The sequence below is a fragment of the Panthera leo genome, chromosome F3, assembly GCF_018350215.1.
Source record: "Panthera leo isolate Ple1 chromosome F3, P.leo_Ple1_pat1.1, whole genome shotgun sequence".
Taxonomy (NCBI): domain Eukaryota; kingdom Metazoa; phylum Chordata; class Mammalia; order Carnivora; family Felidae; genus Panthera; species Panthera leo.
This window is the reverse complement of record NC_056696.1, coordinates 43,924,069-44,048,911: the sequence shown is the minus strand read 5'-3', so window position 1 is coordinate 44,048,911 and position 124,843 is coordinate 43,924,069. Positions and strand designations below refer to the sequence as shown.

The 124,843-nt window shown below is 51.5% G+C and overlaps 3 protein-coding genes and 1 long non-coding RNA gene across 8 annotated transcripts; 3 read left to right on the top strand and 1 right to left on the bottom strand.

Annotated features, from left to right (window-relative positions):
- Positions 1–19,243: 19,243 nt before the first annotated feature.
- SLC45A3 (solute carrier family 45 member 3) lies at positions 19,244–39,258 on the top strand. The gene is made up of 5 exons (XM_042925977.1): positions 19,244–19,321; positions 32,165–32,562; positions 33,430–34,215; positions 34,916–35,181; positions 37,313–39,258. Exons 2-5 carry the CDS (start codon positions 32,391–32,393, stop codon positions 37,748–37,750), a joined length of 1,662 nt encoding a protein of 553 aa, XP_042781911.1. The 5' UTR covers positions 19,244–19,321; positions 32,165–32,390; the 3' UTR covers positions 37,751–39,258.
- Positions 39,259–56,826: 17,568 nt separating this feature from the next.
- On the top strand, positions 56,827–68,798 carry ELK4 (ETS transcription factor ELK4). 3 transcript variants are annotated; one of them, XM_042925194.1, is made up of 5 exons: positions 56,830–56,978; positions 63,606–63,821; positions 64,919–65,791; positions 66,537–66,653; positions 68,548–68,798. In XM_042925194.1, exons 2-5 carry the CDS (start codon positions 63,615–63,617, stop codon positions 68,644–68,646), a joined length of 1,296 nt encoding a protein of 431 aa, XP_042781128.1. In that variant the 5' UTR covers positions 56,830–56,978; positions 63,606–63,614; the 3' UTR covers positions 68,647–68,798. The 3 variants fall into 3 exon arrangements, with proteins under 3 accessions (XP_042781130.1, XP_042781129.1, XP_042781128.1); XM_042925196.1 differs by lacking the exons at positions 66,537–66,653; positions 68,548–68,798 and adding an exon at positions 66,319–66,490 and having other exon boundaries at positions 56,827–56,978; XM_042925195.1 differs by lacking the exons at positions 66,537–66,653; positions 68,548–68,798 and adding an exon at positions 65,881–66,310 and having other exon boundaries at positions 56,827–56,978.
- Positions 68,799–83,077: 14,279 nt separating this feature from the next.
- On the bottom strand, positions 83,078–111,637 carry MFSD4A (major facilitator superfamily domain containing 4A). 3 transcript variants are annotated; one of them, XM_042925556.1, is made up of 10 exons: positions 111,360–111,637; positions 100,465–100,663; positions 99,528–99,788; positions 96,318–96,486; positions 95,763–95,878; positions 94,529–94,702; positions 89,301–89,448; positions 85,696–85,766; positions 84,377–84,497; positions 83,078–83,218 (listed from the first exon to the last, which is right to left on the bottom strand). In XM_042925556.1, the coding sequence occupies exons 1-10, from the start codon at positions 111,587–111,589 to the stop codon at positions 83,163–83,165; spliced, it is 1,545 nt and encodes a 514-aa protein (XP_042781490.1). In that variant the 5' UTR covers positions 111,590–111,637; the 3' UTR covers positions 83,078–83,162. The 3 variants fall into 3 exon arrangements, with proteins under 3 accessions (XP_042781490.1, XP_042781491.1, XP_042781488.1); XM_042925554.1 differs by lacking the exon at positions 83,078–83,218 and having other exon boundaries at positions 83,607–84,497; XM_042925557.1 differs by lacking the exons at positions 84,377–84,497; positions 85,696–85,766.
- A 1,336-nt stretch (positions 111,638–112,973) lies between these two features.
- Positions 112,974–121,935, top strand: LOC122212354. The gene is made up of 3 exons (XR_006199113.1): positions 112,974–113,009; positions 114,287–114,459; positions 121,901–121,935. It is a non-coding gene; the product is annotated as an uncharacterized LOC122212354 (long non-coding RNA).
- The last annotated feature ends 2,908 nt before the right edge of the window (positions 121,936–124,843 follow it).

Below are 124,843 nucleotides of genomic sequence, written 5' to 3'. Positions count from 1 at the left end.
GCTAAATGGGGAAGGGGCACTAAGGAATCTACTCCCGAAATCATTGTTGCACCATATGCTAACTAATTTGGATGTAAATTTAAGAAAATAAAGAATAAAAGAAAATAAAAAAAAGAAACACTTGCATTGCATATTTTGAGGATATGAAATCACCATAGTTTTGTGTCTTTGGTCCTCCAAGATTAATACCAGAGGAAGTCACCAAATATCCCTTGGAACCATGACCAGGGACAGAACCCAGGGGTCTCAACTGAACTGTTTTACTGATGCAATGTGGCATCCTGAGTTCTCACGATCCTGGGGCCTCACTTCTTTGCTTTTTCGGACAGCCCCTATCAGGAGAGCCTTTTCTAGATGAAGAGCATCTTGGCGACCGAACCCCGGGGAAAAGCTATGAGACGGATGCCTCCCTCCTCCCCCGCAAATTCTCTGCAGCCTTGGGGAAGAAAGACCCAGTTACAACAGATAGTGAGGAGGCCTTTTACCAAAGTTTGGTTTATGTAAGTTCAGTAACAGTCAGACTATAAATCCTGACATTCTGGCCAGGACCCTGTCATCTTGTAATAATCTCTTCCATCAGATTTTAAAGAACACCCCATGTGCTTCTTGCATAGATAAGATAAGCCCCAGAAGTCGAAAGTTCCTCCTGTCATGTTATCTTGCTCCGGGAGCTAGAACTGGTCATTTTGGCTTTAGTAAAAATTTTCACTTTTCTCAACCCAGTTACCATCACTGAGCTCTGTTAAAGTACATGACACATGCTTCCTCCTCATTAGGGATTTTGGACAAGTGTCAGCATTTAAGGTCGTGAGAACTGAATTTTTGTTCCCTCTTACGAGTGTGGTGTTAAGATCACTTAGCTGTGAACTGGGATCGCTTTCGCAGCCTTCTCGCGGAGCCAGAACGCGAGCTTGGTCACAAAGAGACGCACAAGGCGGGTTCTCAACAGGAAGACCGGGGTGAGGAATAAGAAGCCTGCTTCTCCAGGCCCTTTGCTCTACTCACTTGACAGCGAGCATGTCGATCGGGCTTTCAACAGAGATTTCTTCACCTGAGGTTGTTTTCTTTTGTGTTTTTTTCTGTTTTCAACATAAAATTCTGAATTGATAATACACAGCTTAATTTTCTAGTCAGCGCGATAGAGTAAGAAGGCCAATAACTAGACGCAACTGTTCCACGTATTGGAAAACAAAGTGTGAAGGGTTCTGGAACCTGAAAGACACTGGCTGCCCATAGAAGAGTGCTTTCCACCAGGGGTCTCAAAATGTGATCTTGGGACCAAGAACCTCGGCATCGGCATCGGCTAAGAACTTGGTCAACATGCAAAATCTCTGGTGCCATCACAGACCTGCTGACTCAGAAACCCTGGGGTGCGGCCCATCAGTAAGGGTTTCACAAGCCTTCCAGTTGATTCGGGAGCACACTGAGGTTTGAGAACCACCACTCGTTTGAATCATGCGGAGGGATCGGTTGGACCGAACCTTTGCCCTTTTCTCCTGATTGGAAAAGGCAGCTTGGCCTAGGTGATGCTATTGGGACAGACAAGTTACTACATCCTTCTGGGGGCTGACCCAGCAGCACCGACTAAATCCTAGAGCTGCATCCTTATTTGCCTTTCCTGGAAATAATTTTCTTCATTTCTGGATGCTTCATCTCTCTGGAAGAGTCACCAGAAATAAAACCGGCCCTTTCCCTTCGATGAGTCCCACTGTCGCATACCTCCTCTGGCACCTCTGCTTTATTTATTTATTTATTTATTTATTAACATTTTATTTATTTTTGAGAGAGAGAGAGAAAGAGACAGAGCATGAGTGGGGGAGGGGCAGAGAGAGAGAGAGACGGAGAAGAATCCGAAGCGGGGTCCAGGCTCGGAGCTGCCAGCACAGAGCCCGAACCCACGAACCGTGAGATCGTGACCTGAGCTGAAGTTGTCCGCTCAACCAACTGAGCCACTCGGGCGCCCCATGGCACTTCTGCTTTTTAGCCCATGACCTCAGGATGCTGCCTGCGATTGGACTTCAGGCCTTGGTTGTGAGGGTTTTTTCCATTCTCTTTCTGGAAAGACATCTGGACCCTGAAAATGTCTCTGACCAACCACAGGTGTTCATGTTCAGGAGAACATACGTAGTAACAGTTTTCAATAGTTTGTATCTCACCCTGGAAAACTCATTTTGACTGTTAACTTATAGTTCTTCTGATATTGTCTTAATAACCGTAGCTCCTGCTTCTCGGTGCTCGCACGAACATCTGCTATGCCTCCTATCATTGAACCTCACGACCGTCCCCTCAGGTACAGGTAATACCACTATCCCCAACCTACAGAGGAAGAAACTGAGGTCTCGAGATGGTCGAACAATGTGCCCCAGATCGCCTAGCCCAACAGCCACAACATCCCGCAACCTTTTTTACTAAGGTCACTGCCGATCAATTGCAATACGGTGCCCTTCATTGGCTTCCCAGAGCACCCAGCTTCTAGGAGAAGCGTCAGGGAGCAGCGAATTGACCCAAAATAGGTGAAAAGGGAGATACAATGAGAAAACAAACAAAAACTCTACACAGAAATTCAGGGACCTGGGCTCGAGTTCTGGTTCACCCCTAACCAACCAGCCGGGCCCTCGTTTGGCAAGACACTGCTCCTGCCTGGTCTGTTTCCCAGGCTGTTCACTGTGTCAGTCACACCTACTTCGCAGCGTTGCAGTGAGGATCGTAAGTGAAACTGCCCAGCAGCCCCCTGCCCCCCCCCACTCCCACCCCCACCCCCGCCCCCATAGCATTTCCACTCCAGGGGGGATGACAAGTTGGTAATGCGTCAGGAGCATCGGCAAGGAGCAGCCTCAGCCTCTGAACTATAGGGCCTTCACTCTTGCTGCAGAGAGAAGTTACATTTCTCTGTTTTCTTCTGAGGGTGGCATCCAGGTCAATAAGGGCACGGGAGGAGGGGTTGGGAACCACCCAGCCTACTGGCCTCAGCGCTTCTGGCTGCCTAGCCTCTGTGCCTCCCCAAGTGCCTTGCTTCAGGCCCTCTCTGTTTATTTATATTTGTCCTACAAAGTAGCTGGCAAGCAACAGGCTCCTTAAGACGGGGTCTCTCTTGGAATGCTCTGGAAGTGCACGGGCCAGGCGTGGCTCGGAACAGGATTCTCCTGGCCGGTCAGACCTCCCTGGTTAGGTGGTGGTGAGAGGTGTATGGTCGAAACCATAGGTCACCGATGCCCCTCACGAAACTGTTCACATGGGGGCTCTGCCTAGGACATAGGACCGCACGAATGCTGCGGGCTGAGTAGGGGCTAGGTTGGGAGAGAGCAGGGAGGCGAGGCCCACACACGACCACCTTCCTCTCAGGGCCGGGTGCTCCTGCCTCCGCCTGCCTCCCTCCACGCCAGGCTCCTGATTCACAAGATGGGCAGCCAGTGTTCCTTTTTCGAGTGCAGCCCGGGTGCATGTACGCGACAGAAACAGGCAGAGGAGCCAGTGTTCGTGTGTTCTGGTGGCTGGGAGGCTGGAGGGGGGGCTTCTCATCTGTCTGCAGCCCCTCTCTTGTCGGGAGTAGCCAAGGGACGCTTGCTCCCCAGGTTCCCTCCCCCCTCCCCCTGGCTAATTACATGCCTCTTGGTGAAAGGAAATAGTTTCTCAGCGGAGCTGGGAAACCCCAGGCCCTGGTGCCCCCTCCTCATCTTCCTGGTCGTGGTGGGTGATGGAGTGTGGAGCAAGCTGAGGGCAAAGGACAGGCTAACCGCACCCCCCACCCCCCACCCAGGTGGAATATGTGTGCTATTCCCCCAGCCACTCCTGGCTACCCAAGAACAAAGGAGAGGGGTTTAAGTGCTTGCCACGGTGATGTGAGAAACAAAGGCAAATGAAAAATTAAATTCCCTTACTGCCTACAGCCCACTGACGAGAGTCCTTGACACAGGCAGAGTGACCTCCCTCTGGGAGCTCAGCTGATGAGGACGCTTTGCTAGGGGCAAAAGAGAATCTTGGCTCAACATTATCCTGACTCCTGCACCCCGGGGTCCTGTAAGTCTACTTTAACATATAAAAATTCCTTTGGAAACTTCCTTTACTTCAACTCCCCCAAGATATGTGCTGGCAATCATCCTCCAAGCTTACGGCCCCCTGATAGACACCTGAAGGGTCTCATGACTGAGGTCTTCTAACCGGTAATACATGGCGTTTTTCTAACAGCAGCTGGCCCCTCAAGGTCCCGGAAACCTTGCTTCCAAAATTCCTTAGACATTTACACTGTGTCCGACCCCCTCCCCACCGGAGGGTATACAATCAGCTCTTCCTGCCCATGGGTCCTGCCCCCCTGCTTTAAGAAAATCACTTTTTTTGCACCAAATGCGTCTTCAAGAATTCTTTCTTGGCCCTCAGCTCTGAACCACCCCCACCATCTCCCCAAAACTTCATCAGTGGGTCACAGGAGGAATGAGAAGGAAGCAGCTGTTCCTCCCCGCCCCCTCCCCGCGCCTTCCCTGCCCTCCCCAGCGGTCCCAGCCGGATGCACACGGGAGCCTCTGTCCCAACCCTGCTGCTGGGCACGGCTGTGACTCCGATGCTCTCAGGAAACCCAAGCAGAGGATGAGATTAGGGGCTGGCTATGGGTCGGAGAGTCCCCGAGGGAAGAGGGGTTGTTTAGCCACAGCCCTTAACTGCTGCTGCTGGGGAGTGACACGGAGTGTGGCTGGCCCACCCCTGCTGTGTACAGCTGCTGGGCTGGCTGCTTCCAGCTGGGCTGCGGGGCAGGGGCAGGGGCAGGGGTGGAGTGGGGGGGGAGGGGGTTCCTGGCTGAGGTCCCGGATCTTCCTCCCCCCGCGGCCTCCCTGGATTGGCACGGTCCCTGGGGTTGTGGAGCTCAGTGCCACGTAGGACCATAGGTGAGGGGGACGTGGAGGGAGCGGCTCGGGGAGCAGGAAACAGCTGGGCTGTTGATTCCCTAGAAAGGTTACTCATGAAGCCTGTTCCAGGATGTGAGGGTTACGGGCAGCTTTCCTCCTCTTCCCACCCCCGGAGAGAGGGAGGAGAGAGGGGGCGTCCTGCCGAGGCTCAGACTAGGCGGTCTGTCCCTTCAATACCTACTGTGAGGTAGGAGCTGGTCCCCTGCAAGGGAGCCTGGGGGCAGGAAACTAGAGAGACTCTCTGGGCCTCTTCTCTGTTGCCTTCCTCTTACCCGTGATCTCATGGTTCCAGGTGCCTCCCCGTCCCGAGGTGCCCTTAACAAAATGCAAAGTCGAGGGGTTTGGGTTGGGGGAACTCGGGAAGAGGAGTGGAGATTGACCGGAATTGATGGCCCTTCACTAACCACCCAGCAATTTCGTCCCCGAGAAAAATCAGACCACTTACTGAGTCTCAACAGCCCGGCGCTGCTGCGCGGAGGTGGAGAAAAGGGACGGGGGATGCGGCAGAGACTGTAGGGCCCTTGAGGGCAGAATGTCACTCAGATCTTTTTTTTTTTTTTTTTAATTGAGATCATTGTAAATTCACATGCAGGTAAAAGAAATAATACAAAGAGATTACTTACACACTTTGCTAAGTGGTAGCTTTTAGCAAAGCTTAGTATAATATTACAACCGGGATACTGACGCTGATACAGACCCCCCGCCCCACCCCCCGTCCTACTCAGCTAGCCCATCCTACCAACCCGTGGGCACGCATGCGTGTTGAGTTTTATAGAGTTTGTTGCCTATGTACACTTGAGCCTTCGCAACGCAGATTCTGAGCAACCACCCTGCTCCCTGGAACAGGATCTCTCACGTGGCCCTTTTGCAACCTCACCCCCCTTGCCCATCCCTAATCCTTGGCAACCACTATTCTGTGCTCCATTTCTTTTCTTCTTTCTTTTTTAATGTTTATTAAAAAAATTTTTTAACGTTTATTTGTGAGAGAGAGAGAGAGAGGGGGAGTGAAGGTGAGCGGGGGAGGGGGAGGGGCAGAGAGAGAGAGAGACACAGAATCGGAAACAGGCTCCAAGCCATCAGCCCAGAGCCTGACGTGGGGCTCGAACTCACGGACCGCGAGATCGTGACCTGGCTGAAGTCGGACGCTTAACCGACTGCGCCACCCAGGCGCCCCGGCCTGAAATCACGGCAGGATCTGGCAAATGCAGTTCCGTCCCACGGGGTCGCCAGTCCCGCTGCCACTTGGCTGGATATGCCGCGCTGTTTTTTCTACTTACACGGTGTGCTTCTCCTTGCTGTGTTAGGGGCCCGAGGTGGACAGTGGTTGTCCCTCACTGGAGCAGCTGTAGGTGGTGTGGGTAAGGTCCCTTCCCCGCCAAGTGCATGCAGACCATCCACCAATCCTCTCCTCCCTTCAAATTCCAAACCCCCAGCAGCCCAAGTCCCTGATGCCTCCAAAGCCTCCCAGAGACTGCCTGCCCCAGCACAGCCCTCCTCCCAGCCGACCCTTTGATCTGACAAAGATGCTTAACCTTTTGATCCCATCACGGGACTGTCCTCAGCCCTTGGCCACTGGAAAGGGAGAAACGGAACCCTCCTTACTTGTTCCCATTCCTGTTTCTTTTGAACAAGGATGAGCTCCCTTTGGGATTCTCCTCTGGAAGAGGAGATCGCAGACTCTCGACACTCACACTCGGTTTCTTGTTCTCATCTACTCATCCTGCCTCTGGTGCCTCCTAGGTGCAGGCTGGAGCCAGTGATGTGGCTGGGAAGAGACCCCGGCCTTTGAAGCCAGCCTCTGGGGTGGCAGAGGACAATAGGACACTGTTTTCCCAAATGCCTCATTCTCTCTGCCAGTTCTCTCTCCCATCTCCCTTTGGGTCTCGGAGGCCCGGCCTCCTCAAGTGTGGGTAGGACAGGGAAGGCGGAGACAGAGTTCTCCTTGGGGGTATCCCCACCCCGTTCAGGGCCCTCCATGCCTCTCCAGTGGTCACAGCAGACATCCCGTTTCATTTCAAACTTCTTTTTTCCCCCTGGATTGGTGATTCTTCTCCTTGGCAAACACACACCTCCAGAGTGATCTCAGAAACATAAATTAGATCATGTCCCCCCTCTGCTTGACTCCTTCTGGTGTCTTCCTGTTGCACAAGAACGAATTTCATGCCATCTGGTTTCTGCTCACTTATCCCACCCCATGTCCGCCTCCTTGTCTTGCTCTGGCTTTCTTCCTATTCCTGGCACTTCCCTGCCTTACAGGCAGGTCCCGCCTCAGGGCCTTTGCACTTGCTGTTGCCTTTTCCTACCGCTTTCCTGTCAGATCTTCCTGGGGTGGGCTCCTCCTTAATTTTCAGGATCTAACCAAATGGCACCGCCTCGGAGGGTCCTTTCTCTCTTGACCCCTCCTCCCCAGCCCCTCCCCACAGGCCCTGTAACTCATCATTCTGTTTTCCTTCTTTCATAGCCACGTGTAATTATTGAGCTATGAGTCTGTACGGTTTCCCTGCTAGAATGTATATTCTAAGACACAGGGACCTCGGCTGTCCTCTTCACCTGTGTGTCCCCAGCAGCTAGAAGGGGTTTCACCGATATTCTGTTGGATGACTTAATAAATCCCCCCTGGGGCTGCAGTGGGGCTGGGAACGGCCCATAATCTGGGCAGAACACTGGCCTCAGAGACCAGGCAACCAAGCATTGGTTTACCCGTCTGCTCTGGCATACGTTAACTGCACAACCCCACAGAAGTCACTCTGCCTCTTTGCGTTTAATTTTCCTCGGATGTAAAACAGAAGTGCTACCAGTTAGCTTCCCAGGACCGCCGTGAGGCTGGGAGAATTGTGTGACCGCGCAAAATAGATGTGGATTGAGTACTGGCTTAAAAGTAAACCCACACGGTTCATCGGAAGGCAGCAAAACAGCACCTAGGTGCTGGCACACACTGATCTCGTCTCTACAACCTTCGTCAACTTTATCAGGCTTTTTATTTAAGGAGGGTGACGCTTGAGGTAACGCCAGTGGAGGAATAAACAGAAAACCACCACCGGGGAGCCAAATCCAGGCCACCGCAGGTTTTTGTACGGCCCCCGAGTGATGAAAGGTTTTTACATTTTTACGTGGTTGAGGAAAAAAAAGAATAAAGAGACCATTCCGTGACACATGAAAATTGTATGAAATTCAAATTTCAGTGTCCATAAATAAAATTATATTAGACGCCCACTCATTCGTGTGCCGTCTGAGGCTGCTTTTGTGGTTCCAGGGCAGAGTTGAGCAGCGTGGCCCCTAAAATATTTTCTCTTGGGCCCTTTCCAGAAAAAGCGCGTGGACCTTCGGCTGATTGTAGAAAGTGGAAGGGCTTGTCCAAGAGGCTGCTTGGCAGTGGGGAGGACGGCATGGCCTCTGGGGAACTTTCCTCTTTCAGGGCTCTGTGCCGCATGCTCTGGAAGGCCCCGCTTCACCCCCGGCCAGACAAACGGAGGGGGGCCATGCACCTGCAAAGCCTTTGGGGTAAGGAGCCCCAGAGCAGTGCCCCACGGGAGCCCCTTGCCCTGTTGCGGCTCAGCTAATCTCCCCTTGCCCTTAGTGTTTTCCTAGAAGGTGGAAGGTGGGGTGGGTGAAGTGGCTTAACCTCAGGCACATCAACTCTCAAAGCCAGAGGCGGGCCACCCAAGGGAGGAGCCCTGGGTACCCTTTTCCTCCACGTCTGCACCGCGGCACCGGTCTAGGAGGCAGCCTGTGAGAGCCCTGGTAGGTTCTTCTTAGAAAAAAAAAAAAAAACAACCAGGAGAGCTAGCTGCTTCTAGGAAGTGGCCAGTGTGCTCCTAATGACAGGCCTCTCTCTCTGGGGAGCTTATAATCACCTTGGGAGGCTCCCCCTCCGTGTGGCAGAGAACCCTGTGGCCGCGGGGGTGGGGATGTGTGTGCAGGGAAGAGACAGGAATGAAAATGCAAAGGCCTCTGTCCTGAACAAGCCAGGGTGCTGGGGGCGGTCGGGAAGCCGAGGCCCAGGGCACAGTGCAGAGGCAGAAGCGTGTTATTCCAGGGCCTCGTCCTTCTGCTGGCCCCGGCGTCTGCCAGCTCTGGGAAGTCCGGAGGGCTGGGCCGAGCCCCGGCCACTGGCCTGCACACTCTAAGGAAGGAAAGGCCCATCCTACCAAAGACCTCGGGGAACAGAGACGGAACGTGGTCTTGCCCCGCCTTGCTCAGGTCCCAGCAGCCAGCGGCCTCCACCCGCTTACGTCTCCTTCTGTAGAAGGAGACACGGTCAGAAGGCTAGCGGTCAGGGCCAGGCTCCAACACTTAGCAGGTGTGTAGACCCAGCAAGTCACTTGCTACCTCTCCAAGTTTACGATACCCTTTTTTACTAACACCTGTCTCCCAAGGTCATTGTGAGGACCAAGTGCCACGTTGTGCATGAAAACCATAAAGCCCAGGAGGGAATGTTCATGGCAATGAGCTATGATCTTTGGGCCCACCCCTTGCAATGGGCAGAGCGAGCCTCCAAGCCCAAAGTGGCTGAGTGACCTTGAAATAACCAAGGCATAGCATGTCCCAAGCAGAGGCGGAGGCCCGGAGCCTGAGACGTTCTATACAATCTAGGAGATGTGATGGGAGGGAGGCCTGTCCCAGAGCTGCGAGGCCTAGGGAGGCTATCACCGCTCACATCCAGGCAGCCCCCTGCCTGTGTGGTCTGATCTCAGCATCTCTGATGGGGCCCAGCCTTCCGGCTGCTAGCCCAAGATAGCAGTCTGCTTCCTGCCCAGACTAGAACAACAGCCCCTACCCGCCCCTCTGGTCTCTGGCTTTCCTCCTCTGCTCACCTGCTCTGGGCCAAGAAGGTGGAAGAGAGAGGTTTTAAATACATGGATTTCACGTGGCAGTTGCCACTCCCCTCTTTGATTCTCGGAAGGTGTTGCTGAAGTTCTAGAACCCCCCATGGGACCCCCCCCCCCCCGGGGAGCTCAGCACAAAGGGAGTGGGCCTTGGGTTCTGGTCCAGCTCTCTGCCACTCTATAGCCACGTAAGCCTTGATAAGTCACCTCTCCAGTGCTGTGTCCTCATCCTATAAACACAGAACTGATACCTTTCCTGTCTGCTGCTCTGAGTGGTCAGGAGCAAATGGGAGGCGTCTGTGCAAGGGTTTTGAAACCACTGACATTTACATGCAAGGGACTGCTGTTTTCATGGAATGGGGAATGGGGACAAAGACACAGACTGGCAGGGCAAGGAGGACAGAACCTGGCAGAGATGGGGGTGGAAGGCAGGAGATGGAGGGGACAGGGGACCAGGGCAGTGATTGTTTACTGCTCTGTGTCAGGCATTAAATTAAGGGCTCCATGATTGTCACACAACCCTGTGGGATGGGTCCTACAATCCCACTTTGTACGGGACAGCCTTGGCTCAGCAATTTCAGTCATTTGCCCCAAGTTTACCACCAGTAAGCGCATGGCTGGCCAGCAAGCCCAAGTGTGTCTAACGCCAGAGTCTATGATCTTTGCACCCACCAAGTCTCTGGAGAGCCTGTTCTGGGTGTGGGTGTAAGACTAAAAACGGGGGTAGGAGGACAGGAGCGAACTGAAGCGGAGGAGGGGAGAGACAGGAAGTATTCCTCAGAGCAGGGCACAGAGCCTGGTCCACTGAAGATGCCAGTGCTAATGCCAGCCCATACAGTGTTTTTACGCAATGCAGAGAAAGGCCGATGCAGCCACGAGCCTTGCCTAGTTATGCTTGGGGAGTGAATAAATAACATGTACAACTGTATATGGCAGCCCTGGGAGGGGCTCTGAAATTAATTAATCAAAGAAAAAAAAAACCACTAGGGGTGTCTGACTGGCTCAGTCGGTAGAGTATGTGACTCTTGATCTTGGGGTCATGAGTTCAAACCCTATGTTGGGCATGGAGCCTACTTGAAAAAAAGAAAGGAAAAGAAGAGAAGAGAAGAGAAAAGAAAAAACCAAACAAAATCTACAAAACAGATTTTGTGTCTCGTTCCTCCTCCCTTTCCTGGCCTTGGAGCCCAGCAGAAAGGCTCCTCCCACCAATTCCTTCTGTGTCTCTGGGGCCCCAGAGTCTGGAGGCTGGTGGCCCTGCCCAGACCAAGACTCAGGCCTGTGCCTCTCTTTCCTGCAGGCCTGGGGATGGATTGTGCAAAAGTGGTACCATACCCCGAGGCAAAAGGTTAGTTCACAATCTACTTATTAATTACTCACTTGCTTATTATCTTGAGCATTGCATCAGGACCGTGAGAATGGCTTTATAGCCACTTAAATTAGTATCAGCTCCCCTCACCCCGCAGACACACACCAGGCCCAGGTACAGTAGTAACTCCTGCCAAAAGTCACTCCAACCCAGATTTCCTACAGCTCCTGGCACATTCAGGTCATCCCTTCCGGAATGGGAAAAGCTGCCCAGCCCAGAGGATTCCCCACGTCGGATTCCCAAGATGGCGTCTGCCACAGGCCATCTCGCCCATCCCTTATTCCTTGGCTGTACTGCTCTGGACTCAGCTTCATGGGATACTTAGAGAAGGGAGGTTAGTAATATTACACCTTACCTTGGATCGCCTGGGAAGTCCCTCCTCTAGTCTCACTCCCACCCCTCTTGCTGCAGTTCTAGTGTTTTCCCCCTCGTTCGGCCCTCCTTGCCTCTGTGTCAGAGCACTTAATGGTGGGTATGGCAGACTCCTCCTCCTCCTTTTATTTCTGCCTTGCAGTCCAGAGAGTCAGCGCCACAGGAAGAATGGAAGGAGACCTTCCTTGGGGCCTCTTCCCTCGCACCCTCCTGCCCCTTTCTTGACCCCTCTAATTTCCCCACTCTGGAGACTGGGGAGTCACAGCCAGCAACCAAATCCCCTTTGAGCTCTGTGGCCTCCTGGTCTGGGCTCTGTCTGGGCCTGCTGCGGCTTCTGCACTCACACACCACTGAGGTGCAGCACTGATCTAGCGAGAGCTGAGCCCTGGCAGAAGCCGCCAGGCAGGGAACTCAGGGCTCTGACCACACCCAAAAGAGGGACCTCAGGCTCTCTCACTTGCCTCCACTGAGGCCACCTTGGGCAAGTAACTTGGCCTCAGTTTCCCCATCTGTAAAAGGAGGTAGGCACCCGCCTATCTCTGGGGTCATGGCGGGGGTGGTCCAGAGCCGATGGCCGAGAAAGAATTCTTGAAGACGCATTTGGTGCAAAAAGGTGATTTTATTAAAACATGGGGACAGGACCCGTGGGCAGGAAGAACTGCCGTGGGGTCACGAGGAGTGGCCAGTTATATACCCTCAGGTTGGGAGGGGGTTAGGAATAGAGTTAGGTCTCTAAGGTATTTTGGAAGCAAGGTTTCTGGGACCTTGAGGGGCCAGCTGCTGTTAGAAAAATGCCATGTATTACCGGTTAGAAGACCTCAGTCATGAGACCATTCAGATGTCTATCAGAGGGCCATAAGCTTGGAGGATGATTGCCAGCATATATCTTGGGGCAGTTGAGATAAAGGAAGGTTTCAAAGGATTTTTTATATGTTAAAGTAGACTTACAGGACCCTGGTTGGCTGGGGGGAGGGCCAGAATAATGTTGAGCCAAGATTCTCTTTTGCCCCTAGCAAAGCGTCCTCATCAGCTGAGCTCCCAGAGGGAGGTCACTCTGCCTGTGTCAAGGACTCTCGTCAGTGGGCTGTAGGCAGTAAGGGAATTTAATTTTTCATTTGCCTTTGTTTCTCACATCACCGTGGCAAGCACTTAAACCCCTCTCCTTTGTTCTTGGGTAGCCAGGAGTGGCTGGGGGAATAGCACACATATTCCACCTGGGTGGGGGGTACTCTTAGCCTGTCCTTTGCCCTCAGCTTGCCTGATGCTTCCTCATCACTAGTGAAAATCAAACCTGATGTCTGTGAAAGTGTTTTGTAAGCCGGTAAGTATAGCACAGAAACAAGTAATTATCGTTCGCTGTCACCAGCTTACTGGCCTCAAAGCCCCAGCTCAGGACTTCCCGGCTCTGCCTGGCTTCCCTGGACGTCTCCCACTGAACTCTGTGATCATTCTGACCTCTGGAGTTGGTGTGTAGCCTTGAGGTTTCTGTGCTTGCTGATCTGTTGCTGAATCATATCTTTGCAGCACTTTCTATTTCCCTGAGAAGACTGTAACTTCCACGAGGGCAGAGAGCGTACCTTGCATGTTCTTTTCCGTCTCTGCACAGCGTCCTTAGGGTCTGCGTATAAGACAGGGTGGACAAACACACATTGAGATTGTCCTCTAAGGGCGATATTTAGGCAGCAGCCTGCATCCTGAGCAACAAGCTTTCTGCATAAAAATGGAGCCTCCCAGGTTAAGTGGCTTCCTGGCAGGCATCAGGTTACTACATCGTAGCACAGAGCCTGATTTGTAATTGTTATTTAATAAACGTTTGTTGAATGAAAAATGAATGACTGGATGCCTGGTAAGTGGCCTCGGAGAGCCCACGCTTTTTTCCACTGGAGCTCACAGCCTCTCCGAGACCGAGGCCGGCTGGTGAGAGCTCAGGGCAGGCGTGGAGCTGGGGAGCTGGGGAGGTGCGTCGCCTCGGGCTGTCCCTCCCCATTCTCCAACCCCACCCTGGTGAGTTAGCCCCTCAGGCGGTCTGAGCTCCCGGAGTAGAGTCCCCGGCATTCATAGTGACATAATCACCTCCTTGCTCCAGGCATTTCAGAACCCAGCCCAGTTAACAAGTGTCTTTCCCAGTTAGGCACTTACAGGGAAGTTGTCTGCTTCACTCCTGCAACTCTTCAGGGGAAGGAGATGGCATTACTTTTCTCCGCTCCCATTCTAAGCTCCTTGAGGGAACATTCTGCTGATGCCCCTAAAATATGGGAGGCTAAAGGACTCAGATCTGGCCTTTAGAGAAGAGCGGGATGGGTTTCACTGGCTCTCAGCGCTGGGAAGGACTCTTGTACTCACCCAGGCTCACCCTTTACCTGGTACCTGAAAGCCCCCTGTCATACTTAAGAGGCTTACAGCTGATTGGGACCTGCTCCCTTCGCTTCACTCATCTATGATCTGCCTCCTGTGACTCTCTCCTCTGCTCCAGGTTGGCCCTCTGAAGCCATTCCTTTTTGACGTGGATTTTGCTGCCGTCTATAGAAAAGCCAACACCTCTGCAAGGAACATTGGGCCACATTTCCCCACCTCTGCTCTCTGCTCAGCTGGATCTTTCTGCTTTGGAGGTAGTTTCCGTCTCTCCCAGTGATTCCCCAAGGGGCCCAGGTGGGCTGGAGGGAGAACTCAGAAGGAAGTTTAAATCCAGAGGAAAGTTCTCTTTGTAAAAGGATTTCTGGTCTGAGGGAAGTTTCCTGAAAGAAGTATCTTTGAAGGTGTTTGTTGTTATTTTAAAACCTGCTCTGCATTGGGGGGTGGGGGCACTTAAATTGGACTGTCCCCTGCTGTGTAATGAGGACCTGCACTCGCCAGCAGTTTTTTTTTTTTAAGTTTATTTATTTTGAGAGAGTGAGAGAGAGAGAGAGAGAGGGAAGGAGCAGAGAGAGAGGGAGACACAATCTTGAGCAGGCATTGCACCGTCAGTAAGAGCCCCATGCGGGGCTTGATCTCAAGAACCGTGGGATCATGACCTGAGCCTAAACCAAGAGTTGGACACTTACCTGACTGAGCCGCCCAGGTGCCGCTCGTGAGCAGTTTCAAGGCTCTACCTTCTAGCAATGACAGAGGAAGGGGAGCATTGGTGACCTCAGGAACTAGAAGCCACTGCCATCCCCAAGCTTGAGGTGTGAGGTGGGGGCGGGGGGCAAGCTGTTCTTCTTTCACTGGGTTCAATTTCTTCCTTTTCTGTGCCCACCAAGTTTTTGGTCCTGGTGGAAATATGGCCCAGGTGTGTGGGTATAATCCCTCCAGCTCTTTCTTGATTTTCCTCAGACTCTGCTCCGTCTCATTTCTTCACCCCAACCTCTTAGTTAAGGAGGCCCTGGGGCTGGTTTTCCTGCTCAGGTCCCTGGTGACTTCTCATCCCTCTTTCTTCCTCCTTCCTTCATCTTATTTTATCCTTTCCCTTTTTATTTTTTATTTTTAATTTTTTTTAACGTTTATTTATTTTTGAGACAGAGAGAGACAGAGCATGAACAGGGGAGGGGCAGAGAGAGAGGGAGTCACAGAATCTGAAACAGGCTCCAGGCTCTGAGCTGTCAGCACAGAGCCCGACGCGGGGCTCGAACTCACGGACCTTGAGATCATGACCTGAGCCGAAGTCGGATGCTTAACCGACCAAGCCACCCAGGCGCCCCAGTCCTTTCCCTTTTTAAAAAATGATGTTTATCGATCCTTTCTATTTACAAAACCAATCTATGATCCATACAAGAAACCTGGAGATACAGACGTTTCCCTAGTGCACCCCCCACCCCGGCCCCCTGAGATCAAAATCATCCTTCCCACTTATAGAAAGCCAGTATTCACCTTTCGGTTATTTATTTGTTTTTTGTTTTGTTTTGTTTTTTAATTTTTTTTTTCAACATTTTTTTATTTATTTTTGGGACAGAGAGAGACAGAGCATGAACGGGGGAGGGACAGAGAGAGAGGGAGACACAGAATTGGAAACAGGCTCTAGGCTCCGAGCCATCAGCCCAGAGCCTGACGCGGGGCTCGAACTCACGGACCGCGAGATCGTGACCTGGCTGAAGTCAGACGCTTAACCGACTGAGCCACCCAGGCGCCCCTGTTTGTTTGTTTTTTAAAGGAAGCTCCACAATCATCCTGGGGCTTGAACTCATGACCTGGAGACCAAGAGTCGCATGCTCTACACTCTGAGCCAGCCAGGCATCCCTGTGTTTTGTTTTGCTTTTTAAATCATTTCTTCTGTATAGACTTACACTTAAGTGTTTTTGTTTTTTTGTTTTTTTTAAGTAGGCTCCACACCTAATGTGGGGCTTGGATTCAACTATCCTGAGATCAAGAGTCTCTAATCTACCAACTGACTAAGCAAGCCAGGCGCCCCAATATATACCTAATGTTTTAAACTTTTACTTTGGAACAATTTTGTGTTTACAGAAAAACTGCAGAGATAATACAGAGTTCCCATATACCCTTCAGCTAGTTTCCCGTGCTGTCGCCGCAACCACAGTATAATGATCAAAACTGAGAAATTAACACAGGCGAAGTACTATTTACTAAACTGCAGACTTTATTCGGATTCTGCTAAGTCCACTAATGCCCCTTTCTCTCCCAAGATCCAATCCAAGATACCACATTGCATTAGTATAAACCTAATTAAAAAAAAAAATGTATATCCCACTGTGCATACTCTTTCGTAGTCAGCTATTCTCATTGGTAACATATCATCTGTGTTTCCTCTATCAGTTAAAATTATTCTAGGTATGCCTGCGTGGCTCAGTCGGTTAAGTGTCCAACTCTTGGTTTTGGCTCAGGTCATGATCTCATAGTTTGTGGGATCGAGCCCCACATCGGGCTCTGCGTTGACAGCAAGGAGCCTGCATGGGATTCTCTCTCTCTCTCCCTCTGTCTGCCCCTTCCTGGTGCTTGCTCTCTGTCTCTCCCTCTCCAATAAACATTTAAAAATAAATAAATAAATAAATAAATAAATAAATAAATAAATAAATAAAATGCTTTTATGTTATCACCATTTTTAATGGTGACATAACGTTCTGCTATACGGATTTCGCCAAATTTGCTTAGCCAATGGTTTATTATGCTACATTTAAACTGTTTTTAGTTTTTCACCGTATGAAGAATGCTGAGATGAACACCCTTGCACATACTCCTGATACACCTCTCTTTGATTATTTTGCCGCAAAAGAAATTCCGGAAGTGGAACTGCCGTGTCCAGGGGACCCATGCCTCCCCCTTCCTAGAGTACAGCCAGGATTTGGCCCTGCTGGTGGCCTTTACATTCAAACAGACCGCTCACCCCTCAACCGGAGGCAGGCAGGGGAAGAAGCAAAGAGGCCGCAAAGGGACCACGGCCATTGGATGGTGGACGCGGCAGGAGGAGATGGGAACAAGTCCTTCAAGGCTTCTCAGCCTTCTTCCAGGCTAACCAGCCCCAGTTGGGTATCTTATCTCTATAGAAAGAGGATGATGCTTGTTCTGAGCCTAAGGATAATGGGAAGGGGCTGTGGGTGGGGGCTGGAGCAGAAGCTGCTAATGCACTTTTGCCAGCATCTTTGGTTTCTCCAATATCCAGTCAGACTATTAGCAGTTCCCCAAGGATGGCCCTGCTCCTCGCGTCATCCCCCATTTCCTATAAATGGGAAGCGGCTAGGGAGTAGCTGTGTGTGTGTATGTGTGTGTGTGCGCACGCGCGCGCGCGCGTGTGTGTGTGTGTGTGTGTGTGTGTGTGTGAGCGCACACGTATGGGGGTAGGGAGGAGGAAGGAAAAGGGACATGGTGGTTTTCCTACAGATTTAACGGGGAACTGAGGCCCAGGGAAGCCGCTGTGCAGAGGGACCCGGCATTGTGAGTCATAGCATGGGTGTTAGGACTTTCTCTAAGATTCTGAAGTCACTGTGAGCCTCTGCCTTATTTCTGGAGCCCAGAGACTATGGGTATGTGTGGGTGGGTAGTAGTAATTGGACTGAGGGATTGCCTCAGTTTCTTTTTTCCGAAAACAGTAGCCATGTGTTGAGTTGCCATGAGGAAGGAATGAGCTAAGACATGGAAAGCATTTAGAGCAATGCCTGGCACAATCAGTAATAGTTAATGATTATTATCACACCACGAGGCTACACCAGCAGAAAAAGGAGGAGGGAGCATCTTCACAGCAGAGAGCCCTACAGCACCCTGTGCTGGGTGGGAGGGCCTTCACCTGGCTGGGGGAAGAAGGGTCAATCCAGCCAGATTGCTGGATGGGGTCCAGGACCTCACACCACGCTGTCTGCTCACTGCCCTGGGCCCTCCTTGCACTTCCCCAGGCCACAAGGCAGAAGGCATGTAGGCCCCTGGCAACGAGTCAAGGGGGCAGAGAGGGGGTGCTACTCCTCTGAGGCAGGACAAGTCCCTCCTGCTCCCAGTGTTCTTTCCCCAGGCCTCGAAAATACCGTCATCCACTCTCTCCTGTTCTGTAATTTTCCAGCTTACCTGGAATTCCCTCTGACCCCTGCCCTCTTTTCTGGGGCAGAGGAGACACCAGCTCAGGGACCCAGGACTCTACCCTAGTCTCTCTGCCCGCCACACACAGGTTTTCCAAAGGCTTGGGAAAGCCACTGGGGCTCTGGAGGGTCACCTGTTGGAGGAGTGAGTGCTGAGACAGTTTCCGAGTTAAAGTTGGTTAGTGACTCGGAAAGTTCTTGACTTTGCTCTGCTCTCTCCTGCACCCTCTTCCCCACGGCCGCCAGGGCTCCATAGCTTCTCTCCCCCTTCTCCATTTCCTTTTCTTCTTGTTCTTGGCCTGTTAGCTCGGGTGCCCTGAGAGATGATCTGGCCAACTCCTTACAGAGACCCAGGATATGGAAGGGACTTGCTTCACATCACACCTGGTTGGTGACAGGGCCAGCACTGGGTTCCAGTGCCCCAGTGCCCAGCCCAGGGCTACAGCCAACTGGCTCCTCCCCTTCAAAGGTATCTTTCTGTGGTTTTTGTGGCATTCAAGTCAAGTAGCCACATAAACTGGATTTCTCTCCACCCTAGTTAAACTCCCTGAAGGGAAAAAGACACATGTGGGCCTCCCCCACCTCAAGGCCAGCCTGGGCCTCCAGTTCTCTGTCTCCCACCTGCATTGTTCCGCTCTCGTCCACGGCATCCTGGAAACACACAGCTGTTGGGACCTTGCTCAACAGCTACCTGACAAAGGGAACGTTTTACTGGCAGCGTATCGCTCCCTCTTCCCCATACACATCCTTAAGGAGACAAAAAAATTGAAATTTGGCTTTTAACTTCAGAGAGAGGGGCTGCGTTAGCTCTAAGGGAGCTCTTTCTGTTTCAGAGGAGAGCAAACAGGAGGAAGAGTGACTGGGGGAGGCTGTGACATCGCCTTTCAAGGGCTGGTCCTGGGTGGGTGGGGTGCAGCTCAGCCCTGGGACAGGCTGACGGCCAGAAAAGCACGTGCGGATAATGGTCACAGACTGGCCCCGGGGAGGGGAGGTGCCCCGCGGAGCCGGGCAGCTTTTACCTAAATGTTTTGGTGGCGAGCGGCGAGGGGGCGGTGCACTGCCCTAGGTAATGACAGGGCAGTCGGGGAGCCACGCGGGGGCTGCCCGTCTCGGTGGTGGCTACAAAGACGGCGTCGAGACCTCCCGCTTTCTTCCCCAGGGGACCAGCCCCACCCCTCCACACCCCTCCCGCACCCCCCCGGCCCGCCTCGCCCCGCCCCCTCCCGCAGCCCCAGCGCGCATGCTCTCTCCCCCCGCCGAGCAACCTGGAGATTTAAAAGCCGCCGGCTGGCGCGCGTTGGGAGGAGGCGGGGGGGACGAGCTCGCACGCGCCGGCCCCGGGTGACAGCCGCACGCCTCGGCCAGGTAGGCGCGCGCCCCCCGCTCTCCCGGGGGAGGGGGTCCCGGCGCGGCGGAGGGAGCGGCGCCGCGCGGCCGAGCTCCGCGGGGTGGCGTGTTGTGCGCCGCCCGCGACTCCCAGGGGAGGTGGCGGGCCCCGGGCGCGCCCCCCGTCCTGCCGCTCGGTCCCGGGGGAGCCGGGCTTTCTTCCGCCGAGGGCGGGCTGGGCTGGAGCGCCGGGTCCCCCGCTGTCCCGGGCCGGGCGGCGGGTGGGCGGGGAGCGGGCCCTCCCGGGGGGCCCCGGGCCGGGCAGACCGCGGGGTGGACCGGCCACTCGCTCCTGTTGCAGCTCCAGCGTCAGAGTTTTCTTTGGAAAGTTGCATTTATTTTCTTCCCTTGTCTCGGCTTCACCGGAAAGGGACGGGATGAGTCACCAAGGCGCGCACAGTCCGGGACCGGGGAGCCGGGAGAGGGGCCGGCGGCCGGGATGCCGCGGGGGTCCTCGGGCTCGGGGGCCGGCGTGCCGGGACGAGAGTGAGGGGGTCACGAAGGGAGGGGTAGGTGGCCCAGCGCTCCCGGACGTTAGTCTTGGGGCCGGGCTGCAGGCAGAGTTGAAGCGGGAGTGTGTGCGTGTGTGAGCTCCTCTGCCCCCTTCTCCGCCTCGGTTATCCTTCAGGGGAGGAGGAAGAGGAGAGGCCCTTTTCTCCTCGCCTCCCGGGACTCTCGGGTAGGGCCGGTGGGAGGGACGGTGAGAGGGCCGAGATCAGCAAACAGGTGTGATGAGATGGTACCTGGGCATCTGCTGTAGCTTCTCAGGGCTCTGGGCTTAGGCAAGAGCATGGCCTGCTGGAGAAGCTCCCGGGGAGGGACCTGCGGCGTTTCTCCTGAGTGAGAGCCAGTGCTTGCGGAGTCTCCCGTTCCCCTCAAGCGCTGGAACCCCCCACCCCCGCCCCCGCCCCGACTTGCCTTTGCCCTTGACCTCTGGATCAGCTTCCATCTTCCTCACACACTCTTGACTTGCTCAGCTTTTACCCCTCCCCCTGGGCTCCTCCTGCCACCCTGCTTCCTCTTTTCCCCAGGGGCCAGAGTTGGGGCTAGGGAGGGGTTTGGCATGGTGGGTACCTGGTGAGGACTTGCCCTTCAGCTGTTACACAGACCTGATCCCAGTGGAGCGGACACTAAGAATAGCCCAGCTGCTGTTTTGCTGCCCATAGCCAGTGCACCCAGGCCCAGAGTGACCCTTACTGGGCTCCTGGAAGCATTGCTCAGGGGTGGGGCGAGGCCCTGGGGGCTTCTGGCTGCCTTTCCTGATGCACTTGGCAGCTCTCCTTTCAGAAGGAGACAGCCTTGGTGTGGGCTCACCTGCCCAAGGCCTGGGGGGCAGGCTGGCACAGGGGGCTAGGGAGGGGAAGGCCCAGGAGGGGCAGGCTGGAAGGGAAGCCTGAGGAAACCCATGGAGCAACTCCTCCTAGGGAGTGAGTGCTACGGTATTTGAGGTCACAGGCCCTTCTGTTGGATGGGTCCCATCCCCTCATTCCTTCCTTATCTCCTCCCCCCAGGCCTGTCATGGAGCCAGGACTCTGTTTTTCTAAAAGGGCTCAGAAAAATGGAGCTTGAGTCAGCAGGATGAGTCTGAAGAGGAAAATACAGCTGTGGATGAATGTACAGCTGTGGACATCCAGGCCCCAATTAGAGTATGTGTGTGGGGTGTGCGAGGGGCAGTTTTCCTGTGTCCTCATGGAGGGTGTGGTGAACTCTCCTGCCCCGCCTGGCTCTCTGGGTTATCCTGAAGGAGGAGGAGGGACTGGACAGTGATTCTTGGTGGCCCCCTGAGGTCCTTCCAGGCCACCGGGTGGTGGCGCCCCCCACCCCCGCCTCCCCAGCCTGGGCAGGGCCCTGGAGGGAAAAGGCAGAAAGGTGGGGATGGTCCGAGGACTCCGAAGGAGAAATTACGTACCATCATCTGGACCATCAGAGCCTGACAACACAATATTGTGGATAAAAACCTAGACTGTCAGACAAGGTTTATATCTTGGCTACTCCACTAGCCATGGAAGGTTGGGCAAGTTACTTCTTCAAAGTCTCAGTATCCCTGGATGCAAAATGGAGATGATGATAATAATAATGCTTTACAGATTGTTTTTTTGTTTTTTTGTTTTTTTTTTTGAGAGGGAGAGAGAGAGGGAGAGAGTGGGAGAGGGGCAGAGAGAAGGGAGACAGAGAATCCCAAGCAGGCTCTGCACTGTCAGTGCAGACTCCAATGCGGGGCTTGAACTCCCAAACTGTGAGATCATGACCTGAGCTGAGATCAAGACTTGGATGGATGCTTAACGAACTGAGCCACCCAGGTGCCCTTACAGCTTTTTTTTTTTTTTTTTTTTTAAGTTTGTTTGTTTATGTAATGTCTATACCCAACATGGGGCTTGAACTCAGGACCTGAGGACCCTGAGATCAAGAGCTGCATGCTTGGGGCACCTGAGTGGCTCAGTCGGTTAAGCATCCGACTGCGGCTCAGGTCATGATCTCACAGTTTGTGAGTTCAGCCCCACGTCCGGCTTTGTGCTGACAGCTCGGAGCCTGGAGCCTGGAGCCTGCTTCGGATTCTGTGTCTCCCTCTCTCTCTGCCCCTCCCCAACTAGTGTTCTGTCTCTCAAAATTAAATGTAAAAAAAAAAGAAAAAGAAAAGAGTTGCATGCTCTTCAGACCGAGTCATCCAGGCACCCCATAGCTTTTTTTTTTGTTTGTTTATTAAATTAAATATAAATATCTGATTGTATGTAATATGTAAAATATGAAAAATGTATATTATTAAATCATGAGTACGGAGCACTGGACTTTGTGCCTTAGGTAGTAAGTGCTCAATAAATGTTAGCTAGCATTTACTGTATCTCTCACCTGTGACCGAACGCACAGCAGCACCTAGCCCGGAAATCTATTCTTGGGTTCTGCTCTTGTTTCTTTGGGAGCAAGGTCTTCTGGACCTTGGGGAGTCCGTATGACTGGTTAAGAGACTGGCCTCCAGCACCCAGTTGCCTGGATTTCAATCCCATCTCCTCTTGTGCAAGTTATTTCACCCCTCTGTGCTCCAACTTCCTCCTCTGTGCAATGAGAATAATAGTACCCACCTCACAATATCATGAGGATTAAACAGGCTGATATAGGTAAAGCTCCAAGCATAGCAGCTTGTGTAAAAAGAGCCTGGCACATGTCAGCTGCTGTTATTTGGTAACAATGGGAGTAATTATTGCTGTTTACACTTAGAAACCAGAGTTTCGGAGCAAGGGAATTAGACCACATATAACCATATGCAAGCTGTGAATGACCTATTTGCAGTTGAACTTGTGGTCTGGTGCAGAGAACACAGCAGGACTGGACATCCTGGTTTCTCCTGCGTCAATACCATGAGCGACTTGTTTTTTTAATCTGTCCAGAAACCCTGCCCTCCCTGTCTCCGCAAGTTGGAAGAGAGTGCCATGAAATAACGGAGGTGAATATATATGTAGCTTGAAAGGTCAAGAGCTTTCTATGCAGACAGATTACCTGCTGTGATTTTTAGGGAAACTGTATGAGGAGGAGGGGGGCACACTGAAGGTGGGGTTCTGTTCTGTCCTACCCCCTTCAGCCCTTAGGATGCCTTGCTTTCTGATGTCCAGAAGAAAAATGCAGCCTGGCTTTCTTTGAATAGTCAGTGGCCCCGTTTGCTGGATAGCAAGGACAGAGGCTGGACCAGTTGGTGCCAGGCCCGGGGTCTCGAACGCTGATGCCACTTGACTCCCGGCAATAGAGCTGGAGCGTGGAGCTTTGTCTAGTGTATTAAGTGTCCCTGCTTGGGGGCGGGAGCTGACCGAGCCGTCACGGGATGGTCCTGATATCTGGCCAGAACTTCCTGTTTAATCCCTTTTCCTACTATGAAGTCTGTGTTTCCTCCCTTGTGGGAAGAAGTCCACAGTTTTGCCACTGACCTTGAATGACTTGTAGGGCTTCTTGCTTCTGATACTAGAGACGGGCCTGCCTCACCTGTTGGCCTTGGCGTCTGTGTCTGTAAAACCGTGCAAGGTTACAGTGAGGATTAAATGAGATGAGCATGTTTAGCAAAGTGCCTACACAGACCAGGTGCTTAGTACCTGTTTGTTCCCTTCCCCTTCTTTTGTTAATTCTGGAGATCACTCTCTCTGGGAAACTGGGATGAGACCAGCCCCTGGTCCCGTGGCCCATAGTCCCTCAGTCACCAGTTTCAGGCCAGACCTAATGCCCAGCCAGATAGATGCCCTCAGGCGCAGCTAGCCAGAGACAAGTCCCTTCTTCCTCAAGGCTCTTTGTTATGCCCCACCCCAGCCTCTAATCTCAGATGTCCTTTGAGGTGACAAATAGGGTCCAAGCTGGGAGTGCATGGCCCATCCCTAGGGATTGTGGCAGTCTAGCTTCCCACTCCTGGCTCCTGTCGCTAGAAAGAGCTGTGCACCCAAATACCTCGACTGTGGCCCTGCCTGAATCCCTGGCAGGTTGGTCAGATTCATCAGACAGGAATCCTGATTCAGCCTCACTTGGAAGGCCTTCTCTTGAGCACTCCACACCTCCATCCAGGTCGTGGACAGGGACTGTGGTCCTTGCTTTCTAGGAGCTGAAGAGCTAGTGGGGCAGGAGACCAGAGGACCACTAGCAGTATCCAATCCTGAGGGCTGCCTGTTGAGCACAGCAAGGTTCGGAGGAAAGAGGGGATCCTTGATAACTTGGGTTCCCAGGAGCCCTGAAGGAGGTATGGGACTTGAGCTGGACAAGGTTCAGGTGAACGAGAGGGCATCCCGGGGAAGTAACTGGAGCATGGTGACCACTTTGGAAGCAAAATCAGGCCCGGTGCTGATAAATTCCTCTCTCTTGGGTCCAGGTCTGAGATCGAAACCCATTGCCACAATTTGGGGTCTGGTATTCTTGCCATCGTACCTCACTGGGTCGGGGCCAAAAGGAGAGGTAGGTGTGTGTGGAGGTCCCAGGCTCCAGTGACTATGTTTTGCAAATATCTGCCCTTTTCTGCATAGTTCCTACCTGCCCATCTTGCAAGGCTCAGCAACATGGCTTCTTCCTCCAGGAAGCCCTGGGAGGACTGGTCACGCCCTATGTCTTGGGCCCCGACTCCAGGGACCTGTGTCTCAGCACTGCTAAAGGGGGCTGCAGGCAGTCATTTCTGTACCCAGGGCCCCTTCACAGTGGGCTGGCACAGAATTGGATTTCAGTGAGTGTTGGATGGATGGATAGGTGGGTGGGTGAGTGAGTTTTAGTGCTCTTTGACATTCCTTTGGGGGAGGTTAGGTTGCATGCACTGAGGCATACTTCCTCCAGGGGTGGGCAAACTGGGACCCTTTAATAAAAGAGTCCTTTTTGGAGCCCCCTCGCACACTGCTCATCACTGAGCATTTGTTTTTGAGAATACCTTTCCATGGGGCTGGATCTGACCCCGAGCCCTCTGATGATAAATAGGACTAGTTACAGACCGTAGGATATCAGGGCTGAAAGAGCCCGAGAGACCACTGAATTTGAGATCCTAGAGGTGGGACACAACAGAGCTAGGACCAGCGCCCTGGCCCCCCCTCCCAGCCTGGGATGGGTAGGTCTGCCCAGCCTCCACCCCCTGGCCTCCTTCCTGTGGGCTGCACCTCCTGAGGGAGGCCAGTCTGCAGGAAGGGGGCAAGGGTTGGCTCTGCAGGATGGAGAGAACCGCTGGGTCTGGCTGACTGGCCGAGTTCAAATTCGCTAGGAGAGAGGCTGTTTAGGTTTCACCTCACAGGGCTGTAGGAACTGAGAAGGCAGCAGGGAGAGAGAACTTTCCAGTGGCCTGCACGCTCTGCCAAGCTCCTCATTCTCCACCCCCCACCCCCAACCCTGGACCAAGGGATTTCTTGGTACCGTTACCCCACTTTGTAGGGAAGCTTTTATTGTGGCCCAGGTAGAGAAAGAATTTACCGACTGCTGCCAGGAACAGTGTCCAGCTCCGGGAGGGAGTAGGGAGGAGGCCAGTTCTGCCCCCAGATGTCTCAGTCACTTGGCTCAGTTTCAGGTGTCCGCTAATCTTTGGCACCCTGTTGTACTTGAGCAGTGTACTTGAGCAGGTAAAGGATGGCTTAAGTGCGGCTGGGGAGCCCCTCTCCGCCTGGTTCCCCGTGTCTCTCTTTGGTGGAAGGCTATGCAACCCTCCTCCCCAGTGCCATGTGGCCTTGTCAGTGCGCACTCAGTAGGCACCTGTCGAGGGAGAGCACCATACCTGAGGCCAAGGGCAGGGGGTGGGTGGGTGTGAGATCATTTAGCTGTACGGTTGTAAAGAACTTTAGACAGCATCTAGACTAGCTCTCATTTTGCACGTGTGAGTCCCGGGGTGGAGGGACGCGTAAAATGGCTATACAGCTACAAAAGTCATTGAAACCAGAGTATATGGTCCTGGTTCCCAGTTCAGAGCACTCTGCAGGATTTTCAAATGGTTTGAATTAGAGAGAAAGGTATGTCAGGTATCCAGCCCATGCCAGACACCTTCTGGACAGTGAGTAGCTGTCAGCCACCGTGATTATTTTCCCTGGGGATGGGATCCACCCTTGTCTCATGACTGTGGGTGTTTAGTCCACCCTCCAGCTCCTTCGCGGCCTCAGCCACCAGGCAGGTCCGCTGCAGTGACCTCTCCTCACCTGTTGGGGCCAGCACCTGGGGAGGCATTCACATTCTTGGCATTCCTCCTGCCTCTGGGGGCTGAAAGAGGCGTTGGAGGCCGTGCGGGGCACGTGGGTGAGGGGGGAATGCGGGCCGGGCGAGAAGGGCGGCTAGCCGGTCCGTTCTGATCTCTGCTGCTCCTGATCCGGAATGGGAAAGCCGGCTCCCGGGTTTCTCTGCTGGGGAAGCCCAGACAACTGAAGGAAGGGCTGCCTCGAACTTCCCACAGGCTGTCTCTTCAACAGACCCCACGGCTGTGAAGTTGGTGATGTTCATCTGAGGCTCCTCGCCTGTCACATGGGCATATTCACCATTGTACCCACCTCATCGGGTGGTTGGAAGATTAGAATGCTTGGAGGAAGACCTGGCATGTAGTAAGCCTCAGGGTTAGCTGTTATTGTTAATTGCAGACGAGGAAACTGAGGCTCGGGGAGGGCAACTAACCAGGTCACAGAGTTGTAAGTGGTGGAGTTGGCGTGCAAACCCAGGTCAGGCTGACTGCCACACCCAGGTCACCCTGCAGAATCTGCCGGGGTTCACAGGCCTGCGGCCCCTCGGGCAGAAGGGAGCTGCAGGTTGATTGTCTAGGTTTGGAGGGCACTTGGTCAAGGTGACCCAGTGTGACCTTGGGTCACAGCTGTTCTCAGAAGGGAAGTCTTTGCCTGGAGTCAGATGTGTGTCTGTGTAGACGGTCACCATGGGATTGCCTGACAACCCCCTGGGAAGATGCTTCACCTTGGCTTAGGCTGGCCAGGACTGACTGGCCAAGGTGAGGGTCAGGCCAGCCCCAGAACTCCTGTCACTGGACTGCAGAGGGGAGGGGAGATAAGAGTGGGGCTCCAGGGACTGCCCGCCCATCCTCTCCCCTCCCCTTCCCCCAACCTCCTCGGCATTTGTTTCCTTTCAGAAGCTGGGCTGGGGCTCTCAGACAGGGCAACAAAAGCAACTTTCCTCCAAGCCACTGCCACCTGTTGGGTTTTCACACATTGGGGGTGAGTGGGGGGAGGGAGCCGTTGCCCTTTTCCCAGTGTCTGTGGTGTGCCCCCTCTGCCCCCCCAGGGCCTGGGATTCTCTTTGCTGCCCGAAGTGACAGGGCTCAGGAGCCGGAGGGGGTGGGGGGGGGGCTGCAGCAGCTGGAAGGGGAATTGAGTGGGAAGGGGCCGGTGCTGGCAGCCGGGAGAGAGTTTGATGGATTACTCTGCAGGCCGAGAGGTTTCTCCCTAATCCCCCTTTGTGTCCCAGCCTGCAGCCCCCTCACTCTCTCTGACAAGCTGCTAAGCAGAAGGCTTCCAGTCCGAGTGAAGAAAAGGCAGCGCAGCAGGGCGAACTCCAAATCCCTGGCCTCTGGGCCCCGGGGGAGGCAAAGCTAGGGAGCAAGTCTGGGGCGGGGGTGGGCTCTTCCCCGCTCTGTCCAGCCCTTATTCTTTCTGACAGTTCCCTTGAGGTGTGGAGGCTGCTTTCCGAGCAGAGTTTGCAGGTGTCTGGGGAAGCCCTGCAAAGTGCAGGCCTCGGGTATTTGCTCAGATCATGGCCTTTTTGATAGGGTGGGATTGGGGAAGGCAGACCCTCACTTCTTTGGAAATTGGAGCCTGGAGAGTCAAAGACTGAATGTGGGTTGGAAGACACTGAAACCGCGCACAGTCTAATCCTGTGCGCCCCTCCCCCCCTCCCCGCCCCCCACAGCTGCCCAGGTAGCAGTTCCCACAGCCCAGCATCCCTGAACCGGGGTCTGTAATGAGAGCCACTGCCTCACAAAGGATGCTCATTTTCAGGACTCCTGGCTGGCCAGCACGGCCTCTTTCCGGGGCGCCCCAAGGCCCCATGGGGGCAGAACTCATTTCGGGAGTGCTGTGTGCTAGGTTTTACCAGGTAAAGCCGAGGACGTTGGGCCCCTGGGACTGAGGCACAGGGTTGGGTCACAGGGATGCTGGGCTGGTGAACCCCCAGCCCTCTTCCCTGCCACCCAACTTAGAGGGCCTGGGAGAGCTCAACTTGGAATGACATTCTGGGGTCCCCATTCCCGCAGTCTTGCAGCCTCCACCCGGGGGTTGCTCGTCACCCGCCCTCCGCCCTGGTCCCGGGGCAGGAGAGCCTCGGGTGCTGGGCTGGTGTCAGGCAGATTGGCCAGGAGTGACCCCACCCCCTTTCTGCCGCTGAGTCATTATTCCTCGAGGGAGCCCACCCCACCCCATTTCCTTGTCTGCGGGAGGGGCTGCCTGGGGGCTGAGAGGGGTAGAGGAGCGTGTGAGAAAGCCGGGCCGTCTTTGTGAGCGGGGAAGGAGGACGCGGGGTCTCCGAGCTGCTGGGGTCAGGGTGGGGGCCGCAGCGTTTGATGTGCCTGGGCGGGGTGCGGGGACGCGGGCGCATAAAGAGCCCATAGAATTGCTGCCTGACACCGGCCCGCGGCGGGGCTGCCCCCAGCCTGGGCTGCCCTGGCCTCTGTCTGTCAGCAGAGGGGATCCGCTCCCCCCAGCTCCACCTCAGTCGTGAGGGTGGCAGGAGCCCCTTTGAAAGCCCTCAAAGGCCTCTTTATGCGTCCCTCTGACCCTCCCTTCCCATAGGGAGCTACCGGAGTGGGCTCTCGCCTTTCCTCCCACCTCCTTCGCTCTGTCTTTTGAATTTTGGAGAAAGTTCAGGCCAAGTTTGTTCTTGCTGCTCAGTTTCATTTCCCCGTGCTCGCTGAGGCCTAACCTGACGAGGGGGGCGCTCCAGCCAAGGGTCCGTCCAGTCCACTCACCACCTGTGAACCTTGAGGAATTGCCCCCTCTGGGGGTCTGGCTGGGATTTCCTTGGTGTGCGAGGGGATGGGGGGGCCCTCAGGTCTTTCCCATCTCTTACCCCACCCACCCCCACTCTGCTTTCAGCTGTGTCTTCTTCGGGTAAATGTTTCCCAGGCCCCTCATGCTAGGGTGGGCGCCAGAGGGTTGAGCGAAGGTCTCCGGTGGTCTGGGCTCACTGACTGTCCCCAGGGTGCTAGAGTTCTGCTCCCCCAGGGGTGAGGAAAGATGGCCTGGGGCAGAGCTCCGTGGAGGTTTCTGGAGGTCTTGGGTTTCTCAAAGCCTTCTTGTTGTCCTGTCATTGGGGGGCCAGAGAGGAGGAGATACTTGGAACTTGAGAGGGACTTGTCCTCCCTGAAGGCTGCTGTTCTTTTTTGTGTGTGTGTGTGTGGGGGGGGCGGTCAGGCCACACTCCCCCTTTCTGTACCTCCACTTGCCTCCTCTTCCCGCCCCCTCCCTACCAGGTGAGCCCTTGGAGGCTGGCTCTTCTGGTTGATCTCCTGGTTGCTAGACAGGCAGAGTGCTCCAGGAGCAGCGGGACAGGAAGATTGGAGTCAGAAGCACCTCTGACACGGGAGGGCATTGGGGAGAATTGGATTCCGTCTCCCTGCCTGTATTCCTGAGGAAGTCAGGGGAGCACCCCAAAATGGGCGCCCAGCAGTCAGTTGTCACTTACAAGCTTTGGTGGGAAGCGTGCCCTGGGGCTGCAGCAGGCTGCAGACAGGAGTTGATGCGGAAGACTTCTTGTCCCCCACCTGTCTGAGCCTGGGCACTGGGCAGGGCCTGGGCTTCTCTGTTCGTGCACTGGAGGGATGGCAGGTGGCTGGTTAGTGCTGTGGGGGTCCTCTGTAGTTCCCTCCTCCCTGAGGACTCTGGAGTGAGTGGGCCGGCCTGGGACCCTGGGGGAAGGTGTCAAGAGCCGACCCGGAACAGGGAGCTTTGGAAGGGAGAATATTCTTACGGGCTTGGAATTCCTTAGGCGGTTCTGGGCCTGGAAGAATAAACTCTAGGGGTGGCAAGAGTGCTCTGGACCCCAGGGCACAGTACAAGTCAAAAGAGGGAGGACGGGCTTAGCAACCTAAGAACAGAGGGGTGCAGAGCTGGGCTTGGAGCCTGCCCACTTCCTACCCCGCTCCTTTCAGTGAATTCCTCACCTGGCCCAGCCCCCAGTTACCTGGTAAAGAAGAGGGGGGAGGGGGCAGGAGAAAGGAGGGAGAGGGAGGCAGCTAATGAGCTATCTGGGCTGAAGGAGGATGGAGGGAAATTCCTGTCTTCACCCCCCTTTGGTCTTTCAGTCTCTCTCTTGTGGGCTACAGACGTCCTGCGTGTTCCCCGGAGCAAGGAGCTGGATTAGGGGAGGGAAGGAGGCAGGTGGGGTGATTAGTGTTTTGGCCCAAGAGCTGCTACTTATTTTAAACAGCAGGGAGAAAACGAGGGCTTGGGAATGGGGGCAGGTTGTGGGTGAGGCTGGGTCTGACAAAGTCTCTGTTTGCTAAGGGAGGACCTGCTCCCTTAACCCAGAGTAGGTGAGTGTCCAGGGCCTTCCCAGACTGAGGGTGGGGAGTAGAATGGGCTGGAAGCCTTTTGGCCCAGAACCGTTCCCTCCAGGCTGGAGTCTTGGTCTATGTGCAGTCTCTTGCCTGCCTTGTGGGGGATTCTAGGGCAGGGGAGGGGCTTGGTTCAAAACTGCCCAGCTAGGACCTACGTGTGGCCCCCTCCCAGCACCCTTAGGGACCCTTCGATCAGTATTTTACCCTCTCCCCCTGCCATCCCCTTGGGAGCCACGCCCCTTCCCAAAGTGGATGGTCTGTGTCTGAGCAGAACTTTGGGGAGGGGGCTGCTGGTTGCCTAGCCATATCTAAAGTCCCTTCCTTCCTGGTCTGCCGGCGGCAGAGTCCTGGAATGCAGACATGAACACATCTTACCCAGGATTGATGGCCATCTGATTTCTTTGTGGTGTATTTCAGAGAACACCCATGACATGCTTTATAACATATAAGGCCCTGTGAGGTTGAGTGTTCTTTGAAAAGAGAAAAGACGGTATAGTGGAGGATTATGAGATGCTGAGATTGGACGGGAATAAAGAGGACTGAGGGTGCCCCAGGCGCTGGGTGGGGGTGGGGCCGGGAGTGGAGCCCTCAGAGCTGTGGACCTTGCACAGGAGCAGTGCTGTTCAGCAGCATTTATGGTAGGGAATCAGTGAGGCAAGGGAAGGCACTCCAGACTCCAGCCACGAGCGGCATGAAGTTCTGTCCCACCTCTTTGAGAGAGATGACAAAGTTAGGGGACGCTTGCTTGCCTTTTCTCACGGAGGCCCCACCTTCTACACCTCCTCTTTGTGGCTGACTTGATTTAGCCTTTTTAGTGGTCACCCCTAAACAGCAGACTGCATTGGGTACCATCGTATTCAGGAAGTAAGACCTGGCTGCCAGTTGCCTGGGGGGGGTGGGGGCACAGGATGGGTGGTCCCCCCCCCCCCCCCCCCCCCCCCCGCCGTGGGATCTCTATGCACAGGAGGCAGGCCTAGCAGGAAGGGCTGTGGGGACCTCTCTGCTGAGAATAGAGCCATTTGGGGAGCAGAGAAGGGCTGCCCTGGAAAGCGGTGGGGTATCCTGCCAGCCCCCGGTTACTGGTGTCATTATAGTGGCCACCAGGTGTTACAGTTTCACGCCTCGGTGAGGCTGGCACCTGGGAACAGTCCCCATTGTCCCATGACAGTTGGGCAGTACCTGTGGGAATGTTTCTTCCCCAGGAACGTTGAGCACAGGGAGAAAACTCCAGGGAGAGGTTTTCAGGCCTAGGTTCCTCGACGGGAGCCTTCTTTAAGTGGTTTCAATGACAGGTTAACCCCCAACCCAACAGACCACAGCCTCTCCTCCCTTCCCCCTTGTCCTGTCCTTGGGGGCTCAGGTTATAGCGCAGCACGGTGTGTGGCCAGGCTGCGCAGATTGGGAAGTACTACTCTTAACAAAGGGCGGTTGAACAGCCCAGCTTTGGGAAGTGGAGAGAGAAAAGCAAACAATCCGGGCCTGGCAGAGGGTCTCCAGGGGCACCTTGATAACAGAGCCTGGGGAACTGGGAATTCAATTGGTGTGATTTTTTTTTTTTTCTTTTTTCCATACTAACAGGCAAGGGCAATTGCAAAGATATTCCAAAACAGAGAGAAACTTGACATCTGTTTGGTTCTGAAGTGTGCTGAGGTTTAAAAATCATATTTACCTTATTAGTTATGTCAGCCTTAGGCTAACATTAACAAGCGCTTCCTTATTGGCTGCAGGGGGTAGCACGGCCACACTGCCAGCCTGGGAGTGAACTCAGGATTCAGAGAACTCAGAGCAAATCCCGGAGACCTGGTTCCCAGGACTTAACACTCTGGGTTTGATTGTCCCTGCCCTTTTAGGACCTGAGTGATGAGCCATGTCTGCACCGAGGCACCCCACGGCAGCGGGCGTCTAGCATGGGCTGAGAAGCCGCACCTGCACGGAAGGCTGGCAGAAATGGGCTCCCGGCTGAGTCCTAGGCAGCTGGTGGCAGCAAGGAGGAGAGGCCCGGGCATCTGGAGCAGGGCTGAGACGGAGCAGTTCTGGAGTGTGTGAACGGGCGGAGCCCAACCTGCCTGGTCCACCATGGCCCAGAGGCTGTGGGTGAGCCGTCTGCTGCGGCATCGGAAAGCCCAGCTCCTGCTGGTCAACCTGCTGACCTTCGGCCTGGAGGTGTGCCTGGCCGCAGGTATCACCTACGTGCCGCCCTTGCTGCTGGAAGTGGGGGTAGAGGAGAAGTTCATGACCATGGTGCTGGGTGAGTCACCACATCCTCCTTCCCTCCTGCTCCAGATACATGATACCCAGGAAGTAGGTGCCTTTGCCCAAAGAGGAGGAGGTGGCTGCCTGCTGTTCCTCAGGCTGTGGTGCTGGTGGGGGGACATTGCTGGACACAGGGGTGACCTTGGGCTGGAGGGGGCCCAGTAGGAAAAGAACACAGGGACATTCCCCGGTCACCTCACCTGGCACCTACACGTTGCCTGGCTGGCGCACAGGAGACACTGGAGAAATTGCTCTGCACCTTCGTCTACCCTTTCTACCTTATCTGTTATCTCATTTGGTTCTTGCAACAGCCCTTTGAGGCCATCCATTTCACAGAGAAGGTAATGGAGGCTGATAAGAAGTTGGGTGATTGAGCTGGGCCCCAAGGCTAGCTGCTGATTAGCAGGATCAGAGTCTCCCAGCCTGGGCTTTCTTACCCCTAGGGCATGGGCTGGGCTCCTGACTGCAGATGCTTTCTGCAAAAGCCACCGGAGGCAAGAAAGAGGTCACCGTGGGGTGGCTCCGGGAAGAGGGGGCTGTCCAGATCATAGGCTCTGGAGTCAGACTGCCCGATGGAACTCGGCCTCTTGCCCCCCTTGCCGGGTGCCAGTGCACAAGTCTCACCGGTAGCCCCGTGCATCAGTTTGCCCATCCTGAGACTGGGCATTAGGGATCCTAGTTGCGAGGACTAAATTAGAGCCTGTGTGCCATACTCAGCACTGTGTCCAGCACGGAGGTGGGGGTGGCCCTCCATGCGAGAGGACCGTGGTCCTTTCCATCCTTCTCCCAGGAGGTTAGGCCCCCTTCCCCACCACCCCTTAGGGTCCCAGCCTCTGGCTCATACCACTTGTCCTTCCTGCAGGCATCGGGCCAGTGCTGGGCCTCATCTCGGTCCCACTCCTAGGCTCAGCCAGTGACCACTGGCGCGGGCGCTATGGTCGCCGGAGGCCCTTCATCTGGGCCCTGTCCCTAGGCGTCCTCCTGAGCCTCTTCCTCATCCCGAGGGCCGGCTGGCTGGCGGGGCTGCTGTGCCCGGATACCAGGCCCCTGGAGCTGGCACTGCTGATCCTGGGTGTGGGGCTGCTGGACTTCTGCGGCCAGGTGTGCTTCACTCCACTGGAGGCCCTGCTGTCCGACCTCTTCCGGGACCCAGACCACTGTCGCCAGGCCTTCTCCGTCTACGCCTTTATGATCAGCCTTGGGGGCTGCCTGGGCTACCTCCTGCCTGCAATCGACTGGGACGCCAGTGCCCTGGCCCCCTACCTGGGCACCCAGGAGGAGTGCCTCTTTGGCTTGCTCGCTCTCATCTTCCTCACTTGTGTGGCGGCCACGCTGTTTGTGGCCGAGGAGGCGGCGCTGGGTCCGGCTGAGCCAGCGGAAGGGCTGTTGGTCCCCTCCGTGCCGCCGCGCTGCTGCCCATGCCACACCCGCCTGGCTTTCCGGAACCTGGGCGCCCTGTTTCCCCGGCTGCACCAGCTCTGCTGCCGTGTGCCTCGCACCCTGCGCAGACTCTTTGTGGCCGAACTGTGCAGCTGGATGGCATTCATGACCTTCACGCTGTTTTACACGGACTTCGTGGGCGAGGGGCTGTACCAGGGTGTGCCCCGGGCTGAGCCAGGCACTGAGGCACGGAGACACTACGATGAAGGTAAGGCCTCCGCAGCGGGCGTTCGGCGAGGGGGCTGCTGTGGGAGTTCCCTCTGGGGGACGGTCCAGCATAGGAAGATGCCCCGAGTCTGCGCCGGGCTGGGAGCTGTGTACCTGGGCTCCGATTTCCCGATCAGATAAATGGGCCCAGCCTGTGCATGCGGCCCCCAGCGTGCAGGTCAGCTTTGCTGGCAGTCTCAGGGGAGCCTCCGGCTGCGGAGACTTTGCTCAGAGTCGTCGTCCCAAGTTGACAGCAGAAAAGGCCAAGCTTATTTAAGGTCCAAAGAGAGTGGAGGAGTCAAGGCCGGGTCGCAGGTCTGCCTAGCCCCAAGTTCAGTGTGCCCTCTGCTCCCCCTGCTGACTTTCCACATTGCCTGGCCAGACCTTCGGCTCAGGCCTCCTGGAACTTTGTCCCGGAGCCAATGGCAGAACTGTCTTTGTGTTCCCTGTCAGCCTCCTAGATAGCTGAGCACTAGCTGAGCCTCGCAATCAACATCTTCCTCTGCCCCTAGCCCGCGGCTTCACCTTTTCTAAGGGCAGTGGAAGAACCTAGACTCCCGTTGTTGCATCTGGGTGGGGATGATGCAGGGAGCGGGTCTGGTCCACAGCAAGGCTGGGATGGCGGGTGCCCGCAATTCTGAGCCTTCCCCAGATTGTACGGGTGGGTCTGGGTCTGACTTCCTCTTCTTCCCCACCTGCAGGAGTCCGGATGGGCAGCCTGGGGCTGTTCCTGCAGTGTGCCATTTCCCTGCTCTTCTCTCTGGTCATGGACCGGCTGGTGCAGCGATTCGGCACCCGGGCAGTCTATTTGGCCAGCGTGGTGGCCTTCCCTGTTGCTGCCGGCACCATGTGCCTGTCCCGCAGTGTGGCCGTGGTGACCGCCTCGGCTGCCCTCACCGGGTTCACCTTCTCCGCCCTGCAGATCCTGCCCTACACACTAGCCTCCCTCTACCACCGCGAGAAGCAGGTACTCACACTGGCCGCTGGGTGGAGCCGGGGTGGAGGGGAGACGCAGTAGCCCAAGTCTGGCCAGAGACACCGGAGAAGTCATTCTTTGATTGGAGAGGAAGCCCGTGTAGCCCAGGGCCAGAGACGTGGGCTGCGGAAGGAGGGTGTAGATTAGATTCTGGGAATGACTTCCTGGTGTCAGAACTATAAAGCACTTGAGCGGATGATTGCAGGAAATGCTAAGTCCTTCTTTGGGAATCCTGAGGAATCGGCCTAGGCCTAACGGAGGCCCTCAGTCTGGGCTGAGTTCTCTGCAGAGGCAGGGGGCAGGAGCAGGTGACCTCTGGGGCACGTAGCCTCAGCAGATGGGGAGGGGGGACGGTCTGGTGTTGGCGACAGCTCTCTTTATTCAGGGAGGGGCAGTGTGACTGACCAATACCCTGCTCTACTCTCCAATGTGGGGAAGGCTCCTTACTGCCCCTTCTCTTTCTGGTTTATCTTCTTTTTCTGCCTAATTCTCTCTTTTCTTTTCCTGCCTCACACCTTTGCCTCCGTCCCCTTCCCCCGCCCCCACGGCGGATCTCTGAGCCCGACGCATCTGACACCGCTCGCCTGGGCACTGTAAGTTGGGGGCCTCCTTCCTGCTTGGCCCCACGCGAACCAGCCCCTCCAGGGGCCCCCTTCTGAGGGGAAGCCTCCTGACCGAAGCCGTGTGGTCACCTTTGTCCCCTTCACTGGCTTCAGTGAGCTGCAGCCCTGGGTGCAGAGCTCCGCACAGAGGGCAAGAAGTTGGGGTGTCCTGAGGGAGGAGATGTAGGCCTGCCCTCATAGAGCTTCCAGACCAGAGGGAAGATGGATGTCCGCCCCCTGTAGGACATGAGTGAAGTAGCAGAGAAATACCTAGCTAGGAGGCTTGATTGAATAGGTAGCTGCAGGGGTGGGGTGTGTGGAGGAAGGGGCCGGTGTTTTGGTTGGGGTAGCCTGGTGCCTGAGACTCCTGTCAGTGCACTGATAACCTTCATCAGCCTCCATTCTTTCACTGCCCTGGCTGGGGGCTTGAGGGCAGGTGTCCAGAGGCCAGGGTGGGCATATGCACTCGTGCCAGGGAACCTGCTAGAGCCAGTCCTCCCCTCACACTGAAGAGCGGGTCTACCCCTAGGGCCCTCTTCAGGCTCCGGCCTCACTGGTCTTTTTGGGGTGGCAGGCAGGGAGGAGAGGTCCCGGGAGGCCGGTTCCAAGCAGCGATTGATGGCACACTTGGCCCTGTATACCGTCTGTACTTGCCTGGCCTACTTCCGGCCACGCCAAGAGCCGTGGGCTTCCCTGGCTTCATCTCTGCCATGAGTCCCGGCTCTAGCACAGCCAGCTCGAGAGCCCTCTCGTGTCCAGTGCTAGCAGGCGCGGGGACAGTGTCGGATACATTCCGGCCCTATCCTAAAACAGGGGGCTCTGGGCAGGGCCAGGCTACCTTGATCTAAGGCAGACAGTGAATAGGAAGCAAGAAGGGCTTCAGTATCAGCACAGCTAGGCCATAGGAGCCTGGAAGATTCCTCTGGTTCCTCTCTTCCTCCAGCCTGAGTCTGCTGGACCTTCCCTGCCCCAGGCTGGGGCCATGGACCTCACAGGCCTGGGACCCCAGTGGGAGCAGAGTTTCTCTCTTCCAGGTTGAGAAAGATTTCCCAAGGCGAAGTGGTGGGGGGCAGGAAGTAGGAGGGTTAAGAGAGCCTGTGTGGGGGCTGGGGCCATCAGGGGCCCCAGCTTTGGATTTTGTTCCTCTGTTCTTACACATCTCTCTTCTCACCTGTCTTCATTCTTTTCCCTTTACCTTGGGGTTCTGCTCTCTTCCTTGCCTGCACTGTGAGTTCGTCTGCCACTTGCTGGCTCCAGGAGAGGCTAGTGGAGACCTAGACTTGTGGTTTCAGATGTGTCCCTCCCCGGGGGATCCCCTGCCCCTAAGGAGACTCCTAACTAGACCCAAACCAAGGAGGGTCTGTCTGGCTTTCTCACCTGCTGCATAACTGTCATGAAGGCCAGTTGCCTGGTGTCTTCCGGCCCCTGGTCTGAATGCTGGGGTCTGTTCTCCTAGCCGGGATCCTATGCTTGGGTACCTAAATGTCCACGTCCCCTTTTTCCTCCCCTCCGCCCCCCAGGTTTTCCTGCCCAAGTACCGAGGAGACGCTGGAAGCAGTGCCAGTGAGGACAGCCTGAAGACCAGCTTCCCACCGGGCCCCAAGGCCGGATCTCCCTTCCCCAACGGACACATGGGTGCCGGAGGCGGCGGCCTCCTCCCGTCTCCACCTGTGCTCTGTGGGGCCTCTGCCTGCGATGTCTCCGTGCGGGTGGTGGTCGGCGAGCAGCCTGAGGCCAGGGTCCTTCCGGGCCGGGGCATCTGCCTGGACCTTGCCATCCTGGACAGTGCCTTCCTGCTGTCCCAGGTGGCCCCGTCCCTGTTCATGGGCTCCATTGTTCAGCTCAGCCAGTCTGTCACTGCCTACATGGTGTCGGCTGCAGGCCTTGGTTTGGTGGCCATTTATTTTGCTACACAGGTAGTGTTTGATAAGAGCGACTTGGCCAAATACTCGGTGTAGAGTACTTCTGATCCACTGAGGGGGGCCTGCCTCACTGGGTCCCAGCCCTGCCCCCCCCCCCCCCCCCCAGGCTCTACATCCTGTTAGCCTCCTGGGGCCAGGGTGGGGCGGGCCCTCTGGTTTCTGTTGCCGCCAAAGGGGTGTGGCTCTCTGCTGCCGCCCTGTGGCAGTGAGGTGCGTAGCCGCACAGGTAGGGGACCTGGGGCTTCTCTCTCTCCCTCCCTCCCCGGTCTTCAGGCCTGGCTGACTATTGGTCCAAACAGGCTTCAGTCTGGACTTCTACAGGGAGGCCAGAAGAGCAGGGCATTTCATTAGCTCCATGCACTGGACTGCAGGACTCTGCGGGGCGATTCCCAAGGTAGGGTTAACAGGCAGTGTCCTGGGCAAGACATGCCCAGAGAAGGGATCTGGGGAGCTGAGTAAACTCAACCACCTGGTCTCTCACCTCCAAGCCCCCTTATCCCATAGATTCCCTCGATGTTACTCTTGCATGGGAGTTTCTAGTGTGAAACTCTCCTCCACAGGATTTGAAAATATGGAAGTTATTTGTGGGGAAGAATCGGACAGGGAGGAAGCTGCCTGGCCCCAAAGCACTGCCTTTCTACTATTCCCCCCCAACTACATTTTATCGGGACATGGCTTGTTGGCCCCTGTGTTGACATCATAGGGACACAGGCCTTTAAATATTTAACTTATTTATTTAACTAAGTAGAGGGGAATCAGTTCCCAGCTCTGCCATCTTGGTGTCTAAGGGGTGAGATCTCCAATGGGCCTATGAGATGGTTGGTTTATTGGGCTGAGCATTGCCAGGATGTTCTCCTGGGTGATTGGTCTGGCCCCATACTGCCTAACCCAGGAGCTTGGAAGCTCTGCTCACCCAGCTGATATCCCAAATCACGTTACCCAAGGCTGGGGGAGCTGGGGGTACGTGGAGGGCGGGGCTCCGGGTCTCAGCAGCCTCCTTAGCCTCTCTCTTGGCCCAGCCTGCGCCCCACTCCTAACTCCTCTCTGCTCTCTCTAGGGCTGGGCTGATGAAGGAGCTGCCCACCCCTACCCTTCCCCACTGGCTCCACAGTCCTCTCCTTGGGGCTGTTGCAGGACCAGAAGCACAGAGTGTGGCTCCTCGAGCCTGTATCCGTCTCAGCCCCCAGGGCATATCTGTGCTTGGGGAATCAAGCACAGAAACTCAGGAGTACCCCCTGCCTGGGCTAAGGAGGTCTTATCTCTGGGGGGGTTTAAGTGCCGTTTGCAATAATGTTATGTCTTATTTATTTAGTGGAGTAAATATTTTATACTGTATGTGAGCAATCAGAGTATAATGTTTATGGTGATGAAATTAAAGGCTTCTTATATGTTTAATTGGCCTGTGTTTATCTTTTCTGAGGGGGAAGGACCAGCTCTCTTTCAAATCCTCAGCGTCCGCTGTTTTGACACGTTCAGTTCCCAGCATCGCCAGCAGATGGAGCCACAGACCAGTATTCTTCCAATGCTTGGCCAATGGGCTAGGAGGAGCTACCTCTTGGACTGGAGAGTTGGGGAATTTGGGGAGAGGGCGGGGGCGGGAAAAGCACGGAGTGCAAGGGAGTGGGGCATTTTCCTTCGCAAGGGGCTCATAATGTGGCCAAAGAGATGGAACAAACACCTTCTATCTAAACCACAGCAACAGGAAGTAGGAACGAACCTGGTATGTGCAGGCTAGGATTTCAACATCACTGAGCCTTGCTTCCTTCACCCTTCCTGCCAGGCTTAGGTCAAATTCAGAGTCTTCCCTGCAATGCCACCTCCCTCATCCTTCCAAACTTGACTGGCCTTCTTGTTCCTAATTCTAGTGGTCAGAATGGTTAACACCATACGCAAGGACCAGCTTTATTTGAGGTGCCCGGCTGGCTCAGTCATTAAAGCATGCGACTCTTGATCTTGGGGTTGAGAGTTTGAGCCCCACATTGGGTGCAGAGATTACTTAAATAAAAATTTTAAAAAAGGATTGACTTTATTTTTAAATGTTCTATATTTTATTTAACCTTTTATTATGGAAAATTTCAAACATACATGAAAAATGAGCCTGGTATAACAAACCCAATTTTAACAATTATTAACAGTTTGCCATTTTAATTTTATCTACTCTCCCTCCCCTACCCATTGAGGGAGAGGTGTTTTTTTTTTTTTTTTTAATAATTTTTAAGTTTATTTATTTATTATTGAGAGAGAGAGAGAGAGAGAGAGAGAGAGAGCACAAGCTGGGGAGAGGCAGAGAGAGGGAGATACAGAATCTGGAGATACAGGCTCCAGGCTCTGAGCTGTAAGCACAGAGCCCAATGCGGGGCTTGAACCCACAGACCATGAGATCATGACCTGAGCTGAAGTCAGACACTTAACTGACTGAGCTGCCCAGGTGCCCCTCTCCTACAGCAAATTTCAGATATTATACTTCATTCCTGAGTGTCTCAGAATGTTTTTCTACAAGGTAAGGACTTTAAGATGAAAAACACATAGCCACATCATTATCATCAGACCTAAATCTAATTCAGTAGTGCAATTAACTAACCAGTGTTCACATTTCCCTGTCTCCTACGGTTTTTGCTCAAATTGGAACCTAATTAAGTTCCAGATGTTGCAATGGATTGATACGTCTCTCAGATCTCTTGTAATCCACAGGTACCTTCTCAGTTTTAATGTTTTTCCTTGTAATTTATTTGTTAAACTGCGTTACTTTCCTACAGATCTGGATTTTGCTGGTATCATTCCCATGGTGACATTTCATATGTTATTGCCCCTGTATTTTCTGTAAATTGGTAATTAAAATCTGAGACCAGATCAGATTTTATACATAGAGATATATATATATCTATAGATACAGATAGATAAATTTTTGTAAGAATACCTAGTAGATTTGTGTACTTCCATAGAAGGGAGCAGGTATTGTCTTTCTTTTTTGATGTTAGTAGTCACTGCTTTCTGTACTTACAACCCACTGTTGCATAGACCTTAGAAAATGATATTTCTTCAAAAATGCTTGACTCCTTCCTTGTATTTACCAGTTTTCAAAATATTGAATTGATTTCCTAACATCCCTAATGATGCCAGAGAGGTTTTTATCCCTTAGTGTTGTTATGAGTTCGTGGATTTAAACATACTTGATGGGTTTCAGTCCTTCGCAGCTGTTATTCATGTTCATATTGCTCCTGTGACTGGCCAGTGGAAGCCTCTTCAAGTTGATTTATTTTTTATTTATTTTTTATCTTAGAGAGTGAGTGCATGCAAGTGGGGGAGGGACCTAGGAGGCGGGGAGAGAGAGAGGCGGGGGGCGGGGAGAGAGAGGGAGAATCTCACACAGTTTGATCCCATTGACCCTGGGATCATGACCTGAGCCAAAAATCAAGAGTCAGACGCTCAACCAGCTGAGCACCCAAGCGTCCCTCAAGTTGATTTCTGAGTCCTTTTGATGCCATTTTTTTTTTTTGTCCTTTAAAGCTTCTCTGCTTTCTGGCATGACTAGATGTCCAGGCTCATCTTGTATATTTCCTGCCACAGATTTGGAATGAGCTACTTCTTGGAAGGGTCTCTGATTGCTTTTTGTGGGATAGGGTTTTTAGAGACCATAAAATCTGCACCAGGAGTGCCCGTTACAGGGTACATCATTGTTTTTAGGCCTTTCCAGTGGACAAAGCTAGGACATTTTTAAAATGTAAACACATTGTGAGTTTATATTAATACTTCCAATTCAAGTTCAAGACTACACACACACACACACACACACACACACACACACACTTTCCTTCCCTAATTTCTCCCATATGGAAACAGACCTGGCCCAGGGCTTTTTAGTGTGCGTGTGTGTGAGATGTGGGAAGAAGAAAAAGAACCACCAGTCAGTCATCGATGTCAGCCTGTCTGTCACTGGAACATTGAACCTGGGCCACTGGACTGGTAGCCCTCCCTCTCACGTGTACAAACTGTCTCAGAGTACACAAAAGGAGGCTCAGAATACACAGGAACAGGAAGCTGGGGCTCACAGGGGATTTTCTAGCACAAGCTTTCAATATCTGGGACCAGCTAAACTAACTCGCAAGCATTGGGACTTTGTGTTGGTAGTTCCTTAGTCCTCCTTGCTAAGGACAGAGGAGAGGAGAGAAGCAGGAGGAAAGGGGACTCTGGAAAGGAGGAGGGGACTGCAAATAGCCTCAAAGATCTCACAACTAACATGAGTGAGGCTCTCAGACAAGGGCAGTCTGGCTCATGCCCATAAGGACCATTTGCTGAATTTAGGTGGAGAGGAACAAGCACCTTTGAATTTTTTTTTAATGTTTATTTTTTAACAGAGAGAGACAGAGCATGAGCGGGGGAAGGGCAGAGAAAGAGGGAGACACAGAATCCGAAGCAGGCTCCAGGCTCTGAGCTGTCAGCACAGAGCCCGACGAGGGGCTCGAACTCACAGACCGTGAGGTCATGAACTGAACCGAAGTCGGACGCTCAACCGACTGAGCCACCCAGGCGCCCTTGAACAAGCACCTTTGAATCAAACGTGCCCACACGTATGAGGCAGGATGTGAGTGGAAATGGCATAAGCCAGAGAGTTTAGAGGAGGGAAAAATAAGATTTTTTTGTGGTGGAGAGAGAGGGTCGGACTATTCCACAGCTCGCTCTGTCCCCATCATGCTGGGCCCTGCCCATCCCCCAGAGAGGGCTGGAGCCCTGGGCCCCAGCTCGGGGTGTGAGCCTAGGAACTGGAGAAACAGGGCGGGGGTGGGGTTGGGTGGGTGGTGCCCCGTCCTTTGTACCCTCACGGGTCTTCTTTCTGGCCTGGGGTGCCCGTCCTTGCAGAGCCAGTTCTAGAGGGATGGCGGCGCAAGAAGGTTAGAGTGGGGAACATCTGGCGGACAGCCTGGATCTCAGGTTACTTCTTTGCCGTTGGGGAAAAGCCCTTGGTTTCCAGGGTCCGATTTGATTACAGCAGCCTGGCGGTCTTGTCACCACTGGCTGGAGGCCTGTTCAAGGTAGGGGCTTTCTGACACCCAACACTGTCACTGGGCCTCGGCACACATTGGGAGGCAGCTTAGCGTGCCCTGGTGACTTGACATCAGTCTGCCCCTTACTGACATTTGACCTCCTCTCCATCATTCTGTGCCCTGTGCCTCCCACTCCCCCATGAACTGTTGAGTACTTATAATCCCCAGGTAACGTTCTCTCCACCTTTTCGTCAAATAATATTTGTCTACCTCCCCATATGCTGGACCCTATGTTCGCCCTGGGGTCCGTGCTGATGAAAGACATTATCACTGCAGCTCAGATGGGGCTGTCGGGGGTGGGGGTGGGCACCGGGTGCTGCCCCCACTCCCTGGCTGCTAGGAGACCTAGGTCCCGGAGAGGAAGCGGGCTCCGGGAGCAGCAGGCCAGACCCAGAGACCACCTCACAGGCTGGCCTCATCCCAGTGACTTTATTACAGTGACGTGGGGACAGCATGGGGGGTGAGGGCCGACGGATCCCCCTCTTTCACCAGTGACAAAACTGAGGCCGACTGAGACGATGTGACTTGTCCCAGGGTGCACTGATTCAGGGCTATTTTTGTTCCACTTATCAACAATTGCAAAAGGTGGAGGTGAGGAGACTACAAGAAGCCTCTGCATTATCTCTGAAGCTTTTCTGAAAAGCGAGTATTATTCTTTTATTTATTTATTTTTATAAAAATTTTAAAAATGTTTATTTTTGAGAGAGAGAGAGAGAGAGTGTGTGTGTGAACGGGGCAGGGGCAGAGAGAGAGGGGGCACAGAATGCAAAGCAAGGCTCCAGGCCCTGAGCTGTCAGCACAGAGCCCAACACGGGGCTCGAACCCACGAACCGCGAGATCATGACCTGAGCTGACGTTGGACGCTTAACCGACTGAGCTACCCAGGCACCTCTATTCCTTTTTTAAAATGTTTATTTATTTTTGAGAGAGAGAGAACGAGAGGGAGAGGGAGAGGGACAGAGAGGAAGGGAGAGAGAGAATCCCAAGTGGGCTCCACGCTCAGCACAGAGCCCAACGCAGGGCTCGATCCCACAAACTGTGAGATCACGACCCAAGCCGAAAGCAAGAGTCAGACGCTTACCTGTCTGAGCCACCAGGCGCCCTGGACTCCTGTATTCACTGTGCCTCTATCTCCCTTTCTCCACCCTCTCGACTGCCGTTGAGGGCCCTGCTCGCCCGCAGCCTGCGTTGTCCCCGTGCGCTGAACACCTGCCCCACACGTGAGGGACAGCAGCCTGAGGGGACTCGCCCGCCCGCGGCAAGCAGGCTCCTTCACCGGTGGCTCTGTCCACCTCTGTATCCCCTCCGTGGCCACCCCAGCCCTGTCCCCCCAGCCTCTCAAGCCTGCTCAAGCCGCAACGCGCTTCCTCCTGCTGGTCGGCCAAGCCTGGCTCCTTCCGGCCTCCGTGCCTCTGCACTTGTGGCCCTCTCTTCACACAAAGCCCTCTGCCTCTTCTCTGCTGCTGAGATGGTACTGATTCTCCAAGCCTCAGCACAGACATCTCCCTTCCTGGGGCCTCGAAGTTAATCACTTCCTCCTCAGGCTTCCCATCGCCCGCTGCTCCCAAATGGCCCTCGGGTACACTGGACCAAAGTTTGTTGGCCTTATTCCTCCGCTCGCGCCTTCCACAAACATCTATGAAGCAACTAGCACGTGCCAGGGCTGTGGCCGGGTGAGACGCAGGAGCGGTCCCTACCCTCGGAGGCCCCCGACCAGTGAGGGGTTCGGGGACACGCAGAGGCAATCACGGAGCGTGTGCCAGTGCTGTGTTGAGGGGCGCAGGACGAGAGGAGTCACGGTGGGGTCCCAGCCCAGTCTGGGCGGTGGCCCGGTGCCGGGGACCGGAGAGGCTTCCCAGGAGACGCGGTGCTAAGTGAGAGCGGAAGCCCCAGCAGGGCCCTGCCACGTGTTCCCCAACCAGGTTCTCCCGGGGCGAAGGCCACATCTCATCCCTTGTCCTGTTGCCCCAAGTCTAGATCTGTAGCTACGCGTGGTAGGAGCTCATTAAATTCGCTTGCTTGATGAAATGAAGTATCGAACAAACAAAATGAACGGCCAGGTGGAAGCCACCTTACCGTTAAGCAAGTAGACCACCTCGTCTAAAGGTTGCTCCCGTTATCAAGAGGCTGGGCTGAAGACAGAGGCTGTGTGCTCTCTGTGGATCACGTGGTTTGTTGTAGTACCTTTTCACCTTTAGATTAGTTTAGTAACGCTGCGTGAATGATGAGCGGTTTCACATTAATTTGAATGAGTTTGTGGGTTTTGTTTCAGTATGCTACGGAAAGAGGTATTTCATTTCACTTCGTGTCTATGAATTTTATGAATCATATTTTCTTAAACTGCGTTAAAAAATGTCTTAGTGTGGGGCGCCCGGGTGGCTTAGTCAAACATCCGGCTCTTGATTTCGGCTCAGGTCATGATCTCACAGTTGGGTTCATGAGATTGAGCCCCTTGTCGGGTTCTGCAAGGACAGTGCAGAGCCTGCTTGGGATGGTCTCTCTCTCTCTCTCTCTCTCTCTGCTCTATCCCTCCTAGAGTGTGTGCTCTCTCTCTCTCTCAAAATGAATAAACTTTAAAAGAAGAGGGAGGGGCACCTGGCTGGCTCAGTCAGTAGAGCGTGTGACTCTTGATCTTGGGTCATGAGTTCAAACCCCATGCTTGAGTTTCTAGATTTTACTTAAAAATCAAATAAAATAGGGGCGCCTGGGAGGCTCAGGCTGACTCTTGATTTCAGCTCAGGTTATGATCTCATGGTTCTTGAGATCAAGCCCCGTGTCTGGCTTTGTGCTGACAGTGGGGAGTCTGCCTAGGATTCTTTCTTTCTCCCTCTCTCTGCCCCTCCTCTGCTCACTCTCTTTCTCAAACTAAATAACTATATATTTATATTTACATATATATAAATGTATATAAAGAACATATATAAATATATATAAAGAATATATAAATATAAATATAAATATAAATATAAATATAAATATAGGGGCGCCTGGGTGGCTCAGTCGGTTGAGCATCCAACTTCGGCTCAGGTCACGATCTCGCGGTCCGTGAGTTCGAGCCCCGCGTCAGGCTCTGGGCCGATGGCCCAGAGCCTGGAGCCTGCTTCCGATTCTGTGTCTCTCTCTCTCTCTGCCCCTCCCCCGTTCATGCTCTGTCTCTCTCTGTCTCAAAAATAAATAAATGTTAAAAAAAATTAAAAAAAATATATATATATAAAGAAAAATCCCTTTGTGTTAAAAAAATATAAAGTGTGAAGTGGGAGTGGAAAGAAGTTGTGGGATTGGTGGATGGGGGCCAGGGAAAAGGTGGAGTGAAATACCAAGGATGGCCTTGCCTGCATGTCCAAGAGGTCAAAGAACTTTCCCATCTGATGTCTCTTGTTCACCACCAGGGCTAGGTCTTTTGGCTTGCCCAAATCATCTATATCCATGATTAATTTTGTGTCAATTTGATAGGGGGCTGGGGTGTCCAGATGTTTGGTCAAACATTCTGCGGGTGTTTGTAAGGGTGTTTTTGGATAAGATTAGCATTTACATTTGAAGACCGAGCGAAGCCAATGTGGGTGGGCCCTGTCCAATCAGTTGAAGGCCTGAACAGAACGAAAAAGCTGACTTGCCTCTGAGCAAAACCGTCCTCCTTCCTGCCTGCCTTCGAATTGGGACATCAACATTTCCCTGCCTTTGGACTCAAACTAAAACTTTGGCTTTTTCCGGGCTTTGAGCCTGCTGGTCTTAAGACCGGACCTACACCACGGTTGTCCTGGTGGCCTTCAGACTTGGACTGGAACCACCCACTGGCTCTCTCGGGCCTGCAGCTCACCAACTCCACCTGCACAGTTTGGGACATGTCAGTCTCCACGGCCGTGGGAGCCAGTTCTTTGTAACAAATCGTTCTCTCTACGGGCATCCTATAGGTTGTGTTTCACGGGAGAAGCATGACTAATACAAGGAGGTTTTACTAACACCAGACAAGTCAGCGGCTCATCGATGTCGGAGCTAGAAATCAAACACTTGCCTCAGTTTACAGATGTTACGTGCGAGCCCAAGAAGGAAGGTTCTTCCCGCTGCACATTCCAGCAACCACGCTCACTTAGCTGATGCTTGGAGTCTCCTTAACTGGAGACCATAATTAGAAATAAGACTTGGGGCGCCTGGGTGGCTCAGCTGGCTAAGCATCCGACTCTTAGTTGTGGCTCAGGTCATGATCTCACAGTTCATGAGTCCGAGCCCCACATCTGGCTCCGTGCTGACAGTGCAGAGCCTGCTTGGGATTCTCTCTCTCTCTCTCTCCTTCTCTCTCTGCCCCTCCCCTGCTCATGCTCTCTCTCAAAATAAATAAAAATTAAAAAAAAAAGAGAGAGAAAGAAGACAAATATCCCTGGGAAGATAAGGTACTGACACGCGTCCATAAGAGAATACAAGTGACTCGGAATGTTTTCGGAGGAGAAATTTTCGAAGGGGGATAGCAGAGGTAGAGGGTGGAAAGACAGACATAGTTCCTACCCTCTCGGAGGTCCTTGGCCAGTCAGAATTTCAGAGAAGTGTAGAAGTGACCTGTGGAGTCGGCATGCTTTGGAGGCAAGGGGGCACTCAGGACAATGGGAGACAGGGGACGGGGAGGACGGTGGGGGCCACAGGCCTCACCTCCTCATTACTCTGTCGAGAGCTGGCTCAGAGCAGTGCCGGCTTTGCTAGGCTGGGAAGCTGAGACTGTCCCTGCGGGGGGACGAATGGTGGAGGTGGCCCACGCCTTCATTTCAGTGAGCTCACAGAAAACTTCTGAAAATACAGATCTCCAGCGGTAGTGCTTACATCTTTTAAAAAAGAACATTTTTAGTGCATGCCTTCTGCCTTCCTAGTTACGCTGGGGGGTGCCGGGGGTGCAGTGGGTGGCGGGGTATCTGGAGCGGTGAGGCAGCCAGCAGCCCATTTTCAAACCTTAGGTGTAATGGGGCTTTTTTTGTTGTTTGTTTTTTGTTTTTGTTTTTGCTTTTTGGCTTGTATGAAGCTTATGATGGATTTTTCTCTTTGGGTCAAAGAGAAAGCCCATCTGGCCACGACAGTAACTGCCCATCCTATTTAGAGCAAAGGCAATGGGCAAGACGGTGAAGATACTTGAAACCCCATCGTGTGAGGAAGGTGAAGGAAAGGAGGATGTGTTCAGCGCGGGAGAGACCCCCTCAGGGGGCTGGGGAGCAGTCTTCAGCAGCTGTCGGAAGGGCTGCCCTGGAGAGGAAGGAATGGGGTTGTACCGTGTTCTCCGGAGCGCAGGGCTGGGGAAGGCTCCGGGAACACAGACTGCGAGAGTCAAGGGGTAACTGGGCTGCTGCGGGGGCTCGGGCGTTCTCTGCACTGGAAGTCCCGGAACACGGGCCGGACAAGTGCTTGGTGCGTGTCAGGGAGGAGATTCATGCACAAGGAATGGTTGGTCTACACTCTTCTTAAGTACCTCTAACCCTGGGATTCTTTGATACGGGGCAGTGGAGAATGACCGATTGCCACAAATAGTGGGGTCCGGAGAGGAGGAAACGTGACCATTCACCCCGCCCAACAGGTTGGTCCGTGCCGTATGAAGCTGTGTGTCATACACATGGGCGCCCCAAGATGACGGTGTTGGGAAGTAGAGCTTTTGGAAGGTGCTTAGGTCATGAGTGTGGCACCTTCCCGAATGAGATTCGTGCCCTTGTATAAGAGACCCCACAGGGGTTCCTCAGCCCTTCCACCACGTGAGGGCACAGAGAGGGCTGACAGCTGTGAACCAAGAAGCAGGCTGTCACCAGAATTCCACCACATTGATGCCTTCCTCTTGGGCTTCCCAGCCTTCAAAACTGTGAGAAATACATTTCTGTGGTTTGGAAGCTACGCAGGTTGTGGTACCTTGTTAGAATAGCCTGAATGGACCAAGGTGTCACAGAACGATTGATTCATCCAACCCCTTCCCGCTGCCCAGACACCATGCTCCCCAACGAGCATGGCCATGGTTTGGCTTTTCGTATTAGTTTCTCTACGGCAAAGGTGCGTGACAGAGGACTCATCACGGTACCTACCTCAGTGTTATAATCATTTACTTGACAGTCTATTAACCTAGACTGAACTTTCTCGTATCCCCCCCCCCCCATTAGCACAGTGCCTGAAACGTAGCAGGAACTCACGAAATCTGTTAAATGAACGAAGCCCGGAAACAACAATCACATCTCGCTGGGGCTGGGAGAAGCAGTGAAGAAGTGACACTAAGAACTGGGAGTTCTGGGGCGCCTAGGCGGCTCAGCTGGTTAATCTCTTGATCTTGACTCAGGTTATGATCTCCCGGTTCGTGAGTTCGAGCCCTGTGTCGGGCTCTGTGCTGACAGTGAGGAGCCTGCTTGGGATCATCTCACTCTCTCGTTTCCAAAATAAGTAAATATTAAAAAAAAATTTTTTTTTTTAAAAACCTGGGAGCTCTTTATTCAAAAGTTACTAAGTCCCTATTATGTGCCAGGCACAAGGCTGGGACACACGGGTTGTGCGAAGATGACGGCCACACTGTTCGCTTTCAGGGAACTGTGTGGAGTGGAGGGGACGGTCCAGGCTGAGAGAGCAGTATTGACAAAAGACTGGAGTCCTGGTGGTGTTGGACGTGTTCGAGGGCCTGTAGCTCGTGAGGCTGGATTAGGCTGAAAAGGGATCGGAATGGAAAGGGTCACTGATCAAAACAGTGATTAGTGATGATCACCGGGTGACGTGGCCTTTAAACCTTGCCCATCACAGGTCTGTCAGGTTCGAGTTTGGACTTTACCTTGGAAGCAGCAGGGAAATCAATTGTTGGACACTCTGAAACAGATGAGTGTTGCAGTCAAGTGTGTGTTCCAGAAGGTTCCCTTGTGGCAGTGTGGACGTGGGCTGACATGCCTGGAAGCCGGGAAGAGAAAGCAGAAGGCTTGCCATAGTCCTGGCAAGAGACACTGAGAGCCCTGGGGAGGGGATGGATGTGAGATATTCTAGAGAGGAGGTACAACAGACCATGGAATGCGTATGCAGGGTGAGGAAGAAGGAACGGTTAGGGTACATGAGCGGTCTGGGTGGTGCTTTCAGTTGGAAAAGGAAGGAGGATTTGGTTCAGGTGGCAGGTATAGGCAATGAGTTCAAGGTATATATATATATATATACTTATGCACATATATATACATGTACATATATACATGTATATATATACATGTATATGTGTATACTTTAATGTTTAGTTGTATTTGAAAGAGAGAGAGAGAGAGGGAGAGAGAGCAGGGGAGGGGCAGAGAGAGAGGGAGACACAGAATCCGAAGCAGGCTCCAGGCTCCGAGCTGTCAGCACAGAGCCCGATGTGGGGCTCCAACCCACGAACCACGAGATCATGACCTGAGCCGAAGTTGGACGATTAACTGACTGAGCCACTCAGGCGCCCCTCAAGTCATATATTCTGAGATGGAAAGGTTATGAGGATATTCAGAAGGAGAAACCCTGTAGGAAATGGGAGACAGGGATCCAGAGGTCAGGGGAGAATTTGGGGTCAGAAATAAAGGTTGGGGGTCCTCAGCATTTTGGGTGGTGAAGAAAGCCTTGGAGAGAATGAGGTCCCACGTGGGGCGTGAGTCAGGGGACCACAGTCCAAAGACAGAGGAGACAAAAACTGGTTAGAGAGCTAGAGGGAGAATCATGGAGGCCAAGAGAGCCCAGCGTCTCCTGGAAGGCACCAAGATGGGACACCTAAGCCTGCTTTGAAGGTCAGAGAGTGTTTACCTAAAGAGGGGATGTCTTAAGCTGGGCCTGAGGAGGACTGGGAGATGGTGGGTGGGGTGGTGCCTCAAAGAGTCAGTGGTGGGGACAGTAGACATATCCGGGAGATTGGAGAGTGAGTGGAAGCTGAGAAAGTGTGGGCTGCAAATAGAAACCATTATTTTTTGAAGTTTGATACTGAAAGGGAGGAAAAGATAGGCTGATGGTTGAAGGGGAAGTTTTCTTAGGACAGGCGAGAACCACCGTGCTGACCGGCAGGATGGAGAGGTGAGAACTCAGCACCCGGGAGAGGCCAGAGCGGCCGCACCGAGCAGAGGAGGCGAGGGGGGCGGGCTCAAGCTTTGGGTCTAGCGCACCTGCACCTCCCTTCAGCAACGCTGGGCTGCGCCCGGGCCCCCCTTGGCCCCGCTGATCTAGTCTCCCCGTTAGTACTTACTGAGCAGCACCTGGCAGAGGGCCTGCGCCACCGCGTCCCGGACTGGAAAGGTGACTGAGATCTAGGCTCTCCTCTGGAGGACTCGGTCTGAAGGGTGGAACAGAGGAGAAACTTAAGGTGAGCGTGGTGAAGGCCACAAGCAGGGTCAGCGCTGGCCGCCACAGAAGACAGTGGAGGTCACACACCCTAGAGCAGGTGACATCGGAGCTGAGCTGAGACCTAACGTAGGAGCCGGCCCCATGAGCCCAGCTGGGCAGGGGAACAGGCAGAGCATCCCAAACAGAACGTTGCCCTCCAAACCCTTTCCCGCTTCCTCCAAGTACCCCCCTCCCAGGACGCCAGGAGCCTCTGACCTTCCTCCCTTCCCCCAGCACAGTCTTCACCCCTATTTAACTAACACCCCCTCCTGTGTCACAATGGGTTGTAGCCCCTCCTCTTTTAGAAACTTCTAAAGAAAGAGACTGGTCTCGGTCATCTTTGCATCTCCTGTGTCCAGTGCAGTGCTCGGCACACAGTTAATGCTTAAAAATTACATATACATTTTATAAAGCATTGCTTAATTCTTCCTTCCTTCCTTCCTTCCTTCCTTCCTTCCTTCCTTCCTCCCTCCCTTCCTTCCTTCCTCCCTCTCTTTTCTTCCTTTCTTTTTCTTTCTTTCTCTTTCTTTCTTTCTTTCTTTCTTTCTCCCTTCCTCCCTCCTTCCCTCCCTCCCTTCCTCTCTTTCTTTCTTTGCTATGTAAACTCTGCCCTCAACGTGAAGCTTGAACTCACAACCCTGAGATCAAGAGTCACATGCCCTACCAACTGAGCCAGCCCTGTGCTCCCAAAGATATATTTATTGATATGAAATCTTCTCAGGCCTAAGGACCACTTTTCATGGCTAATAAATCCTCAAGGCTGCCAGTGGCAGGGTTAAGGCAGAGAGGTCAAAAGGGAAAGGGGTGCCTGGCTGGCTACGTTGGAAGAGCATGTGACTCTTGACCTTGGGTTCCTTACTTTGACCCCACATTGGGTGTAGAGATTACCAAAATAAGTGAATAAATAAGCTTTAAAAATATTAAGGGAAAGGAAAAGTAGACAGGGAAAGAAAAATAAGGCCGAGGGAGAGGGCTGGGGTTGGGGGTGGGGAGGAAGCAAAAAAACACAGATAAGGTATACACACACAGGGCAGGGATAGAATTCCAAACAAAACCTAACCAGAATTCTCTTTGCTCCATGAGACCTTGTCATCGGATTCTTTTCCATCATAGGAGAGCCCCTGTTCTCCCTCCACTTCCGGGCTCTGTCATTGGAGTCTGATTTCTAGACATAATCGGTTACATGCATCACAGCTGCATTTTCTAAGAAGCAGGGAGAATCTGAGAGAAAGAAGGAGGGGGGATTAAGCCCTGTAGACCAACAATTTCCCAATTTTATGGGGTGAGCCTAGACAGAATTCAAATTTTCTTCCTTGAGAGTCTGAAGGAGGGAAGCCGGTGGCTGTGTCCCACTTCTGAAGTGGGTATCCAACTCACCAGCCATGCGTTCTTTAGCATGGCAAAACTAATTTTGTTTCGCAGCTGGATAAATAAAGTAAGGCAGAAAAAAGCTGGCATTACACATTTTTGAATTAGCACCAAGTCTTTCAAACTCCACCTCTTTCCGGAAATGTTCCTGAATGCGGTGGGAGGTGGTAATTTCCCTCCCTCTCCCTCCTCACCACAAAGCACACCGCTGTAAGAGCTGCACTTACCCCAGCCTGACTTTTCCTTCCCCGGCATCTCTGGATCCTTAGCTGAATTCTTTGTCTATGTCAATAGGATCAAAAGAGATAATGCAGGGGGTGGGGGGACTCCAAAATCCATGGAAGTCGTGGATAGTAATAATGGTCTCTGAGGGTGCCAGTGTCGCTGGTCCATGAGCGACAATTCCTAAAAAATGAACAAAACCTTTCGGTGGTCGTATCTGAATTAATTTTAAGTGAAAAAAAAATTTTCAAGTCAGTTGCCATAAAACACACAAGAGAGGAAGCAAAACTTCTGGCTTAGAATTCAGAGAAGTACATATCCTACAATGAGTTAGTCAAACCACACAGAATCTTATACGGTTACCCACAAGGTGGATTTCATGAACTTTTGCCCATCAAGCTGCATCTTTTGCAAAGGGCAATTAGGAAAGAGGTGATCGGCTCTGTTCTTTTTCTCTAGTACATATTCTGTATCAATTTTCACAGCTAAGAGAAAGTACCTGTTTCAAAGACCAATAAAATTGTTTTAAGTTAAAAAAAACCTTAGTGGAGGAGAGAAGAAGTAGGCTGGGCGTAGATTCCAATGAAGAAAAGAATACGCGGTTATTTTTGAGGTGTGTTTGGGATAGGTCATGAAATGTGTGAGGCAGGTACTACGCCCCAGGCACGTAACTGCAATAAGTCATGTCTTGTCATGTCCTCTGTGGGAAAACAGGGAGTTGGGTGAAGATTACAGCTAGGGCTGAAAGATTTTTCCATGAGCTTCCCTCATAGTTCAGAGGCTACAAATACCTTATTCAAGGACGTTTTTCTCTGGACCTTGAATAGCCTCTGATTATAAGTCTTGTTGGGGATGGAACTTCTTTGCCCAGAAAAATAGTCTTAGTGTAAAGATACTTCTAACCAGCATGTTACTGGTTGTCTTTGGTGAATTTTAGGGCCTTGGCAGGTAGTGGGGTTGGCAAATGCTGCCATATTCAGTATCCAGTTAGCCTGCATTCTATTTTCAGTGATAACCTTACCATTTCAAGTCCTACAAATGTCATAACTATAGGGTCATTCAACAAGTACTCAAAGCATAGTTTGATCGACTGTCTTCTTCTTTTCCTCCATCCACCACAGACTACAAGCTGAAAGGTATGAATATCTTCTATTTTTAAAATTTTTTTTTAATGTTTATTTATTTTTGAGACAGAGAGAGACAGAGCATGAACAGGGGAGGGTCAGACAGAGAGGGAGACACAGAATCTGAAACACGCTCCGGGCTCCGAGCTGTCAGCACAGAGCCCGATGCGGGGCTCGAACCCACGGACCGCGAGATCATGACCTGGGCCGAAGTCGGACGCTCAACCGACTGAGCCACCCAGGCGCCCCTATCTTTTATTTTTTAAAGATGTTGAAAGTGAGGCCCAGAAGGGATAGGTCATAAGGATTTTCTCAAGAAGCTCAAGTCTGGAGTTTAGAGAGATTGAAAAGCTAGAACCCAGAAATCCCAGATTTTTATTCTTTCGTGTCAGCCATACTTCACATCTGACCCTATCTGGGGGTGTTGACGCTTCCTGTGACTTAAAGTTCTCTCTTGTTTATTTCATGTGCTACAAGACATGGCTGGGGAAGACAGAACAGGCAATCGGATGGTTCCATGCTTGCTCAGAGTCCATGAAATATTTCTCTAGGAAAAAGGGACACTAATTTGGGGTAATGATGAAGCAGTGAAAAAGAAGACAGGGAAAGGGAAGTTGCTTTAAGAAATAATCGTAAGAACTAGGTGTTCTTGGGATAGGAAATGTAATTAAATTAGGGGAGCAGAGCTGGCAGGGCTGGGATAACTCGATTGCTTAAAAAACACAATTTTAGGGCAGTTCAAGCAGAAAAACACATATTAAATACTTAAAGAAAATCTGCAAATTTAATTGGCATAGCCCTGAGTAGCCAAGGCTACCATTGGAAATCTACCTATTGAGTGAGAAAGTGACCAAAGTAACAAAAAAGCAACATAACCACCATGGAGTTTGCAAAAACAACCATCTGTTGTGTGAGGAACCATGGAGAGAGATTCTGTATTTATAGAATCTTGAGTGGGAAAAGCAGGCACAATAATATCCACCCTCCCCCCCCCCCAAGTTCACTAATCTGAAATCTGACTTATCTTCTAGTTTCTCTGCGGTCAACATGTACTATTTAAAAAAAAAAAAAAAAAAAAAGTCAATTTAAAAGCAGATTTGCTGGGACTAATTTGAGAACTCCCAAAGTAGGATCTTTTCCAAAAATACACTGCAATTGACAATACTATCAGCTCAGTGTTAAAGGGGTTGTGATACAATAGACCCTGGGGCTGAATCAGATGTTTACTGTAGCTTGGGGAGAACAGGCTAGTCTGTAGAAGAGTTCCCCTAGCCTTAACTGTTCTTGATACAAGGTTTAGAATGAGATCTTTCTATAAACAAATGTTTCCAAGAGTGTATCTTAAATAGCCTACCTTAATAATTCTTATTTTTTCCTCTCGGTTTCTAAAATGGAAACTGCTGTAAGGAAAATTTTTTATATCAGAGGCCAAGAGTGCTGGTGTTTTTCAGTTATTGCAGGTTTCCTCTTAATGAAAATATGTTTACATCCTCCGGTGAAATTATTTTTAGAAAGCTAACATCTTTTGGTAGCGCTGGTCTTACAGGAATACCTCCGTGTTACAATTACTCTGTACTAGGGCAGGAGGTTGGAAATAAAATGAAGTGCCAATTCTCTTCCAAAAGCCTACACAGGGATTATAGGATCATATTTTACTCTGTGAGTTCAATTAATTTTACCTTGAATTCAATTGGGGGGGGGGGGTGAGGTGGAGGCAAAAGTAAATGATATCATCGTTTACTGGGTGTCTACTATGTGCCAGGAAATGCACGAAGCACATTATAGTCTTTATCTCATTTGATCTTTTCAGCAACGCTGCACCTTATCATCTTCATTTAACATGGGGAACTGAGGTTCAGAGAGGTTAAGTAACTCACTGCAGGTCTCACAGCTAGTATATGACCAAGTAACTCAGACATCGGCCTAGCTGGCTTCTTGTTAAAAAGAATATGCAAGCGATTTCTTCGAGGGTTCAGGAGTCCAGCTTACAGACTGCACATCTCTTCTGCTGCTGCTAAATTACTCAACTAGTCGCTAATACCAAGTGTGGCTTGATTCCTTAGGAAGTCTGTTTACGAGAACCTATGTGGTAGAAACTCTGCTAGGTGACTTATGCACCTTATCTGCTTTAATCATCACAACTCTGAGACTGGGTTCTCTCCATTTTACAGATGATGAAGCTTTGGGGAGGTTAAAGTTACTAAGATCTGGGAGTTGGTGAAGGACAAGGCCACGACTGGATTCCAGGTCTGACTCCATTTGTCAGTCCCCGAGCTAGCGAGCCACAGTGCTGACATAATATTCACCGGGGGTGTTCTTAGCATCCTGGGAGCAGGTACTCGGATGAACAAGCTGCAGCGGCACCAACTCCCCCGTCCATCTAGCCAGGGTCAAGGCAGGACAAGTGGCCGGGGAGAGAGAAGCCCTCACGCTTCAGCTTAGCAACAACAAAGGTGGTCCCGGCGAGCGCCACCTCCACTATCGGGCGCGGGAGATGCGGTGAGGCCCCAAGCCGTCCGAGGTGTCCCCCCCCCCCCCCTCCCCCGCACAGATGGCAGCTTTGGTGCTGCGGACTCTGTCGGGCGCTTCAGGAGGCTGTTAGTAGCCACTCAGTCCGGCGGAGAGCGGCGAGTGCGGAGCTCCAGGGGGCATCCTCACCGCGCCCACGCGCACACCCGCTTCCCGGGACCCCCAGACTCCCGGACCCGGGCTTCTGGACGGCCGCAGTTCTCAGTCTTACTCCCACAGCCGCCCCACCCTTCCCGCCCCCGGAAGTGACGCGCGGCGGCTACGGCGCCTGGGAGGGGCCCGGACGCAGCCGGGGGGTTTGAGAGTGGCGGCGGCCGCGGAGAGACTGGCAGGCCGGGCCCCGGCGAGGAACGCCCCGAGCGCGCGCCCGGCGGGTAGCGGCCCCACGACCCGCGCCGCTGCCGCCGCCGCCACCGCCGCGTGCGGGGGCGGGGAGGGCGGGGCGCGAGGAGCCCCGGCGGGCGCGGCGGCGGCGGGCGATGCGGGCGGCTGCGGGCACCCGGCGGGCTCGGCTGGGCCGCCGCCGCCTTCTCCGGCTCCGCCGCGGGGGTCGCCGCGGCCGCCGCGCCGTCCTCGAACTCCCTGCGTGAGGAGGCGGCGGGCGGAGAGAAGCATCGCGCTCGAGGCGGAAACCCGGAGGGAGCCCCGCGCGCGGCCTCGGTGAGCGGCCGGCCCCGCGCGCCCCCGTCCATCCCGCGCCCCGTCGGGTGCTCGCGGCCGCCGCCCCCCAGCCGCGGGGAGCGGGGGCGGAGGCCGGGGCCCGGGGGGCAGGCGGCACAACAGGAAGTGAGCGTGGCGGCGGGGGCGGGCGGGCACGCGCTCCCCTGGGGCCTGCCCCGCCCGCTGCCCCGCGGCGCGCAGGTGGACTTCGGCGCGTCCCGTCCCCTGCTTCGCCCCTTATTTAGTGCCGCGAGGTCCCTGGGGCGCCGGGTGGCGGTGGCTTTTTGCCTCGGGGAGGGGGGGCGAATTCTGACTCTTTGTGGTGACAGGAAGTTGGAAAATGAAAGTACAGTAATTCAGTGCTTACCCAGGCCGCGTGAGTTTGCGGCTCTTCCCCGGACTTTGATCTGCTCCGGGGCACACGGTCACCCTAGTCTCTGCCTCTCCCCAAGTTCGCTATTCATCCGGTGTCAAGTTTCATTTCTTTTTCTACTTGTCTCCCGCGAGCCCCCTGCCCCCTTTACTTTCCGCTTAATGTACAGCTGCGTCGAGGCTGGTCGTTTCTAGGTTCCTGGGAGGGTCAATCGGAAACGCCTTTGGGGGGGGGGGGCGGGCTATTAAGTGGCCTCGGCAGGAAATAAGGGGTATTGTTGACTGAACTAGTCAAAGGATACACAGTTGACTTTTCCCCCGGATGTTGCTGTTTGAAGTTTAGGGCATTCACCTGAAGACTCTGGAGTCTTACTCCTTATCTCGACAATTTCATCTCTTTGCAGTCTGCGAGCCACCACCCCGCTACGTGGAAGACTCGGTGCTTTAATATTTAGGACTGTCAGCGGTGTTTTCGTTAACATGTAGCTGTGATTCAGTTTCCCACCCCTTCCCCACCCCTTCCCCGTCAGGAATTCCTTTCTCCCTGCATGAGTGAAATTCATTATGTTCTTAGGGAAATACTGCCCTTCGAGTTTTACCACAATGTAGCTACACTTTTACTATTGTTTTAATATAGGGTACAGTTAAGAGACTCCTGATTATTTTTCAACGATGATGATTTTGATTCAAAACAAGTCTTGTTACATTTCATAATTTGGTTTTGTTTTATTTAAGCAGCACGCTGAATTTGGAGGCCTTTATTATTTGGGTTTTGGCTGCTGTTTCTGAAAAATAGTCGGGCTGTGGGTCACCGCAGCAACTGGACTATGTGTATTATAAACATGTTTAGGGTGGAAAAAGTTTCATTTACTGGAGACTTCCTTTCCCTAATAGGTTATGTCAACATACCTTCTTTCAGCTTAGCATAGGGATAGAGCTACCCTTCAAGTATCAAGGTAGAATCAATTATGTTTTCAGCATTAACTCCTCAAAAATCAGTTCTTTGATTTGCAACACGTATTTCTTTCCCTCATCAGACTTCTGAAGAACTCTTTTAAAATTGTCATTTTAGAAAACGTGGGTTTTCCTGTGAAGGAAAGTAAAGGTTTTTATTGATAAGTAGCTAGAATAAAAGTATTTGTATTTTTTGTTTTTTTCGTTTCACGTTTTTAATTGTCTTCTGGATTTTTTTTTTTCCTTTTCGTTCTTTTTTATGGCTGAGGAAATCATTGAATTTCATATCTGTAGCACACGTTTAGGAACTAAAATGAAGAGGCTCAACCTGACTGTATACCCAGAGGTTCACCAACTTTTCAGTCAAAGAGTATAACCTGTTTTTAAAATTGAATGAAGAAAATACTCCTTTAAGGTACCCACTGGAGATGTCCATTTTATATCTTTGTTAGTTTTTGGGAAAAGACAATTCTTTTCCAGTACTTCATTCCAAAACCACAAGGCCCTTTTTCTTTGATTCTCAACAACCTCCTCTCCCGGAGGCGCTGCTGAGCCCTAAAGAAGCCTCATCGTTTCCCAGGGCAGCTAAGTTCGGCCTGAAGTAGCTCCCACCAGCACTTGACTCTGTCCGTGTCCTGGCCCCTTAGTAACCAGCTTGGGAAGATGGAAGTTGGAAAGTGTACCCCGAACCCCTTTGGGAGCCTCCGTACTTTCGGGAGCCTCCCCTCCGCTCAGGACGGCACCTGTGTGCTCTTGGTGGAGATGTGGATGGTTATATGTGTCTTTGTGTGTATATCTTAGTCGCTGTTAACCGGTAGGGTCCATGCATTGTCTATGTGATAGGTATTAATATTCTAGGATTACGTTTGGGAATTTTTCCAAAAACAAATTAGAGGTACCAAATTTGTGATTGTTTTGAGATTCAGTTCTCTTTTTTCCCTTCCCTGTCTCCCCTCCTCCCCTTTCCCTTTCCCCTCCCACTGGTGTTCTCTCTTCTTCTCTCTCTCTCTCTCTCTCTCTCTCTCTCTCTCTCTCTCTCACACACACACACACACACACACACACGCCCACATCCCAACCCCATAAGCATTATTGATATGAAGATGATGTCTGGAAATATGGAGACAGTTCTTTGGTTAAGCTAAAAATTTATTAGAAAGTACTTTGAACAGGTTTAGACTGAAAAAAAATCATTTAGGTGTTAAACATATGTAATTAAAAGCCATAAACAGGCATCATTATCTCTGGTAAATTGAGAGAAACGATACCCCCCCCCCCCCCGATACTTGATGGATCATAATGTAAAACCACTTTTTAAAAATTTTATTATTATTATTTATTTTTAATGTTTAATTTTGAGAGAGAGAGAGCGCATCAGTGAAGGAGGGACAGAGAGAGGGAGACACAGAATCCAAAGCAGGCTCCAGGCTCTGAGCTGTCAGTGTAGAGTCTGATGCAGGGCTTGAACTCATGGACCGTGAGATCATGACCTGAGCCAAAGTCGGACGCTTAACTGACTGAGCCACCCAGGCGCCCCTAATTTTTATTTTTTAAAGTTTATTTATTTTGAGAGAAAGAGAGGGAGAGAGAGAGGGAGAGAGGTAGAGAGAGAATCCCAAGCAGGCTCCACACTGTCAGTGTAGAGCCTGACAATTCATGGGCCTAAACCCATGAACCGTGAGATCATGACCTGAGCTGAGATCGAGAATTGGGACACTTAACAGACTAAGCAGCCGGGTGCCCCTAAAACTACCTTTTCAACTCAGTTTAAGTGAGGCCATGGCAGAGATTAGCGGACATGGTTACTTAATATTAAAGTTGCACTTCATAGTTCTAGGCTATTGTCACTTAGTGTTTAATATGTAATACTGCTTTATACCCAGCTGCTGGCAGGGACGCTGTTATGCATCCAGGGAGTGGTTTCCCTGGTGAACAGAGTGTGACTCTGATGGAAGACTTGGACTCACGGCCTCAGCTTCTCCATTCACTGAGACTGGGGACATCTCCTGCTTTCTGCTCTTTCTTATTTTCCCATCTCTGCTTTTGGATGACCATATCTGCACAGCCGGCTTCAAAGGGACGAGTGAGGATTATTGGAAGACATTTTTGAGTGTCTCAGAAAAGTTAGGGAAACCCAGAAATCTTCCGCTTCGGTTTCTCCTGCCTTTTTTGGGAGCGGAAATAGTTGACCCTTAAGGACCCTATCCTTTGTGAGTTACATACACGTTGTTAGAATTAGGCTTCTGAGGCCCGTGCTTTTGTAATGTTTGTAGTGTTTTTAACATCTGTGAGATAAAATTCATCTACTGAAGTTGTACAAGACAGCGGTTTTAGTGTGTTCAGGGAGTTGTGTAACCACCATTGCAGTCTTTTATTTATATCATCCCATAAGCAGTCACTCCCCATTCTTCTCTCCACCCAGCTCCTGGCAACCTCTGATCTACATTGTGTCTGATACATTTGCCTCTTCTGAACATTTCATATAAATCGAAATAAAATATGTGGCCTTTGTGGCTGGTGTCTTTCACTTAACACAATGTTTTCAAGGTTTGTCCATGTTGTAGCATGTACCAGTACTAAAGTCTGTTTTTTGGGTTTTTTTTTTTAACGTTTATTTATTTTTGAGACAGAGAGAGACAGAGCATGAATGGGGGAGGGTCAGAGAGAGGGAGACACAGAATCCGAAACAGGCTCCGGGCTCCGAGCTGTCAGCACAGAGCCCGACGCGGGGCTTGAACTCACGGACCGTGAGATCATGACCTGAGCCGAAGTCGGCCGCTCAACCGACTGAGCCACCCAGGCCCCCCCCCCCCCCCCGTTTTTTTTTTTTTTTTAATGTTTATTTATTTTTGACACAGAGAGAGACAGAGCATGAACAGGGGAGGGGCAGAGAGGGAGACACAGAATCAGAAGTAGGCTCCAGGCTCTGAGCCATCAGCCCAGAGCCTGACGCGGGGCTCAAAATCACGGACCGCGAGATTGTGACCTGAGCTGAAGTCGGGCACTTAACCGACGGAGCCACCCAGGCGCCCCTAAAGTCTGTTTTTTTTACGGCTGAATAATATTCCAGTAGTCACACCACATTTTGCTTGTCCATTCATCATCAATTGATGGACATTTGAGTTGTTTCTACTTTTTGGATATTCTAGAATGATGCTGCTGTGACCATTCCTGTGCAAGTGTGTCTGTTGGACATGTATTTTTGGTTCTCTTGGGTATATACCTAGGAGCCAAATAGCTGGATCGTATTTCTGTTTAGCATTTTGAGGAAGTATCACAGTTTTCCAAAGTGGCTATCCCGTTTTACATTCCTACCAGCAATGCATGAGGGTTTCACTCTTGACACATCCTAGCCAATACTTGTTATTGTCCGTCTTATTGATTATAGCCATCCTAGTAGGAGTGGCGTGGTATCTTACATGGTTTTGATTTTCAGTTCCCTAATAACTAATGTTGAGGATCTTTTCATGAGCTTATTGTCAATTTGTCTTTTTTAAAAAAATTATTCTTTGTACGCTTTTTTAAAAATGTTCAGTTTTGAGAGTGACAGAGACAGAGCACAAGTGCGGGAGGGGCAGAGAGAAAGGGAGACACCGAATCTGAAGCAGACTCCAGGCCCTGAGCTGTCAGCACAGAGCCAGATGCACGCTGGCACTCTTTAACTGCGACATCATGACCTGAGTCGAAGTCGGTGCTTTAATCGACTGAGCCACCCAGGTGCCCTAGTTTGTGTGTCGTCTTTGAAGAAATGTCTTTGCACCTTCCTTTACTTCTTTTTTTTTTTTTTTCATTGTAAGAAGTCTTTATATATTTCTGATACAAGCCTCTTACTTGAAAATATTTTCTCCCATTCTGAGGATTGTCTTTTCACCTGACAATATTGTTTGCAGCTCAAAAGTTTTACATTTTGATGTCAACCACATTACCTATTTTTGTAGTATTTTAATGGAATTGATTTAATTTGTTTTCAAGTCTTATTTTGGTCCATTGAGATCTCATTCCTAGATAAAGAAAGGAAGGGTTTTTGTTTTTGTTTTCTTGTGCATGGATAGTTCAATTACTGGCTTCTTAGGATGTGCTATATATATATATACAGTGCTTCTTAGGACGGCAGAGTTTCTGCCATAAAGAATTCTTCCTAATGGGAATCTTGAAGTTCTGTGAAGAAAATAACTCTGTGAGGACATTTCCTTGCAGCTCTGTTGCCTAAACCAGTGGTGTCCACTGGGACGATTTTGTCTCCCAGGAGAACATCTGGCAATGGCCGGAGACATGTTTGATTGTCACAACCGGTCAGGAGGTGCTACTGGCATCTAGTGAGTTAAACTCACTGTCCTAGTGCACAGGACAGCCTCCAGGAACAAAGAATTATCTGGCCCGAACAATAGAGCCAAAGCTGAGAAACTCTGGCCGAAACAGGGAAATCCTGAAACCTGAGATATTGAAAGATTTTTAATTTCATGTCTTGAGAATCACATAAAGGCTACTAATCAAATGAAAGAGGATGTGTGGTGGTGCCTGGCAGACTCAGTTGGTACAGCATGCGACTCTTGATCTCAGGGCTGTGAGTTCAAGCCCCACGTTGGGCGTAGAGCCTACTTTAAAAAAAAAAAAAAGTAATTTATGCAGATGGAAGCTCTGTGGGCAGAATGGTGATAGAACTTGTCAAATAAATCCGGGAGCATTTTGTTGAATTTTCAGTGCTGCCAATTTAAATGTAAATTAATTTATGAGAACGGAAACTGTTTGGAGGAGAAAGGCCAATGGAGCACAGGTAGATTATTCCCTATATCTTTGGGCCACTGTGACACACACACACACACACACACACACCACACACACATCCTGGCAGATAAACCAACTGGGTTGATTTGTATAGATGCTGAAAGGGTGGTCTCGGAGGATAGGAGGAGATTTTCAGTTAAAACGTAGTGGCAGTGGTCCTCTGGTGACTGGCCGTCATCCGAGACCGCTCCCGGGACTTAAAGAACTCACTTTATCTCCCAGCAAGACTTTTCTTAAGCAGTGTGGCATGCTTCCGAGTTTGGTCTCTAGATCCAGATTGCCTGGGTTTAAACATCAGCTCCACCAATTACCTGTGCAGCCTCGGACAAGGAGTGACTTGACTCTTTCTGAATCAGTGGTTTCAAATGTAAAACGAGGCCGCAGTAGTATGTCTTGTAGGATTATTGGGGGAATGCTATGAAATAATACATTTAGAGCACAGCGCCTGGCATAGGGTGTTATGGGAGTGGTGGCTGTTAATACCATCGTGTGTCTTCCCTGTCTGCCTCTTTTCAGCTCACTGCTATGGACAGTGCTATCACCCTGTGGCAGTTCCTCCTTCAGCTCCTACAGGAGCCTCAGAACAAGCACATGATCAGCTGGACGTCTAATGATGGGGAGTTCAAGCTTTTGCAGGCAGAAGAGGTGGCTCGTCTCTGGGGGATTCGTAAGAACAAGCCTAACATGAATTACGACAAACTCAGCCGAGCCCTCCGATACTATTATGTAAAGGTAATACGCATCCACCTCAGAATAAGACGTGTTCCTCTCTTCTGTTGAGGTTATGAAACTACTCATGTCCTGGTTAATTTCAAATTCTTTTAAATCGAGGCATAATTGAGCTACATACAGCATTATATTCACTTGAGGTGTGCAACATAACGATTCGATGTTTGTGTACGTTGCAAAACGATCACAGACTGCCTTGGATTATTTTGATCCAGTTTATTTGATAACTTCAGCAGTGTGGAATTGGGATGAAATGTGTAAGTGTGCCAGCTCTATTTCTGCAGAGTTCCACTCCTCGTACATATTTTGTTCCTAATTGCAGTCATCTTTAAAGGAAAAATGAGCACAGGGTTGAAATAAGGAGCAGAAAATAGGAGATTTCAGGGCTAAAAGAAACATTCTTGTGTATATCATGACTTAAAAATTGTCACACATATGCTTGTGTTTTAGCTTTATTTACTTTTTGCTTTTTAATTTAACCCAGGGCACACAAATACCTTAAAGAATAGCTGTTAGTGCACAGATTTGGTTTCTTAGTTAACATTTATTTTTTGTTTAATTTCTTACTTTGAATACGTTCTTGGGCACTGAGGTACAATAAGTGGCTCAAATGGATAGAGTTGGAATGAGAAGCTGAGATCTTAATTTGTTTCGCTCTGAAGAGCTTGATCTTAACCAGTTTTTCTGTCTGTCTAAGAAACAACTGGGACTTCAGAACGAAGTGGAAACTTCAGCAGAAGTAACGTTCTGTTCCTTTTCGCTTCCTCAGGATGCGTATGGCTTGTACCTTTGGAACTATTTGAGGTTGCAGTTCAGTGATTTTTGACTTAATGCCGATATTTGGTTGAGAGTGTTAAGCAATTGAAATCTCCCTTTTACGTAACATACTGGTTCAGTTGTTAATGAGACACTTAAACACTCAACTTGGGCTCCACGGTGGTAGGAACTGCCTTTGGTGTGGCTAGATAAACATAGATGATTTTGAAGCTCTTCGGTAAACTACTTGCCAAATAGAGTCTGTTATTAGGTCGGCTTTTTCATGAGCTGTGGGAGGTAAGTTTATGAGAAAGTGTAAGAATGCTTATTTTGTTTATCTACAGAATATCATTAAAAAAGTGAATGGTCAGAAGTTTGTGTACAAGTTTGTCTCTTACCCAGAGATCTTGAAAATGGACCCAATGACAGTGGGCAGGATTGAGGGAGACGGGGAAGCCGTAGGCTGCGGTGAAGTCACCAGCAGCTGCAGAGATGCGGAGAGCGGGGGCAGGGAGAGGCCGCCTCAGCCTGGCGCCAGGACCTCCAGCCGCAACGACTACATACACTCCGGCTTGTACTCCTCCTTTACCCTCAACTCTTTGAACTCCTCCAACAAGAGGCTTTTCAAACCGATCAAGCTCGAGAACCCAGCTGAGAAGTTGGCGGAGAAGAAGCCTCCTCGGGAGCCAACGCCGTCTGTCATCAAATTCGTAACAACGCCTTCCAAGAAGCTACCAGTTGAACCCGTGGCCGCCGTCCTGTCGGCCGGCCCAAGCCTTTCTCCATCCTCAGAAGAAACTCTCCAAGCGTTGGAGACTTTGGCTTCCCCCAAACTGCCTTCCCTGGAAGCCCCGACCTCCGCCTGCAGCGTAACAACCGCGTTTGCCACCCCACCTGTTGCGTCCGCACCGCCTCCTGTGCAGGAGCCTCCTGGGACGCCTTCGCCGCCGCTGAGCCCCAACCCTGACCTTGACACAGACATCGACTCGGTGGCTTCTCAGCCCATGGAACTTCCAGAGAACTTGTCGCTGGAGCCTAAAGACCAGGATTCAGCTTTGCTGGAAAAGGACAAAACAAGGAATTCCTCGAGATCCAAGAAACCCAAAGGGTTAGAGCTGGCACCCATCCTCGTGATCACGGGCAGCGACCCGAGCCCGCTGGGAATATTGAGCCCGTCTCTCCCCACGGCTTCTCTCACGCCAGCGCTGTTCTCCCAGGTAACTGACCCCTTCTTTTTAGCGCCACCGACTCACCTTTTTAAACAAATCCCGAATTTATAACATCAGGTTCTCCTGCTGCTATTTAGGTTTGTCTTAGAAAAGTTAGCTGTGACCCTGTGAAAGTCACCCCGTTCCTCACCCAGTCAGGATCGCTGCAGTGAAAGGTTTGGAGTCGTGTTGTGAAGGATTCATGGTTTCTGCAAGTAGATGAATATTTTCCAACTTCCTCCTAAAGCAACTACTCTCTCTCTCTCTTTTTTTTTTTGGTCTTATAGAACTGGTTGTTATCTTATAAAATAACAGTGATAACCTCAAAAGCTGGAAAACAGTAAATTCTGAGAAACGTGAGAACAACTGGTGTGATGTTGAGTAACAAGTGTGCACAGTTACATTAGCCATTTCTTCACTTGCTTGTCTCCAGTCACCTCTCCCGAAACCTTAAATACATGACTCCCAGACTGCCCGTTACTAAGGGGAACCGTGTTTGTGACTTAGTTACCTGTTACTTCTCCCTACTTGACCAGATTGGTTTCTGTATTTGGGAAAGACCCTACAAAAGACAGGTGAGAAGATATTTTGACCTTTCTTAGCAAGTACAAATAATTTCTGAGCTTTCCCTCATGATAAAATTTTGGAGAGATTTGGGGCAGAGACTAGGACAATATTTGGGTTCAGGGCTGCTGGTGTATTGTTACAAGGTTGAGACAGTCCTCAGTGACCGTTGCTGTCTTGTGTGTTGCAGACGCCCATCTTACTGACGCCGAGCCCCCTGCTCTCCAGTATCCACTTCTGGAGCACTCTCAGCCCTGTTGCTCCCCTGAGTCCAGCCAGGCTGCAAGGTGCTAACACACTCTTCCAGGTAAAACACCCACAGGTCTGTCTCTTGCACTTGGGGCCTGGTCCACGAAGAGTGGGGCCAGAAGGCAGTGTCTTCACCCTTTGGTTTCATCGTTATAAAACTTGTGTTTAACAAACATGCCTTCCAAGTGTTGATTTTCTAGCCAGCGAACAGCTCCGACAAATACAGCCAACGTCTCCTTTCCGTTGTTCGCTGTGACGTACGTTCAAGTTAGACCAGGGATTGTTCGGTACTGTAGATTTTGAACCTACCCGATTTCCTTTCCTTGTCATTAAAAAAAATTTTATTTTTTTACATTTATTTATTTTTGAGAGACAGAGTGAGACGGAGCACAAGTGGGGGAGGGGCAGAGCGAGAAGGAGACACAGAATGTGAAGCAGGCTCCAGGCTCTGAGCAAGCATTCACAGAGGCTGACGTGGGGCTCGAACCCACAAACTGAGATCATGACTTGAGCTGAAGTCAGTACTTAACCAACTGAGCGACCCAGGCGCCCCTCCTTGTCATTTTAAATGCTAGAAATCTCTCTCTCTTTTTTTTTTTTAAGAAGAAAATATACACGTATGTGTGTGTGTGTGTGTGTGTGTGTGTATTGGCAGGAGGATCTGCACGTAGCTTTTCTCTTTTACCTTAGGCTTTTTTTTTTTTTTACCTGAGGCTTTTTAAAAGAGAAAAATTTTGAGTATAGTTTATCAAATACGCCCATTTCTCATTCATTTAGAATTGATATTTATCAACATTTTAAATACATATTTTAAAAAATGGATGTTGTGGGGCGCCTGGGTGGCTCAGTCAGTTAAGCGTCTGACTTCGGCTCAGGTCATGATCTCGCGGTTCATGAGTTCGAGCCCCGTGTCAGGCCTGTGCTGACAGCTCAGAGCCTGGAGCCGGCTTTGGATTCTGTGTCTCCCTCTCTCTCTCTGCCCCTCCCCTGCTCATGCTCTGTCTCTCTCTGTCTCAAAAATAAATAAAACACTAAAAAAATCTTTAAAAAAAAGAAATGGATATTGTGTTATCCCTTAGCCAAGATCATAGGAAAGGTCTTACAGCTCTTAACCATCATTTTGCCTCAGACACCTAGACTTTTTAACTCCTAGAGTTTATTTTGGTTGATTCATTCACTTATTTAGGGGAGACTCCTTGGGAGATTTTGTTATATTTTGTAATTTAACTTTTCATTTGTTCTTCTGGAGATGAAATGGTAAGGAAAAAAGAAAATTAAAAATCTTCCTACTTCTGCATTTTTTATTTTGTAAAACATTCTAAGTTATTGACTAGAAAGCGTTCAGAATTTTTCATATTTTATTTTTATGTTTTTCTTTGCCTCTCACAGATAATTGAGTTAGAGAGTGATCAGAGACCTCAGGCAAAGCTACAGTGCTCATGTGGCTTCAGCCCGGACTCTCCCTATAGAACTGGTCTTAGAATACATGATGGGGAAGGCTCTTCTAGGATGAATACGTCTAACTATTTACACAAGCTGTAGAGTTCACAGATGGGCATCTCTTTCCGGACCTCTTTTTGACAGTCTGCAATTTGTTTTATAATTGAATTGTACTCTGTCGTGCGTGTCGTCATTTACTGAACTTTTTAAAACTTTCATATGAAGTTAAATGTAAACCTGTATACCTTTGGCTATAAGGGAGGGCCTCATAGGTTTGTTCCTTCCTTCAAGGTAGGCTGGAGACTGTAATATGTAACATGCAGGACGAACAGTTTTTTCTTTAAAGTTTCTGCTGTGACATCATGTTCTTCCATGATAAACGGTTACTACCTTTGTCCTGTGAGCCACTGCAGGTGGCTTTCATTTTCTGCCTCAGGGAATGTAGCAGGGACAGAAAATGAAAGTTGGGGTTGAGTAATAGGATGATAATGTGTTTTTGTTTTCTTTCTCAGTTTCCTTCTGTACTGAACAGTCATGGACCGTTCACTGTGTCTGGCCTGGATGGACCACCCACCCCTGGCCCATTTTCCCCAGATCTACAGAAAACATAACCTATGCACTTGTGGAATGAGAGAACCAAGGAGTCAAGAAACAGAAAGACATTCGACATGATTACATTTGAAGTGAGCGATTAATAGTTCTACAATGCTGATAATAGACTATTGTGATTTTTGCCATTCCCCATTGAAATGCCTTTCTGAGATTCCCTTTGACTATGACTCAAGTTGGACTGTATATAAAAATGCCTTAATTGGAGTCCAAACTCCACCTCCCTCCCCCTTGCCCTCTCCCTCCGTAACTCCTCCTCTTCCTTCCCTCCCTCCTTCCTTACTTCCTTTCCTCCCTACCTCCCTACCTCCTTCCCTCCCTCCTGAATATTTTGAGCTTTGTGTTTAAAGAAATTTTTGGTGGGGTTTAGCAGTTAGCCATGCTTTGTAGGAGCAGTTAAGAACAAAGTTATTCCTTCTGCCTTATTGGGACCCTTTGGCCAGGAAAACATTTATGCTTTGAGTATATTAGTTGAAGAAATGTTAAATGCAGTTGGCCATATCTTTAGGACTAAGTGTGTTCTGTTGAAAGACTAAAAGTGAGCTATGTATGAGCAGTGAAGGAAAAGGATTCCTTCCTGTTCACACCAAGTAAGATTAGAGCAGTACTGTTGGGGAGATTCTGCTTTGCTGTGAACTATAACATGTGTAAGCAGTCCACAGCAAGGCATCTTATTACCTGTATCAGGGTGGGTCTCTTAACCGTGTGTGTGATCTTGTCTGAACCTGTGAACAGCATGGAGCCTGGTCTGTTTCAGCGTAGGAAGATTTTTAAACGTGGGGTTTACGACCACATTTTGCAACAACCGGTGAGAATAGGGGACCCGCTCTCTAGCACAGAAATGTCTGCTCGCTGGGTGGTATAATTACACACCCGTGATATGTACAGGATGGTAAGTGATGGCTTTTAGGATGGACCTGGGTTGTGAAATCTCGAGGCATCTCTGAGTAAAACATTCAGTTGAATAACTTGAAACCACATGTGGGGCTTTCTTTCCCAGTTAGAAGATACTTTTTCATTTCTGTTCACTGCATATTTTATCTTTTAAATTTCAGGTTGTTAGGGGTCGTGATCGTTTTAAAGATGTCATTAGGCAGATGAAAAGCAAAGTGAAGCCTCCAAGTCTATAGTGAGGTAAAGATGTTATGTCTTTGAAAAAAAGTTTTTTTATTAGAGAGCAGCAGAATTTGTTTGGAAACGCTCATGTACAGGGATTGGATTGTTCACAGTAGTAGCGAAAAACGTAGGCCTTCATCTCTACGTTACCACATTTATAAAGTATTGTCATATGGTACTCAGCCCCAGGTGGAGACAGATTTGTGGATAGTCCAAGCTGAACTGATAACCAACATCACAGTGGAATCTTTGGGAAGACGTGGCTCTTAAAGCCTAGGGTTAGATTATATGCCACGACCAGCACTACAACACTGCCCGTTAGGAACCTCATCTTTTAACCCTAGAAGTAGATCTGTAATGGAGTCCCAAACCAAATGGAATGAGGGAGTAAGGTTTTGAGGGCTCCAAGTGACACTGATAGGAACCAGCATCTTCCAGATGTAGAATGGTCACTTTAAATATGTTTCTGTACGGTGTGGAGAAGCTACAGTGTGAGACATGCCTGTTAGTTAGTAGTCAGGGAGGGACAACATTCAGGGAGCCGTCTTCACACCTGTCGTCTTGGGGACCCGTTCACTGGTTCGTCAGTGGCTGTCGGCTGAAAGGTGTGCTCCTGAGGTGCGCGACAGTTCTGGAGGCAATGTTCGGTAGCGATGGGGAGCGGATGGTGGATTTCTCTCCCACACGGAGTCGCTTCGTGGGCATGCTTCTTTGGAATCAGACCTCAGCAGCACTTTGGGATAGTTTTATTAGGTTCATGAATATTTTGTACATTAAATCTAAGTATTGATGGCTCGATTTAACTAGATATTTTAAATTTTGAAAGCACAAAGGTATTTTATCTTTTTGAATTAAAGGAGAAAAGCCATTGGTTGTTTTCATAGACAATATCTTTGATGACTAACTGTGTCAGCACAGGGGTGCCTGGGAATCAAGGGCACCATTAAAACTCAGTCAAAGCAGCTTCCTGGGAACCAGTGTTTGTGAGGCCTCTTGTCTATAAACCTACCCCGGAAGCCTCCGAGAGGTGCGGGCCTCAGGAGATGGATGATCTGCTTTCTCTTTGAGATCAACTGATGTGGAGAAGTGTGTGCGTGTGCGCGCGTGTGCGTGTGTGTGTGTGTTTCCTTTTTCAAATGAAAGTTTACAACCTCAGCTCAAGTGTATGAGGCAGACCATTCTGTTAGTAAACTACCTCCTTCCTGGAAGACTCTCAGCTTCATGTTTTTTTGAGCATCCGGTGTTCTTAGCATCCAAAGGTGACATACCACTTAAGATCCATATTCACTGGGGAGACTTCTGTTGGGTATCTAGCTGGTATCCATCACAAGTCACTTTGCCGGGACGTTCGCTGGTGGGCAAAAGTAGCCTAAGTGAAGATAAGGGAGCAGGTTGAATGAGCTTTTGAGACATCTGTGGTTATCTTAGCTTTTCATCTGCTCTGGCCCGTATCTACTCATTTGTATGCTGGGAAATGTTTAACAACCAGGCTTTCTGAAGGGGAAAAAACAATCCTTCAATTGTAGCATTTGCTGATTCCCATGATTAAATTATTTCCCCTGTGGCTGATTTTAAGCTACTACCTTAGAGCTGAGAAGGGATGAACACAGTTGGCTCAAAGCCACACACTGAGCCAGCAAAGCACTGCATTTATTCCATCCTAGGGTGGATTTTCACATAATTTCTAAAATGATTTTCTTCCTTGTTCATATGCTGATTTCTTAAAACACAAAATTAAAATCACATGGCTAGCTTCAGTAATCTTTTTTTTAATGGTTTGTCAATGCCTTTGTGAGGTTACATTCCTCATGGCGTATTTTGTGTGTTTTAACAAAGGTAGAAACTTCCATTGATTTTTAAAAATATGTACATGATGGAATAATCCAGAAACCCTCAAAAAAAGTCAATGTAAGCTATATAAGCAGAGATTTTTTTTTTCTTCAGATTTTGATGGGGAAACTAAGCCCATGAGCCCATGTGTGTGTGTATATACACACACATATATATACCTGTATACACACACATACATGTATGCATGTGTATATGTGTATATAATGAAAAAGGGTCCTGGATTTTTTTTTTTTTTTTTTAAACTGGAAGAATTCTTTGATGATTTGCATACTGTATGAGAGATCAAAACAGGCATGACTGTTGAATCCAATCACCGGGCACAATTTCTAGTTTTCTCCATACTGTGCGACTCAGACGTGGAGGGGAAAGTAAATAAATAAAAAGGTGTGGGATTCTGTGGCTGTAACTGCAGGCTATTGGTAACATCACTCCAGTTCCATTCAAACCTGTTGTGTGAGTTTTAGCCTCATAACTTTGTTTTATCCTGGTCTCAGAACAGGTGATAGGATTCTGAATTTTTTTTTTTTTTTTTAATTTTTTTTTTTAATGTTTTTATTTATTTTTGAGACAGAGAGAGGCAGAACATGAGCAGGGGAGGGGCAGAGAGAGAGGGAGACACAGAATCCGAAGCAGGCTCCAGGCTCTGCGCTGTCAGCACAGAGCCCGACGCGGGGCTCGAACTCACGGACTGTGAGATCATGACCTGAGCCGTAGCCGGACGCTTAACCGACTGAACCACCCAGGCGCCCCTAGGATTCTGAATTTCTAAAGGCAGTTTTGTATGTTTCTGGGGAATTTAAGCACTAGAAGCACTCACTGCCATTTCAGAAAAGCAGTCTGCAGCCTTTTCGAACACACCTTGATCAGTAAAAGTTTTAAACACCGTATTTCCTACTGCGAAATCATACGTGTATAAGTGGAGTTGTATGCCGCTGTAGGAAAGGCACATGTACGTTCTGAGATGTACACAAAAATAGGAATTAAGGATGGTCTGAACAGTAAATCTTGACTGGAAGTTGTACTGTTTTCTTCCCGCCCCAGTAGATGGTCTCACGCACCTTCTGGCAGCACGTGCTTTGCCTTAAAGACCACGGACTCGGGACACTGTTTCACTGCTTAATCTTGAAAATAAAACGTGGACACTTTTGTTGTGATATATGGAGAACTCCTTTACATATTTGATCTGATTTTCATGTAAAACCCCTAGAAGTTTGATTTGGAATTTTTCAGTAAAAGTTGTCTTCAGCTTCCTGAGATTTTATGTTAATTCTTTTTTGTAAATAACCCCATTACCAAATGTTTTCCAGAGCTTTGTGCATATTATTTTTGACAGCCTGTTGGCTCTTGTGTCTTCATACTAGATATGACTCTTTAATTTACTTTTATGTTACCAGCCTGCTTACAAACTTCTTCTGGCCTTATTAATACTGTATTTTACCAACAGATCTGGAATTATGTTAAGTTGCTTTATGCTAAAATAGATAATCACCCCCACTTTCTTGCTGCATTCATAGGCTTTGCTTTAAAAATTTTTTTTTAATGTTTTTATTTATTTTTTGAGAGAGACAGAGAGTGAGCTGGGGAGGGGCAGAGAGAGAGGGAGACACAGAATCTGAAGCAGGCTCCAGGCTCTGAGCTGTCAACACAGAGCCTGATGCGGAACTCGAACCCACGAACCATGAGATCATGACCTGAGCCAAAGTTAGACGCTTAACCGACTGAGCCACCGAGGCGCCCCTGTAAGCTTTGATTTTTTTAATTTGTTGGAACATTTCAGCATCTCTTGAAGAAATACTTTCCTTAATGGGTCTGTGCTATTTATCACTTACTTGTATATATTTTAGTTGCCCATGCCAGAAATCTAGAATTGTGCTGAGGTGTGTAGACAAGGATGGAGACGGGTGCAGGTGTCTTTGTGCAGAAAGCTCCAAATGAATTCCCAAACCAATGGGAAAGTTAAAAAGACTACTCATGATGTATGTAGTCTGTTAGCTGAGGGCATGACAGAACATGTTCTTTCTAAAATGGAGCTGAGAAGTTAATTGTTTAAGCCATAGTAGGGAAGTGGAGGCCAACCATAATTACCTTTCTTTAGCAGGTAATCTGATCAGAGAATGGGTCCCATGGAAAATATTTCATTAATTATCTTCTTGCTTTGGGGTCAACAAATAGATGTTATTATTTTTAACGCTGCTAGCATTACCTGAAGCAGGGTGCCCTGTTATTCCTCTTAGGTCATCAGAATTCTGCTTACTGAAGTTTGAAGTTTTAATCTCAGAGTCTAGAATTCTTGTGGGTGGTAGTGTATTAAGCAAGAAAAAAAAAAGGCGGTTTGATTTCATTTCTCGTACTTGGTAGAACCTGTTAGCACAAAAGTCATGTTTTGACCTGTAAACAGAACAGTCTGAAAGGTGAGTTGTTGATGCGGTTTAAATGTTCCATTTGAAGCTGCCAGTTTCTTCAGGCTTTTCTGGGGAAAAAAAAAAAAAAAAAAAAAAGTAAGTGCTAGATTGACAGCCTGCCGGAAAATGGCAATTGCTAGGATGCCGCCATTCGCACTGAGCGCTCGTGAAAGATGGAAGTCCAGAGTGGTTTGTGTGAGAGGGGAGATGTTGGCTTTCAGGCTTTCTGCAGAAACCAAGAAATTCAAGCTGTCGTTAACATCATTTTAAATGAAACCTTTAACAAGAAAACTCATGAGGGATACGATTAAACATGGTAAGGCTCTTGAACTCTAGTTTTTTTTAGTGTAATACGTATCAGAAAGTTTTATGAGGTTTAAAATTTTATTTTGAAATGTGTAATTGGGGGACTGGAGCATTTCTTTTCAAATTCATTCTGGTTTATCGGCTGAGTACCGTGTGTGTGTGTGTGTGTGTGTGTGTGTGTGTGTGTAAACAAATCTGTCTTTCAGAGGGAACATATATTTTTCATCCTCTAGGATGGCTCCCAGGCTATTTTATACTAAAACTTAAAAAAAAAAATTGGCTGCACTTTGCAGTTGCCACTTTTAAAAAATTAATGCCTTGCACATTTCAGTTTTTTTAAATCCTTAGACTCATAGGCCTTAAACAGTAATTGCTTGCCAACATTTTTAGAAATAGGAGGCTGCATGTGACATGCGGTGAACAAAGCCACGTTAACCCACTCGCTTGTGCACGTATCACTGCTCAAATACAGATGCCCTTTCCTAACATTTCTACACTATCACTTTTGTTATGTTGGGGTCTGAGTTTCTCAGAGAGGGGGTTTATACTAAGAGTAGTATTTCTAAAATACAGATTTGACCGTGAATTGGTAAAACAGTGGACGAGTTGTGGCTTTGTCGTCTAGTTTATCCTTTCAGACTGTACATAATAAGCATTAGCAGAAACCTCAGAGTATCCCGGGCTGAATGTTCTTCTCAGCTTGCTCTGTTTCCCATCTCCTGAGGGCCCATTCTGAGTCTTGTCCCTCCAAGGATTATGAGCCGCGCTAGGACAGGCCTGGGATCCGGACAGGGTGGGCATGCCCTGCGGCTAGGCCAGAGCCGTAGCCAACGGAATCGTCCAAATATGCCCAGAATAGAGTTCATACTGGTATTAAGTCACTTGGCACTTTTGGGGGCACCATTATTAGCACTGTTTTGTTATTAATAACTGGAAGCACAATGGTAATTTTGATTCATTTCATCTTAAGGGTATGGAGGGTCAGAGAAGTAATGTCGATTTCTCGTTTATGTTTTCTGGAATTAAGACTCTTTGGAGAAGAGGTAAATGGATTACCTGGTGAGCAATTCTTAAAGGCTCTGTAAGGTATGCTCTTTTGGCTAGGATGTTTTAAAATCATTTACAAGCTTTTAATACTCTGCTTTGTGGAAACGTATGACTTTTTAAATGATTTGCAATTGATGGAGTACACTCAGCTTTGTAAACTGTCCAATTACATGTTTCTTTTCTGTTTTATCGTTGTCGCTCATTGTCTGTTAGGCAGTGGGACGCAGTCCCTTCTAAGACATTTCATGGGTTTTGTTTTTGAGGGCAGTTTTACCAGGGCCTGCATTACAGTCAGTGCTTATGTAAGAAGTAGCAATATCTTATCAACTTCCCTGTTCACTGTTAGTGAAATTAACTAATATGCATATATGTAAAGATAGAAATTAACACAATTGAGTTTTGGTCACTCATGGCCTATTTATTCGGTTTGGCCGTTTGATTTTCCTAATCACAGTCCTGTCGGTTTCTGCACTTTTGCCTTCTTGCAGTTTCACTGACCTCTGTGGGTAGGGAAGATTCAATGTGAAACTCAGTCCAGTCATTTTGCCACTGATAGCTTTGGTTTGAGGTGAATACAATTTTTGACCTGAAACTAGTTTTTTAGAATTATACCCTTTTTTTGGCCAGATAATCAAGTTGGTTTTTTAAAAAAGTGTATAACCTTGCATTTTGAAGAACAAACTAAGAATTTTCTATGAGTCCTAACTGGATCTTCAGGTGTGGACGTCACTTGACAATGGAATGTTATTAGATAGCGAACATTCGATTTTCATCCACCCAGTGTATAATGCAGAGGAAAAACATGTCTGCTGTGGCGTTAACACCGGAGAGAAGTTTTTTTTTTGTTGTTGTTGTTTTTGTTTTTTTACATCAATGTCTTAATTCGGGCTGTGTGGTCATCAGAACTTGTTGGGGTGTTTCCCTCCAACCCAGATCCACTTGGCTGAGAAGACAGTTCTGTCACTGTTTGTTTCCCCCTTGTTTATTGAAATCTATCGCTCACGATACCTAATATCCACCGCTTCTGTATAAATGGACCGTTTCTATGTGATGCAGGTGCACACCTACCCAAAGGAATGAATGACGGTTAGAGCAGCACTAGTGACTTGTTATAATTTCAGTATGATTTACGTTAGGGAGATCTTCAAAGTATTAACATTGCTTTTTTCTTCTTTTTCCTACAACAGCAACGGAAATGATGGTAACTGCTAACATTTATTGAAATTATACTGGTTGTTGGGGCAGCTGGAGAGAAGCTGCCTTGTCTTCTAGCTCAGCAGTGGGACTTAGCCTGTTGGGAAACAAAGGGGTGTTGTTTTAAGGTTGATTAGAATGACGGGAGCCAGAGTCTCGGATTCTAATTCTTGTGGCAAAGAACCTTCCCACAGAGCGTAGGTAGGTGAGGAAGAGGATGCGCTAGCACTTTGAGGGCTTTACGATATGCTGCTTTGAAAAGAGAAAAGGACCGTTGATACTCAGTGCATCTCCAGACATAGCAAGGGGTTGCTCTGATAACCAATCAGGTGATCGCTTTTTCTCTCTCACTTCAAGTTTTATGCAAAAGTTTTGTTACATTCTGTAATGGTGATATGTGTCTTTTTAGAAAGATGATATGTTAAAAACAACTATTTTTATGCAGGAACTGACAGAGGAATTTGCTTTGTATAATGGCAAGCTAGCTTTAAGAAAGCACCGTAGCAAATTTACTGAAGTCTGAAACTACATAGATATGTTAATAGATATATGTGCAACTAGATACGGACGACAATTGTATTTTTTTAAATAAATATTTTTAACAAAATGATCCTCTGAATTGATTATTCCTGTCACACCCATTGAGATAGTCTCTGGATTCTGTTTTCATCCGTGCTAAATGTGGGTTAGAAAAAAGTTCGGTTTCCCAGTGGTTATTAAAACCTGGCCATCAACTATTTGATGTGTAGCTATACATTAAAATATTTAAAGCCTGGGGCGCCTGGGTGGCTCAGTTGGTTGAGCGACCGACTTCAGCTCAGGTCATGGTCTCACAGTTTGTGAGTTCGAGCCCCACATCGGGCTCTGTGCTGACAGCTCAGAGCCTGGAGCCTGCTTCTGATTCTGTGTCTCCCTCTCTCTCTGCCCCTCCCCTGCTCATGCTCTGTCTCTCTCGGTCTCAGAAATAAACATTAAACAAATTTTAAAAAAATAAAAATAAAAAAAATAAAATATTTAAAGCCTGAGTTGGGATATAGGTGCTGGAAACGGGAGATTGTAAAATGATTGTTGCCATAAAAAGGAATTGAGAACTGACGGGCTAGAAAAACTACTCCCCGTGTGAAAATTTCACTTCTGTCTGTTTTTTTTTAACTTTAAGAAACTTAGATTCTTTCATTCTAGCCCTTGTGAGCACCATATTTTGCTTGTTTCTGCTCTAGGCATTGTTTCTTTAAACATTTTTTTTTTTTCAACGTTTTTTATTTATTTTTGGGACAGAGAGAGACAGAGCATGAACGGGGGAGGGGCAGAGAGAGAGGGAGACACAGAATCGGAAACAGGCTCCAGGCTCCGAGCCATCAGCCCAGAGCCTGACGCGGGGCTCGAACTCACAGACCGCGAGATCGTGACCTGGCTGAAGTCGGACGCTTAACCGACTGCGCCACCCAGGCGCCCCAAGGCATTGTTTCTTGACATAAGACACTGGAGACTTGAGTTCTTTAAGTTAATGAAATTGGGCCCTTTCCGAGCTGAGTTGATATAATACACATGGGGGAAAGTGGGGTTACTAGATGGCACAAATTACGTCACAGAGGGCTGTCTCTTGTCTCCAGGGGGACATAACGAGATGGAGTAAGAGTTCCATGGGGGGCAATGAAGCTTCACTTCAGATGGCGGGTAAACCATGTTCAGCGTGTTTGGGTAGTAACCACTTAGGACGACAGCCGGATCCTCCTAAACCGCTGTCGTCAAAATAATATTACCTAAAACCGTTGTCCCGGGAGGTCGAATACGTTTGGGAAATGGGGTCACCACCTCTTGGAGATTGAAGATGCATATTAGAATATTAAAAGCTCTAAGAAATCCTTCAGTAAAAAAGCCTGTTCGAGCCACCATTTTCTAGCCTTTCTGGCTGTTGACACATTCTCTTGAGAGGCATAATGTCCATTTTGCAATCACTTTCTGTGTTTTATAGATGCATCTAGTGACAAACTAATGCCCGAACATTGAGTAATTTCCCAGGGCTTGCATTACCAGGTTGGAGATAATCATTAACAGTTGTAAGCTTTTGGGGCACCTGGGTGGCTCAGTCGGTTAAGCATCTGCCTTTGGCTCAGGACATGATCTCAGTTTGTGAGTTTGAGCCCCACGTCAGGCTCTCTGCTGTCAGGGTGGAGCCCATTTTGGATCCTCTGTCTCCCTCTCTCTCTGTCCCTCCCCTGCTCGTTCTCATTCTCTCTCTCTCTCATTCAAAAATAAATTAAAAAAAAAAAAAAGCTCTCACACTGATTTGTCACTATAAAGCACTGCACTTACTGGAATATGCCCTGTGGGTGCCTGGCTGGCTCAGTCAGAGGAGCGTGACCCTTGATCTTGGGATTGTGAGTTCAAGCCCCACTTTGGGTGCAGAGATTAAATAAAACTTAAAAAAAAAAAAAAAGAGGAATATGCCCTGTAACTGGAGTTCATGAAGGTGACTTCCTTCGGGATAACTTTAAGAGGACAGTGTGTGATGAAAAATCAAACAGGAAAGATAATTTCTACCAGACGGAAAGCGTTGGTGTCGAGGAGGTTGTTGGAACGTCACAGTCGATGTTATGATTCCCATGTGCTTTTCAAAGCATCATTGACAGAAACCCCACTCTTGTCAAGGCCACCTTCCATGTTGCCCAGTCTAGTGGTCGATGTTCAGTCCTCATCAGAATTCATGGCAGCATTGGTTACTTCCTCCTCCTCGAGATACTTACTCTTCATGGTGCCTTCCAGGAAACCAGTCTCTCCTGAACTTCCTCCTCCTTCCGTGGCTTCTCTCATTTGCTCTGCTGGACCATATATATATTTTTTAAACCACTAAGTGTTGAAGAACCCCAGGGCTCAACCTTCTAGTCATATGTTCTCTCTCTAGGTGGTCGTCTTCAGTCCCACAGCTTTAAGCTCTATAGGTATGTGACCATGAAATTGATATCTTTGGGCTTGACGTTGACGCTCTGTGCATTTATACTTACTAGCCTTCTTCACATGCGAGATACCATCATAAAATGAACATGTGCAAGACAATTGTGGAGCACCTCCTTCATCCTCCAGTGTTCACTGGCCTCGTCATCTAGCCAGTAACTCAAGTCAATGCCTTGGGGTCATCCTAGATTCCTGTTTTTCTCACACCCATACATACCCACTCCAGCAGCAAATTCTATCCATTCGACTTTCGAAATAGAGCTTGAATCCAATCGCGTTCACTACCTCGGATGCTACCGACATTGTCGAAGCCACCAACGTCTCTCGCGTAGTTTAGGCAGTGGTGCCCTCGCCAGTGTCCCGGTTTCATTCCTGCCCCCCAGTTTCTTCTCCTCGCAACAAGCAGAGTATTACTTTTAGAAGTGTAAATGAGACCACGTGCCCTGCCTGCTCGCAGCTCCCAACGATTTCACATAAAAACAACAGAATCCGTGCTCCCGCCATGGCAAGTAGGATCTGGCCCCTCGCTGCCACTCCCGCCTGCTTCCTGCTCCTGTCACCACCTTGCTCACTGCATTTAAGCCTCACTGGCCAGCTGGCTGCCTCTCAGGCACGGCACACGAATGCTGGCCGATGCCTGTGCACTCACCCCTTCCCCTGCCTCCTACGAGCCTTCCCTGGGACTTGGGAGTTACTGCTCCCGCCCGTCATCTAGTGCCAGCACAGACGGCACCTCCCTACGAAGGCTTCCAGGAGCATCTGTTGCCAATCCCTCTTCCCACTCCCCTGCTTTATGTTCCTCTGTGGCACTCAAGTACCCTTCATCTCCCGGCGTGGTCCTCTCCTGTCTTTCTGTCTTCAACTGCAGTGAAATCTGAGGCAGATGCTTCTATCTCATTCTCTGCCGATTCTCTGCACCTAATCAGTGCCTTGGACATAACAGGTGGCTCAATAAATCTTTTTTTTTTTTTTCCTAAAGATTTTATTCTTAATCTCTGCACCCAGCGTGGGGCTCAAACTTACAACCCGGAGATTAAGAGTCACATGTGCTTCCCGACTGAGCCAGCCGGGCACCCCCTAAATCTTTTGAAAACGAATAAATGAATCAATCCTCTAAAAGACCGCTCGGTCAGTCTGTCTTCCTTTAGTGAATCTGGCGTACAGATGGATTAGATTCCTGCCTCCAAGCAGCAGACGGACATCTGGGAACAGGGTGATGTTCCCTTGCACTCTGAAATGTCACACTCTTCAAAGGAGATCAGGTACAAAGCCCCACTTGCTCTGGAACTGATTTTGAAGTGGGGTTTCAAAACCTCTGCCTTCCCTTATTCTGATTATACGAACGAGGGAAATAGTGATTCTCAGTCTAACAGTTTTGTTTCTTCTAAAATACCAGCCATGTGAACCTACGGTTTGAGAGAGACCTCCCTTTGGAAAATATTTGGTCATTTGTTTCTGAGCTGCATATAAAAGGCTCGATCGTCCACAATGGATAACACACTTGTTAAATTTAAAATATTTTATTTCAGGAAAGGTACACTTAGATTTGCTTCAATCTCGTTTTCTATATTCTCAAATTAATCATGATCATCTTAGATAAAGCCATTGATCCTTCTTTGTAAATCTGTATAAAAAGGATGCGGGTTTGTTTGTTTGTTTGTTTTGAAAAACCACAAGAAAAATACAGCTACTTTCTTTTTGTCCAGGTCAGTCACTCCAGTTAGATTGCACATTGAAGTCCGGCAGCCATCAGCAATTTTTCAGTATTTACAGGCATAGTTAAAACTACACCCTTAGACCATCAGCCTTCAAAAAAATTTAGATCTGTTTGACTTAACAATAATTATGTACCAAACATACGAACAATTTCGAATCTGCTTATGAAGAGGTTTTAAAAATAAAAATTGCTAGCATTTATGAAGCAGTTTCTAGGTCAGGCATACAATAATTGCTTTAAACAAAGCCACTTCATTCTTTCAGAATTCCTTTGAGGTAGGGTAAGTTCTTTTAGAAATGTCACTTAGATTTAACAAGAACAAGCAAGGCTGGAAGACCATCAGTGAGGGACCCGCCCAGGGCCGCACAGCTAGAAAGCGAGGCCAGCGCCCGCTCTCCGGCCAGGGCCCCGTCACCACACAGGATATGCTGGCAGATGCGGCCGGCTGACATGACAAGGCCACCGATCTGGGGTACACTGCTCAGTGTGGGGCCTGCAGCTCAGGCTACAGAGAACCTCGATCCCCTTTTTACAGCCACGCATGCACGTTTGTACATAACGCAGAGAAGCTGCAGGTAAGCGCACGTACGGTCACTGTCACGGCCATTTTACTACTTACAGACGCCTCCGTGGTCTCACCCTTTCCAAGTGGCAGGCTCTGTGCCCTCTCGATCACTAGGGGATCTGCTCGGTCGGGAGAGCCCCCTCCTCCACACTGCTTCCGGTGTGCTGCTCCCCCCGCATCGCTCGGCAGTCCCAGCTTTTTGTTAAGGAAACCCACCTGACGTGGTACAAAGAGCTGTTTTCCTTGACAAAAGATGTAAAGTTTAAATCAGGTATTTTTGAGAATTTCTCGGTGCTGTGCCTACACTTCGCATAAGCGCGGTCAAGTAAAAGAAAACCGGAACCTTCATCCCATTCTCCCAGACGGCTCCTGAGCCCGTTAGCACTGATCGTTAGCAGTGGGGTACTTGCAGGTAGATGTTTAACAACTGGCTCTCCGGGGGGAAGAGAAAGGGGAGGATGTGTAGCCTCTGCCAGTTTCTATGGGGTGAATCCTCCCACGTGGCTGATCTCGAGCCACCACTGACAGCGCATCTGGGAAGAGATGGACAGAGCCACACCTCCGTATCCTATTTCCCCTGTACAGGTACAATACGCTTAGATACCTTCAAGGAAGGGATGAGTTTTGAGTGGTTCTTTCCCTTGTCTTTAACGGAATTGTTAACTTTCTATAAAATCTCATGTTTCATACTGGCCGAGTTTTAACAACTAGCTCTCAAAAGGAAATGCTAACAACCGCCTTTTATCAGCTAGTACGAGCCAGCCCAGCACACCACTGAATTAGTGTCCCAAAGATAGCAAGATTCGACTTTTCCTTTCGATGTTTTAGATTTTAAACGAACTACGGATATCAGCAACGGGAATTTGAGGGACTGTGGCTTACCAAAAAGTAAAAAGCACGTAAATCATTTGAGCATGCCGGGAACTAACTTGGGGTTTGTTTTGACTGATTTCAAATATATCTACAGCAAGCAGTGATCATCGAACTTTACAATTTCAACCTGTTCTTTCAAACTTCAATGAAAAGTGATATTCAAACCCAGGGGATGGTCCATGCAGGAGGTGGTTGGTGGCCAATGGAGTGAAGCATACGGCTGTCTTCTTCCTTCCCATCGGGGTATCCTGGACACCTCTTACCAAAGGTCCGAACCGGGGGAGAGGAAGGTAACTTGAATATCCATCCAGTAAACTGCTAATGATTTTCCCAGTCCGTTCAATTTCTTCTACCTAACCAAGTATTTGTGGAAAAGATCCGAGCCAAGGCGTGGAGAGATCGCCTCCAGGGCGACCCCCAATTTCTTGAACACTTTGGTCTGTGCTGGTGCTCGAGAGGCCGGCCGTCTTCGCCTGCCCCCTTCCCCCAGTTTTACCTCTGGTAGCACTCTGGGCTTTCCATTCCCAGTGCTTTGTCCTGGGTAGGAACTACAACAGAAAAAACAGGTAGCATGCGTCAGCAGCTCTGATTAGCTGCGGCAATTATTCATTCCGAGAGCTTCCCCGGGCTTTTGCTTTTCCCATCCTATGGCTCCATAGGGAGAACAAGCAGAGAGTCAGACTTACTGGTTCTGGCAAACTGTTGGTGGAGGGAGTTCGTTGAGACTCGCGTCTGGGGCTCAGGGAATATAGGTTTCTTTTGGTCTGCCACCAACAGGGCACTCATTGGGTGTTACTCATTGGATATTCACCAAATAGTTCTCGAATGTGTGGCCTAAATGAAGGCTCCACGCTGAGTGCTAGGCTAGACACCAGCTGGTACCGGCCACCTTGGAAGCGGGGCTACAGTTAGTGCTGACCGGGGTGTGGGGGGGGGGCGGTGGTGGGATTGCTCTTCTGGGCTTTAAACTGAGTGGTCATCTGAGAGATCGGATTGCAGACACCCATTCCTTCAATTTTTTGGTGATCATGTTGCTTTTATGGAGAGGATGAGGGCTCCGCTTGGGCCCCTTCTCTTAAGAACTGGCTACGTGCACAGCTGATACACTGCCTGGGACTCTGAGATCTCTGGGCAGAAAGGCTGGGAGGCTCAGGAACATGAAAATAGCCTCGGGACACCCCCTGCCTTGGGTCTCCAGGAATGAGACTATTCTTAGGAGGTGTCTCTGCCCCAAAGGAGCTTTTCTTTGCCACTTGGCCTGAAGGACCTCTTTTTGAAAAAGAAATTGGGACTAGAGTCAAAATCCCAAACTGCAAAGAGATGGCCAATTAGGCCTCTGGGCCGTGTTCCAGCCAAGGAGGCAGACGCCGCCTTTCAGGGCCCCACACGGGCTGGAAAGGGAATCCTGGCCCGTGGTCCCACGGCATGGTGGGATGCAGGAAGCCAAGTTCACGATCCGTGCCCCTCTCCTGATGGAGAAACCATGAGTCAGCCTATCCCATTCCCTCCTGCCCTAAGAGTCCAGTGCGGACAATCGCATGGCAAAGCAGGAAGAGGGGAAAAGGAAGCTGTAGAAAAATAAACACTTCCTCGCATTTTACTTGGAACAGAACAGTATTGGTGGCGTGCTACGATCTACAGCATCTCCCACAGCCTCGCCTCACTTTGTTTTCCTCCTCTTGTGTAGCAACAGATTCTTTCCTTACCTGATGAGAGTCCAGAGTGCATCCTGTGGAAAAACAGGAGCAAGACATAGAAGGTAAAAGCCAAGCAACCAAAGATCACGCCACAGACCAGGAAGCTATAGCTGCCCTGGGCCTGGAAAATCTGCCAGAGGGGAAAACACAGAGACGCAGGCCGTCAGAGCCTCACAGGAAGGCGCACTGGAGGAAGCAGCTTTCCCCGACCCCCGGCGGGCTCCGCAGTCAGGTTGAGGCCCGTCACACCGACGGGCAGGGTGGTGAGTAGGAGGGACGTCTTGGCCTCGTTTCAAGGTTATGTGTCTGGAGGAGGCAGAAATCCTGCTCGTGACCCCTGCGGTCCCTTTTCGCTCTGTATCTGGAAGCTTCTGAAAATCATTCCATCTTCCTTAAAACTCCCGGTCAGACCGTTTCTATACCCACAGGGCCGAACCAGAACTCTGCAGAGGATGTGTATAGACCTATGTCTCTCTATCATGGAAAATTTAAAACACAGGCCAAAGGAGCTTACGGAGTTCCCCTGGGCCCGTCACCTGACTAGCAATTAGCACCTCTGTGCCCCTCCACTGTCCCCTGCACAAGATTACCCTGAAGCAAACCCCAGACCTCACGTCATTTCGATGCGGAGTGTTATTAGGAGGTGTAGCTCTCCTCCCGGCAGGGCACAAGATCAGGAAAGGAGGGTTGGGATTAGGGGCATCTGGGAGACCCAAAGACCTAGGTTTGAACATCCTGTCCCTTATTAGAAGTATGACTGACCGAGGGCAAGTTGCTCATTTATCTGAGTTTCAATATCCTCCTTTGCAAAAGGGGGTGTAACAACAGCGCTAGAAGCTTCAAACGAAGGCAGATGTATTTTTTTCCTGGTGCACCCGGGAGGACGGGTACGTCTGAAGAGACGCGGGAGGGCTGGCCCTCGATGAGGGCAGGACTTGGGCAGGAAAGCTGGGCCCTGTGTAGGGTGGCCAGAGGCTAGGGGAGCTGGGGTGGGGATGGTAGGTTGAGAAGGGGTGGGAAAAGAGCTCCCGCCCGCCACTCAATCCCATCCCAGGCTCTGGGAGCTGAATGACATTCCCACAGGGGCCCCGCTGGCCCCGCTCCCAGACATGACTTGTGTTTGCTTTGGACCGTACCGCACCTCCCTTCACATCTCCAGGTCTCACGTGCGGAAGCAGAAACAGGTAACAGAGGGGGGCCCTGCCTGCTGTGTGGGACCCCCAGGGGAGGGACAGCTTGGGTTCAGAAGGTGGCTGGCTACATCTTCCCACCTGCTTGGAGGGGGGGTCCCCAAACGCTGTCCCCTGCCCCTAGGGTCTCCCACATACCGAACCAACCAGCATCTGGAGAACCATCTCGCCAATTCCTGCCCCTGTCACCAGCACCGTGGTCGCACAGCCTAACCAAAAGAGAAGGATTTGGGTTAGTAAAAGCAAGTTAAGGAGACAAGTCAGCTGGTACAATCCCGGCTATTTCTGGGGAGACCCTGGAAAATGGCGTGACTGCCTAAGAGGACGAGTTCGAATTCCTAAGATTTCTCAGACCTCAGTCCTTAACTTTGCTTTGGGAATGCTTAGGTCCTGCTGTCATTATAGTTTCACTGTTCTAGAACCTTCAATCACTCAGGGTTGTCTTCAGGGTAAATTCCAAATTGCTTAGCCTGGCATTCGGGGTCCTTCCAAATCTGACTGCCCCCTACGTTTCCGGAAAGATTCCCTGATCTCCTCAGGCCAGCCCTCTCTTCCAGGCAGACCAGTGTCCTCACTGCCCTGGCATTGTACTGAGCGGCCACACCTCCGCTCACTCTGGCAACAGGGCACAGACCCCCTGAGCCCAAGCTTCAGAGTCAGACTCGGGTCCCAAGCCCGACTGTGTTACCTACCAGCCGTGTGACCTTAGGCAAGTTCTCCCCCTTCTCTAGGCCTTGGTTTCCTTTCTGTAAATGGGCATGGCAACACCTTCTCCGCAGGGTTGCTGTGTGGTGAATCTGATACACCACTTAGTAAGTGGTAAGTACTTAGCACAGTGCTGAACACAGTGAACTCCCGAACCCCTGCCAGTTCTCCGCTTAACCCCTTCAACGCTGCCTTCAGGATAAAGTCCAAATGCTTTCATGTGGTTTGCAGGGCCTGGTCTCTGCTGAGAGCTCAGACTCCCATCACACCTGCTCACAATCCACCCTCCCGCCAGGAGGACGGTCTCGCTTCCTGCCCTGCACACTCGTGCTCACCGCCGGGTTCTGACGCTTGCGTTCCCTCCCTCCCTCCTGAGCGGTCCTCTTCCTCCTCCCCTTCGTGGGCTGAGCCCCTGTTCATCTTTGAAGTTTCTCCTTTAGACTTCCTCCGGGAAATCTCCCCCGTCCCTAACCCTGCGGTAGCTGCTCTTCGTGTCCCGCGGCCCTCCACCCTTCCCCCAGGTACCCCACTGTTTGCAGGGTAGCCTTCCCCTCTGCGCTGCGAGCCCACGAGAGAGGACTGTGCCCTGAATTGTATTCAGTGGCGTCCACTACTGCTTATTATTAGCCCAGTGACCAACATATGATAAATACTCAATGTTGATTGATTGACTACTAAAACAGAGATTATCATTCCCTGCTTTAGGCTTCAAGTTCCTCTTTTGGTCTGGCTCACGTTTACATTAGTCTCTATGCCTTTGCTGTCACTTTGTTCACTGCCCCTGCCCCACTCTTCCTTGGAATGTCTTCCCTTTTTCCTTCTGCCTTTCCAAATCCTGGGCCAGCTCACGTCCCATCTCCTCCAGGAAGCTACGTGTGGATTCAACACTGGTCACTCCCTTCTCTGAATCCCAGTAGCACCCACTGTTTATCCCACTCATTCATTCAAAAACCCTCCAGTACTTTCTGGGCATCAGGTACCGAACTAAACACCGAGTAGGCAGATGAATAATTAGAGTTAACGTACGTTTTGAGCACCTGTGAGTCAGTTAAGCTGCTAAGTCAAGTGTTTTACATTTCGTCAAATGCACAAACAATCCTAAAGATAGGTATTTGTGCCCCCGTTTTGCAGATGAGAAAGCTGAGGCTCAGAAAGGGGAAGAAAATTGAGAAAATGGTCTCAAGGCCAGAAAGTGTGCAGGCAAGACTCACATCCGGGTCTGCCAATGACCTCAAAGCCTATGCTCTCGCCCTCCTTCCCTGCTGGTGCCCACAGGGAGCACATTGCTGAGGAGAGGGCACAGATAACATAGGTACAAAAGCCATGAGGGTCAAACAAGAGAGGCAGGTACAAAGGAGAGGGACACATCTTTCCAGGGGGAATCAGAGAAACTTCTGGAAGGGGTAGAGAAGTAGGGACTTGAGCAGGCAGGTAAAGGGGCCAGACGGAGTAGAGCGGGCACTCCAGGCAGAGCATAGCTTTTGTGCCATCGGGGACTAGCAAGTAATTCAGCATGGCCGGGACGCAGGCCCTGAGTACAAGAGGTGGGCAGGGGAGGCTGGTGAAAGGAGAAGAGCACCACCGGAATATACAAAGGCCGTGACTGTGTGTTTCACGGGGACCCCTCTGCAGCAGGTTGGAGACCCGCCGCTCAGTGGTCCCACCTTGGCTGCACTTCAGAGCCTCCCAGTGGCTCCGGGCCAATTACGCCAGGTGTCATGGAAACAACGCCCAGGCCTCTGGTTGTGTTATACGCGCTCTGGGTGATTTTAATGTGGGACCAGCACTGAGAACCGCCACCGAGGGAGGCAAATCTGAAGGGCACAGGCCAAGACCTGCGGAGGCAGCGATGGAGGTGATCAGAGACTGGAAAAAACGGGGCACCGTGAAATATTCCAAGCAGGCACGTCATGGGAAAGGCCTGAACTGCGGTAGGGATGGTGGGAAATGAGAAGAGGGCAGATCTGAGTGACCACTTATTATTATTACTATTCTCCAACATTTGGCTTACTTAATGAACGTATTTTTAAGTAGTCTCCACACCCAATGTGGGGCTCGAACTCACGACCCCGATGTCAAGAGTCACATGCTCCGCGGACTGAGCCGGCCAGGCGCCCGTGTCGTCTAACATTTGTTGACCACTTAAAACTCTGGGATCCACGGCGTGATGTGTGATACCAACGTTAATTCACTGCTTTCGTCTACTCACTGGGGTTTGGAGATCATCCTTAGATCTCGTGGATCCAGGCCTGCCATCTCTTGTTACTGGGGATAACTGCGCTGGTTTGGGCTCTAACTGCTCCAGACCGCCCCCCCCCCCCCGCCCCATACACCATTTCCTCACTCCTCCCTAAAGAAATCACTCCTCCTCAATGTTGGTTTTCCGACACCCCAGGGCACTCTAGCTACTTCTAAGGGTAATGTTAAATGTTCAAAACATAATTATTTTTAATTAACCCATTTAAAGAAAAAAAAAAAAAGGAACATTGCTCATTGCTACACGCGGTGGGGAGGCTACAGCAGGGGAGGGAGATTACTGCAGGGAATTTGAGGTTTCCGGCATCCAAGAACCCCATCAGGACAACCCCCAATCAAGTGTGGAGCCGCTGTTCTAACTCTCCGTGCTTCCAAAAACAGCCGCAAGAACGGCAGAGCAAGGAGGTACTATTACTGATAAGTTATAAACCCCCTTCCTATGCCCTAACTTTTCCTGCGCAACTTTGCTGGTCTCTGAACTTGGGATTTCCAGCACACCCGTGTTCCACAAAATGCCAGCTGTGCCTCAGGAGGCACTGCCGTGGGAGAAAAGAAAACGGGAAAGAGAAGCTTACGGCTTCTCAGTGGCCTGAAATCACACGACACGGGCATACTGTCGAACGGGGAACTCCACGTGGGTCAGAATTTTGCGAACAAGTTCCCACCCGAGTCAGGAGGGCGGGGATCTGGCTGGAATACCACAGAAAAGATGGGGCGTCGGGGGAGGAAGCCGCACCCAGCCAAGGGGGGGCGCTCTTTGCTCTGCGCCCCAGCACACCCACCTTTGTACTGCAGAATGTCCTCGGTGTAGGCCAGCATGCTGGGGAAGGTGCTACTGAGGAACAGGCCCAGGCTGGCTGTCCCCACGAACAGGAAGACGACGTTGTAGGAGAAAACGAGAAGCACGAGGAACGTCACCACCACGCCCACCTTTTAACAGCAGAGAAGGAGGCTATTAGGAACTGGGAAAAGCTGGGCGTCCCGCTCCTGACTTGGAAAGCTCCTCTCGGACCCCAGAGCAGCGCTGTGTGACCAGGGCGCCTCCCTGTGGACTGTGTGGGAACTGCACCTTCCCCAGCCGGGTCTCGGCCAAGGATGCCCTGGGGGATGAGCCGCCAAGACGGGCGCCAAGGGCGGGCCATACACACTTGAAAAGCGCTTGGTGAGGCAGTACTGCCTGTCCCTCAGGTCTTATCTTGGAGCACGGGGAATTCCAGCCACGCCACCAGATCTCTGCCCTCCACTCCTCATGAAGAGGAGCTGCTTTTCTGGCCCTAAAAGCCATGCGTTTGCAGGCAGCAGGAGGGGCTGGCTGGGGAGGGTGTGGGTGGCTGGGTCCCCACGCTCTGGGAATCCAGGCAAACCTCCCAGACGGAGGGTCCGTGACTGTGGCCCGGTTCCCCGGTTTCACCTCAGACTCCCATGAGCAAATTCCAGCCTGTGGTTAGAGACTCTTGTGATGGATTTGGGGACCAGAGATCTTCCTGGTTCAGTAAGGGTCTCTGTCACACGGGCATATTTTTGTTAAGTGTCGCTTTTTCTAAATCCCTTAAAAAGGTTTTTATGTCAATATTGAAAAATTTCTAGGCAAAATGCCTCTGGGAGGAAACTTAGGCAGCCCGGGTCTGGAGGCAAAAGACCAAGTCTGGGGCTTTGAAGTCCTTGATCTCTCTAGCCTCCTAGTCCACGAAATGGGTTACAAAAGCTACACGGAAGAGTGGTAGGAAAATGATGGCAACGCAGGGTCTCCTCAAGTGTGACTCTTGCGACAAATATCAGTCTTAGTGTTTGTGTGTGCGCCCTCCCTGATGTCTCCAGACACAAGGATCTTGCATGGAAAACCATGGTTTTCAGGTGAGCGTCTCCTGGGTGAGTACCTCTGTTTCCAGAAAAAAGGAAGATGAAATTACATAGCAGAGGGCTAGAAGGTGTGTAAGAAACCATATCCACCCCCACCCCCACCCCGGCCGCTTTACAGATGACCTGAGCGTGCCGAGGGAAGGGACGGTCACACTCACAGGCAGATCCCGGGGATTTGCTCCAGCTGGAAGAACCAAGCCAGTGATCGCAACCCGCGAGCCCCCTCCCTTTACGCTTCTCTACCAGCCCCTCCATCTCTGCTGCAAGATCTCTTGGTCCGAGACCTGAGACCTAGCGAAAGACTTGCTGCCCCGGAGGGGGGTGTACCACAAATGGCGGCTGAGGGGAAGACACCCTCTTCACAATGAAGAAGCAGCGTGAAAGACTTCTTAACGCGAAAGAGGCGGACATATCCAAGGTTCCAAGTATAATGTATTTCTTTGGCACAGAAAATGGCCCCACAGCTTCACTGCTCTTTCTTCCTCCTCTGCTCAATCTTTAAATGTTGGCACGGCCCCAGACCCTTCTGGCTCTTTGTCTGTGTTCCCTGTTGGGCCGGCGCCATGGTTTCAAATATCTCTACGCCCAGCCGCTTAAATCCATCCCTCTGGCCATGACCTGTGTCCAGAACTCCACTGGATGACTGACAACCTGGTCCAGACAGAGCCCGGCCTTGCCTCCAGCAAACCCACTTCCCCGCATTGGTGAAGGGCATCCCCATCCGCCCCGTGGTCAGGCCCTGTCACGAAGGTATGTATGTCCTTGATCTTGTCTCCTCCTTCTTTCCACCTTCAGGCCAAGGGCAAGTCCTGTCAACTCCGCCCCCAAAACGCTGTGCATCCTTGTACCTCTCCACACCCACCCCGGACCACCCTCTTGTGCCTGGACTGCAGGAGTGGCTCTTCATTGTCTCCCTTCTAGATCTATCCACGCTCATACAGCACAGGACAGCGTGCTTCAAAGCAGATCTGTGCTCGCTTTGGCAGCACATATACTAAAATACAAAGCAGATCAGGGGCGCCTGGGTGGCTCAGTCGGTTAAGCAACCGACTTCAGCTCAGGTCATGATCTCACTGCTTGTGAGTTCGAGACCCACGTCAGGCTCTGTGCTGACAGCTGGGAGCCTGGAGCCTACTTCAGATTCTTTGTTTCTCTCTGCCCCTCCCCTGCTCACACACTCTCTCTCTCTCTCTCAAATATAAACATAAAAAAATTTTTTAAATAAAATACAGAGCAGATCATGTCCATTCCCCGCCTAACACCTTCTAAAGGCCTGCTTTTCTCCCACTTGGAATAAAACCCCAAACCTGGCTTACAAGACCTTCCAGGATCTAGCCCATGTCTGCTTCCCCAACCTGTTCCCTCTCTGCTCCCCACCACAGACCCTGCCCCACCACGCTCTCACCCAGTTAGCTCCCCCCTTGGGCCTTGCAACCGGCAGTGCCATCAGCCAGGAACCCCGACTCCTCTGCCGTTCACACCGCTGGCACCTTCTCAGTAGTCAGCTCTCAACTTAGACGTCGGGGGCAGAGCCGGCGAAGATTCTGCTCTTGCTCCCCTCCTGCTGCCTTGGCGCCCCATTTACACACCACATGTTTGCAGGCGGGCCTTGAAGAGCCACCCTGAAAATCTCTAGACTTGGGCGAGCTTTAAAAACACCTCTTATTTTAGCCGGGGTGACCGAAGACTGAGCACGCATGCCCAGGGCGAACTAGCCCCTCTTCCCACTCCTCCCACTCTGTGCGGCTCCCACCCCCCCCCCCCCCACCTGCTTCTCACCTGCCAACCACACGCCTGCGCCTGCTGACTGGCCCTGCAGGGCACGCCCCGCTCCCCCTCTCCTCCCCTCCCCACCCCTCCCCTCCCCTGCCCCTCTTCTTCCCTAGCCCCCTAGCCAACCATAAGCTCCCTGAGGCAGAGCCCCGCCTTGTACAACTTGGTACCCCTGCACTTGCCCCCAGGCCCTGCACAAAGCGCCTGTTCCTTCACCAGGAAGTGGTTGTCGAGACCCAGGAGAACAGAGAGCAGGGTGACTGTTAGTTTAAAACCGAGAGGAGTGAATCGGCAGCATGAGGGGAACTTGCTCGCGGCTGTTTACCTGTAATCCTGCCAGGGTGCCCGCCAAAAGCACCTGAAAAGGTCTGAAAACGATCCAGGCGCCAAGGCCCCTCTCCACACCCCGAGTCATAGTCTCCGGGGGAGGGGCCCGGGAATCTGTATCTTCCCAAACCACCACTAATGTATTTGGGAGTCACTTGTTCTAGGACACTGGTTTCCCAAATCTGCTTGGTGACATGAACCCCCTGGGGTGTTGGTTAAATATACAGATCGCTAGGTACCTCCCCTGGACCTTCCAGTTCGTGAGGTCTGGTTTGGGCCCAGGAATCTGGGTTTCCTTTTAGAACCCAGCAGTCCAGGGGCGCCTGGGTGGCTCAGGCGGGTAAGCGGCCGACTTCGGCTCAGGTCACGATCTCACGGTTGGGGGGTTTGAGCCCTGCGTCGGGCTCTGTGCTGACAGCTGGGAGCCTGGAGCCTGCTTGGATTCTGTGTCTCTCTCTCTCTCTCTCTCTCTGTCCCTCCCCTGCCCGCACTCTGTGTCTCTCTCGTGCCCTCTCAAAAATAAAGAAACATTTAAAAAATTCAAAAAGTAAAAAACAAAACCCAACGGTCCGGGTGAGTTTTTCTCATCCGCGCCTGTCATGTGGGTGCTTCAGATGCTTTTCTTCCTCCAAACTCAGAGTCCCACCCCACCCTCCTCTGTCTAAGCAGCTGCCCTCGGGTCCTGCAGGGGCCCCAGTAGTGCACGTACCCGGAGCCTTCTGCACCCCAGGACTCGTGCAGACTTGCTCCTTCCCGGCAGTATCATGTTGGCCCTCTTCTTCACTGAGATGACACTCCCTTCTCCACTGCTCTTCATCCCCTCTTCCCTTCAGGTGGGGGGGGGGGCCTTCTCTCTGACAATGGGACCCCTCCCTCCAGGCTCCCTCCTTTTCTCCTCGGCCTCCAAACAGGCTCCTGTCAGACAAAACTCCCTCCAGCTCAGGACCATTTGCAACGGTCACACCTCCGCTTCCTGTCCGGCCCTCAACCTCTTGAGTTTGGCTTCCGCTCACACTGCCTCCCCTCTGTGTCCAACAGAAATTTCTTTCAGGGGCATGGGTGGCTCTGTTGGTTGAGCATCCGACTTTGGCTCAGGTCACGAGCTCACTCTCTCTCTCTCTCTCTCTCTCTCTCTCAAAATAAATAAAGAAAAACTGAAAAAAAAAAAAAGTAATTTCTTTCTTAAAAGTCATCAACCAGCACAAGGTCAGATATAAAGGCTTTTCTTGGGGCTCATGATCTTTGGTGTCTGTAGCCCCAACATTATTTCCGAACCCCCTTGCCGCTAGAAACTTGACTCAGGGAAGTACTTTCTGGCAGTGGATCGGGCTGCCTGGAAAGGTAGTGAGTTCCCAGTCACTGGAGGTTATTAAACAGACTGTGGACTCCCTGGAGGGGATGTTACAGAGGTGATTTGAGCCCTGGAGGGAGGCTGGGCCAGACGACCCTAATCTGTAATCTGGACGCTTTGTCATAGATAGTGACATGGACACACGTCAGGTCGAAAGTCTGACCCCATCGCTTGGGCCTGGAACCCCTGCCTTCCGGGCAGACCAGTTCCCTGACCAGCCTGGTACTTAAGAATCATCTGGCAGAGTTTCAAAACGCAGATTCCTAGGCTCCAGCCCAGACACGGTGATTTCTGAAGGCCAGGGGATGCCTGGCCTCCGCTGGCCATGGGGCTCTGACCAGCTGGGCGTCAAGGTCACACAGGAGGGCCAAGGCCAGCACCTGCTTCACTTGTACTCTTGGCAGACTGTCAGCTGAGATCTGCTCCACTCATGGCAGTAACCACCTCCTACAGCCCCTTTCTTTGATGGGTACAAAATCAGAGGCCCAGAGAGGGAAAGGGATTTTTCCAAGGTCACACAGATAGGCTCTACCTTCTGGATTCCCCCCTTCCTCACCGGCATCTCTCTCCCCACTGCTCTCCTCCCTCTACTCCTGCATTCCCTCCCTGTCCAGTCCCGAGCAAATGTCCTGGGGCCGTGGTAGGGCCAGGAGTGGATGGTCCTCCTGCATCTCCAAGAAGTGAAAGGAGGCCACTTACCACGTTGACGAACACCATGGTGGCTGGCTTCACTTTGGAGGAGATGGGAATGGAGATGAGCCGACCCAGGGTGATGAAGCCCCAGAAGAGGCTGGGGAGGTAACCAGCCACCTTGTGCCCCACAGACAGCGGCTTCTCCACTGCATAGCTGTACACAAAGGCTGAGTACTCCCCCTGTGGAGAGACAGGCCCTGCTGAGCACACCTGTGGCACAGCTGAGCCCTCAGAGAAGGAAGACCAGGTCGGGGCAGGTGTGCTGAGGGCTGAGGCAGGACTGGTCCTGCTTCTAGAAGCTCAAAGGTGGGCCTAGGGCCAACATCACACAACACTCACGGCCCGAGCAAAGGACAGACCCTGGGGAGGTAGAGCTTACACATTCCACCGGCCCAGAGGCGCAGGCCTGGGGACACAGGGAGAGGGGTGTCTCCGGGTCTCCACAGGGGGTCTCGAGAGGTCTGGGCCGCTCCCCCCTCCCCACCAGAGCAGAGCACAACCACACGTCTCATTTATGAGGATTCCACGGACGGTTTCTGGTTGAAGGAAGGGCACCACAGCTGAAAACAAGGTGGGCACACGTGTCGCGTCTCGTTCTACGGAGGAGGGGGCGGAGCGAAGTGACTCGCCCAAGGTCACACTGAGAGTTGGGAGTCAACCAGTACTGTCACAAGTATTTCCCACTGGGTCACCTCTTTTAGGGCCTTCTCTTCGGAGAGGCCCCAGCACGGCAATCGGTTAATCAATCGGCCATTCAAAAGTATCCCGATCTAATCCTAAGAGATTTCTGGAAAAAGGCACTAAACAGTATTAACAGAGGTCACTAGTAGAATAAATAGCTGGGCCCAAATCTTGACTGTAGCTTGTTTACAACATGGCTTGAGAAGCTGAGGTTTGGAACGCGTTCCGGGAAGCAGCGTGCCCTCGCGTTTACACGGCATGACCTCTATCTGGAGGAATAGACCTCTACCTCTCAAGAAACGTGGGTAGCTTGCACTTGGTAACAAACCAGAGGGGCTCCTACCCACAGAGTTAAGGAGAATAAAAACAGCTGGCTGGGACAGAAGACCATAGTACCCAGGGGCTGCGAACGATTCTTCAGGCAGTCCCCGCCCCCTAGGACTTTTATTTAGTTTAAATGAGTTGACTGCACAACAGGTGAGCCCTCTAGGACACCTTGAAGCTCCCCTCTTTCTCCTGCCGCCCCTAGCTTGAGCATCGGGGAGGCGGGCAGGCTCACCGTCATCCCGTCGGTCATGAACAGGACCAGGGCGGCTGTGATGTGGATGGCGAAGAAGGAGTAAGGGGCTCCTTTGAAGTTCTTCCTCTGCCAGCAGCCGAACAGGTCCTCGTGCCCTGGACGAGACATGAGAACAGGGCTTAGTCTCAGCTTCTGCTCCTTCCTCTCTGCAGGCCCGGGGTAAGCGGCTGCCAGATGGGCGAGCCTGGCAGGTTGGGGACCGGTCACTGCCGCCCACCTTCCCTAACTTCCAGCCAGCTGTCAGGGACAGCTCCTGTCCACCTCAGTCCTGGTGGAAGCGAGGCTCAGGGAGATCACGTCACTTGCCCAAGGTCACACAGGCAGGCTGAGGCAGAGTGCAGGCTGGAGCCAGAAGCCTGCCTGCCCCACTCCTGCGGCCAGGCTGGTCCGTGTCTTGCCAGACGGGACCATGGATGCCCGGGGTTTGCTTCCAACCATCATCGCCTGTGATCTACGTTCACCCTCCGGGGGATGGGGTCACTAGGGACGCCTCGGTGTGGGGCCGTGAGCGTGAAAGTTCATTAGAGCCCCCACCTGGGTGTGGCTGAAACTTTGGGGGCAGTGAGGAGGCGTCTTCCTTCTCGGGAGGCTGCGTCTCCAGGGCGAGCTCATCTGCGGACAGGAGCAGGGGCCTCCTCTGAGGGCAGCAGGCCAGCAGCCGCTCTTTGGATAGCAGAAACAGCACAGCCATGGGCACCGGGAGCTGGGGGGGGGGGGGGGTTGGGCAGAGGGTCAGGAGAGCCCTGTTCCCATCAGGCTCTCCCCTTCCCGTGCCTCACCTGCACACACCACCACGGGGTCGACCGGCACGGGTCCGCACAGTCCTGAGAGAAGACGGTGCTTTTCTAAGGGTGTCCACCTAAAGGCCATCCCCAGCGAATGCTGCCAGGTGTATTGACTGTCCAACCTTAACCACATCCGTTTTTCTGAAGATAGCTCCTTGTCACATGCAAATCTTGGACTCACACCAGGTCTCCCCGCTGGTACAGGAGAGATGTCAGAGATAAAGTTGTTTCTAAGGTCCTTATTCTGAACGGTGCCGAAGCGGGACCCCCCCCCCCCCCCCCCGCCACACTCCTTCATGCTGGGAGATCACATGCCACCTCACGAAGAAGGTCTGCTTTGGTTCGTTATCCCCATTTTCCAGATGGGGCGACCTGAGGCTCAAAACTGTCACTTAGTCATCACCCGTTACAACTGGAAGAGACCAGATCGGTAAGCGAGAGACCAGAGAGTGTTAGTGCCTGGTCACTGGCTGACGGGGGAGGGAAGGGCGGAGCTGGACTGGAGCCCGGGGCACCCTGATTCTGTCTGGTCAGACCCCACCTCAGGGCTTGTGTGGGTGATGTTATACCCGAGGAGGTAGAGGGCCCGTCCCCAGAGGCTTGCTGTCTAAACAGGAAAACCGGGACACGGACTCCTTTGCTGGAAAGATGCACGGTCCGGGCAACACCCGCACCCACGAGCCCGGTGTTGTGTGCGTTGCTATTTTACATCAAGCCACTTGGGTTTAGCGAACTCCTCAGGGCGATGAGAAATAGCTCCTGCCCCTGCGGTTGCCTGGAGAAGCCTCCACCGCCTCCCTCAGGTGCCCTGCCTGCGTCTCACCGCCCTCACTGCCAGGAAGCTCCCCATCAAGTCTGCCCTCTGCCCTCCCTGCTGCAACATAAATCGAGTTCCTTTTGCTTAGGACAGAGAGGAAGCCCAGGGAGCTGTGCAAGTTGCCCAGAGCCTGCCGGGCATCTCTGCGCTGACAGAGATGGGAGGCAGCTGGGCTGGTGCTGCTCTGAGGCGGTCTCTCCCTCCCTGGAGGCAGGCTGGTGCCCCGGGGTGGGGGTGGCATTTTCCCAGGGCTCCCGCCCCCCGAGGGCACCTTGGGAGCCTCCCTCCACTCAAAGATAACAAGTCACACGCCCCGCAAATCAGGCCTCAGTGGGAGGAGACAACCCCTGCCCTCGGGAGTCCCAGGTCTGACGGGGGAGAGTCAAACCCTCCCTCCAGTCTGATGGGGGAAACAGGAAACCCACACACAGAGGCCTGCGGTGGCAGAATGCCTGGGTGAAGGCCGAGGGGAAACAGCTGTGAAAGAGTCCGGTCACTCCAGCGGGGCTTTCCAGGGAGGTGGGCGGTGGGAAGGGCTTCACAGAGGATTGGCTGGGGTTGCCTGGTAAGAACACAGCCTGTCTTGATAAGAAGCCCATTCAGAGAAGGCAAAGGCTCCACCTGGAGAGTCCAAGAGTTCTGGGGAGGCTGCGTGTGTGTGTGTGTGTGTGTGCGTGCACCCACAAGCATGCACAGCCCCATTCTCTTCTGTGGTGGACTGTTTATCTTCAGAAACAAACCAACAAAAAAGTCCGGACATCCTGCCACAAACAAAGTGCCTCCAGGCTGCACCTCGTGCGGCGAGAGAAAACAGGGCTCGGGCTGACACTGGACCTTCCGGCTTCCTGGTCCTGGCGTCTCAGCTTTGACATGGTACTGATGGTGACGCTTCCCCTTACAGGTGCCCCCCTGGAGGGCACAGGCCCGAAGCTGGGTTGTTTCCAAAGCAGTGACAGGCATGGGCAGAAAACGGAAAGGGCGAGAGAGGGGCGTGTGTTTTTCAGAGCCCCCGGTGAAGATTCTGGTACAAGGAAAGGAAAGTTACGAAGAAAGGAAAAACGAGCACTTGCTATGGGGCAGGAGGAAGGAGGCTGGTGCTGGCAGTCGGGGTGACAGCCTGGCCAGTGTCTTGCTAGCCACTCATCGGGCCCTTGTGCCAGGGAGGGCATGACGCCCCCTGCTGTGCTGCTCAGGGGGACTGGATGATCTCGAAGACCCCTTTCAGTGCTACGTGCACGGCATCGCAGCTGGGCAGCCACTGCAGAGCGGTGACAAGTGGGCCCAGAGCAAACCGAGGCCCTTTGTCACGACGGGCCATACATTGCCTCCATCCCACAGCTAGGCCAATGACCGCCTGGAATATTCCACACCCGCAGCCCAGGCTGGGCCGAGCCAGGGGGCCAGGGATGCTCCCGCTGTTCCTCGCGGTACTTCCCAAGCTGGAGAGAGGGTAGGGGCGTCTCCCCACCTGTCCCTCTGGCCCCAGCCTGGGCTACTGGCAGGGGATCTGTCTTGGGTTAAAGACCACCAGAGGCTTCCGGCCAGGGACAGAGTCTGTGCTGACAGGGAGGATGAGAGCCGGGGTGCAGAGGGGCCTCAGTACCTGACCCAGTACAGGCAGGTGGTCTCTCTACTCTGCTCCCACCATGGCAGCCATGGTGTGGTCATTTTGTTCATCCCCTGACCCCCACGGGAGCCCACCTCACAGCAGAACACAGGGGAATCCCACCGGCGATGAGGGAGCCCGGGGAAGAGCCCCATACAGCCTGGGGTGCTCTGTCCCAGAGCCCCTTCATCTGGCCTTGGAGGGAGAGAGCTGGTTTCCCATGGAGCCTCGGATGGCTTGAAAGTTGACCCTGATTCCGTTGTGCTCAACCTGCTCATGGCTTTACCTCCCTGGAGAATCGCAATCATGGATTGTGACAACTGAGGACCTTCAAGATGATCTCCTGCGACCCCGTTTGTATTCAGATGCATCCCTGGTGGGGGGGGGTTAGTCTTCCCGCCCCCTTGCCTTCCTGAGGGCACGCTTGAGCCCAGCACACTGCCCGGAATCATAAGAATCTACACTGGGAGCTGCTATGGACTGACACGTGTGACGGTCCACTTGTCCCCACCCGGCCCTGCCCCGGTGGCACTCACATTGATCAGGGCCATGATCCAGAAGGCATACGACACGCGGGTCCCTGCCCGGTCCTGCGGAGGCAGCCCGGAGAGCGAGTGGTTGGACCAACGCCACGCCTCGGTGTGGTGCTGGCCTAGGACCCTGGAGGCGTGGAACAGGTGGCTGCCAGAGGTGGCATTGGCCGTGCCGTTGGCAGGCAAGCAGTTGGCCTCAGACAGGAAGGGGTCGGCAATGAGGGGGCTCAGCAGGGCGCCAAAGCCCACAAAGAAATGGAGAACCTGGAGCGGGGAGGAGAAGTGGTGTGGGTGGGAGAATGGCTCAGGCTTCATACCCTCCCCCCCCACTTTGTGTTCCATCTGGGGAGTGCCTGCCTGGCCCCAGAGTGGGGAGCGATGGGGACACAGGAGAGATGAGGACAGAAGTTCCTCTCAGTCACCTTCTTGGCCGGGGATAACTGGGTGACAGTGGCCAATTCCCTCCCTCCCGCTTCCTTCTTTCCCAGATCTGAACTCCAGCTGGGGGCTGTTCCCATGATAACACCTACCAGCTAACACCCCAAAGGGAAGGGAGCTTGATAAAGGGAAGGGCTGGATAGGAAGAGAAATACAGAGACGGGCAAGGAGCTGAGAGAACAGCAAGCCCTCCCATCACGGCACACTCCGATTCACAAAGAACCTCTTCTCTGGAGCACCTGGGTCCCTGGGACCACCCTGCACGCAGGGAGCGTGACCCTACTTTAGAGCTGAGGAGGCCCGAGTCCAGAGATAGTGGCCCAGTGTGGCCCAGCGGGAGGTGGCCGCATAAAACCAAGACCCCGGTGCTCTTTTCTCTTTTTGCATTACCACCTGGCCTCCGGTAGAAGACACCTCACCCCAGGGAGGGGGCTGGGAGAGGCGGACAGGTTCCCGGGAGCTCCCCGTGACCACCCAGCCCCGCGGCTGCGTGCGGGCTCACCTGGAGGAAGATGGCCGAGTCCTTCTGGTAGACCCTCACCAGCTGCATGTTGGCCACGGTGTCGATGCAGCCCATGGCTAGGCCCGCCAGCGCCATGACAGAGGCCAGCACCTTCACATCTCGACAGAAGGGGATGATGGCAAACACCAGGGAGATGGCCAGGGATGAGGTGAAGAGGGCCCATAACGACTGGGCCAGGCTACGGGAGCAGAGGGGTGAGGTCAGGGGAGGGGCCTGGGGCCTCCAAATAAAGAGCCCCCTCCTTGTCCCCGGCTCGCTGGGCAGCCTCAGGGGAAGCTTCTGGTAGAGGGGGGAGGGGGCTGCTGAAGAAGCTCTGTCACTTATTAGCTAGGGGTTCACAGGCGAGAAGTTTCTTGTGCCCCAGTCTTCTCGGGTAACAACCCCTACCTCATAGGGCGGCCGTAAGAACTCAAGAAACGGTGTGAAGCGGCACGTGATGGCACTTAGCAAAGTGCACCTGCTATGATTTTACTTACAAGCGAGTTTCAACTTCAAATTGTTTGCGGATAGGGGCGCCTGCCGGGCTCAGCCAGTGGAGCGTATGACTCTTGATCTCGGGGTTGTGGATTTGAGCCCCACGTTGAGATTACTTAAAAATAAAACCTTTAGGGTGCTTGAGTGGCTCAGCCGGTTGAGCAACCGACTTCAGCTCGGCTCAGGATCTGAGTTTGAGCCCCACATCTGGCTCGCTGCTATCAGCGTGGGGCCTGCTTCGGATCCTCTGTCCGCCCCCACCCCACCCCGCCCCTGCCCCGCTTGTGCGCTCTCTGCCTCTCAGAAATAAACGTCTAAAGATAAATATTTTAAAAAGCTTATAAATAAATCAATGGCTTAGTTAGAAAAGATTACATACAAAGATATTTCTGCTCCTCTCATGGATGTACAGGAGGAGACTGCTTCGAGCGTCTCAGGGGTACTGTGCCCAACGCATGAAACTGGAGGCGGGACCCGGGGTGGGACCCGATTTCCAAAACATCCCCTCCCACCCCCCAGCGGGGCTGCAATGCGCTCTTCCCACACAGGAATGGCAAGACGGCCAGGCCCTTTGTAGGCGCCAAGCTAAGCCACCTGAACCAAAGCCCACAACCGAGGTCTTTGGGTAATTTGGTGCCTCCCCACCTTGGACAGAGATCTTGACTCTCCAAGTGTCTGGAAGGGAGGCCCGGTGGCTGTCCTCACTGAGAGGTGTCTGGGAGGTGACCTTGCCCCAGAGGAGCCCGCAGCAGGCAGGCTGAGGGCCTGTCCCCCCATGAGCAGACTCTGAGCAAGGAAGGATGCCTTGTATTTTCTGGAACCATGCTGAAAGGCTAATGTGAGTGAAGGAGGTTGGGCAGCAAGAAGGTTCTGGGGACGCCTGGCCAGCTCAGTTGGCAGAAGATACTACTCTTGATCTCAGGGTTGGGAGTTCAAGCCCCATGTTGGGCATGGAACCTACTAAAAAAAAAGGTTCTGGAAGACAGAGGCTATAAAGGAAATTTCTCAGATTATGAACAGCTGTTCTGGCAGCTGGACCTGGAGAGGTGGGCGGGAGGAGGGGTGTGTGGCCAGAAGACATATGTGAGTTTCCAGCACATTAAGGAAAAGAAGGGGGCCCCCAGGAGAGCCCTCGGGCTGCGTCCTTCACCAGAAGTGCTTGCCTCTGACCCCCGGGGCCCTCAGCTTCTCCTTCTGGCCCATCTTTGATTAAATCCTTTATCAGAAGGGCTCTGCTGATAGCATCAGTTATTTTCTCTTTTCTTGTTTCCGGGCTGATCTGCTGGGCAGATAACTGATCACGATCCCCGCCTGATCCCAACCCTGCGTGAGCAGGGAGAGGGGACTCCCTTCACCTCGGCCACTAGGAGGAGGACAGGGAGGGCTGTGCTGTGGGGAGGCCCGTTGAGGTCTCTCCCGGGTTCCCTCCACCACCCTGTTCCCTCTGGCATCCTCCCCCACCCTGCTCTGCAGGTCCCCGGTGCTGACAGCCTGGACTGCTCACTGAGGTTCATGCATTTCCGCCTCCTGCAACCTGGCCTCCGAATCTCCCTTTCCTCCCTGGTGCCCAGCACAGAGGTGATGCCCACTTCTCCACAGGTGATGAACACAGCAAGCTTCTCATTATAGCGCTCTCTCTCTCTCTCTCTCTCTCTTTCCCTTTCCTCTGCCTGCACAAGGATCTCAGGGTTGGGAGTTCAAGCCCCATGTTGGGCACGGAGCCAGCCTCATCCTGGCTGGCCTCACTTCAGGGATGGCAAGAGGGTCCCCTGTCTCCCCTTCAGATATTCTCCCCATTGAGCTGGCACACGGGATGGCTTGCCCTTTCCACCACCTCACTCACCACTTTACGGTAACGCATGGAGGTCCCACGTCAAGGGCACACACTCTCTTAAAGAATGAACACATTATCATTATTGCCCTGAGAAACCTAGACGAACGTGGTTAATGATCAGCCCTGTAGCAAAGTCCCAGGATCGGGAAACTGAGAGGGAAGGAAGGCTGCGAGACAAGAAAATGACAACTAACGTGCTTACGGTGCCCGAGACATTTGGTGCACACGACAGTGCCCGCGGGTAGGCTTTGCAGTTGTGCCTCTTTGACCCCCCAGTAAACTGAGGCAGAGAAAGACTGCAAAAGCCGCTGACAGTCTGGACTCAAACCCAGATCATCTTGATAACCCCTATGCCATGCTGCTTTTCCATGGAGGAGAGAGAGAGAGAGAGACAGCGGCAGAGACAGAGACAGAGCTTGCGCGTGTGTGTAAAAGGGCTGGTGCTGGGCCACAGACTCAGCAGGGCTGGGGAGGGGGCGGCCAGAAGAGAGCAGGGGCCAGAGTCAGCAGAGCCTCGTTTGGCAGGCTTAGAGGCAATGGGGGAACAGCTGTTCACCGGAACATGAGCCCCCAGGGGTCCCTCTGCTGGTGTCATGGCAGCTCCAAACCCTTCGTGTTATAACCGCTGGCCCCACTGCCGGCCTCCCAAGGCATCCGCTGCAGCCGTTAGTGCAGAGGCCCCCATGCCTGGCACCTTGCTCGGCCCTGAGAAGGTGCGCCCTCCGGGGCTGCTGGATGTTGCTGGTCCAATGAGAAACGTGCTTGAGGAAGCTCGTCTTGTGACCCCACACAGGACGGCCTGGAGACTTGGGAGGCTGACGTGGGAGTTGTACGGGGTGACACTCAGACAGAGTCAGAGACAGAGACCGAGGGACAGAGGCAAGAGACGAAGACTCAAGTAGGGCCCGGATGCCAGTGGAGCAGCAGGAGGCTGGGGAGATGGGAGGGGGATGTGGAGGGCTGGGGTCATGGCGGGCTGCCCGTCTAGGCCTCTCCCCTCCCCTATTGTACCCTCTCACCTCGTCATTTCTGAGAAGGACACTTGATGCCCATGGCAGGGGTGGGGGGGAGGGATTTTTGTTCCCAGGCCCAGCGACGGACAGGAAAGGATAAGGAGAAAACAGAAAGGAGAGGCTGGAGGAACACTGGCCGGGGGAGGCCCCTTCCTGCATCTGCTACCAGCCCCTGAGCCATGATCTGAACCTGCCGCCTACCAGCCGGGGCTGCAGAGGGCTAAGCCCATACCGGGCCTGCGGTTCCCGGGCACTGGGAAATGGAGACGTGTCCCCAGGAAGCGGGAGCAGCCGTAGCACAAGAAAGCCTGTGTTTCAATCCCGGGCTGCCCGCCCTCCCCAGTCTCTCCAGCAGGGCTGTGCCTGGGCATTCCAAAACCCAGCCTGAACAAATTTCTTTAGATCGGAATATTGCTGCCAAGAGAAAAGAAGTCCCAGATACACCCCAGAGCCAGACTGAAATGTACTAATTGGCTTGGTCACTTAATGGTTTAGTCAAAGGCCTCTTCTAGGAATGTGGGTAATTTCAAAATTATGGAATAATAATGTCAAAACAGCTTTGGCAGCACGGATGTAGTGGGATTTGTAGTCAGACTGGTCCTCGTGTAGACAAATGTCAAATCGCTGTGTTGTACACTTAGAACCATATAATATGTATGTCAACTATACTTCAATAGAAAATTTTTAGGAAAGGGGGCACCTGGGTGGCTCAGTCGGTCGAGCGTCCGACTCCGGATCAGGTCGTGATCTCACGGCTCTTGAGTTCGAGCCCCGCATCGGGCTCCGTGCTGACAGCTCAGAGCCTGGAGCCTGCCTCGGATTCTGTGTCCCCCTCTCTCTCTCTGCCCCTCCCCTGCTTGTACTCTGTCTCTCTCCCCTTCAAAACTAAACATTTTTAAAAGATTTTTAAAAAAGGAAAAGAAAATTGAAAAAAAGACTGGTCCTAGACCTCCCTCTGTCACTTCCCAGCAGGCGGCTCTGGACGAGGCACTGACACATCGCTCCTTAGAGCCTCGGTTTTCTCTATTATAAAATGGGGCCAGTAAGCTCTGTCTCCTGAGGCTGCCGTGCGGAGTCAGTGTGATGCTACAGTCCTTGGCTCACTCGCTGGGATTTGGCCCTGGCCACTGGCAGTCCCCCTCCTCGGTGCTCATCCCCCTCCCTGCCAGCAGCCAGGCCCAGGGAAGTCCGCTCGGCAGAGATGGGTGCCAGCTCCTGGATTCTCTGTTCCCACTGCAGTGCCCTCTGGGGTGACCCTGGGAGGCTGGTGCGGGAACTGCTGGAGCGGCAGCAAGGACCTAAGAATCCTACCCCTCACTGTATAGATCGGGAGCCAGGCCCAGACAGGGGAAGAGAGTCAGGATCCAGTTTTTGGACTCCCATTCCATGCTAAAGCCAGCATCGTGTTATTGATCTTCCCTCCCCTGATCTCGAACTCAGAGGTTAATTCAGGCCAGTTAAAGCGGGGGGGGGGGGGGGGGCAATCCCCCAAGGCCTGGGGAGATGTAGGAACAGCTTAGACCGTCGAGGGAACCCTTCCTCAGGAAGCCTGAGAAATGTCCAAGTTACTCATTGACGGCTCCAAGTGGCAGGTGAAACGGGGGAGAGAGAGCAGGTCCTCCCCCAGCCTGGCGGTGGCTCTGCGGGAGGTGCCCGCCCCACCAGTTTGCTGTGTGACCTTGAACACGCTGCTGACCCTGTCAGCCCAGGTGCTCTGCTTTACCCAGAGGGCACACGTGATCACCTTGACCTGGCGTTGCCAGGAGTGGCGGCTCTGGCCCTCCTGGTTCTGTGATAAGAGGAGGGGGGGCTGCCTGGCTCCAAACCAGAGGAAGGGCGTAAACAGTAAGATGCCAGCCAGCCCGTCCTGCCCTCCACGTCCCAGGGGTGGGTAAAAATGCTGCTGACGACCGCTCCATGCCACCTCCATGGGAGTGACTCCAGCATGGGCACTGACATTCTCACACTCTTGCCTCAGGGCGTCCCCCTGTCCACCCTGATAATCTTCCTGGAGGGACCAGGGAAGAGAAGTGCCCAGAACCCAGGAAGCGGCAGCGGCAGCCTGAGCCTCTCTCCAGCCCAAAAGGAGCCGGCAGCCTCCAAGAGAGGAGTCGGGGTCTGGAACAAGAAACCAGGAGTCAAGGCCACACCCTGGGAGCTAGGGCAGGCTGGAGAACAGTTTGAGCCGGCCAAGAGGGAAGGGGCAACTTTTGCCTTCTCGTGGCTCCCCTCTAACTGGCCGCTCCCATACTGACACCCCAGCTTGGTCAGGGCCCTGTGTTAAGGCTGGGGACACCCAGAGGGAGGAACAAGAAAGACTGCCTTTGGGGAGATCCCAGCCCAAGGCAGGGCTCAGGCCCTATTAGACTCAGGTGGGGGGGTACACCCTGTGTGTGACGACCTGCCTGGTGCGCTGGGGTGCTGGCCTTGCAAGGATGGTCTAGCGGCTCTGTCCGCCTGGAACCCCTCCCCTGCAGCTCTTTGCACGCATGGCTCTCTCCTGTCATTGACATGTCCGCTCCACTGTCCCCTCCTCAGAGGAGCTTTCCCTGACCACCTGGTGAAAGTAACCACCCCCCCCCCCCAACACTATTTACTCTCCATCCTCGTCCTGCTTTGTTTCCTTCATTTCACTACAACGGTCCTCCAGAGCACAAGCTCCTTGAGAGCAGGGACCTTGTCTATCGTATTCTCCCCTAAACCGGGGTTTGGCTCGAAAGATGCTTGTTGGACAAGTGAATGAAGGGGTGGGATGAGTTTTGAGATTTTGTTTTCATTTAAAAAATTGAGATGGGGCAGTGGAGCGTGCGACTCTCGATCTCGGGGTTGTGGGTTCGGGCCCCACGTTGGGTATAGAGATTACTTAAAAAAATAAAAATCTTAAAAAAAATGAGGTATAATTTACATACCATAAAACTCATCTGTTCAAAGTGTATAATTCAGTGGTTTTTAGTATGTTCAGAGCTGGGAACCCATCACCAGAACCTAAATTTAGGGCATCCCCCCCTCACCCCTATACCCAGAGAGAAACCCTATACCCATCGGCAGCCACTCCCCATTCCTCTCCGCATCCTAGAAACCTACTGCCCTGCCTTCTGTATCTATAGGTTTTCCCATTCCGGACTCTCATGCAAATGGAACCATACAGCCTGTGGTCTTTTGTACCTGGCTCCTTGCACTTAGCATGACGTTTTCGAAGTTCCTCTATGTTGTAGCATCTATCAGGACCTCATTCCTTTTTCTGGCTGAATACTACTCCACCGTACGGGTGAACCACATTTCATTTGTCCATCCATCCATCGATGAACATTTGGTTTGCTTCCACTTTTTGGCTATTATGAATAATGCTGCTTGGGGCGCCCGCGTGGCTCAGTCAAGTAAGCCTCTACCTTCAGCTCAAATCATGATCTCGCAATTCGTGGGTTCAAGCCCCGCGACGGGCTCTGTGCTGACAGCTCAGAGCCTGGAACCTGCTTCAGATTCTGAGTCTCCTTCTCTCTCTGCCCCTTCCCAGCTGGCACTCTATTTCTCTCAAAAATAAATAAAATCTTTTTAAAAACTGGATAATGCTGCTATAAACATTCCCGTACAAGGTTTTGTGTTGACAGGTCTTAATATACCTAAGAGTGGCATTGCTGGGTTTTATGGTAATTCCCACACTGAGATGAGTTTTTAAAGCAAGAACGGTGTCTGGGGCCAGACCCCAAGTAGGCTTTCAGCCCAGGTTTTCTGCGTGCTGAAAGGGAGACAAACTGCTGGAGGGAGAGGCAGAGGCTTTTTAGACGGGAGACCGACCAGGGGCCCAGCTCAGGGGAAGACACTGGCTTTTGTACTGTGTTCCAGAAACTTCAGGGGGCCAGCATCTTGGGGAAGCAGGGCTGATGGTGGCCTGGGAAACCTTGCAGGAAAGACTAGGTTTCATGCAATGGGCAGGAGGGAGTCAGAGCTGGGTCTTGGGCAGGGCAGGACTTGCAGGTAGTTGGGGAAAATGATAGGTAGAGAAGGAGGCAGTGAATAGGGTAGAGGGGAAGAGCCCAAGCCTTCAATTAAGAGGGTGCATGCAGGGCAGAGGCCAAGGTGAGGCTGGGAGAAGGCTGGGGAAGGTCTGAAAGCCATTTATCTACCCTGATGCCTTTGAGATAAAGGGGTCTCCCAAACTGCCCAGGGTGGTTAGACAGGTCCCCAAGAAACCAAGAAAACAAAAACCCTAACCTTTTATCTAAATACCCCTTTCTCCTTCCTGTCTGACAAAGCACATACCTATACACCCTGCCAACCAGGTGGCTTTGGAGTTTTCTCTTCTCTGAATGGTTCCCTGCTCTCGATACGCAAGATATTTCTAAGGAAGGTCTAGTCCAGATTCTTCTGACTCTAATTGTACCCGTCTCCCTCTTGGCCTGCACATGGTAGCTTCCCTCAAGATCTGTCTGTGCTAGAAGCTGGGGGTGGGGCCGGGGGTGGGGGTAGGGGGGCGGTAACTGATCCTGAGCAGAGAGCTCCTGTGCTGTCCTGTCCGGTCCCGCTCTAACGCCCGAGGCTGTCCACACGCAGACCCTCCAATGCATGCCCCCACGGAGGCATCCAGAAACCCTCTTCAGCCCTGGTTCTCAGTCTGGGCCCAGCAGCAGGCAGGACTTGGGCTGCCCCGAGCCCCTCACCTCTCCCGTGTGTCTGTCTGTACCGGCTGGCTCTTGCCATTTGTTAAACCAACCCCCATCCCCCTCACAAGTACCAGCCTGGCCACACTGCACTCACGGGTAATCACTTAAGCTGAAAAGCACTTGGTGTGGGGCTGGGGGTTGGGGGGGTGGGTATTAGCATTTGAATTTGTGGTCAGGCCCCAAGCAATCAAGCTTTAGTGGCCGCTTTTAGGGCTACTGGCGGTTCTGTTTTGAGAAATGGGGGACTGTGATGAGTCGTCCAGACCTAGCTAGGTTGTCACTTTCCTTTATACACAGGCCACCCCTGTGACAAATCCTACATTCCTCCCGAAGTCCACTTCACTCCTAGCCAAAGGAAAGGGTTCTTTATGACATTTTGTTTGGGGGCTGGGAGGACTGAGGTCCAGGACTTAAATGTGAGCCTGAACTGATAGGACTCAGGCCCTCCACCTGACCCTTCAGATCCCTCCTTCCCAGAGGTGTCAGCTCAGGAATACTCAGCCCCATGCCTTTGCCTGGTGAGGACAGGGTATAACTTGTACCCTACGCAGTTCAAGAGGACTACTCAGAAAGCAAGAGCCATTTCCCGGGTATCTGGTTCCAGAGGCAAATGCCTGGGTTCAAAACCTGACTCAATAGCTGTATGATGCGACCTGGGGCAAGTTTCTTTTTTTTTAAATTTTTTAAAATGTTTATTTATTTATTTTGAGAGAGAGAGGAGGAGAGGAGGGGCAGAGAGAGAGGGAGACAGAATCCTAAGCAGGCTCCGCACAGTCAGCATGGAGCCCGATGCGGGGCTCAAGTCCATGAACCGGAGCGATCATGACCTGAGCCGAAATCCGGAGTGGGACGCTCAACCGACTGAGCCACCCAGGGGCCCTCGGGGCAAGTTTCTTAACCTCTCTGTGCCTCAGCTTCCTTAGGCACAAAATAGAAACAACAGTACTACTCTGTAGGGTTGTCGTGAAGTTTAAATGAGTTGCTACGAACGGTGAGGAGCTAAGAACAGTGCCTGGCATTGAGAAAGAGCTCTCTGAAGTTAGTTTTATTATTAGCATTATTTTTCTTCTCTGTGAGCCGGTTTCCTGCCCCACGACCCTTTCCACTGCCCGCTCAGAGCTCCTTGTTGAGTAAGGAGCCCCGAGGGAGGTGCACAGCAAGCAAGGAAGAGATGGCCCCTTTGGGTGTGTGTGTGTCTGTTTCTGTTGTTTTCACCGAACCTGGCCCGCCAACCTGCCCTTTCAAATTACTCCCATTCCCCTTCCTGTTCTTTGCGCTACACATGTTCCTAAAAAGTGCCAGGTAAGGGAGCTTTTGTAAGGCAAAACACGCTTTTAAAGGAAGGAGAGAAAACAGAAAAACACCCTGATAGATTTCTAATTAAACCTCTAGGCAGAATCAAGAAGCGTCCTGAGCTTTCTCTTAAGATTTGCGGAATCCCCCATGCCCCCATGCATCCAACCTTGCACAAAGCCCAAAGAAAAACCAGTGTCCACGAGACTTGCCTCTCAAGAGAATTCTTCCGTTTACAAAAGAATTTGATAACGGGGATAATCACTCCCTAATTGGGAATGTTTTGTCAGTTGGGCGTCCTAAAGTGGGATCTGTCTGTATGACGCCTGTGTTCTCTCCATCAGCTCAGGGATACCTCTAGGAGCGAGCCCAGGGTGAGAGCACCTGGCTCGGCATGCCCCCTACCCCCGTTTCTCTGGGATAGCCCAACCCGGGGTTTTGTTCCTGGGCCTTCCGCTTGCTTGAGTCCATGCAGCCCAGAAAACCACCCAGCCAGGAACCAGAACCAGGGAAATCTCCAGCAGCCTCCGGTTTGCAAGCCATCTATCCCCTGCTTTTGGGTCTGTTTTCCCAGCTGCTCTAGGCGAGCAATCCTGCTGCCTTTCCGGAGGGCTCCGCGGGGGCGGCCCCGTCCAACGTAAGCCCGGGGGAGAAGGAGGCTTTGCGATGGTATCCAAAGGGGGCATCTTTCGCGGCCATGGCAGGCCGAGTCCCGAGCAGAGGCCAAGGAAGAGTAACATGGCGTGGGAGAAGTGGAGGGGGACCCTGGCCCCAGAGTTGGAGGGTCAACTTACCCAAGCTGTGCGTGGGACAGCCCACCCCTCCCCTACGTGGCCCTAGTAATTTGGTGCTGAGCGTCTCCCAGGCAGAAGGGCTTGGCCTCCAGGGGCCGATGCAGGAACCCTGACTCCCTCTGAAGCAGGGACACACAGGACCCAGCAGCCCCGCAGCCCCGGGGGGGGAAGGGACAGCGTGTGTCAGCTGAACCGGAGCTGATGGTCTGAGTGGAGCCCGCCCCAGGGCGCTCTGTCAAGCCGCAGCCAGCCCTGGCACCTGGCACGGCCCCTGAGGTGACACTCCCACTCTCCTTCCACCTCACTTCCAATTCCGCCCCCGGCAGCAGGGGCTACTGACAAACCTGAGACCCGCGGTGCGGGAGGGAGACGCCGTCCCACCGCCCCCGGTTCCATCACCCCTCGGCCCGTGGCGCGTGGGTGGGGGAGCGGGTGAGGGCCGGGTTTAACGCCCTGGCGGGGGTGAGCGAAGGCAAATAAATAATCCAGAAGTCACCTTCAGTCTCTGGAGAGACTTTTCCGGGGAGAGCCAGGGTGGGGGAGGGAGGCAGTCCAGCTAAGGCGGGGCGCGGCTGGCGGCGCTGGGAGAGGTGGTCGCCGCCCGCCAGAAGGCGAGGGCGCCCCGCGGCCCCAGCCCCGCGGGGGCAGGGACGCGGGCGGCGGGAAGGGAAGGGATGCAAGGGAAGGAGAGGAAGGAAGGGAAAGGAAGGGAAGGGAAGGGTCGGCGCGGCCGTGCGGAGGAGCGGCGGGGGCTGGGGGCTGGGGGCTGGGGGCTGCGGGGCTCCCGCGCGGGCCCGGCACTCACGTCCTCTTGAAGACGCCCCCGAGGGCGCTGCCCAGCAGGAGGCAGAGCTGCTGCGAGAAGAAGACCCAGGAGATCTGGGGCAGCGAGCTGTGCGTCTGGCAGCGCAGGTCCAGCAGCGTGGGCCCCAGGAAGGCGATGCACAGGCCGAAGCTGAAGAAGACGCTCCAGTAGGTGAGCGTGGGCTGCAGGTTGCGGCGGAGCAGCCCCGACACGCGGCCGTCGCAGCCCATGGCCCCGGCTGGCGGGCTCGGCGGCTGCTGGCTCCGCGCGCCGGTGCCCGAGTGCCGCGCCGCCCGCGGGAGGGCCGGCCGGGCAGGGGAGGCCGGCGGCCGGGAGGGAGGGGCGGGGAGGGGCGGCCCGGCGAGGGGCCCCGCCCTCGGGCCCGGGGAGCAGCGGGGGCGCCTCTGCGGCCGCCTGGCACCGCGTCGGGGCCCGCGCCCTCCTCGCGCGCGGCCGGGCGCCGGCCTCCCCCTGCTTCCCGAACGCACGCTCACCCTCCCCGGCTGCAGGAGACCGACCGCCTGCAGCGCTTCGCCCCCACCCCCTCTCCAGCTGTCCGTCCCACCCGCGTCCGTGCACAGCCCCGCGGGGGCGGAGGGGCCCGCGCGCCCATTGCAGAGCTGGGCAAACTGAGCCCGAGAGACGTCCCGGACGCTCGGAGAGGCTGGAGAGCGGGACCTTCCAGCGCTTCGCCTAGGCTTGGGGAGCTACAATCCCCACCCCCACCCCGCACCCCCAACCTGGCCTGGGCTTTGCGGTGGAGGACCCCCCCCCCCACCCCCCGAGCACAGCGCCCCCCTACACCTAGGTGCTTCACAGATGCACTTCAAGGGTCTGACAGCGCCCCCATCGGCCCCCAGAATAGAAGATAAAATCTCCTACATACATTTTTTTTTTTCCTTTGGGAGAGTATTCATGGCTTTCATTGGACCCTCGAGAGGATAAGCATTTTAGACAGAAAACCTTGGAACTATCCGATCTGCACCCTAAGCTCCGCCTGAGAGCTGGTCTTCCCCGGCCGCATCTCTGCGCGCTGGGCAGGTGCAGGAAGGAGGAAGATGAGGGTGTTCTCTCCAAACTCCACTTCTCGCCTTCTTCCTAGTGGGGGGCGGGGGTGGGCAGCGATCTGGAGGAGTCCCAAGAGGAGTTGGGAAGTAATCCTCCAGGGGTAAAAAGGGTCCTGGGGGAGAATTCCTTTTTTTGCTGGAAAAAAACGGATGGGGGAGTGGGGTGAGAGGTGTCACCCTCCAGACCAGTAGTCCTTGGAGGCGCCTGCGGCTGGGCTGACACAGGCTGTCCCTCCCCCCAGGTGGCTATAGAACTGGCGAGTCCTGTGTGGTCCTGCTTCTGAGGGAGCCAGGGTTCCTGCACTGGCCCCCGGAGGCGGAGCAGTAAGGTCCAGAGTGTCACCTCTGCTGGTAGTGGCAGGAACCACGACATCATGCCCACTTGGCCCTCCAGGGGGACCAGAGCTGAAAGGGCTGAGGAGGTTGGCGGGGCGGGGAGGGAGTGCTCTCCTGACAACCTGGCATGAAGAGGGGGCAATCCACTTTTCTTGCAGGGCTGGTTTCAGCTCACAGAGGCACCATCCCTCCTCTCCTCTGAGCACATGGGAGCAGAGCCCCAGGGCCTCTCTGGCTCAGTGGGTTGGTAGGTAGTAAGAGTTATTTATTCAGTAGTGATAATGGAGGGTCTACACAGTATTTGTGGTTCAGTAAAAAGTTCTCCTCTAGGAAAAAAAAAAATGAATCATAACCACAAGCATTTGGTTGGGTCCTCTCTGCCATTTTCACAGAATTCCAGAACCACAGAAGCTCCGAGTTGGAAAGAACAATCTCCAAATTGAGTCCCCCATCCTCTCCCCATAGTTGCTGCTAAATGCTCGTCAGTCCTGTTCTTGGCTGATACCTCTTACTGTTGAGGACCTTACCTATCATCTCCTGTGGGTCTGCTTCCAACGTGGGTCAGCTCCAGTTAGGAAGGGTTTCATGCCGAACTGAAATGCCCCTCCCGGTGACTCCCCACCGCCACCCACAGGACAAGTCTAATTGCTCTGCGCATGTTAGCCCTTCACACACACACCACCTCGCCCCAGCACTTGGCTTCTCCAGCCCAAACACCTAAAATTCTTTCATAATTTCTATAGATGGTACTCCCCAGATCTATCACCCTACTGGGGCAGCTCCTCTAGCCACAGTAGCCGTGACCCTGGTACAGTGTACCGTGAGGCAGCCCATAGTGTCTGGGGTGCTAGAGGCATTCTATAGCTTGATCTGGGTGGTGGTTACACAGCTATAAACATATGTAAATATTCATTCTTGTACAGACATACGCATGCTTATGATTTGTGTCTTTTACTATAAGTTACAGTTGGACAAAATAGTGGAAAGTAAAAATAAGTAAACAAAAACAAAGTGAGGCACTTTACTGTGAATACCCAACCCCCTTAGAGTCGAGCCTTCCTTCCTTCCTTTATTTCGCCCTTTCTTTCTTTTTTTTTAAATTTTTTAAAGTTTATTATTTATTTTGAGGGAGAGAGAGAGAGAGCACACAGGGGAGAAGCAGATAGAGAGGAAGAGAGGGAATCCCAAGCAGGCTCTGTGCCAACTTGGGGCTCAGCATCATCCCACAAAATGCACTGTGAGATCATGACCTGAGCTGAAACCAAGAATCTGACACTTCACCGGCTGAGCCATCCGGGCGTCCCTCTCTTTCTTTCTTTCGGGCAGAGCCCTGGAGCTGGGACTAGCAGGCAGGGAAACAGGTGAAGCAACGGGGCTCTGTAATGGGGATGCTTCGAGAGCCTGGGGCCGTATCCCATTTTGCCTGGGGAGGGCTTCATTACTGAACTAAATGTGGAAGGATGGGTGTGTGAAAAGATTTTTCTTCGTCTCTCTTCTTTTTCTTCTCTGTCTCCTGTTTTCCAGTATCATCACGCTGTCCACCTCCTTCAGGAACCTTTTCTGGACAAATTCTATCCAACCCCTAAATTCTAGCCAGCCCCTGATTGACTTCTTGCCCCTACAATCTTCACAGCTGTATCCATGGATTGCTAGGTTCCTCTTCCTGTCACCCTGCCTCCCTTGCAGCCAGTGAAACGGTGAGTTCTTAAGGGCCTGGGACATATTTACCTATATTTTTGACTCTCCCCACCTCCGCCCAGGTGCCTCACTGAATGCCTTTCAGATAGCGAGTCCTGGATAAACAGCTGGGGAACTGAGTTATTTGCACGTTGCCTTTAACAATTATTTTTGGCTTTTCATTTACATATCTTATCTCCCAGCGATAACAAGTTCCCCAAGGGCAGAGGCTGTCCTATATTTCCCGTGTTGAGTATTCAAGTATCTAACCCTAGCTGGGCACCCTGTGGTCACTCTTAAATTTTACAGAAAAACCTTGGATGGTCCCTTAGCCACTGTCTGATTTCCCTCCTTGTAAATTGGAAGGAAATTATCCCTGTTCCTCACTAGCTCTGGAAAGCAGTTTGAGACGCTAAAGAACGGAAAAACTGACTGCATTGGCAGAAAAGATCTGTAGGAGTGAAGGGTCCTCAGGCTCTTGCTGACTGAAATCTATTTCTTTGCCTCAAGGGTCGCCTCCTCTGGAAAGCTTTCCCTGACCTTCCTAGGGCCCCAAACTACATCACTGCTGATCACCTGTCTACCGCCTCTCCTCCAAGGCAAGGGCCACGGGGTTTGTTCGTCACTGAGTTGCCAGGACTGGCTCTGTGGTGAGAGATGTTTGCCCTACAGTGACTCCCACTTAGTCCTTGAAGTTGATAAACAATAAATCAATTGTATATTTTGGACCATCAACAGTGATCTACATCCGGGAAACATTCAGGGAGAAAGCAAACAAGATGATATAACAGAGAGTGAAATAAAAGCCACGTAACTCTCACTACCTTCCTTTCACGTACGCGGGAGCTGCCCAAATTCCTTAGTGCACAGAATCGCGATTGTATTTTGTCTTTGTTACTGTTTCTGTTAGGATTGAAAACCTTAGGGGCGCCTGGGTGTCTCGGTTGGTTAAGCGTGCGACTCTTGATCTCGGCTCAGGTCATGATCTCATGTTTGTGGGATCAAGCCCCGAACTGGACTCTGCTCTGGCAGTGTGCAGCCAGCCGGCTTGGGATTCTCTCTCTCTCTCTCTCTCTCTCTCTCCCTCTCTCTGCTCCACTCACGTGCTCTCTCTCTCTCTCTCTCTCTCCCAAAATAAATAAGTAAACATTTTTTAAAAAGAATTGAAAACCTTGAATATTAAAACATGTGCAAAGAGAAAAGTTTTGATTATCACAGCCTAGAGGAGGTCACTTAGACTTGGGCCTGATTTCATGTTGGGCAGAATCCGCTAAGTGACCGTGGGCCTGCTCTCGTTCCCCAGGACCCTCTGGTCTCTGCTTCCCAGACCCTGAGGAGGCAAGGCGGGTGCAGTAGAGTGAAGTCTCTGGTTCAAGGTCATTAAGCACATCTGCAGTTCCTTTGGCCGTTCTAGGGAATGAGGCCGCCCCTCCCCCACGTCCGGATTTTATCCTCACAGCCCTGGCGTCATTGCTTTGCCGGTCACAGTGTGGAGAGCGGATTGGCAAGCTCTGTCTGGGGCTGGCATGGGGTGGGTGGCAGACAACTTGGTGCCAAGGACTGTACCCAGATGCCCCAGCCCCCCTACCCCACATAAATGCTGACGGCAGAGATGGGTATGTGTACAAAAAGCCTCCTTTGCCAAATACCTGGGTGAACCGAGTTCTCAGCCTGCGTGGAGAAGTGGGGGGTGGTGACTGCAGGTTCCAAGAAGGATAGAAGAGGTGGGAGCCGGTAAGATGACCCAGAGGCATCTTAAGAGTTAGACCGGTGGCCGCATGCATCCTGGAGAGAATATAGCATAGCAGTTAGCTGCTGCTGAATGCTTGTTAGTGCTTAAAAGGGCTCGTTAAAGCCAGTCTAGCTTTGAGGGTTGGAAGGACCTCTGAAATTATCCTTCCACTCAGAAATGGAATTCTATTCATGGCATTGCTCAGCCTAAGCTTTAGCACGTCCAGGCTTGGGGTCGAGTGTGAGATGTGTGTGAAAACTGAGCCTTGGTTTCCTCTTCTGTAAAATGGGGAGAACAGGGGCGCCTGGCTGGCTCGGCCGGTAGAGCATGGGACTCTTGACCTCAGAGCTGTACGTTCAAGCCCCATGTTGGGTGTAGAGATTACTAAAAAAAAATAAATAAATAAATAAATAAAGCAGGAAGAATCATGTCTCCCTTACTGTGAGAAAATGTACACAGAGTGCAACACAGGAGGTGTAGATATTAAGAATCTGGTATACCAGATTCTCAATAAGTTCTCCTCCTCCTCCTTCCTCACTGCAACAGCACAAACTGCTCTATGGTTTTTTACACGAATACAGTGGCTAGCAAAATATGACCAGCAGCATCAGTATGTCCTGGGAAGCTGCTAGACGCGAAGATTCTCTAGGGGCGCCTGGCTGACCCAGTTGGCAGAGCGTGTGACTCTTGATCTCGGGGTTGTAAGTTTGAGCTCCCCGTTGGGGAGATTACTTAAGAGCAAAATCTTAAAGAAACGGAAAGGCAGATTCTCACTCCTGCTCCAGACTGGATCAGAAAGTCTGGGGGTGCGGCTCAGTCATCTGTTTTAATAACTCCCCCCCTCCCCCCAGGGTATTCAGATGTGGCTACAGTCTGAGAATTAGTGCTCTCGAGTCACAGAGGAAGAGTCTAATTCCCATTCTACAGCGAGCCATTCACTATTGAAGACATCCTTCACGTTCTTCGTAAGTTTCACTGTCCCCAGCAACATCATCTCAACTTCCTTCAGCCATCGGTCGTTGGCCATGTATTCCAGACCCCTCGCCAGGCTTCTCTCCCATCATGCCATGCTCTGATTGTTAGTGACCCTCATAAACATGGGGGCTCGTTCCACTACACTCAGGGCTCCCGCGTGGTCAAAGCGCAACGGGTTTGCCGCCTCCTCTTCTCTAGAAACTTTGACAGCAATATATTGACTGCCCACTCTGTGCCAGGCATGTGACATATAATAACTTCTTGTTTACTCTTTTTAAAGTAGGCTCTAGCGGGGCACCTGGGTGGCTCAGTCGGTTAAGCGTCCGACTTCAGCTCAGGTCACGATCTCGCGGTCTGTGAGTTCGAGCCCCGCGTCGGGCTCTGGGCTGATGGCTCAGAGCCTGGAGCCTGGTTCCGATTCTGTGTCTCCCTCTCTCTCTGCCCCTCCCCCGTTCATGCTCTGTCTCTCTCTGTCTCAAAAATAAATAAAATGTTAAAAAAAATTAAAAAAAAAATAAAGTAGGCTCTAGGCCCAAAGGGGGGCTCAAACTCCTGGCTCTGAGATCAGAGTCCCGTGCTCTACCCACTGAGCCAGCCAGGCACCCCTTGTTTACTTTTTTTTTGTTGTTGAGGTTAAACTTACGTACATTAAAATGCACGAGTCTTTTTTTTTTTTAAGTTTATTTATTTTGAGGGAGGAGAGGGGCCGAGAGAGAGAGAGGGAGAGAGAGAGAGAATCCCAAGCAGTCTCCGTGCTGTCAGCTCAGACGTGAGATCGTGTGATCAGACATGAGATCAACTGTGAGATCGTGACCAGAGCCAAAATCAAGAGTCACAGGCTTAACTGACTGAGTCACCCAGGCACCCCTAAAATGCACAAGCCTTAAGTGAACAGAGTGAATTTTTATATGTGTACATACTTTGGTGACCACTACCCAGATCGAGATATAGAATATTTCCGGCACTCACCCCAGAAACAATAGCGTGCTTGCTCAATATTGTGTCTGTGAGAGCCTAAGTTCATTATTGTTCTTTCTTTAAAAAAAATTTTTTTTTAATGTTTATTTTTGAGAGAGAGTGTGAGCAGGGGAGGGGGGGCAGACAAAGACAGAGGGAGACAGAATCCAAAGCAGGCTCCAGGCCCTGAGCTGGCAGCACAGAGCCTGACGCGGGGCTCAAAACCACGGGCTACGAGATCATGACCTGAGCCGAAGTCAGACGCTTAACTGACTGAGCCCCCCAGGCACCCCTATGTGCGGCTGGTTTACTGAAGTTCTATACAGTACAGGACACATGGAATAACGGGAACGTGGGAGCAGGACAGACCTGCGCTGGGTTCTGGCCCTGCCCTCGACGGGGTCGGCTCAGGGCTCGACATTATAAGCCTGATTTTCTTCAACTGTAACATATCACGTTCTTGCTGGGTTGTGGCGGAACGACATGAGAACACATTCGGGCCTCTGGTAGATCACCGAGGCCGGCGCTGTCTACACCTCCCGGTTGCCTTCCTCTACCCTGAGTCTCATTTGCTTGCAGTGTGGGTTCCTCTTCCCTGTGGGCACACTTTGGGTCCCAACTCAGTCATTCAGCGGAAGGGCAATCCCTCCAGCTGTTCCGGGGTAAGGATGACACCTCACATTCATTCATAAAGTGTGGTTACTAATTGTCATCCAAACCACTGAGAGACATACTGAACGCTGACCGCCCCCCCCCCCCCCCCCCGCCCCGCTAATTCACCTTTCGTTTCGGAGCTCAGGCGAGCTGCTTATCCCGCGGGGAGCTTCCCACCCACCCACTGCTACCCCGGGGACCTGTGTTCTCTCCGTCTCCACTTACCACCCTTCCTGTGATCACCAGCTGGGGTGTCCTTAACGCGGATCGACTGTCAGCTCCCCGAGGATGGAGGCTGGGTCACGCATGAACCCTTCCGTTCTCAGGGGCACAGCACAGCACCTGCCTGGTACACAGCAGACATTCAGAAAATGCCAGTACACGAATTTAAAGTTTACGATAAGCTTGACTTTATGAATAAACTCTGAGGCAAGCGATCACGTTCCTGGGGGATTTCATGAGGGATGTACCATTCATCTACTTAATTAGCAATTCTCAGACTTGTCTATATACTGGAATCACCTGGAAGCTGAAGAAAGTCGGACTCTCTTGCGGGCGGAGTCCCGGGTTGGTATTTTGCAAAAGCTCCCCAGGGCTTTCTAAGGTGCAGCCAAGGTCGGAAACCACTGCTCTCCGGAGAATCTACATTTTACCACCAAAGGCTTGTCTGCGTATCCTGGCACACCTTTTAGGCCCCTCATTAAAGTGGCCTCATTGAATTGTGTTTGGGCTTTATGCCTCGCTTGAGGGCCCTCAGGATATGTTAACGGAGTTATGTTTGGTAGGGATGTTGTTGCCCACGGAGCCCTAGATGAAGATGCACAGGAGAGAGTTCTGCTGGGCGTCAGCACCAAGAAAAGCTGTGATTCACCCGAACATTCAGTTCTTTTTTATCGTACGGATGCTGGGAGTCATTTAATTAACACTTGTTCTAAGCTGGTACTAGTTGCTGGAAAGCTCATGGCCAAGGGCATAGTCCACCTCTGTCACCTATCCAGAATTTTATAGTATATGTATTGCGTACTGACCTGGTTCCTTTTTATTGTCCGTCCTTTTATTCTCCTTTCCCCATTTTTTCCATGTTTTTTTTTTTTTAGTTGAGATATAATTCCCATACCATAAAATTCACTCTTAAAGCGTACAAGTCAGTGGTTTTTAGTATATTCACAAGACTGTGTGACCTACACCACTACCTAATTCCAGAATGTTTTTATTATCTCAGAGAGAAACTCTATCCCCGTTAGCAGTCACTCTCCCTTCCCCCTGTTCTCAGCCTTTGGCAACCACTGTCTACCTTCTTTCCTTATAGACTTACTTCTTCTGGACAATTCGTATAAACGAAATCATACAACGTGTGGCCTTTATGTCTAGCTTCATTCATTTAGCGTGTGTTCCAGGCTCTTCCATGGCTGTGACGTGCCTCAGTACCCAGCCCTTTTTGTGGCTGAGCAGTATCCCATTGTACGGATACACCACATTTTGCTTTTCCGTTCATCAGTTGATGGACATTTGGGTTTCCACGTTTGGGGTATCATGGATAATGCCTCTACGAACATTCAGGTAGAAGTTTCTATGTGATCCTACCTCGGTTCTCTCGGGCGTCTACCTACCAGTGCATTTGCTGGGCTTACATAGCAACACTCTGGTTAACTACTTGAGAATCTTTTCTCACATAATTTTTTTTTTTAATCTTGTTGTACTGTATACGTCTCTGTAAGCCTCTACAAATCCTCCCTTTTGGAACGAGGCAGAGTACAAATAAATAAATAAATCCCAAAGCACTCCCAAGCCATCTGTTTAATAATCTGTGCTAGAATTCTGCCAGGATTCTATACTGAGCCGTTTGGTCTATGGTTTCCAGAAATACCTTCTGGCTCTTTGTGCAAATCAGAACGCTTTCTCATCTCCAACGTCATCGACGTTTATCCTGGTCATTTTTCAGTCCTACCTGCAAGGTACTTCATGACGCAGGTGTCTAATTCCCTTGAATCTGGCCTCCGGCACTCGTGTGCTGGCACACAAGCTCTCAGTGCCTGCCTTCTCATCTATCCCGTGATGCAATTAAATTTTTATATCCAAGTACTTCATGCGTAGGGTTGAAAACACAGTTGAACAGAGGAGCCTACGGTGCACAGCCCTACCTCATCCCTCCTCCCCCCTAACTTCGCCCCCCAGAGGCGACCACTTCTACCTCTGCTGTTCTGGGAGTGATTTCCATGTCTGTAAATAATACGCCTATGCTGCTATTTCTGGATTTCTCCATTTGAGATATCCTCTATTGATTTGTAACTAGGAAGGATAGGGAGGTAGTTCCCCTCAAAATAAATAAACTCAAACCCTCTTCCCTGCCTCTTCCCAACATGGCTAGACAGCTGTTTTTAGTCTGTCGACTATCTTTGCTGCTTCAAGTAACACATTTATTTCTCATGCCGTCGGCTATTGCCAGTTTGGACTCACTATTTTGTGGGATACGGATACCGTCTCTCCTATGTTTCCCCTGTGGCTCTCCTTCCCACCTTCGGTCTTCTGAGCATTTACTTGAAATGCTCAAATGTTGCTGACAGGATATTCTAACTTTCTAGCCACAATCAGGTCTTCCTGCTCTGCCTATAGGTTGGTTTTAATGGTTTGAATCCAGTCAATGATGTGTGCATTTGTGACCATGTAAATATTGTCCGTGGCAAGGACCAGCAATGCCTTGTAATTGCATTTTCCTTTATTTGTTTTAGTTTATCCTAGAGTCTCATATTGACTTCCTTCTTCTTCTCATTGCCCTTCTCTTCTTCTCTTCACTCAACAATATCATTTTCTTGAGTTTGTTTTACAACTCTGAGATCATGAGTCATTTGCTCTTCTAAAGAGACAGCCAAGCGCCCCTGGGTGAATTGCTTCTCCGTCACACCGCTGTCTGTCTCTTCCCTGGGACTCCTTCCCTTCACTGATGCCCTGGCCTGGTCCCACTGGCTTCCCCTCCCTTCCACCTTCCCTCTCTTGCCTCCTCTTCTCTCTTTCTCCCTTCCTCCTTCCCTCCTTCTCTTTTTTTCTTGTTTACACTATCATTTTCCCATACCCCATCTTCAAGTCAGTTCTTGTTTTTTTTTTTAAATTTTTTTTTTTTTAACGTTTATTTATTTTGGAGACAGAGAGAGACAGAGCATGAACGGGGGAGGGTCAGAGAGAGAGGGAGACACAGAATCTGAAACAGGCTCCAGGCTCCGAGCTGTCAGCACAGAGCCCGACGCGGGGCTCGAACTCACGGACCGCGAGATCATGACCTGAGCCGAAGTCAGCCGCTTAACCGACTGAGCCACCCAGGCGCCCCTTCAAGTCAGTTCTTAAGAAGGGGTGATTTTCTGAGTCCCTCATTTCTACAAGTGGCATGGCTCCGCCCTCACACTTGAATGGTAATCTGGATTGATATAGACTTCTGCATTAAGAATTGCTTTTTTTCAGGCACCTGAGTGGCTCAGTCGGTTGAGTGCCAGACTCTGGGTTTTGACTCAGGTCATGATCTCACTGTTCATGGGATCAAGCCCTTAGATGGGACTCTGTGCTGACAGTGAAGAACCTGCGTGGGAGTCTCTCACTTCCTCTCTCTGCCTCCCCTCAAAATAAATAAACTCAAAAAAAAAAAAAAAAGAATTGTTTTTTCACACGATGTTGAGGGCATTGTTGTAGCCTTAGTTAATGGGAATCCTGAAGCTAGTCTGATTCTTTTTTTTCAACATTTATTTTTAAGGGCTGCTTGGGTGGCTCAGTCAGTTAAACATCTGACTTTGGCTTAGGTCGTGGCTCGTGAGTTCGAGTCCCGTGTCTGCCTCTGTTCTGACAGCTCAGAGCCTGGAGCCTGCTTCGGATTCTGTATCTCCCTCTCTCTGTCCTCCCCTACTCACACACTGTCTCTCTCTCTCTCTCTCTCTCAAAAATAAATAAATATTTTAAAAAATAGATTTATTTTTAAGTACTTTCTATACCCAATGTGAGGCTCGAACTTACAACCCCGAGATCAAGAGTCACATGCTCTACCTATGAGCCAGCCAGGCACCCTTAATTCTTGTATTTTTAGAGACAAACTTTTTCCCCCTCTAGGGAAACTTTTAGGATCTTGTGTTTGTCATTGCTATTTTAAAATTTCACCATGACAGATATGTGGATCTCTTATTCATTTGTGATTCTTGGTGTCCCCTTTACATTTGAAAATTCTTTGGTTTTGGGGAATTACTTTGTTTTTTTTTCTTTTTTTTTCTAAGTAGGCTCCTTGCCCAATGTGGGGCTTGAACTCATGACCCTGAGATCAAGAGTTAGATACTCTAGGGGTGCCTGGGTGGCTCAGTTGGTTAAGTGTCCGATTTGGCTCAGATCATGATCTCACAGTTCGTGGGTTTGAGCCCTATGTTGGGCTCTGTGCTGACAGCTCGGAGCCTGGAGCCTGCTTCAGATTCCGTGTCTCTCGCTGTTTCTACCCCTCCCCCACTAATGCTCTGTCTCTCTCTGTCCCAAAAAATAAATAAACATTAAATAAAAAGTTGGATACTCTACCGACTGAGCCAACCAAGCGCCCTGTTTTGTTTTCTTATTTGAGCATTTTTTTCCTTTCCATCTTCTTTGTACTTTTTTTCTGGATAGACTTTTATCCAGATATAAGAGTAATTCTCTAATTTTCTACCTTCCAACACCTTTTACTGAAATATTTATTTCCATGATCCTATTTTTATTTTTTTTATGTTTCTTTCTTTATTTTGAGTGGGAGGGGAGAGCGTGAGCAGGGTAGGGGCAGAGAGAGAGGGACAGAGAGAATCCCAAGCAGGCTCCTCACTGTCAGAGCAAAGCCCGATGAGGGGCTCAAACTCACAAACCTCAAGATCATGACCTGAGCTGAAGTCAGAGGTCAGATGCTTAACCGACTGAGCCACCCAGACACCCCTCCATAATCCTATCTTTAATTCCTAGTAGCTCACGTTTATTTTCTGGTTGCTTCTTTCATAGCATCTTGTCCTTGTTTGGGGACGCAACAGGTCCTCAAATCCACTTGAAAATACCTGTCAGTTATTGAAAGCTTTCTTGTGTTTCTGTTTCCCAAGTTACTTCTCTTTCTTATGGAGCATCCTCCCTGCCCCTAATTATTTACTTTTGTTTCCTTTTCATAGCTGAGCCTTTTGTCAACTGTCTGATGATCTTTGTCTTTCTGTATTTAAGAGTGAGGCTCGGCTGGCCAGTTGGCAGGTTTCCTTTCCTTTGGGAAGGGAGCCTGTGTCACACGGGGGGACTCCAAGTAGCAGAAGTGAAAGGCCCTCCTTTGCGGTCACTGAACCTTCCAGTTGGGGATGGAACCCTGCTGCCCTATGTGTTGCTTAGGAATCGGGTCTTCCTAGCCTGTTGGCCAATCCTTCTCTTTTCAGCCATGGCTGGGTCTCCTGCCTCCGCTGGGCCGTCCAACCCCGCGGCCTCTCTGAGGCCTGAACTCCCCTGTCGTCCTGCTGGGACGATGTGGGGCCTTCTCAGCCGCCTCCCACTCTGGGCTCCCTTCCTCGCCTTCATCAGCAACCACTCTTCTCCCCGTCCGCTCCCATACACCCGCTGAGAATGTTCACCTGTGCTGGCCTTCCTCCTGTTCTCTTCCTCATTAGGAGAATGTGCTTTTCGTCACTGCTTTATTGTCATTTTGGTGGGGGGGGGGGGTCACAGGAAAGACAACACACATGTGTGGCCAGTAGTCTGTCTTTACACAGAAATCTTCAATTCCCTCTTTTTCCCTTTTTGCTTATTTATTTTTTTAAAGTAAACTCCTACCCCCAATGTGGGGCTTGAACTCATGACCCTGAGATCAAGAGTCACATGCTCCGCCACCTGAGCCAGCCAGGCACCCTTTCTATTCTCTCTTAATGTGTCTGTTTTATGGTTTTCAGGCCGAGGGTCACTCTCTCTTTTAAAAAAAAATTTTTTTTAATGTTTATTTATTCTTGAGAGAGAGAGAGAGAGACAGAGAACGAGTGGTGGAGGTGCAGAGAGAGAGAGAGAGAGAGACAGGAAGACACAGAATCTGAAGCAGATTCCAGTTTCCAAGCTGTCAGCACAGAGCCCGACGC

What these genes read in the sequence shown, in the direction of transcription:
- SLC45A3 (XM_042925977.1), top strand. Translation starts at nt 32,391, where the DNA reads ATGGCCCAGAGGCTGTGGGTGAGCCGTCTGCTGCGGCATCGGAAAGCC. An exon ending in GTTCATGACCATGGTGCTGG is followed by an intron (nt 32,563 to 33,429) that starts GTGAGTCACCAC and finishes TCCTTCCTGCAG; the next exon opens with GCATCGGGCCAGTGCTGGGC. An exon ending in TCTACCACCGCGAGAAGCAG is followed by an intron (nt 35,182 to 37,312) that starts GTACTCACACTG and finishes TCCGCCCCCCAG; the next exon opens with GTTTTCCTGCCCAAGTACCG.
- ELK4 (XM_042925194.1), top strand. Translation starts at nt 63,615, where the DNA reads ATGGACAGTGCTATCACCCTGTGGCAGTTCCTCCTTCAGCTCCTACAG. An exon ending in TCCGATACTATTATGTAAAG is followed by an intron (nt 63,822 to 64,918) that starts GTAATACGCATC and finishes GTTTATCTACAG; the next exon opens with AATATCATTAAAAAAGTGAA. An exon ending in CGCCAGCGCTGTTCTCCCAG is followed by an intron (nt 65,792 to 66,536) that starts GTAACTGACCCC and finishes TGTGTGTTGCAG; the next exon opens with ACGCCCATCTTACTGACGCC.
- MFSD4A (XM_042925554.1), bottom strand. Translation starts at nt 111,589, where the DNA reads ATGGGCTGCGACGGCCGCGTGTCGGGGCTGCTCCGCCGCAACCTGCAG. An exon ending in ACTCGGCCATCTTCCTCCAG is followed by an intron (nt 99,789 to 100,464) that starts GTGAGCCCGCAC and finishes TCCCCGCTCCAG; the next exon opens with GTTCTCCATTTCTTTGTGGG. An exon ending in TCATGACCGACGGGATGACG is followed by an intron (nt 94,703 to 95,762) that starts GTGAGCCTGCCC and finishes GTCTCTCCACAG; the next exon opens with GGGGAGTACTCAGCCTTTGT.